At 43.7% G+C, this 144179-nt stretch overlaps 1 protein-coding gene across 1 annotated transcript; it reads left to right on the top strand.

Moving 5' to 3' along the window:
- Positions 1-6218: 6218 nt before the first annotated feature.
- On the top strand, positions 6219-120429 carry zfpm1 (zinc finger protein, FOG family member 1). The gene is made up of 9 exons (XM_038275161.1): positions 6219-6622; positions 57580-57726; positions 66419-66565; positions 90364-90503; positions 115026-115128; positions 115213-115473; positions 116041-116274; positions 116348-116590; positions 116668-120429. Exons 1-9 carry the CDS (start codon positions 6583-6585, stop codon positions 119190-119192), a joined length of 3840 nt encoding a protein of 1279 aa, XP_038131089.1. The 5' UTR covers positions 6219-6582; the 3' UTR covers positions 119193-120429.
- The last annotated feature ends 23750 nt before the right edge of the window (positions 120430-144179 follow it).

Here is a 144179-nt window from a genome sequence, read left to right on the forward strand (position 1 = left end):
ATAGAGGGCTACATCTGCAATAAATCTTTCAGTAGCTCCGACTGTGTCACTTTCAGCTTTTAAAAATAGACAATTATTGCACTTGAAAAATCATCAGTAGATGCAAGGGAATATCTAAATCCTTCTTTTGCAGCAGGCTCAATAGGGCCAGCTAGATCTGTGTGCACTAGCTCAAGGGATGTTGTAGCTTTTGCATCCGCTTGCCTACTTCTACTCTGGGTCCTGAATGTTACGAGCGCCACAATGTTGGTTTGCCTGTTTACCTCTAGAGAGCAGTAGTACCGCAGATAATCCCTAGGAGGCGAGGAACTGAGTGTGGTCGTAAGGAACCAAGCTCGGCACGGTTAACTGATCGTCACGGATCGGTTTTCAGAGGGTAGTGTACATGGGGCTAATGTGAGCGATCGACTAAAGCCGGGTGTTCACTGTGAGATTTCTTCAGTGGTTGCACGCAGCTGCAGCTCACGATTTATGTTCGGCCAGACGCTCTCATGCGATCTACCTGCTCACACTGCAGGACTAAAAACCGCAACGGACTCAGATGGAGCTGCTCTGACTCATCTATCTGGAAGCCCAACAAATAGAAGGGGAATATTAAGCTCACTAGAGTGAAACGCGCTGCCTTGGTAATTTGTGCACTTTATTGCTGAAAGCCCTAAAAAGAAAAGGCAATGACGTATTTGGAAAAAAGACATGGCTGAGCCAACGTGGCTACTAGGGTATGTCAATGTTACAGAAAGAACTGCATTTCACTCATTGCACCCCCGCCATGCTGCTGTGTTTACAGAAGAATCCTTGTTTGCGCACTGAGCGTTTTGCCCACGATTCCTGATCAGGAGGTGGTCGTGAGAGGCTGATTGCCCCTCGTAACCCCCTGTACACTACACAACTCACGATGCAAGATCAGGCTGAAAGTCGGCCCGATCGAAAGATTCTCGCACGACTGGAAAATCGCCCCGAAAATCGCACAGTGTACGCCCGGCTTAAGCTGCAGTAGAACTGGTTCAGTTCATAAGCAAGGTGAGTCATTCATGGAGTGGGGGCCTCCCCCTTCTCCAGCCCTAGCTGTCTTAGTTTGGCTGAGAACCAAGGTCCATCACCCGGCTTCCTGTTGGAAAGCAGCTGTACTCACTGAAGTTTGTGAAGGACGTCACAGTAGCCATCCAGATTCATAGTAGCAGTCCAAATCAGTTCAAACATGTCTGAAGATCCTCCACAGCTTCATGTTCCTCTTCTTTGATGTCCTCACCACAGGCTTGCAGGGATTTACCATGGCTGTACAGTATGTGCGAATGACCCAGATTAGCATGAGGCATGGCATCAGGGTCTCTGTTCACTGAGGTGTAGCACTGCACCAAAGTTTTTTCCTTTTTTCTGATTTGACGCTTTATAAACTTTATGTATTGTGTGAGATCTCAGTGGGGTTTCCCTGTTAAAGTCACCAAGAACAGAGGGGTTTGATTCATCTGCTGTTCCACCCGATTAAAGGAGAGCAAATGGACACAGTTCCCCAACAGACCTCTTTGGTGTATGAACTTTCTGTGTCTCTTGAAAGCTAAATTAGCTTCTTTGATATTGTATTATTACTTAGTTTAAACCAATAAAAGTCAAACTGTTAACAAAAAACAAAAACTGCAAAAGAAGAGGTGCAGCTAACCTTCAGCAATCAGCTCCAATCCATGGTGGTTGTTCTGGTTCCAATCAGCAATCAGCTCCAATCATCTCCAGCTGCTCTGAGGATCCTATAAAAGCAGCTCCTGCAGGTTGCAGTCTCAGTACCAGGCAGATCTGAGGTCTATCTTTCACTAGCAGCAGAGCAGCACTATGAGGTGAGGTCCACTTTAACAGCAGCTTGAATCCTGGACTGAAGATGTGTTGCTAGAACCTTCTGGTCTGAATGCTGCTAATGATCTGAACTTCCATGTTTCTGCAGAATGTTGTGGATTTCTTTCCTGCTGATTGGAAGCATCACCTGTGCTCCTCAAACTCTAGGTGAGTTTTATTCCCACATGAAGTCTGAAGGCAAGTTTATTTCTAAGGAACAATTGGATACAAGGACAATTCAAGGGCTTTACGTGAATTGGACAATAAAATGAAAGCAGGTGGTAAAACCACCCAGTTATCTGTTGTAATGAGCTGTAGATGTTTGCTCTGACTCTGAACTGCTTCCTCAGGTAGTCAAGATGAACAGCTTCCATGGTGGTATAGCCAATACCAGCCAGTCTCCTACTACCCCAGTGGACAGGCCAGCGGGTCTGAGGCTTCTCCAGGATTTTACCCCATCAGTGCTGGCAGCAGTTTTCCTTCTGGGGCCCAACAGAGCAGTAATCAGGGCAGCCAGCATGGAGTTCCAGCTGACAGCAGCTCTCACCAGGTTGGAGAGGAGAGCTATAGCTCCTCATCTGATCCTGGTGAGGGTGAGCCAGAGTTCACTCCTGTAAATGACCAGGATGTAGTGTACGCCAAGAAGTCCAGATCCCGCTACAGCCGTAAGCAGTTCCGGGTCGCTACCTTCCACTATGACCCAACCCAATCAGTGGCTGTCCATCCACCAGCGTTCCCCTTTCCAGGAGGAAAGGTTGGTCATCCAGGCCAAGATCCAATGAAGCATTCCTGAAGATCTATGGTGAGGTTTGCTTCAGTCGTCACCTTCAGGTTCTGCTACAGATCTGATTCTGATTTTATTTTCAGGATGAAGAGCTGCTGCTTGTAACTGGATAAATAAATGGCTTTCAATCAAACTTGGTTTGCTCAGTTTAGTGCAGTTATCCCAACTGGGGGTATATGTACCCCTAGTGGTCCATGCATGCGTTGCAGGGGTACATGAAAATATTTCTGGGTAATTAAGAGGCTGGAATCTGTTTCTTTGCGAGGACCCAATTTGAAAAATGAAAAGCTTTTGTCAACCAAAAGTAAGGTGTGTGTGTGTGTTGCCTTCACTTTCAACTGACAAGTAGAGAATGACATTGAAGAGCACTCATTAAAATACACATGGCAACACCCCCCCTTGTACTGTACAATCATTTAAAACCAGTTATATTACATTCCAAACATATTTTCGCAGTTTTAGTTTTGTGGCAGGTTTGGTTAAAACGTCAGCAACCATATCTGCTGTTCAGCAGTATGCAATGTTTATCTTTCCATCAAAGTGCACATCTGACTAAATGATACTTGATATCAAGTTTACATCTTTGACGAAATACTGGGTTCTTGGACAAAGCTATTGCTCCTTGATTGTCCTCAAATATTGTAACTGGCATATACTTGCATTCTTTGTCCATTCCATCCAACAACTGTACAAGATACAAACTTGTGTTAATGCCATATTCTGCTTTGCAGGTAGACAGAGCCACAGTTTGTTTCTTTGACTTCAATGAGATAACAGGTCCATTTTTTTTTCTTTTTTTGAACAAAGACTTTATTTTATTAGATCAGTATTCAAAATCAATGATTCATACAATAAGCCAGAAACAACAATTTCAGTACAACCATACAAAAAAATTGGGTAACAACAACCAAACAGGTCGGCGAGCTGAAGAGCCATGTTTTCTTTTTCCTTTTTCTTCTTTATCTTTATTATATATATATATTTTTTTTCTATTAACTTGGAGGATCAAACAAAGGAAAGATCTCTCCCGAGTAATTTTTATTTTTATCATAACAGAAATGTGTGTTTACGCTTATCCTACTACCACATTAACTGGAAATATGTCTTCAAAGGGTTCCATCTTTTCTCAAAAAGACCAGTGGACAAGTTTAATTTTGCTGTTATTTTCTCCATCGTATAAACATTCACTAGTTTCTCTTTCCATTGATTTACAGTAGGGGGTGAAGGTTTATACCAGCATATTATCATTTTTTTGGCTACGAGAACAAGGATACCAAATAGGTGTTGTTCTTCTTTACTTAAATTATTTGGTGGAATTCCCAGAACAAAGATCCGGGGATTCCAATCAATATCAGCATGCAAGATATTTGAAATTTCCTCTCTAATTCCTTCCCAGAATTTCTTAATCTTTGGGCAGTGTTGACTGCTGGAAGAACTGTGGTGAACTGGTGAAAGAAAAGTGAAATGGTGCTCAAAGATGACCCTGAACATTTAGAGGATGTTTGGCTCAACCTGCTGCTGTGAAGCAGGATTCTCCACCATGAACAGAATCAAAAATAAATATGGATCCAGGCTCAAAATGAGCACCTTGATATGTGCTTGAGAATGGCTCTCCATTCAAACCCAGGTTTGAAGCCTTGCAGGGCAGCATAAAGCCCACTGCCAACATTAAGAAAGGAAAAAATTACAAACGGTCAGTTCAGGTGCTTTATCAGTGTATAACATGGATGCATAAAAATCTTATTTTATTTCAGTGTTAAATTCTGTTTAAAGTAACAGATCATAATTATGTCTCCGGACCTTTACTGGTTGATTATGTTCTTTAGTCGGACCCTGCTGTTTTTTAGTTGGTGACTCCTGCATTAGACCCTCTGTTTACAAAGAAATGTTGATCCGCAGCTCTGTGGCCTTCTCACCTTAAGACTTCAAAGTGTCCACTAGATGGCAGCAGTGAGCTAAGCTGAAAGAGACCAACTAACAAAAATGTCTTAAAATTAAAGGAGCAGCAAATTCAGGAAGAGCAGAGAGAAAAGATATATCTGTCTGTTTGTTTATTATTACACGGTGTGACTAGGACTGGGTATGAAATGAAATTTCAGGAACTGATTTGATTCAATTTCTCAATTTTTAGTATTGATATTTTGATCTGGTTTGATCTCAAATTGGATTGCTGGTATTTAATTTACTTTTTTTCTACCTGTTAATTGAATTACGTCATTGTGGGGTTTTGTTTTGTATTGATACTAATATTATAGCAATGATAGTCAGAGAGCGCTGTAAAGAAAGTGGAAAATGCTTTTTTTTTAACTAAATCTTCGGTTGCCAGTTCATCTGTAGTGATTATTCTGATAATCGATTCAGAATTGGAAACTTTTTTTTCTTTTCTTTTTTTTTACACAGTCGTGGTTTTGACTGCTTAAAAAACTTTGGAAACACCCCTTATATTCAACCCATTCGTCATTTATCAATTTTATAAAAATTTCATATATATAAAGCAAAAAAAAAAAACAAAAAAACCCTACTTTTTACTTTTTATTTCAGAAATTGAATTGAAATGAATTCAAATCTGATGATAGGTATACGTAATATTTTTATTTTTCATTTTAACTAAATATATATATATATATATATATATATATATATATATATATATATATATATATATATTGTTCTTTAACCTTGGCCAGATCTGTGCCTTGCCACAATTCTGTCTCTGAGCTCCTTGGGAAGCTCCTTCGACCTCATGATTCTCGTTTTGCTCTGATATGCCCTGTGAGCCGTACGGTCTTATATAGACAGGTGTGTGCCATTCCTAATCAATTCCAATCAGTTTAATAGTTAAATAGTTGGAGGTGTTAGCCTAGTGATTAGAGCAGAGCGCTTGTTCTATGAAAAGGTTGCAAGTACCTGGTTTGATCCCCACAGCCTGAACTCTGGGTCCCTGAGCAAGATTTGATTAAATTTCTCCAGTGCGATATTAACAAAGTTAAATTATTATTAATTAAACACAACGAGATTACAATGAAGGAGCCAAACCATCTAAAGGAGGATCAGAAGAAATTGACTGTATGTGAGTTAAATATAAGTGTCACAGCAAAGGATCTGAATACTTATGGGCATTAGAGATTTAAATTATTCTTTTTTAATAAATTTGGAAACATTTCTACATTTCTGTTATTTTTTTTTTGTCAAGATGAGGTGCAGAGTGTACATTATTGGGAAAAACAATTATCTTTATTGATTTTTAGCGAATGGCTGCAATGAAACAAAGTTTTAAAGGGGTGTGAATACTTTCTGTACCCGCTGTGTATATATATATATATATATATATATATATATATAATTTTTATTTTTTTATTTTTATTTTTTTTTTATACATTTCTACAGGAATTATTATCCTCTCTTTTTTTATTTTTTTTAACATTTCACTGCTAAAAATAATGTTAAAAAACTTTTCTAAATATAATGTTTAAAAAATAGGATGAAATATGACTCTTTGATGCCATGAGTTTTATCCATGATTTTTATTCTGTTGTCTTTTATTTTCACAGCTTGAAAACAACGCGTGTGTGTGAACCAATAGGAGGCGAGTGCGTCCGTCTACGTCAGACGCAGCGGATGACGCTCCTCCCCCCTGCTCCGCATCGGTAGAACCACCGCTCGGCTGTAGCGCTGCGGTTCCACTGGCAGCGGCTCCCGCAGCAGGACCAGTGGGCGGACCGGTGAGAGGAAAGTTGCCAGAAGCCAGCAGCCCGCTGAGCGCCTCACAACCACCGAACCGCTCTGTTAAGGTGAACGGCCTCCCGGCAGCCGCTACCGGAATAACGACAGCAGAGGACCAGGTGCGGGCGGAGCGGCCACAGGTAGCCCGGCCGTGCGGAGGGTCATGCGGATCTCCGAGCTGTGAACGGCCGCAGACGAAGAGAAGAAGCCGCCAGCAGAGGGAGGACCGCGGGAGGAGGACAGCCGCCAGCATGTCCCGCAGAAAGCAGAGCAAACCTCGGCAGATTAAGCGTAAGGAGCCGATAAGTTCATTTTTTCTTCTTCCTGCTGGTTTTCATGGAAATGTTCTTAGAGAAGGAATACATTCCAGACTGAAGTTGGTGTCTGCTGTGCAGCTTCTGCTTTAATAAAGGGTCATTTCACCAAATATTACAGCCTGGACCGAGCCAGAGCCGAACCAGGTACTGGTTCCACTTTAGAGCTGACAAGGATCCTATGGAACTGGTGATGAATGCATGAGAACCAATAATGGCGCTAATTTCACCTAAAGTGATGCAGAATGGTTCATGTGTGTCAGACTGCAGGACATCCAGCAGCTTCCAATGATTCTCCAAAGTGTAGCCTGCTCTGGTCCACCTTCAGCCGGACTAACCTTAGATCCACCAACAGCATCTACAATTATTTTCATTTATTATAAACATTTGTGATGGGAGTAATATTCAATGATTAATTAGACTGGATCTTAATGATGATATAAAGTGGCTCATTGAAAGTTTTTGACTCTGAAGGCTCAGCAGATCACAGACTGCTTCAATTAATAGTTTTGGATAGATCTGGGTTAAATAGAACCGATCTACAATCCTCTGGTTAATTCAGCTAAAAACAGTGAAATGACTCTAGAACTAGGAGACAAATCAGAACCAAACTTCAGCCAATGTGACATTTAATCACCAAACTGGATCCTGGCAGCAGAACCAAACTCATTTACTGATCGTTTGCTTCCATTCAGAACCTCTTTGCTCCTGGACAAAACTTTCCGCCTGTTGCTCTGTCTCACTGTGTTCAGCCTGTTTCCCATCGTTCAGCCTGTTTCCCATCGTTCAGCCTGTTTCCCATTGTTCAGCCTGTTTCTCTGTTCAGCCTGTTTCATAGTGTTCAGCCTGTCTGTTTTCGGTCTGTTTCCCATTGTTCGACCTTTTTCCCATTGTTCGTCCTGTTTCTCTGTGTTCAGCCTGTTTCCCTGTGTTCAGCCTGTTTCTCTGTGTTCAGCCTGTTTCCCGTTGTTCAGTCTGTTTCTCTGTGTTCAGCCTGTTTCCCTTTGTTCAGTCTGTTTCTCTGTGTTTAGTGTGTTTCCCGTTGTTCAGTCTGTTTTTCTGTGTTCGGCCTATTTCTGTGTGTTCGGTCTGTTTTTCTGTGTTCAGCCTGTTTCCCATTGTTCGGCCCGTTTTTCTGTGTTCGGCCCTGTTTTTCTGTGTTCGGCCTGTTTCCCATTGTTTAGCCTGTTTCCCACTGTTCGGCCTGTTTCCCACTGTTCGGCCTGTTTCCCACTGTTCGGCCTGTTTCCCGGTGTTCGGCCTGTTTCCCACTGTTCGGCCTGTTTCCCACTGTTCGGCCTGTTTCCCACTGTTCGGCCTGTTTCCCGGTGTTCGGCCTGTTTCTCTGTTTTCGGCCTGTTTCTCTGTTTTCGGTCTGTTTCCCATTGTTCGACCTTTTTCCCATTGTTCGACCTGTTTCCCATTGTTCGACCTTTTTCCCATTGTTCGTCCTGTTTCTCTGTGTTCAGCCTGTTTCTCTGTGTTCAGCCTGTTTCCCGTTGTTCAGTCTGTTTCTCTGTGTTCAGCCTGTTTCCCGTTGTTCAGTCTGTTTCTCTGTGTTTAGTGTGTTTCCCGTTGTTCAGTCTGTTTTTCTGTGTTCGGCCTGTTTCCCATTGTTCGGCCTGTTTCCCATTGTTCGGCCTGTTTCCCGGTGTTCGGCCTGTTTCCCATTGTTCGGCCTGTTTCCCAATGTTCGGCCTGTTTTCCATTGTTCGGCCTGTTTCCCATTGTTCGGCCTGTTTCCCATTGTTCGGCCTGTTTCCCGGTGTTCGGCCTGTTTCCCATTGTTCGGCCTGTTTCCCATTGTTCGGCCTGTTTCCCATTGTTCAGCCTGTTTCCCATTGTTCGGCCTGTTTCCCATTGCTCGGCTTGTTTCCCGGTGTTCGGCCTGTTTCCCGGTGTTCGGCCTGTTTCCCGGTGTTCGGCCTGTTTCCCGGTGTTCGGCCTGTTTGCCATTGTTCAGCCTGTTTGACATTATTCAGCATTTTTCCCAGTGTTCGGCCTGTTTCCCATTGTTTAGCCTGTTTCTCAGTGTTCGGCCTGTTTCCCATTGCACGGCCTGTTTCTCAGTGTTCGGCCTGTTTCCCATTGCTCGGCCTGTTTCCCATTGTTCGGCCTGTTTCCCGGTGTTCGGCCTGTTTCCTGGTGTTCAGCCTGTTTGACATTATTCAGCATTTTTCCCAGTGTTCGGCCTGTTTCTCAGTGTTCAGCCTGTTTCTCAGTGTTCAGCCTGTTTCTCCTTCTCTTCGTGTTTAACTCTGTTGTGGAAACGCCGATGTGAGGAGAGATAAGGCAGCGATCTGAAGCAATCTCACATCAAAATTAAAATTGGATCTTTTTATTTTTTTGAGTTGTTTTCAGTCCCCCCTCCCCACCCGTTGCCTTTTCCCTTCTCCCTCCCAGAGATGGGGGGCCGCTGATAGGCCTGCATGGCTGATCTCCCACCTGATAGCTGCTCCCAATTGCATCTTTTTTTCCCATCTATCCTTTTAACCCAATAATGCATGAGGGGCCCCATGAAAGGGGCCATTTTGGTTCTGGTACTTGGTGGGTCTGAGAGCCTGACGAGCTTTTCCTGTTTATAAAGTCTGCAGCTTTATCAGGTTTATCTGATGTTCAGAGCTGATAGGAGGAGAAGCTTATTAACAGGCTGTTGAACCCGGAGCTGAAGAGTTGTGCTGAAAGTTCAGGACCAGTTGGGAGGCTGCAGCTGGAAGGTGTCTTATCTGGTTGTTTGGCTTTTTGCATCGTTGATTGTGTCACCCCGTCCTCAGAAGCCTCTTGTCTGCTGGCAACATTTGGAAGTTTAGTCTGCATGATATCACCTCTCAGAAATGCCTTCATGTTTGCAGGCGTAGAGGTCTGATCAGTGATCAGATCCAGGCTGTAGCAGGTGCATTTCCACTGTGCCATGAAGGAGAAGCAGCCGCTCTGCATTTGGTCTCTTTATGACTGCAGAGCTCAGAGCAGGAAGTTTGGATTGAAATTTAATTCAAAGGATGCAGGGCCTCCAGTTATTTTAGTGAAATCTTCAGTTAATCTATTCTGGGAAGGTTTCATTAGAGAATAAACAGCATGGAGAAGAGCAAAAAAAAAAAAAAACACACAAGATCTGTCATCAGAGAGATCAGACCGCTGCTGAGAGGAGCTGCAGGAATCTGAAGCTCAGGAGGAGAAAGGAACCTCATCAATCTGGACTTTTTGATGAAATGAAGAGAAAGAAGCAGTTGAAAAAAAAAAAAAAAGCTGATATTCAGTTTATGTTTTGGGCTCAGATGCAGACATCCAGATATTTCTTATGGATTCCAACATTTGCAGGGAGTTCCAGCCTTATGAGGCCGTTTCCAAGGTTACGCTCACCCAGCAGGAAGATGCCCCCATAATCCCCTCCTTCTATGTGGTCAATCCGACAATTCACAACACGTCATCTCAAGGTACTTTACAGTTCACCAGATCATCCAGTCAAATCGATTCAAAGTTTTCTATCTAAGGAAAACTTAATGATGAAAAAGGGGTCCCTATGCCCTCCAGCAGTCTTAAAGGAAAGTGCGCATTCAGCGTCTGCTCTGCCGATAATGCAAGCGTAGAAGAAGAAATGTGCTGTTTACCTGTGCAAAGAAAAAAACAACGAAAGAAAAATGTCTGACGACTTCAGTGTTGAGGAAGAGCATGAGTTCTTTGCCGAGCTGAATGCGCACTTTCATCTGGTTTGGTCTGCCGCGGTTTCCGTAGCGTCGTGAACGTGCTTTCAGGAAATCCTATACACTACTGTTTATGCTCTAAAAACATTCTAAATGACTTCGTTTCGAGTAAATTATGGACGCTACCCACTCAGGACACTTGGAATACATTGGACAAGCAGTATGGAGGAATATTGACACGTTTTTTGTGGACTTTTATGGACCTTTCTGCCTCGGGCGCCATAGACCTCCATTATTTGAATGTCAGCAGACAGCAAGAAGCCTCCCAGATCTCCAGATGCATTTGAGATATCAAAAAAGTACTCCAGAGTGTTGTTCAGCATGGGGGTGAGTAGAAAATGAAGGCTAATCATGTTTTGGGTGTACTATTCCTTTAAGAACCAGAGGTCCAGCTGTCTGTGATGAAGCTTTAAGCTGCTTTCCCATTGGCTGAGAGTGAGATACGTTTTAACGGTCGCGAAGGAGGAACCAGCAAATATTATATAGCAGCAAATATTTCTAACTTTTAGTTGATATCATATAATTTTATTATCAATTAATATGAAATAAAAGCCTCCAAAAAGCTGCCAAGAACAATAAGAACAAACGGATGTTGGAGCTGTTCACATTGTTCATTGGTTTATGGCCTAGTCAAAGTCCACCTCTCATTACAACCGGACATCTGAGGAAAATCTGAGAAAATGGAAACCTGATGGTGTGCGGTTGCAGACACACTTTGGAGGGTGTGATAACTTTAGCAAGGCGAGTGTGAACAGATGGCTGAGAGAAAATGTTTTTTTCTCACTGCACCTCTTTTCCTTATTGATTCCGGTTGTTATCAGAACCGGCTGATGGTTGCCTGCTGAATTTCCCCAAAACCAGCCTGACGTTCAGTAGCATCTGCTTCTTTTATCTATCGAGATCCTGAGGATGTTCGGCTTCCTGTCATGTGTCACAAAAAGCAACAAATCTGTGAAAGTCTGAGAAAGTAGATCTTTGACTCAACCGTTCTGTTATCGTTTTAGCTGCTTGGATCTGCAGATGACTCTCTGACCATGTTTCTAAGCGCTGTGTTATTCGCCGCTGTGCGGGGATGAACTCACCTGAGGCGCTGCAGCGAGCATTCATGTAAATCAGATTTTGTTTTTTGAAGTCAAAAACTTTTTTTTTTTTTTTCTGGAACTGGTTTGAACTTTTGATCAAAGGTAACGGGATCCTGGGGGGAGGTCATCGCCTCCTCTGCACGCCAGTTTAAAAATAACTTGATAGATTAATCAATAGTCCAGATAATCATGGCTTTCATGCATGGTGCTTTAGAGACATTTTCTCGTTGTTGTTCAGAGCTTGTTGCCCTGAAAACCTTATAAGGCTGCAGCAGTGCAGGCAGAATGCCCCTCCATCACTTCTCTGATTAATCCCAGTCTAATGCTTCCCCTAGTGGGACCTGTGGACGAACGTTCAGGTCAGCAGACACAGAAATGGCTTTCTTAGAAGAACGGTGAATTCTTTAGATGTGTGAATCTAAACTGGGTTGGTAGTGATTGCGTTCATAATGAATCGTAGATGTTTTCTAAGGCGGTGGATTTTATTTTTTTGTCTGGATGATGGAAATGGAATAAAATGATTCCTAAACCAAGCTTTATGGTGAAGCTATAAGAAAGCATGCTGACAGGGGTTTACAGGATTTCTCAGTTTTTTCTTTCCCAAAGATTTGGGCCGTTTGGGGTTGCAGTTGACAGACTTAATGTGTGGAGATGAGTTCTTGTGACCTCATCCCGACAGGTGTGTGGACACCCTAAAGATGTAAGGAAATCATATTTAGATATCAAATCATTCTCTCACATATATATAAATGTACTCATTGTCAGATTATATTGTCCCAAATTTTTGAAAATTTCTATTTAGAATTTATGCAGGCCAGTTAGTTATACGTCAGCCTGAACACCTAATTCCGCATATCATATATCAACGATCATCTGTCAGTTAATTTTTTTCGGTCATTGCATCTTGATTCATATGTCGCAGCTAATATACACAACATTTGAAGTAAGAAATCAGAATCATTTCCTTTCCCATTGAGTTCCGTCCCAGTGTTCACGGGGATGGACGTCTGTGTCTTCAGCAGGCGTAGAGCTAACAGAACTGGCAGCGTTGCGAGGCAAGGGCTCAAACATGTACGGCTGGAAGCCTTCTACACCAAACCAAGCTTCTGCCGCCCTGGGGGGACCTGAGGATGCATGTCCAATATTCTGCCATGCAGTTGACTTTCTAATGCTGGTTGACTTCCTCTCTGTGAGGAGCAGGAAGCCTTAGACAGGCTGGGGTCCTCATTCTTCCAAAGCCCAGCCACACTCCTCCTCCGACCACTACCCGGATTAGGAAGGTGGGGAATATCAAAGCGGACCAGAGGGTCAACCTCCCAGGAGTTCTGGGAGCTCAACTGGGATCTGGTTCCTGTGGTTAGGGTATCTATGATTCCCCTACCAGGCTCTGATGTCACTTCCTGTCTTTTCTGTCTTTATGGGGAGGTTTGGATCTCCCACCAGGCGGCTCTCCAGGCTGAGGAAGGCGGGGTGTCATGGCCATCTTCATCAGCTGCAGCGGTCCACCCTGCGCCCCCTGCAAACCGAGCCAGTGGTGCCAGGGCGAGATCGGCCGGCCTCTCAGCCCCGTGACTCTCTTATGATTTGGCCGACATTTTGACAGGAAAACAAAAGGGGGGGCTGATAAGCACTCAGCTGGGCTGGGATACGCTAAGGTCCACTGGGCTGCTGCTGCTGGTGCTGCCTCCACCTCTGCTACTCTAACTGCTGGAGCTGTGGGTCTAATGTGGCCTTTGGAGCCACGTTCCTGAGAGGTTTTAGGGCCACGGTCCAACGGCCTCAGAAAAGCCCGACTCCCTCAACTTCTCTGCTTGTGTTTGGTTCCAGCTGCACGCTGATGGCGAGGCCACAGATTTATCTGATGTCCTTTCTTCAGGTGCTGCATGCCTCTGTGTGTGCTGCATTTTAAGGCTGTTGTTATTTTATTTATTTGCAATTAATGGAGCTTTCAGTTAAAAACTGTAAGATTAGAGACCAGGTTGCATTTTAATTGAAGGATAGAGAAACTTTAGTCTTTTTTTTTTTTTTGCTCTTTTTTTTTGTGCTCTTTTTGGGCCGATTCTCCAGTTGTGTGAGAATTTCTCGATCAAACACGCTTGAAATTCAGTCGTAAGGTGGTTGTCCTCGTCTACACGTTTGGATTCCGGATAGACTAGTCTGAGTAGCCCCATGTCATTGCGGAGCTGAGTCCGACGTGGTTTTTAGACGTACAGTGTGAGCAGGTAGATCGCGTCAGAGCGTTGGGTCGCACAGCATGAGAACATACATCATAAACTGTGAACTTTTAAACCCTGGTGTTTCATCGTACAGTGTGAGCTGTAGCTGCCAGATTGAATAAATCAGATTAGGACTAGCACATTGTCGGCTGTGTTAATCCAAACTAAAGGCATTGTCTTAGTTAATAACCAACTAGACCTTAAAGATTTGTATTCACATATTGTCTGTATTAATAGTTCTAGAGGCTTTGAGATGTCTGTTAATTTTGATACATTTTTGGTCCAGTCTCCGTACCCAAAAAAAGATTCAACAATAAGAGATGAAGCATTCGCTCAGCACCTGTCTGACAGAAACACTGATATTGTGTTCAAGACACAATGATTATGGCCTCATGGCACACAGTTAACCAATAATCAAACTCATCAACCCATTTTACAAAGTTTGAATCAACACCATCTTCTAAGACAACCTGTGAAAAAGTGAAAGCAATAAAAAGGATTAACTTCCTTATATCCAAATGTTTGATTTTAAACCATAATCTAAAGCTGAAAGCCAATGACCTATAGGGGACATGATTGGTTTAAAGTTTGTTTAGCTTCTCTGGCTCTGATTAAATCGTTTTTAGCTGTTCCAAAGGTTAAATATGTCAATTAGGCTCCTAACATATACTGAGCTGTGGTCTATACCAGCAAGTAGGCAAAGCTAGCTAGGCTACAGGAGGCTAAACTAAGCTAAGGCTAGCTAAGGAAGGCTAAACTAAGCTAAGGCTAGCCAAGGGAGGATAAACTAAGCTAAGGCTAGCTAAGGAAGGCTAAACTAAGCTAAGGCTAGCTAAGGAAGGCTAAACTAAGCTAAGGCTAGCCAAGGGAGGATAAACTAAGCTAAGGCTAGCTAAGGAAGGCTAAACTAAGCTAAGGCTAGCTAAGGAAGGCTAAACTAAGCTAAGGCTAGCTAAGGAAGGCTAAACTAAGCTAAGGCTAGCTAAGGAAGGCTAAACTAAGCTAAGGCTAGCTAAGGAAGAATAAACTAAGCTAAGGCTAGCTAAGGGAGGATAAACTAAGTTAAGGCTAGCCAAGGAAGGCTGAACTAAGCTAAGGCTAGCAAAGGAAGGATAAACTAAGCTAAGGCTAGCCAAGGAAGGATAAACTAAGCTAACGCTAGCTAAGGAAGGCTGAACTGAGCCAAGGCTAGCTAAGGAAGGATAAACTAAGCTAACGCTAGCTAAGGTAGGATAAACTAAGCTAACGCTAGCTAAGGAAGGATAAACTAAGCTAATGCTAGCTAAGCTAATTCAAGTTTAGCTGAGATACAGCCAGTTAGGTTTAGGCTAAAATAAGATTAAGACACCTTTAAAAAGGCCCCTTATCATGAAGTAGGGCTATTTAGACAGATAAACTAAGGTACACTAAAGAAATATTAAGTTAATTTAACATGAGTGTGACTAGTTAAGGCAGGCTAAGCTAAACTAATGTCAGACAATGAAATATTAAAGAAAGCTTAGATCAGATAAGCTAAACTAAAATAACTTAGGCAAGCTAAAATAAGCTATTCAAAGTGTCGATAACATTGGGTGAACTAAGCTAATCTAAGGCTATTTTGGCAGTTTTATCACTACTTCCTCTTTTTCTGCTATGGGGCTGTGAGCTTCATCAGACCTCAGTCAGCTGATATAGCTGTCATTTTTTTCACCAAATACATTTCTCTTGTTGGATCTGAAATCCTGTTTGTTGTTGGGCTTTCATCTAGGAGGTTTTTCATAAATGGGGATTTATTATGGGATTTAAGTTTGAATCAGAGATAAACTGTTGAATTTAAAATCTCTCAAGTCAACCTAAACAACAATTTCTGTTTACAGGAGGTGACAGAAGCAGCAAAAACAGAAAAACAGACTCATCTCTGAGTTAAATACAGTAAATGTTTGAGGTGTCCTTAGTGTGAACAGCTGTGCTTTAATTAACCATTTTAAATAAAGAAGAAAAACTCATCAGTGATTCATATCGGCTGCAGGAAGGGAGCATATCGTGTTCAAGGACAAATGAAGAAATCACACCACAAAAAAAAAACAAAAAAAAACAAAACAACATAAGCAAAGTCAAGCTGAGTGCTGCCTCTTGTGGCCATTGTAGGAAATGCAGCTGCTTTGCTTGCTGGGTTGAATATTTCTAAGTATTATTATTATTTTTTTTTTTGCATGTTTGGTTAAAAAAAAATGTTTCTGCTTTTAATAAAAGCAGAAAAAAAAACATCAAACATTGAAACAGGCACTGAGGGCTATAATTTGCCGTCACAAAGTTCCTCATTTGTCAAAATGTTAAACTTTCCAAACTGCCATATCTTCCAAACAAAACGCTAAAATAGAATAAAAAACATGCAGACAACAAAGTATTTATATCTCTGAACAGCTTGTTTTATTTTTGTTTGTTTTTTTCCAAACAACAGCGTCTTTCTGGAGGCTCAGAGTGGTGAGGAGAAGGGGTTGTTGCGTAGCAGATAGATATTTGTCTATGTCTCTTTGTGCGTCATCCTCCCTAACGGCTGGCGATCTTTCAGCCTGATACGGCTCCTCTCCTTGATGGCCAGATAGCAGACAGGCAGCCCAATGAGGCTGGATTCCCTCAGCTTATATTTTGGCGGTTGAGATGGGAGACGTGATAAAAGTTGGCGGCGATCGCTGCAGCTGATAAGGCAGGAAGGGAAAAAAGACGAGGCAGATGGGGGGGGGGGGTTAATTACATGTGGATGCTGCATGTTGACGGGTGGCTGTCTGCTGGTGGATGAACAGACGGTGGAAATAAAAAGAGAAAAGCAGCAGGAAGTGGAGTGGAGGTGGGGAGCAGAGCGCATAGCTGTTAGATGAATGTGTTGTGTGTGTTTTTAATGGCAGCCACCCCCCCACCCCCTCTCCTCTCTGAGAAAGATGTTTGAGGCTGATAAGGAGGCCTGCTGATGGCAGATAGATAACAGGCTGCTGATCCTCTCTGCTGATTGGCCCCTGCCTGCTTACATCAGCCTTCCAGCTCATAGGTCAGCATGAAAAATAAGGCAGCGTCGCACAGCTGAGAGCAAAGCAGGACCAGGCTGACCCCTCCTCCTCCTCCTCCTTTTGTTCTTGTTTTGAACTAATCAAATAGTTTAAAGTTGATAAAAGTTAAAGAGTCGTATTTGTTGCTCATAAAAGACTTTATTTCATCCCCCATCCCCACCGCCTGCCTCACACAGCGCCATGGCGGCTCGCCCCTCCTGTGTGTGTTTCTTTAACTCCGTCTTTGTTCTGCTTTTTGCTCGATGTGAACTCTGGATAAGCCGCGGGGCCCGATCGCCAGGGCCGATACTGATCTCAGGGCCTGATTAGAGTTCTTATCGGACCAGAGCAGGCAGGAGCAGGGGCCCCCGCTGCAGCCGCCACAGGAGCCGCCCGGGTCTGGACCCTGGCAATCAGTTCTAGCACTAATGGGATTAATGTTGTTGTATAATTAGATGATAGGTGTGAATGCATTGCTCCCCCCACTCTAACAAGCATCGTCATTGATTAATTTAATTAGAATTAATGCCACGTATTACTCAGTCCTGATTGTGTGTAAGATAGCGCAGACATGTTGGGAAACTCTGATGTTAGTTGATTTTTATCTCTGCGTTTTTTTTTTTTTTTTTTACTATTTTCTGAGAGGCGTGAAGATTGTAGTCTAAGCTGGAAGGGAAGAAGAAGAAGAAGAAAAAGGGGAAAGTGGCAGCATCAGCAGGATGACTCGCACTCGGTTGATGCTGCTGACAGATATTAACGATGGTGACTGATTGGGTTTGGTGCAGGCAACCGTTCTCATGCTGCAGATCAGATATGTTGTGGGGAGCTGCATCACGCTGCAGCCGTGCACACGTTTAACTTTGACACGCTACCTGCTGCAGACTGCAGGAGGGTTCTGCTGCAGGTTCTGCGCGGGACGGCTGCTGGATTCGGGTCTGTGTCATGGAGAGTGTGTGTGCTCCTGTCTTGGCATCAGAGTGAGGCCCATTTATCTGGTTTCACCATCAAACTGAGGACTGGTTGCTATAAAGTGCTCTGTTATGCTAATGGCTTGGCTTGAAATCAATGGGTGTTAACACATGGTCCTTGCTACATGTAGCGAGGTGATGTGTGTGTGTGTGGTGGGGGGGTCGGTAAAGAGGGAAGTTGTCAGGAAGCGGTTTGCGTTGGCTGTGTGGATGAGTTATTACCTTTTCCTCCTGTTTACTCAGGGGACGGCCCTGGTGGCGCTTCGCCCGCTGGCTGCAGCTGTAAGAGCTTTGACCTTTGACCCCCGCGCTGCCTTCTCCATACGAGGGAGGAGGGAGAGCAACGGTAGCGTAATCGCTGTCCAAACTGTTTGCTCAGGCAGTAATTACCTCTTAGCTGGGCCGTTTCAGGGAGTCATCTGAGGACTTGACTCAAAGCCAGCTGGTTTCACTGGATTGGAGCAGAACCAGCAGAGATGCTCGGTTCTACTGGTTCTGCTGGGTTTTTATGATGGCTCTATGCACCCACTCCGGATCCAGCCCTCCTTTCTTTCTGCTTTCCTTCCTGTGATCCAGACTTTCCTGTTTTCTTTGGTCAGCGGTTCTGTTCGCTTCTAGTAGGCGGGTCAACCTGGAGGCCTGATGGGATGAACAGCAGCTTAATGGGACTTTTACAAACTGAATGAACGAATGAGTGAATGAATGAATGAGTGAATGTTTCCCTCTGTTGCCTTTATTTCCCCTTAAATCCAAACAGAGAATCAAAGCAGTCAGATTGTTCCCGTTTCTGGAGAACAAAGTGGGAGATTCTGACCCAATGGGCCGACCCGCCACACCGCTAATACTAATTTCAAATTAAGAGCATCATTTTGAAATCAGTGTGTGTTTGACGAAAAGAGGTTTCCTGAGATTGATGCTGCTTTGAAGGTTACAGGACGCTGCGTAAAGCAGTGAGGACTGGACCAGAACTGTTCTGGTTCTGGGATGAAGAATCCGTTTGCCCTTTCTGTGTTCAGTGCCGTGTTCTGGAGCAATAAGGCGACCCGGACAGACGGAGAAGTAATTCCACTGCTGTGGCTCCTCAGGGTCAGAGGTCACAGCGGGATGGAGGATGCGTTCTATTAACCGGCACTGAGCAGAGCGGACCCGGATCCCACCAGAACACGTTAAGGTGGAGCTCATTGCAGAGCTGGCTGGTTCTGCACAGACTTTCTCTCTTTAATTTTCCTGTTATTAGCGGAGAAACGTTCGCTCAGAAAGCAGCTCGATAAAACGCCATGAAAGCAGCAAACATTCACATGTTGGAGCTTTGAAGCAGCAAATGTTTGCATGAGACAAACTGATTAGTTGTTGCAGCAACAATTACATCTGGATATGAAAAACAAAGAGTGTTTATTTCTTTCTGATTACTCTGCTGTTTCTAAGCTGAAAGATCATTTTCTGTTGCATTCAGAAAAATCTGTCAGTCAGCAGAAAGTTTTCCTGCGTCTGAGTTTTCAGTGCGTTGGTGGTGTCAGAGGGTTGGGCAGAACTCAGGTGATCGAAGCGCCTCAGGACGAGAAACAAACTTGACCTCAGAGAGGAGGAAGAGGAACTGAAGGGAATGATGAAGGGAAGGAGGCGAGGCAGTGAGCGGAACAAAGCCAGCAGAAAGAGGAGAAGCTGGAGGAGCCTCCTGGGAGCCCCTTTAACAGAAGAGGTCTAGACTGGTGGCTCCTCTCTCTGTCTGACCTTCAGCAGCTTTAATGTTGGTTTTGCACTGTTTTCTGCGAAAGCTGGGCTCTTTCTCAGGTGTTGGAGCTCTGCAGAGCAGATGGACGGACTCCTGCAGTGATGTTCTGTATCCTGAGCTGCTGGGTTTAAAGCGTTGATGACGCCATATTGATTTCATGTAATTTATCATTAAAGTCATAGGCAAGGCAAGGCAAGGCAAATTTATTTGTATAGCACAATACAGTACAAAGACAATGCAAAGTGCTTTACATGATTAAAATATAGGAAAATAAAACAGAATCAAAGCAAGTAGGAACAAAAATTAAATAAAAAATGCAGAAACAAAAAAGACATTTGGACTAAAGAAAATAAAAAAGTTGAACTAGTAATGTTTCAGTTGAACTGTTTAACTAGAACAGTTGAAGGCAATCGTAAACGAATGTGTTTTTAGTCTGGATTTAAAGGAACTCAGGCTTTCCGCACAGTTTTCTGGAAGTTTGTTCCAGATAAGTGGAGCATAGGAACTAAATGCTGCTTCTCCATGTTTAGTTCTGGTTCTAGGTATGCAGAGCAGGCTGGAGCCAGAAGACATAGGAAAGTCATATTTGAATTTCAAATCACTCAGGCTTAAACCTGCATATAAATGTACTCTTGATCAGACTATATTGTCCAAAAATTTAGAAAATTTCTATAAAAAAAAAAAATTCTGTCTTAAAATCTGTGTTTTTTTTCATTATCTCATGCAGGCCAGTTAGTTATACGTCAATCATATATCAATGATCATCTGTCAATCACATTTCCTCGGTCATAGCATCTTAATTTATATGTCGCAGCTAATATACGCAACGGTTGAAATAAGAAATAAGAATCATTTCCTTTCCCATTGAGTTCCGTCCCAGTGTTCACGGGGATGGACGTCTGTGTGTTCGGCAGGCGTAGAGCTAACAGAACTGAACAAAAATGCAGCATGTCGGAAAACATCGGGTACTGGAACCTGAGCTGTTAGCTCCGGGGCTGGTCCCGGAACCCCTGCAGACGGGGGCAGGCAGCCAGCGTCACTGGGTCAGGTTTGGATCAGCCCCGGAGCTGAGGGGACGGTTCAAATACCCGGTCCGGTCCAGTCAGCGGCCCAGCAATCTTAGGGCGTGACAAAAGTACAGGCCAGAACCAAATAAGGCAACATCCCCAAGTTTGCGTCAACTCTTGGCTTCGTTTGGATTCGCGTCGGAGGCGTCGATGGGGTTTGAACTTCTCTGTACGTCGTTATTCATCTATGACAATGCAAACTCGATTTTTCATTCTCTGCCCCCTTTAAATGTTGATGTTTTTATCAAGTGAACAAACTGAATCCATTCAGATTTATTCAGAAGTCAAATTTTAGATGATTGCAGAAAGTTGAGATCAATAGAGGCATCTCACTCATGTTGCCACAGAGGTTGTAAAACACGCCGCTAAGCATCCTGGGAAGTAACAGGAAGTCCAATCCTACTAACAGCTGCAGAGATGATTAACTAGCCTAAATGCTGTTACATTTAAAATGAGGATTACACTGAAATAGTTTATTTGATTAAAATCTGTTATTGTTGAACTATTAAAACCAGCCAATGTTCAGCATAAAAAAAAGGGATTTAAAGCATTAGTGGGATCATAAAACCTCATAAAACAAGCAGTGTCTTATTTCCATTGGACGTACAGGAAGCAGCTGTGGACAATATTAATAAGCATGTGACCTGTTCAATGTCAGGATTATGTTGGAATCAGTCTCACATCTCTGCTCCCATTTAAGTACAATTTGACCTGCTTATGTTTGGCGTTAAAACTTATATTTTATAATCGGAATATATATAATTAAGCAGCCTTAGTGTTTCATTCCTAAGACTGAGTGAAGCGTTAGTTTAGCTGTCAGCCATCAGCAACGTTCTCCCCTCTGCAGACCTTCTCCTTTAGAAGGAGAGGCTCCTCCTTTAGAAGGAGAAGCTTCTCCTTTAGAAGCAGAGGTTTCTCCTTTCGTTTTCTCATCAAGTCTTTCTTTGCGGATTTGGATCTAAGAAATGAAATCCTGCCTTTTCCTGGCAGAAGTTCATGAATTTTTCTCTTTGATTTATAGTTTTTTTCTAATTGAATTTTCACAGAAAAACCTGTTGGAAGGCGAAAAACATGTTAATCATTTAGAATAAAACTGAAAGCTTGGGTTTTTATTTTTCCAGAATTTCAGCGTTTCATGGCCAATGTCAGGGAAAGTGTCGCGGTTCCGACCCGTGGCTGATGGTCCTCTGTCCTCGGATGGGTCCCAGATTCTTCTGGTTTCTCTTCAGATGTGAGGTTCTGACGGGTCGTTAAAAGCACCGACCCTTCGTCCAGCTGTTGAAATTCCCCTCGACCCGCTCCCTCCTCTACCATCCCACCTATCTGCCCCCTCCCCCGCTCTGGGCCAGCCAGGTTCTGGCGCTATGATAATGTGGAAAGTTGAACTGGCCCCATTACAGCGAGGCTGATGGGAGGCCCGATAGCGGGGCTGATAATGGGTCCAGATAGCGCTGACACAGCGGTCCAATAGCCCGTCGACCCCCCCCCACCCATTATCATTCCTGCCCACCGATGGGCTCCCAGAACCATATCTGCTCCATTTCCACTCCTGCGACAGATAAGAATGGAAATACTGACTTCATAGCTGACTGATTAAAGTGTCTGCCATTCTTGATAAAACTCCGATAAATTAGGCTTTTTTTCTTCCTCTTCTTCGCCTCCGCCTCCTCCCTCTATCCAGGGGGGGGGGGGGGGGGGGGGGGCACCCTCTCCTGCTCTTCCAGCAGGTTTGTGTTCATTACGGGGGGGGGGTTCCAGGTGAACCTTTATCAGCCACCAGCTCCAATCCCCTGATGGAGACGCTTCAGAACCAGAACCCCCCTCCCCACTGAGCTGCCCTGGCCCCTCCCACCTTCTCTTATCTTCAGCTCTCTGATCGTCCAGCTGAACCCCTCCTCCTCTGGTTCTGCCCCCCCGCCCCCGCCCGCTGAGCAACAGAAGACATTTCTTATGTTTTTAGCTCAACGTTTCCAGAAACTCAAAGTTTCATTCCGGGTCCTTCTGGTTCTGTTGGACCCTCCATGGAGGCCGGCGCTGCCGTTTGCTTTGTAATGGACCTCAGGGAAGTAAAAATTGGGAAGGAATGAAGTGGTTGGTGGTGGATGTTCACAGATGGATCAGAACCTGAACCTCAGAGCTGCATGGTTCTGTTCCAGTGGATCGGATGAAGGTTTTTGTTGTTTAGGCCGATGGAAGGTCACCAAGCATCAACTTTAGATCATTTGGACTCACTGCTTGCTGTATTGGGCCAAATGGTTCTGCTTTATAACGGACAGACCCAGCTGCTGTTCTGTCAGAACCAGTATACCTGTTTATTCCTTTAGTTTATCTCTTTAGTTTTGTACGAAAAATAGACTTTAAACCACCTCAACCGACGTTTATTCCTTTAGTCATGTACAAAAAGAACAATTTAATTACTTACTATTTGGTGTTTTTTGAAGCGTATGGCGATTTTTTAAAAATTTTGGACATGACTAAAGGGATACATGCCGGTTGAAGTAGTTTAAAGTCTATGTTGCGTAGAAAACTAAAGGGATAAATGCAAATCTGACGTCTTGTGCATGCCTATTGACTATGGTTATGCTGGTCTGACGGGGTACGCTCATTTGACAGAACACCATTACTATGGTTAGCACTTCTGGGTTCCAGTCCTTCTGTGAGAGTTGGCAGGTTCTCCTTGTGTTTGCGTAGCTTTCCTCCCGGCGCAGCGGTCGGTCATCGGTGCGGTGCGCTAAGGCTAACCTTCTGGTTTGGTGTAGCCTGTCTGTATGATGACTCATAAGGCATCTTATCTGACGGGGGAGAGAAACTCACCCTTGGCAGAAACATGCGTAGTGTGGAGTCCAGTTTGTCAACTCCTCTGTCTGCATGTTGGTTTTAGAAAACTCTTCACCCAGAGCAACGCTCCATCCAGGCTGGAGACCCAGCAAAGCGGTCTGATCTGTGTCCAAAAGGTTAGCTAAGCCCACCAGATAGATGGAAGCCCAACTGACCCGGTCAATTAGAGGCACTGACTCCATAAGTCTCATCCCAAACAGGAAACCCGCTGATTTCTATGAACTCTGCCTGTTAAATGACTTAAGTCAGTCTGTGATTGATGCTTCAATTTTGGTAAAGTGAGCCAACTTCACCAAAAGTGAATCTAGTTTCACGTCTGCAGCACGTTTTCACACAAACCTTTTGTCTGCAGTGCGGTTCTTCAGCTCAAACATAATACAAATAAATCTGAATAAAAAATCACATTTGTTTGTGGTTTAATTGGAAATAAATTCAAAATAACGGCAAATAACACAATGTGAGAATATATTACATTGACTTTCATTCTTTACTTGTGCAAATAATCCATAAACGTAAAATCAGTAACAGCAAATACTGCAAATAACACTTGAGTTTTTGGTATTGATGGCAGGTCAGCGTGGTTTCCGGATTTAGCTTCTGCAGATCTTTGGCAGCCTCCTTCATCCATGCCGGCCTGTTGCTCCTCCTGCTTTGCTGGTTTCTGATGAAATCCATCAGAAGTTCTATGAATTTCTTCCTGTTTTCATACGCCGAGTCCCTTCCAGCTTCACCTTCTTCTCTTTCATGAAATTCAATTCAGTTCAGTTTATTTCTATAGCGCCAATTCACAATACACGTCATCTCAAGGTACTTTACAGTTCACCAGATCATCCAGTCAAATTGATTCAAAGTTTTCTATCTAAGGAAAACCAGGTGATTGCATCGACTCATTTACTTGAATGCAATCCCTCACACTAAGCATGCTTGTAGCGACAGTGGAGAGGAAAAACTCCCTGAAACAGAACCAGGCTCAGTGTGAGCGGCCATCAGCTGAGGCTGACTGGGGTTAAAGGAGACGGAAGCAGAGACACAAAAAGCATCTGTAAAAGGCGGCCCTGTCCAGGAAACACAGAGTCAGGCAGATGAGCTCCGAGCCAGCTCCCATGTCAGAGGATGAAGAGAGCACATCCCGTTAGTCACAGTCAGAGAAACAGGACTACACTAAATAAAACAGGCCGATCTCCAACAAAGGTTTTGATGTTTGCAGCACAGCTGATATTTTTCTCCAGGATGGAGTCACAGCCAAACAGAAACAGACAAAGTGAATGATTCTTCAGGCAGCAGAGGCTGTGTTTTAAGCCAAAACCCTGAGAAAAAAGCCCAGGAGGCTGGAGCCGCAGTGACTCTCAGCATGTATTCTGATCAACGTTGATCCGATTAAGATTATTAGCTGCTCAGAAAAAAGTTCTGCAGATTCAGATCGACTTTGATTAGCAGCCGAAGCATGCGGCTACCATGCCGGCGCTTTGCTCCGCCTCCTTGCCTGCTGCATGTTTGCCAGCCTCCACCTGATGCATCATGGCTGCCTGGCCCGACCGGGCCCGGCGGTGGATCCAGCTGGGCAGCGGTTGTTTCCCTCTGCAGGAAGCAGCGGGATGGAACAACACGCGGCTCTACTGGGCCACATGAGCTGACCTTGATAGATTAGACCCTGAGAGGCTTTTCTGTCTGATAAGTCTGCCAGAGAAATAGTTTTTCCTTTTCTCAGAAATATGGCTGCTTTGCAGGCTGGGAAGATTGTGAGCGTTTAATGTAAGTCTGCTTCTACCAGCCAATCTTCCTGTATGTGTCTGCTAATAAGCAGCCGCCCCCCCACCTCACCAGATCACTTATCTGAATATTATTTCCCTTCCCTAACCATAAGTGTGTTTGGCTCATGTGACCTGTTCTTCCCCCGCCGTGCACGCAGAGTTTCACACTTTAACCATGCCCAGGATGCACAGAAATCACCAAACAGGTTCATTTGATAGTGAAACAGGCGAGGTGAAGTTTTTTTTGAGGGCTGCGGCCGTTTTTATGTCCTGTGAGTCCTCAGAGGGCTGGGAGTGGAAGGCTGAGAAAGAAAAGAAAGAAAAAACAGAAAGTGTGATAAAAAGCCAAGATAAGAGAGTGACCGTGTTGTGTAGGAGTTGATATCAATGTTATCTATCGGTCTTTTTTCACTCTGTGAGCCCTTCTCTTGTTTTTTCAGCCCTTATCTTGCTCCACCAAAATGCCAGGAACAAAAAGGGGAGAAAGAAAGAAATTACCGTGCAGATTATTCATGGGGGTAGGCTGATAAAATGTTGATGCTGAAATGAAGACCGGGGCACGGCAGCGCCTTTTTTCATGACGTTGTTTGTGTTTTTGATTTTTATTTCTGTCTGAAGGTTTCTGCTCTGTGTGCACGCTGGGCCGTGATAATTTTCTGCCTTTGGTTGCTATTAGCAGATTAGACCTCATTTAACTCTTTGTGCCCTCCCTGACACCAATTCATTATATAACCCCCCCACCACACACACACACACCCTCTGCTGGGCGTAGATAAGCTCCCTCCTCAACCTGCTCCTGCTAGAAAGGCTCAAACCAACAGACAGGTTCTGCTTTTCCATCGGGGTGGGGGTTCTGTCCCCACAGAACCCCTGAAGACAAACGGGTCAGCAGCTCAACCCCACTTTACATCCTTTCTCAAGCTGGGGCTCTTCTTCCGCTTCCGTCTTTTCGAATCAACAGATTCCAATGGAACCAAAGGACCCGATTCAGAACCGGCCAATTAGAACCTGCTACTTTGAACCCGCCAGTCAGAACCCAGTAGTCGGAATTGCCAATCAGAACGCACCAATCAGAACCAGACAATTAGAACCTGATAGCTTGAACCCACCAGTCAGAACCCGCCAGTCATAATCGGCAATCAGAACCAGCGATTCAGAACCCACGAGTCAGAACCAGACGGTTAGAACCTGCTAGTTTGAACCCGCCAGTCATAATCGCCAATCAGAACCAGCGATTCAGAACCCACGAGTCAGAACCAGACGGTTAGAACCTGCTAGTTTGAACCCGCCAGTCAGAACCCAGTAGTCGGAACTGCCAATCAGAACGCATCAATCGGAACCAGTGAGTCAGAACCCACCATTCAGAACCAGACAATTAGAACCTGATAGATTGAACATGCCAGTCAGAACCCGCTAGTCATAATCGCCAATCAGAACGCACCAATCAGAACCAGCGATTCAGAATCCACCAGTCAGAACCAGACGGTTAGAACCTGCTACTTTGAACCCGCTAGTCAGAACCCAGTAGTCAGAATTGCCCATTAGAATGCACCAATCAGAACCAGTGAGTCAGAACCTGCCAGTTAGAACCAGCCAATTAGAACCTGCTAGTTTGAACCCACCAGTCAGAACCCGCTAGTCATAATCGCCAATCAGAACGCACCAATCAGAACCAGCGATACAGAACCCACCAGTCAGAACCAGCCAATTAGAACCTGCTAGTTTGAACCCACCAGTCAGAACCCAGTAGTCGGAATTGCCAATCAGAATGCACCAATCAGAACCAGTGAGTCAGAACCCACCATTCAGAACCAGACAATTAGAACCTGATAGTTTGAACATGCCAGTCAGAACCCGCTAGTCATAATCGCCAATCAGAACGCACCAATCAGAACCAGCGAGTCAGAACCAGCCAATTAGAACCTGCCAGTCTGAGCCCGCCAGTCTGAACCCACTAGTAAGAACCCCGTTTGGACCTTTGGGGCTAGTTCTTTTGTCTTTCAAAGTGATGGATGGACAGTTTAAAGAATCCATAAAACCAGCTAACTAATGAAGGTAGAAATTACTGAGTGGTAGTCATGACGTCACAGTGTTGCTGAGGTCGGTGGGGGGGATCTCAGAAAGTCCATCCTCATCATCACCTCTAGAGTCTGGAGCTGGTGAAGATCCACATGGTCTACAAACTGGTGGAGTTAAGACACTGAGCTAAAGTCGATTAGCATGTCGTTCTCCAATAAAAGAAAGTAAAATATAAAGCTAGAATTAAATGATTGTGTGATTAATTAATAAAAAGATCAACCAAGGGGGGTTTATCCGTCGCTCAAACTAATGGAAATTTGCTCAGAACCAACATGAACCTTTAAATAATTAGGCTTCATACCAAAGTACCTTTAACTTTGGTTCTAAGCACATGAAGGCTGTCCATGCTTGCTCTGGACCACAACATTTCAAACGGCTGCATAGAAAAATGTTGATATTTTTATACATAACAAAACGAGGCAGAGTTCTTCATTGCCTCTAGAGTCCCAGTGAAGGACCTAAAGATGTGGCTGCAGATCTATGATTGATGTAAATTTACATTTCTTTTATTTGCTTTTTGTTTTTAGTATAAAACGATTGTGTTTTTCTTCACGATTCAACAACAAGAATTGAATTGGGGAGCCACTGGCATCCCCCAAGGCTTGTCTGATGTTTGGAGAAGAAGTGTCCTCCTGATGGAGCAGTGAGATATAGGTGGATCCGTAGGAACGCTTCATCTTTGAATTAGAATCTTCATACCTTCAGTCAATCATGGTGGAGGTAGTGTTATGGTGCGGAGCGGCTTTGCTGCTTCAGAAACTGGACGTGTCATTGACAGAAGCATGAATCGAGTTCAGTGGTAGAAAGTCCTGAAGGACAGCCATCGTTATGTGACCTGAAGGACAATGAGTAGAAGCAAGTGAGAGTCACTCTCTGTGTTATTCCACGCCACGACGCAAGACGGACAGTCACGGACTACCCGTGGGTTTAGATTGGGCAAGTTTGTGCTACAACCGAGGGACGTGAGGGCGAAAAAGAGCGGGTCCAGGTGGATCCCGCACCTTCTTCTAGCTGGTCCATTTTCACGAGTCGTTTTCCACAAAAAAACAAGCCAATAAGGTACCAAACAGGAAATAAAGATAGAGTAGAGCGGATATAGATCTGACCAATCAGAGGCCTCCTGTCTGCGGTCACCTACAATTTTGGAGAGGTGCAGCAGAGTAGTGCAGAAGGAGCAGGGGCACATCTGCGTTCGATGCGACAGACACGCAGACGACCTGGTTTGTGAGTATAAATCAGCCTTTATTCTGCCGTTGGATCAACCTCCTCAGACGTCCTGTCAATCACAGGAGCTAATAGTCGCCTCAGGATAACAGTGTTCCTGTCCTTATAGCCGCAGCAGGAGTGGAAACATCCAGAACCGACTAAAAGATGAAATAACTATGGGAGAAAAGATGGTGAACCATTCCTTTAATGAGAGTTCATTGGCTTACATTTTATTTCATAATACTGTCATTATAATCTCATGTTTAAAAGTGGTTTTATTGGGTGTTAAACTGCCTTTCTGAGACAAACTGAGCAGTGACCCTGTTCTGACCCAGAGGTCGCCTGTGGAGTTCAGGTCTGTCTGATCTCTGTTTAAGTGGCGCATTATTCCCTCATTGTTTTAATAAAATCAACAGGTTTGCTCGTCGCAAGAGGAGGACGTATCGGACATGGGTTGTAATTTCCTCCGCCTCGCCGCGGCTTCCTCACCCTCACCTCTTCCATCAGCGGCGAGTCTTCTTGTCTGTGTTTTAGTATTAGCTGCAGCAGCAGCAGTGTCCCCTGGAGTAAAACAATCTGCTGTAATCTATCAGGGCCTTATCGGCCCTATCTGAGAGCCGGGGCTGGGGCCGGGGCTGTGGCGCCGCTCTCCGCAGCTGATAAAGTTTCAGAGTTCAGCGATGATGAATGTTAAGAAACTACACCCTGCCAGCCCCGTGGACTGGATGGGGAGGGGGTGAAGAGGGGGGGCAGGGAGGGGAGGAGAAGCTCCTAGTGGCATCCATTGTTGCTTCGTTCAGGAGGTTGAACGTCTTCCAGGTTTTAGCCGCCTGCGGCGTTCCTGGCAAGATGGCAGCATGATGAGGATATTTTAGTCCTCCCTGGAGAAGGTTCTGCAGTCCGCTGGGAGTTCTGGTTTTGGTGTGGTGAGCTCCACGCTGATGTGCATCACAGCTGAAAATAAGCTAAATGCAGAGGGTGAGACTGTGTCACCATGACAACAGTCCTCCCCCTTCATCAGGTGTGCTTCACCTGCTCCTCATCTATCACCATCACCATGGTTCTGTGCTCAATTAGCAGGTTCTGCTGGAAAACGGTTTTCTCTGGGCTTTTAGGAGGCGTAGCCTAAAACCAGCTGTGGTTTGGTTCTCCCTTTAGAGCAGCTCGTTCGTCATGTTGGAAGATCCGAACGGTGTCACAGTTAGGAGGAGGTGGTTCTGAACTGACTGCAGGGCAGTTCCTTTGAGCTGTGAAAGTGATCGGACCTCTTCTCCTTGTTGGGTTTGATTGAGTTTTCTAGAAATGGTTGCTACTGCTTTGATGATGTTGGACTTTCCAGACCTGTCGGATGCATAAACGGACTGAACCTTCCCTGGAATCAAGTTTTTGTTTCAATTTTTACTGAACTGCCAGGAAAAGTCCCAACTTAAGGGAGAAGTCCAGTAACATTCAGAATACAAACTTCTGAAAGTACTTTAAGTATAAAATTATTACATACCTTTCAATAAATGATCAGTGTTTTTAATTAAGAGTAATTTCATGTGAATGTGCTTTACTGGAGACATCCATGTTTGTCAAAGAACACTACTGCCACCTACTGGTTTGTGACGTCACGGTGCGGTATCGGCTGTTGAGCAAGTCCCAGTGCTGTATCTGGTGTTTGTCACAATGAGCTATTATCAATGATGCCGACGACCAGTGCACTATGCGAAGCAGAGAGTAACGGATTAATGACGTGTTTTTTCTCTGGCCAGAAGTTTGACGTCAAATCCTTTCTCTTCAAGTTGGCAATCCAACGACGAACCCGTCCGTGGAGGATCAGGAATTGGAAAGTGAAATAAAAAAGTAGTTTTTCACTTTTACCCATTGTATTCCAACATCCATCTGCCATGCATGTGGGCATGGTCAGTTTCACTATAGCTCTGGTGAATTTTAATGGTGAAGTCCTCTGGAAACCTTCAATAATTGTTGTTGATTGCAGATCAAATCACAACTCAAAACTCATCTGTTAAAAATAGCCTTTTCTCTTTAATGTTAATCTCCCTGTCTCTGCCTTTGTATTTTTCAAATGGTTTTATTCTGTCTTTTGACTTTGTTTCTCCCATTGTGTTTTTATCATTTGTACTGTGACCCTGAGTTTCCAGAAAGGCACCTTTGAAATAAAATGTATTATTATTATTATTATTATATATCTAGTAGTTCCCATTGATTTTGCTTGTAAAGCGGGGAGAATGGAGCTCGGCTTACGCACCATGACGTCACTGCCAGAGATGGCAGGAGGGAGGTGTTACTATATTTGGGCAAAAATGGCTGCTCTTAGACTCGGTGATGGCGACAAAAAATATTGTTTTTATTTTTTTTACTGATTAATGCTAAATTCATTAAATCACCGCAAACATATTAGTTTTAGGTATGAATAATGATCCATTAGTTATTCCTTGTTTACCGGACTTTTCCTTTAACAAAAATCATGACTGAAACTGGGCCCCTTTTCCCCAGTTGGTGAAAATTGTGTACCAAAGTTCCCTCTCTTGAGCCAAACGTTTGCTATATGTGCCATTTTGTTTTTCTCTCCGTCCCTCCAAAGTTCTGAGCACGGCACTGCTGAAGAGAAAACACTTCAGAAGTAGCTGAAAAAAGCTGCACCTCTGGACATTTCCTGCACCTTATCAGCAGCTTTTATCGGGCAGCCATCAGATGATCCGGCCTCAAAGTCTCCGGATGATGATGCCGAAGATAAGAGCGGCGGTTTACTAAAGTGGCTAACTGATTTACCATTCCCTCTGTAGTCGTGGACCAATGAATGGTGGCCCAGTGGACAGGGGTCACAGGGTTCCTGGCTGGGTCTTAAAAAGACTTAAATGTAACTTTTAGAAACTTGCATGAACCTCTGGTCATTTATGCTTCTTCCCAACTGGAGAGATGAGAACATTCCACCTAATGACCCCCCTTTTGAACTCTATCTACTTTTCCAGACATTTTGAACTGAAAAACCTTCCTGGATGGGAAGCGAAACGTCTTCAAACTTGGAAACAAAATCCAGTGGATTGTTTTTAATGTTCTTTTTTTGAAGTTCCACCTTTTCCAAAGTCCATTCGGGAATGAATCGCCTTTTGGAGGCTCATTCGGGCCTCAGGTATCTGCTGAAGTCTCCAGGCTGAAAATGACTAAACATGCAGTAATGTTTTTCAGAGATAGAGAAAATTTAATATCGTTTTTTCCTAAGCTGACCTGGATCGGACGGTCCATTTTGCTGCCAGATGAGGCATTCCTCGTCTGATCTCTGCAGCTTCCAGGACCAATCCAACCCGCGTTGATCTTCCCCCGCCTCCTTCTTCTTATCCTTTTCCATCTTAAATGATCCCCACTTCTTAAACACACAAAAAGAGGCAAAAATGCAAAAGAAGAGGAAACGCAGAGAAAGCTGAGATTGTGGAAGTTCATGAGCGTTTAATGGCGGTTAATGCGTGGCGAGGCGCGGGCAGCTTTGTTCGCCAAACTGCCAAGCTCTTAATGGAATCTGATAGGCGGCCATCTCCTCGGACTCATCGGCGCCCTCTGGCTCCTCTCCTTGTCTTACTGTCATTCTGTGAAGGAATCATTTGTCAATAATCAGCCGTGTCCTTCTCGTCAGGATGGTTTGATAAAGCGGGGGCTGGGTCGGCTCCCTCCCTCTCTTCTAAAATCATATTTAAAAGCGCAGAGCCGGCTGCATGCGGCAGCAGATCGGAGGCAGCGATAGGCCCATTAAGTGCTTTGGAAGTATTTTAGCTGAACTCACACAAAACAGAAATAGATAAATAAATAATGAAAGGGGAGAAAGTGGAGCGTCAACCGTCAGAGAAACCAGACAGACTTTAAGAAATCACTGGGGAGGAGGAAAAGATAAAAGATTATCCCTCTTTCTGCCAACTTACTGCCTCCTCAGCCGCTGAGGATAATTCGCTTACAGCAGCAGTCATGTGACCTGCTGCGTGTCGCTGCTGCTGAGGCCATCATCCCTCTATAGACCAGGTTCATGTGTGGCTGTGGTCCTGAATCCGTCCTCATCAGGCAGCAGCGTTTAGCTTCCCTCATCTTCTCTGTGAGGGTGCAGAGTTTCCACCCAGATCCCAGAATGCCTTTCTCTGAATTACAGGTGCTGGTCATAAAATTAGAATATCATGAAAAAGTAGATTGATTTCAGTAATTCCATTTAAAAAGTGAAACTTGTATATTATATTCATACATTACATACAAACTCATATATTTCAGATGTTTATTTTGTTTAATTTTGATGATTACAAATGACAACAAATGAAAATCTGAAATTCATCATATCAGAAAATTAGAATATTACTGAAGACCAATAAAAACAAAGGATTTATAGAAATGTTGGCCAACTGAAAAGTATGAACATGAAAAGTATGAGCATGTACAGCACTCAGTATTTAGTTGGGCCTCCTTTGGCCCGTATTACTGCAGCAATGCGGCGTGGCATGGAGTCGATCAGTCTGTGGCACTGCTCAGGTGTTATGATAGCCCAGGTTGCTCTAATAGTGGCTTTTAGCTCTTCTGAATTGTTGGGTCTGGTGTATTGCATCTTCTTCTTCACAATACCCCATAGATTTTCTATGGGGTTAAGGTCAGGAGAGTTTGCTGGCCAATTAAGAACAGGGATACCATGGTCCTTCAACCAGGTACTGGTAGCTTTGGCACTGTGTGCAGGTGCCAAGTCCTGTTGGAAAATGAAATCTGCATCTCCAAAAAGTTGGTCAGCTGCAGGAAGCATGAAGTGCTCTAAAACTTCCTGGTATGTGGCTGCGTTGACCCTGGACCTCAGAAAACACAATGGACCAACACCAGCAGATGACATGGCACCCCAAACCATCACTGACTGTGGAAACTTTACACTGGACTTCAAGCAACGTGGATGAAGTGCCTCTCTTCTTTTCCTCCAGACTCTGGGACCTTGATTTCCAAAGGAAATGCAAAATTTACTTTCATCAGAGAACATGACTTTGGTCCTGTTTCTCTTTAGCCCAGGCAAGACGCTTCTGACGCTGTCTGTGGTTCAAGAGTGGCTTGACACAAGGAATGCGACAGCAGAAACCCATGTCTTTCATACGTCTGTGTGTGGTGGTTCTTGAAGCACTCACTCCAGCTGCAGTCCACTCTTTGTGAATCTCCCCCACATTTTTGAATGGGTTTTGTTTCACAATCCTCTCCAGGGTGCGGTTATCTCTCTTGCTTGTACACTTTTTTCGACCACATCTTTTCCTTCCCTTCGCCTCTCTATTAATGTGCTTGGACACTGAGCTCTGTGAACAGCCAGCCTCTTTAGCGATGACCTTTTGTGTCTTGCCCTCCTTGTGCAAGGTGTCGATGGTCGTCTTTTGGACAACTGTCAAGTCAGCAGTCTTCCCCATGATTGTGTAGCCTATAGAACTAGACTGAAAGACCATTTAAAGGCTTTTGCAGGTGGTTTGAGTTAATTAGCTGATTAGAGTGTGGCACCAGGGGCCATCAATTTTGAACCTTTTCACAATATTCTAATTTTCTGATATGATGAATTTGAGATTTTCATTTGTTGTCATTTGTAATCATCAAAATTAAACAAAATAAACATCTGAAATATATGACTTTGTATGTAATGTATGAATATAATATACAAGTTTCACTTTTTAAATGGAATTACTGAAATCAATCTACTTTTTCATGATATTCTAATTTTATGACCAGCACCTGTATATGGACCAGTCTACGATCTGATTGGCTGACGCCTCTGACCCCCGACCCAAAGAGGGAGGCAGATAGAACCGCACATGACTGCAATGGATTTTAGGAGACTGTGGTGGGAGATCTCTGACCCTCGGGGGTTTTCATGTGTGCATATTTTTAAGCGTGGTGTATCCCACTTAAAGAGGAATGCCGTTTTTTTTTTTTTTTTTTTTTTTTACATTGGACCCTTGATTTTACGTTATTACATCATGTTCTACTCACCCATATGTGTTTTGTGTCATCTGGAGCCGTTCTGAAGATATTCGGTGAGGTTATATCTAGTAACGTCTTCCTATGGGCAACGACTTGAAGGCAGAAACTAAACTGTTCATAATTTATTCTTTATGGTACGCCACCATTCATAACATGTAGGCGAATCACTGTCCCCCAGACATCCACGGTTATATTTTTTAAAACAAAGCGGAGAGTGTATGATGTCATCATACACTGATGACTGACTGAATAGTGAACTGATGACTGAATGGGCCATGAACTGATGAGCTAATGGAACCTGAACTGATGACCGAATGGATCGTGAACTGATGACCGAATGGATCGTGAACTGATGACCGAATGGATCATGAACTGATGAGCTAATGGAACCTGAACTGATGACCTAAGGGATCATGAACTGATGAGCTAATGGAACCTGAACTGATGACCGAATGGATGGTGAACTGATGACCGAATGGATCGTGAACTGATGACCGAATGGATCGTGAACTGATGACCGAATGGATGGTGAACTGATGACCGAATGGATCATGAACTGATGACCTAAGGGATCGTGAACTGATGACCGAATGGATCGTGAACTGATGACCGAATGGATCATGAACTGATGACCTAATGGATCGTGAACTGATGACTGACTGAATAGTGAACTGATGACTGTATGGATCATGAACTGATGACTGTATGGATCATGAACTGATGACTGTATGGATCATGAACTGATGACCTAAGGGATCATGAACTGATGACCTAAGGGATCATGAACTGATGACCTAAGGGATCGTGAACTGATGACCGAACGGATCGTGAACTGATGACCGAACGGATCGTGAACTGATGACCGAACGGATCATGAACCGATGACCGAGATGACCGAATGGATCATGAACTGATGACCGAATGGATCATGAACTGATGACCGAATGGATCGTGAACTGATGACCTAAGGGATCGTGAACTGATGACCGAACGGATCGTGAACTGATGACCGAACGGATCGTGAACTGATGACCGAACGGATCATGAACTGATGACCGAACAGATCATGAACTGATGACCGAGATGACCGAATGGATCATGAACTGATGACCGAATGGATCGTGAACTGATGATCGAATGGATCATGAACTGATGACCTAAGGGATCGTGAACTGATGATCGAGATGACCGAATGGATCATGAACTGATGATCGAGATGACCGAATGGATCATGAACTGATGACCGAATGGATCATGAACTGATGACCTAAGGGATCGTGAACTGATGACCGAATGGATCATGAACTGATGACCGAATGGATCATGAACTGATGACCTAAGGGATCGTGAACTGATGATCGAACGGATCATGAACTGATGACCGAACAGATCATGAACTGATGACCGAGATGACCGAATGGATCATGAACTGATGACCGAATGGATCGTGAACTGATGATCGAATGGATCATGAACTGATGACCTAAGGGATCGCGAACTGATGATCGAGATGACCGAATGGATCATGAACTGATGACCGAATGGATCATGAACTGATGACCTAAGGGATCGTGAACTGATGACCGAATGGATCATGAACTGATGACCGAATGGATCATGAACTGATGACCTAAGGGATCGTGAACTGATGATCGAATGGATCATGAACTGATGACCCAAGGGATCGTGAACTGATGATCGAATGGATCGTGAACTGATGACCGAATGGATCGTGAACTGATGACCGAATGGATCATGAACTGATGACCGAATGGATCATGAACTGATGATCGAATGGATCGTGAACTGATGACTGACTGAATCGTGAACTGATGACTGAATGAATCATTAGTTACACCAGTAATCCCTAGACTTCATGATTCTTCTGTCAGCTGACCAATCAGATAATTGCACCTGATCGGTTCTGACGGGTATTTGGCGGTGTGGCGTTTCTCTTGGTCACCCTCATCGCAGCAAGATGCCTCTGCAGATCTCCTATTCACAAAGGAGCGTTATTACAGATCCTTCCTGCCATCAGCCGCTCCCCTTTAGAAACAATCTCCATTGAGGTGATGACCCGGTTTTCCGGTTGGGTTCTCCTCCATGTTCTGCATGCAGCTGATTGATGATGAAACCCGTATTCAGATAAATCTGGTTCATTAATACTTTGAGTCCAATCTTGGTTCTGGATCTTTGTAGATATTTAACATCAGTAACTCAAACGGAACCTCCCCCTTCAAACCGACCAACACTAGCTGGGTCTGAGCTGCTCCAGGGGAAGCAGAGGTCCGGCTTTAGGAGCAGGAAGGAGCGGCTCCGTTGGTATCAGCACAACCATCTGGTCTGATAAGCAGGTTCTGACCTTTCAGTCAACTGGTCCCAGTTTGCATACTGGGCCTTTCCCTGCATGCAAAGCAGCCGGGTCCAGAACCGAAGGAGGAAGAGGAGGAGGACGATCTAGGCGATGAAGCTCCTAAGCTCTTCTTCCTCACCTCCTCCCTCATCAGCATCTCTTCATCAGCTCCTCCTCCTTCTCTCCTCTTCATCAGCTCCCAGTAGGGTCCATAAACCTCGGTCGTGTACGTTTGTCCTGGTAGGACTGAATGTTTTCGGTTGTCGTCCTTGATGATGTTGCTTACTGGTTGCCATGGCGACCCGTTGGCTCTCAGCTGCTGCTCGATGCTACCGTCTCCCTCTGTGTGCTCTGGTTCTGGTCCTGCGGTTTGTTCTACTTTCCGCGGTGTTTCTGGATGGGATGATGGTGGGTTTAGGCCCAGTTGTTTGGTTTTTGCAGTTTGTCCCTGACTGACCGGTTCTCCTCTGAGGCCCAGAGAGCCGGTTCTCATTAACCCATTAATGATCCTCTAGGATCCAGACGTTCTGATCAGAACCTATTTTCCTTCTGATTCTGAGGTTACATTGGTGGGGGAGGAGCTTAGCCGTTGATTCTGATGAAGAGGAGCTCCTCTGTAGATGAAGAGCCCTGCTTTAACCACAGCGCCCTCTGTAACGCCCGGCGGGGGGGGGGGACCCTGGACCCTCTGAGGGCGGCGTTGAGGCACAGGTGTCCTTCTTCTTCTGCTGTGAGGGGAAAACGTCACCTTCTCTAATTCCATCTTAGATTTTTGTTCTTCACCAGCGGCGCTTGCGGCTGATCAGGGTACCGCCCCTCCTCTTCCTCAGCGCCTCTTTGACACCCTCCTCTTCCTCAGGATTATTCATCAGCTCTATCAGCTGCTCACATCTTCTGTGCTATTTGCTGTTTAATCGCTGAAACGATGCGGCCGAGGCGCTGCGGGTCTCCGGTTGCCATGGTGACCCAATGGGAAAGGTCAGGCGTAGATTATCTAATTAGTGATGGTTACTAATTACAGATGGCGCCAGTCCACTGGGCCCTGCCTTGGAACACCGTCAGTAATCCACACAGGCAGCTTCACCTTCAGCTCACAAGCAGCACTCCCTTTCAGAGGGACCTGAAGCCGGGATGGCCTCAGGGACAGATCCTCAGGACCAGAGCTCATTCAGGCCAGGGTAGCATCAGAACTAGAGAAACCTGTTATGATTGAGAACCCAAGGAACCATAGAGAAGCAGTTAGAACTGAGAACTTATCTTTCTACTGATGGTCTTTTGTTCTACTGATTGGTCGTAAAAGGGCAAAAGAAAGCAGGAAATGTTGGAGAATTTCCTCGTGGAACATTATTGGACCATGGAAGAACCCAGAACTTTATTCTTTAAACTGCTGAAAATCATAGAAGGTTTCAGAAGAACTAGAACCGTTTTTAGGTCGGACTAGGATGGTTCCATGGTCCATGTTTCCTGCAGTGATCCGGTCTGAGCTGCTGCCGCCTGCAGCCAGGATGGACCAACAGCTGAGGTCAGTTCATGTGATCCTCAGACAGTGAAGCTCCGAGAAATCAAGATGGAGCGCAGAGAACGATAAATCAGCAGGTTATGTTTTATAAGAAACTAAGAATGAACTGAATCAAACTAACGACGGATCTGTGGATCTTCTAGCTGCTCTGATTCTTGTTGTTTACAATAATCTGGAGAAGAAAACGTTTCAGATCAACTAATATTAAATAATCTTCGGGTGAAACTGGCAGAAATCTTAGTGAGTTTAATGCATGAAAACGTGAGAGGAACTTGGAACATTCCTGAAGCACCTGCTGCCGCAGGAACTTCCTGCCTCGATGATTTTCTACGGCGGCACTGAAGTTCCTCACAGTAGCAGCGAAGCAAGCAGCGTGTATAATGTGGGCTCAGTAATCTGCAGACAGTTGGAGATGGTGACGGGTTGGATGCTGATAACGCCGACCGCACTTCATTTGCATGTGCAGCTTGAAGCAGAATGCCTCTTTTTTCAGTAAAGACTTCATTTATATTGAATATTATTTATTTAACCAAAATATTTCCTTCTTTGATTGAATGAAAAGACTAAAGAGTCTAAACTCTGATGGGCTGCTTTCGTCAGGGCCTGGAAAATAAAGTCAATTAATTCTAAGTTATTAGATCCAAAAACTTCAGCTGGATCTTCTACCTTTATTTATTGGTAACCATAGTAACAGGATGCAGGAAAAGCTGAAACGGTCCCTTTGACACAACTTTGAGTCACGCTAAGTGAATTCTGCTGAAAACCAGTAATACCATTAAAGGAATAGTACACCCAAAACATGATTAGCCTTCATTTTCTACTCACCCCCATGCTGAACAACACTCTGGAGTACTTTTTTGATATCTCAAATGCATAGTGTATAGGATTTCCTGAAAGCGCGTTTACGACGCTACGGAAGCCGGCAGACCAACCAGATGAAAGTGCGCATTCAGCGTCTGCTCTGCCGATAATGCAAGCGTAGAAGAAGAAATGTGCTGTTTACCTGTGCAAAGAAAGAAACAATGAAAGAAAAATGTCTGAGGACTTCAGTGTTGAGGAAGAGCATGAGTTCTTTGCCGAGCTGAATGCGCACTTTCATCTGGTTTGGTCTGCCGCGGTTTCCGTAGACTCGTGAACGCGCTTTTAGGAAATCCTATACACTACTGTTTATGCTCTAAAAACATTCTAAATGACTTCGTTTCGTGTAAATTCTGGACGCTACCCACTCAGGACACTTGGAATACATTGGACGAGCAGTATGGAGGAATATTGACACGTTTTTTGTGGACTTTTATGGACCTTTCTGCCTCGGGCGCCATAGACCTCCATTATTTGAATGTCAGCAGACAGCAAGAAGCCTCCCAGATCTCCAGATGCATTTGAGATATCAAAAAAGTACTCCAGAGTGTTGTTCAGCATGGGGGTGAGTAGAAAATGAAGACTAATCATGTTTTGGGTGTACTATTCCTTTAAGAACCAGAGGTCCAGCTGTCTGTGATGAAGCTTCAAGCTGCTTTCCCATTGGCTGAGAGTGAGATACGTTTTAACGGTCGCGAAGGAGGAACCAGCAAATATTATATAGCAGCAAATATTTCTAACTTTTAGTTGATATCATATAATTTTATTATCAATTAATATGAAATAAAAGCCTCCAAAAAGCTGCCAAGAACAATAAGAACAAACGGATAACAATTATTATAAAGCTCTAATCAAACCTTTCAGGAAAAAATTTATTTTAAAAACTAAAGCCATAAAAACCCAGAAGTTGGGTCAGTGATCGTCTGCCGATGTTTATTAAAGGTCAAACTATCTTTGAATAAAATGATACGAATAATGATTTAATGAGGCGTTTGTTTAGGGTCTGAAATTCGAGGCTTAATTTTTTGCGATTTGGAAAAGAAACAAACAGAAAACAATCCATAGAAGAAGAGGAGGAGGAAATGTTCGGCTTATTTCTGAATCTTCCCGCTTCAATGCAAAAAATGGAAATCTAAATGAGTCATTTTTGCTTAAACTAAGTGCATTTTTTTCTTGAATTGAGGAGGTAATTGAGATACTTTGCCAATAGAACAAGACAAATGCTTTGTCTTATTTCAAGTGCATATTATCTAATTATCTTGTTTTAGGAGTTAGTGGCAAATCATCTTATTTATCTACTTAAATTAAGAGAAGAGTAAGATTTTTTTTACTTCATTATAGATGTTTTTTGCAGTGTTATTTAAACATCTGCCTCTAAATCTGTAGAAACGAGAGTTCAGGGGCTGAAAATGAATCCTGTCCTCTAACCCAGAGTGAAATGCTGAGGCGACGGCAGCAGCGGTCCTGTCGGTGAGGAAGTTTTCTCCTCTTCAGGCTTGTGTGTGTGTGTGAGAGATCTTGTCTCTGCCCTCCTTCCATTTATCATCTCTGACATTTGGCTGTACCCCCCCCGTCTATCGCGCCATCATCTGAGGAAAGCACATTTTTCCCATCAGAAATCCCGTAGTGACTCTCTGCGTTGGAGGGGGGGGGCGGCGTTGGGGTCGCTGATGCTTCCTTTGGTGGGGCAGAGATCCACAGATGTGAGCCAGCGCATCTTTTCTTGGCTCTGCTCCCTCTGAGTGTGTGGGTGGGGGTTCGATCAGTGGAGTAATTATGGATATGTCTTTTGCACACACGCTCTCTGTTAACGTGGATGTTATCTGGCCAGTGAGGGCTCCACTGATGCCCTGCCTCTTGAAAATCCTCCCTTTCTTTGGTGCTGCCAGCCATGCGGCGGGTTATATTTAACCAGTTATCTCCTTTACATCCCCTCTTCATGCTCCACGGGGCTATCGCACCAACACTGCTGCCACCATCTCACTTTATTTTTATTTTTATTTTAAGCCTTGTGACAGGAGGCACAGATAACAGATGCAAAGCCAACTTGTGAGTGGCGTCCCCCCCCCCCCTTCAGCTCTCAAACAAAAAGCTTGCCCACCCCATCGTTCCATCTCTCTTTCCTCTTGTTTTTCTCCTCTGCTCTGCTTGTCTGTCTCTTTATCTCTATCATTTCTTGGGCCTTTTATCTCCCCTCTGCAGCCCTCCTCTCCCTCTTGTGGTATTTCTCTCGACTTCTCAGAAAGTTTTTCCTGCTCAGAGCTTACTCTTCTTGGCACCGCCACAGACAGATGTACGCTCCCTGATCGCTAAGATGTGCGACACCGGGATTCTGTCGTGTGGAACTGTGGCATATTGAATGTTTTTGAGACTTGATCGCTGGTTATTTACCGTACTTGTTAAGCCTGGGATAAACCTTGGAGGTTCAGGACAAAAACCTTACTGCTGTGAAATTAGTGAAAGTTAATAAAATCAGCAGCTCAATGCATTTAGACACCATAAGTAGGCCCAGACTTCACTTTCATTTTCAATAAAATGACATTTTAAAAAAACTCTTCCCTTTTTGATCTAGCTATGTTGATCCATTTGTAATTATGATTTTTTTCCTTTCAATTAATTGTGTTGCCAGTATGTCTCTGCAAAGTCTCTTCCCTTTTCTTCCCTTGTGCATCACCTTGAATCATGGTGCTTCTGAAATGTGCAGCACAAATAAACAGGCTTTGCTTAATGAGAGTAAAGGAGAAAATACACCAAACATGTTGCAGCATATAAGCGCAGGAGTGTTGGTTACGTGTGTAGCAGCTTTCCCTTTTGATCAATTAGGTTATTTACTCTGGCAGTATTTACACAATGCTGTAAGGTTTGATAAGTTGACCTGAAATGATATGAGGAAAACATTTAAGTTAATTAACTCAAACTATTTAGCTGAAAAGAAAAATCCAATTAGATACATTTAATATTTTGCCAGGGTAACATAAATATTAACATTTTAATTAACTGCTTTGGAGCTAGCATTAGCAAGAAAATAATTTAAATAATAAACCCTGAGAGTGTTGACTTCTTAACAGCGTATGGCACCTTTTACAATTTAAAGCGTACGCTTTTGACGTTAAAAAGGCAGCCTAAGCTCTAAATTTTAACCTTCAACATTAACAGCGCATACCACCGTATGCGTACGCCACCTTCCAACATTTACAGTGTACGCCGCCTTTCAACTTTTACAGCGTACGCCGCCTTTCAACTTTTACTTCGTACGCCGCCTTTCAAATTTTACACCGTACGCCGCCTTTCAACTTTTACTTCGTACGCTGCCTTTTGACCTTAACGGCGTACGCTGCCTTTTGACTTTTACGGCGTACGCTGCCTTTTGACTTTTACGCCGTACGCTGCCTTCCGACTTTTACGCCGTACGCTGCTTCCAACTTTTACACCGTACGCCGCCTTCCAACTTGTACGGCGGACGCCGCCTTCCGACTTTTACGCCGTACGCTGCCTTTTGACTTTTACGCCGTACGCTGCCTTTTGACTTTTACGGCGTACGCTACCTTTTGACTTTTAGGGCGTACGCCGCCTTCCGACTTTTACGCCGTACGCTGCCTTTTGACTTTTACGGCGTACGCTACCTTTTGACTTTTAGGGCGTACGCCGTCTTCCGACTTTTACACCGTACGCCGCCTTCCAACTTGTACGGCATACGCTGCCTTTCAAATTTTACAGCGTACGGCACATTTCAACGTTAACAGCGTATGGCCCCTTTCAATGTTAATAGCAGACCCAGCCAGTGTACGCACCCTTTTACGGTTTACAGCACCCTTTCAAAGTTCCCAGCGTATGCAGCCTTTCAATGTTTACTGTGTTGCAGAAGCGGTTTGTATCAGCTGCAGCTCTCTGATGGACTTCATAGGCAAACCTGTGAAGACACGTTGTAGAAATCCATTCTACTAAAGATAAATGCATTAATGAGTTTTTCTAGATCCTGCTTGAACATCAGTCCTTTAATCCTGAAGATGTTCTTCAGGTGATAAAAGCCTGACTTACTAACTGCCTTTATTTGCCTCTGAAGGTCTCAATCCATCATGACAAAAAGATTTCAGCCATAATCAGTGGTTTCTAGCTGTAGCAGCTGAAGCTATGAGCTAACTCTGGATCCCTCCAGAAGATTATTACCTCCGTTTTGTTTTTTATTCAGTTTGGGAAAATGATGGCGCATCTACATATTGATCTGTTGTAAGCGTGTAGCCAACGCTCTCATGGGCTGTACTCTAAAAAAGGTCACAACGATGTCCTGAAGTTCAACCCGTCTTTATAGAAGAGGGTTTGACCTTAAAAGTTCTGTGGCTGTTGGAGTGTTTTAGAAACTGTTGATCTGCGTGGATCATGGGATGATTCTGGAGTGGTTCTGATCTAAGAAGAGCTCCAGATCCAGGTGATCAAACTGCACAGCCCGACCCTGTGACATTCAAGGTGACCCGGTACTCAGCACCCAGCTTGATTCCGTGTTTCCAGCTCCTCTGTCAGTCATACCATATTCCGCAGCATCTAACGACCATTTTTCTCATCCGTTAAGCCGGTGATTATTTGTTCGATCTATTTATAATTAAATAGCAAAAGCTCCTTAAAGAATTTTACAGAAATTAAACCATGTTAGGCAAAATTTTTTCAACTTAAGGAGTTTTATATAAAAGTTTTTTAACTTAAATGCAAAATGTTTGAATTTTAATTGAGGAATTAGGTGTAATTACAGCTCTTCTTGGGTTTCTCTGTCAGATAAAGCTTTTTAGAGTCTTTACTCTAACGATAAAAGATGTGATGATGCAGTTTCTCCTCGCCTTCCTCACTCTGTTTAATCCCATCAAAACGGAGCAGCTGTGGATGTCTGAGGTTTCAATCCAATCAGCTTGCTAGGAACTGGGAACCGTCCCTCTAGAACAGTGGTCTCCAACCCTGGTCCTCAAGATCTACTGTCCTACAGATTTTAGATGCATCCCTGCTTCAACACAGCTGGATCAAATGAATGGCTTGAAAAGGTAATCATTCATTTGATTCAGCTGTGTTGAAGCAGGGATGCATCTAAAATCTGTAGGACAGTAGATCTTGAGGACCAGGGTTGGAGACCACTGCTCTAGAAATATAACCAGGAAATGTTGCATCTGATCAGTCCTTTGGGATTTGCACACATTGATGATGATAATTGTGAAGGACTCTTTTTTTTTTTTTCTTTCTGTAGTTTTCATTTGATTTGAATACTTTTGGCTTTCGAACCAAGATTAACAGGTTAATCATTGGCAGTTAACCAACAAGTATCTGCATTTCTATTTATATCTGTGGTTATGTAAGCAATGGCTCAGTTTTAGTATCGATCGGGGTCAGACGAAGATGAGAGTTAACCGTCGTCTCTGAGCTCAGACACAGTAACCGTCCCTCAGGGCAGCTTGTGATGCGCTCCGTCATGTTTGTGTCTCTTTGAGTCTGAGCCGCGGCACAGTTACCACGGCGATGCAAAGCAAAGGCCAACAGAGGAGAGATGGAGACGATGAGAGTCGAGGAAAGACTGGGAAGAAGTAGTGAACTTGAGAAAGCTGCTTCATGTCAGGGGTGGAGGGGATGGATGCTCCGTCTGAGAGACGCGTTACAGAGGAATACCTGCTCGGACTCGCTGGTTGGTCGCAGATCTGCACCAACCTGGGCTGAATGTTCATCCACGTTCTTAGATCAAACCAGACCTGCTCTGATCCGTTTCTGATTGTCCCGAGAAGCAGATAGAAGGTGGGTCGTTAGAGATGAAATCCATGGAACCTAAATGTCCTGATGGACCCAGAGGTGCAGCGACCTCGATTCAGCAGAACAATGTTTGGGTTTGAAGGATCTCAGCGCTGCAGTCGAGGCCGAGTGTTTATCTGCAGACAGAAACAGCCTCTGATAGGATGTGAGGATGCAGATGCTGCTGATTCCTGACCTTCTGTGTGTGAGCAGACAGCAGACCCCCCTCCATGTAAGGCCCTGCTCCTGTTTCTGGGTCCGCCGGGTTTTTCCAGATCATCTCCAGCTCTGAAAGACACACTTCTATAATGTTGGCCCAGCACTGTTGGGGGGGCGGAGGTCCTGGTTCTAGATAGGAGTGGATTGAATGACCCCCCCCCCCCCCCCACCCCCGGATCTGAGGACGGTGGGAAAGTTCAAATCTGCTGCTATTTTCTATCTTTTATCAGCCGGGCTTATCGGCTGCATGCCTGGCTTCAGTAGTCCAGGGTCTCTGCTGGGCGGCATGGTAACCGCTCTCTATCTCCAAACTCCTCCCCGTCTCTCTTCTTCTCCTCCTTATATGAAAAACCACCTGTTTTTACTCCCTTTTAGCCTCAGTTGGATTAAAAAGACAAACACTGCTTTTATCAGCGGGCGGTTTATTCTAGCACACGTCAGAAACCAGAGCGTTTCCTCCATCAGTTGCAGCTGATGCTCTCTGAGCGGTTCTGTTGGGTCCAAAACATTCACAGCAAGTCCGATTAGAAAAGATCCTTTAAATAAACCTTCATTTTCTTCCATTACCTCAGATGAACGGACGAACTAACTAAAGCAAAAAAGAAAAAAAAATTCTTCTAAATAAGAAATTTTATTTAAAATAAAAGTAATTAATTGATGTAAGAAAATAGTGGTAATAAAAAAAGCTGCAAAAAGTTACTGTAGATTTGGAAATGAGTTTGATAGAACATGAAGGCTGTTTAGAAATATTATAAAATGGATAAATAAACGTTAATTATTTGAAAGTAATCAGAAATATGAAAATCTGAAGGATGAATTAAAACAGTCTGATGACATGACCGTTCTAATCAATAATATGAATAAATATGTGTGATTATCAGAGATATATTTTCATATTTGTTGTCAGGAAGTTAAAACAAAGCAACATGAGAGGAAAATTGAACACTAAATGTGTTCTGAGGTCAGATCAGATCAGATTTCCACCAACTCCTCCTTACTCTGCTGATCGAGGATGAGGATGACAGATGAAGATGGAATTACAGCCGTGATCCTGCTGCTGCCGGATGTTTCAGGATAAACTTACCTGGAAAAGTTTGTTCTGTCTGGATCTTTTAGATGTGAGTCAATAAACGTGTTAAAGTTCATCCACCCTTCAGAAACAGCACACTGCAAATATTGTTAAAATAACATCTTTTCTTATCACATAAACATATATTCACTCTTCGCGCTCCTGAGGAATCCGTGGGGTTAATACCAGCAGGCTGCTGTGCCTCAGAGGGAGGGAGGGAGGGAGAGAGGGAGGGAGGCGTCCTTGAGGAAAATGAAACAGTCGCTGGCGGGTAGCGTGTCTGAAGCGCTGCCAGAGAAGAGACAGACGGTGGTGAAACAGAACACCGAGGGAAAGCTGGATCACTGAAACTCAGAGGCTGAAGTTTGGGAACGACGTCCCACTCTGCCAGATCCCAGCATTCACTGGTTCTCAGCCCGTTCTCCCTCCACAATGCGGCGTTAGGAGAACAGGAAACCCAGAGAAACAAACTGCAAGCGGAAAGGCAGGAATCTGAGGAAAACTGGGGAGACGCGGCGCTGAGTGATGAAATCTGCTGAAATGCATCATCTTCTAAATGTTATCTCTGTATCTGAGTCATCTTTGTTAAGGCTCAGTGTGGCCTTTTGTTCTGCGATGGAACCACAGATGATGAATAACTTATCATAATAACGTTCAGTTATGCATCCAGACTTCAGGAAATGAATCCTGGAAACACAAAGCCAGGATTCACTCAGTTCAGCTCAGCTCATTTAGATAGCTCCAGCTCACAGCGGCCATCTTCTCAAGGGGCTTCAGGAGACGAGCAGCTTCTGAAACATCCAACCACATCAGTCCAATCAGATCCCAGTGCGTTCATTTCATACTGCTCTTCATCATTCTAACGCCGTTTCTTAATTCACTAGAGTACGGACTCGTGTTCTCGCCAAGTTTGTTCTTGAGAAGAACACAGAAAGGTGTGGACTCTGGGAGGACGGGAGCACAAAGCATAAATATGGGTCAATTGGAACAGAAGTGCACTGATGACATCACCACACGCTCTGCTCCTCTGGAGCTGCATTTCACCTCCTGTTAATAATAGTCTAGATAATAATTCATTCTGACCTTTTTCATTTAGTGAAGGAATAATAATGAACACAGTCAGATAAACACAAATCAAACATTTTGCCAAATAAAACAAAAAACTCGCCATCATAGCCAGCGGTCTGCTGCAGATGGGCTAACGTTAGCCCTGGCTGCTGTTTTGCTCGGAGGTCTGCAGGTTGCAGCGGTCCTCTAAACTTCTGATTTTTTTTTTATTACGCATTAAATCGGTAAATGGGCCAATAGTGAGACTTAAAAGTTTGATGTTCTCGCCTCTTGTACTTTTATTGAACAACGGCAACAGAAAAGAGAACTTTTAACTTCATAATCTGAGCTCTGTGAGCGCTAACCTGAAAGCTGCTGCCGCAGCAGTGCATGCTGGGACAGCTGTCAATCTCAAGAACGGACAAGTCTGCTCCGATGCTTCTAGAAATAAATAAAAATTTCTTAGATTAAATTTATTAACCCTTACTTTGAGTAAGTAAATGAGATCATTTGCCAATGGAATTAGGATTTTTACTCTTAAAATCAGATCTTAAGATACATTGCACTTAAAATAAGACAATGCAATTGCGTTTTCTTATTTTAAATGTAAATTCTCTTGTTCCTTTGGCAAAATGTCTCTTTTTACCTTCGCAATTCAAGAACAAATGCACTAATTTTATGAAAACATGAGTTACCTAGATGTAGATTTTTTCCAGTGAAGGGGCGAGAACAACATCGGGGCACTGTCCGTTCTCAGTCTACTGTTCTTGTGAATTAGAACAGTACAAGGGCTGAGGCTGATGTTTCACGAGTACATGAGAATGCACAAGTACACATATTAAGATTTTCTATCTAAGGTAGCCTGCAGGGAGCTGCTCCTCATCAGCAACCAGTGAAAGGAGATCTTTTCCAGGCAGGAGCAGCGAATAGCTTCATACTCCAAAGAAGACCAGCATCCATGATGCTTCCCTCGCACTGATTAAGTACAGGCGCGAGTTACGAGAGCGAGCAGAAAAAACCTGCAGTTCTGTGCTTCGCCACAGGTGTCAGCATCATTAGAAATTTCCTTTATGAGGTCAAGTTGATTAATTTAAACAGTTAAAATTATATTTTCCCATGTGGATCATCAAATTTAGTGGCTGGAATAATTTAGAAGAGGGCTACAGACTGGCTTTTAGCTAGCGATGCGTACCGGCGTGCATTATACACACAGTTTTTGGGATGTACAGCTTTGGTACGCATGGATTTTTCCCCGGATACTTTGTTCAAATGTTCAAAATTTTACAAGCAGCAGATGCTGGAGTTGGAAAAATGTAACTTTTGTTGCTCAAAATGCCGCATCAACCAATCAGAGAAACAGATCAGGCAGGGAGACAGACGCAGTGCTGCTGATGCAGAGCACTATGATCACTCCCGTGAAACCGTTTATTAACACCTAAATAAACTGCCAAACCCGGCAGGAAAATATTTCCACCTTTATTATTCTAGTGCATGCAGTTTGTACCATATACCTAAAAAAACGCTAACATCTACTTCCAGTCGCCATGAACGGTAGCGGAAAACCCCCATGAGGCGACCTGGCCTGAAGCAGCAGCTGCTGGATTCCCAGTGGATTCCCAGCACCACCAGTGCCTGTATGTGGGGGTCTGTGCTGCTCCGACAACCAAATAATATTTGATGGCAGGATTGTAATCTTTATGAACTGACAGATGTTTCGAGGTGGACTTTCTCGCTTAGAAATATATTAAATCTGCTTTTTAGTCACTGATCACAGCAAATATAGCAAACAGTCTCTGCTATTGAACATAGAAGCAGCATCTGGACAAACTTTACTGGATGCACATCAGGAGCGTCAAAGGTGCTCTTGAGGCTCGTCTGACCTCTATGTGGACAAGCGTTAATAATAAAGCAGCAGGCGCTTCTTTGCAGCTCGGTCTGAACATAGCATTACACTTTCTGCTTGTGTGAATTAACCTTTAACATGTAATGTTGTACCTCATGTCTTCCTTATGAAATCTCCACCTCTAGTCAAGCACACATACGTCCAATAATCAGGACAAAAGTTGGCAGCTTTTCACCTCAAAATGCAGGAAATAGCCTTTCAGAAAGTCTACATTTTAACATTTTCCAGGGGAGGCTACCCCGCACCCCCCTTAAAAAGCCACATTGGGGAGACATTAAAAAGTGACTCCTGGTCCGATACTTTGTGCTGTCGCTCTCTCTGACTGACGGAGGAGGTCGAGTTAACACCTTCGCTGATCTTTTTGTTTGACATTAAAATTCAGTTTGTTGCTCCCCCTCGTCACATTTATTGGTTCTGGTTCCATTCTGATTTCTCCAGATTAAAAATGGACTAAATTATCTTTAGTTTTTTTATCCATCTGGTTTTACATTTTTCAAACATCTTGTTCTTAAACAACTGGATGCAGTTCTGCGTTCGGTCTGTGTGTTTGACTTTGTTGTGTGGTACTCAGACGTGACGCAGCAGGACCTTTGGGTCCGAACAACACGGCGTCCATTAGGGATGAAACGGTTCATAAAAACCGTCCGAACCGTTCGGTTCGACTGTCTCGGTTCGGTTCGCGTGTGTTGCGTTCGGTTCATGCGCTGCTCCTTTTTCTCATAGGCGAAGCGTTTACACTCCAGAGCAGAAGGTGGCGGTACTGCGACCAAAGCCAACCACCACGTCGTGGCCTTAGAGCATCCAGACTATCTGCATCTTCGATTTAACAATGAGTGTTTTTACTCTTAAAATAAGATAATTAGAAAGTATGAAGTTGAAATATTATTATCTTAAATGTAACTTATCTTGTTCCATTGGCAAAGTGTCTCAATCACCTCCTCAATTCAAGAAAAACAATGATTATTCAGATTTTAAGTTTATGCAGTGTGCACTGGAAAAATAAGTACAAATTTCTTAAATTAAGTGCATTACCCTTAATTTGAGTCGGTAAATGAGATGATTTTTACTCTTAAAATAAGATAATAAGATAACATGCACTTGAAATAAGACAACGCAATTGCATTTTCTTATTATAAATGTAAATTCTCTTGTTCCTTTGGCAAAATGTCTCTTTTATCTCCTCAATCCAAGAACAAATGCACTTATTTTAAGAAAAAGTGACTTATCTAGATTTAGATTTTTCCAGTGTGGTGGTTTTGCTGAGGAGATCCTTTCCTCTGGGGCCAGTTTTCCTTCTCTGGGGGCCATGGAGGATACCTCACCAGTGGACCAACCATCCATCACCAGTGGAGGGAGGGGAGGCCGTTTCACCTGCTATCTCTGAGAGAAGGAGGAGAGCAAACTAAGCCTCCCTTTGTCTGCTCTTCATCCCTCCATCTCTCCGTCTCTTTGTGTCCCCCTCTCAGGGTTCAGCTCACCCCGCCGTCTCCCCGTCCCGGACCTTTATCTGGGAGACGACTCTGCTCATTAAGGAGTTAATTTTCTCACTGCTATCTCTGATTAGTCAAGTCAACCTAAAGCAGCGAATTCTTTAAATTTCCTTCCTCCTTATCAAAGAGAGAGTGAAGAAAGAAAAGATGGGAATGGGGGGATATTTAATCATTTAAGTAGTCTTCCTGGGGAGCCAGATTTTTTCCCTCTTCCCAGCAATGTAAAGAAATCTAAGCTGAGAGTGGCCCAGCTCAGTAATTCAGTTTTTAAAGCAGGGAGGAGGAGGAGGAGGCTGCGGTGGCAGGAGAGGAAGAAAAAAAACGACTTGATGAAATTCCGCTATCAGCTCCAAACCAATATGCAAAATATCTCTCTGGAAATCAAATAGCTATTATGTTTTCATTTCCACGTCGGCGTATTTGCTTAATGAAGAGGAGACAGATCAGACCGGCAGAGAGAGTCTGCAGGAGCCGATAACCGCCAACGGCTCGCAGCTATCCGCACAGAGTGACGCTCCCAGTCACCGCGCGGGGTGGGGGGGTGGGGGTACTGATAGGGAGGAGAGGACAGAAGGGAGGGATGGAGGGATGGTGACAGGAGGAGAGGATATGAAGGAGGAGAAGTTCTTCCACTGCCTTGATGTGGACGGTCAGCAGCCTCCCTGATGGTCCTGGTCCCCTAGCAACCAGGCAGCTCCTGGTCTCCGGTTAAACTCCTGCTCACCACAGCAGACTGGATCTGAACTTTGCATCCAGAGCATTTTAAAATCTTTCTGATTCTGGAAACACTGCGGGTTTAATAAATCAGGCTTTCCAGGATCTAAAAGGATTCCTTCCCAGACTCTCATTAGCCAGTCTAGAATAAAACATCTGCTGCTTCAATAAAGTCTCTGCAGCAGAGACGAGGTGCTGACTAACGCTGTGATGTCATCAGTCAAACCTCTGGGTTTATCCATAAGAGATCACTGAAAGGTCAGCAGGTGATGTAGCTCCAACACTGATTGGACTGTCAAACACGGTGATGGAGGGTTGGTGCTGTGGGCTGGTTTCACCTGGGATTATTAGAGTTCTTCTGAACCATTGCGAACCCCAAAGGTTCCGTCTATTGCTCACCTTGTTTCTTCTGGCACTTTCTGGTTCCTCATCTCACAAATCTATCTTATTAAGACTCTATTTAATTGTAACAATTTGGATCTTAAAAAGCAAAAATAAAATAAAAGCGGTAAAAAAAAAACAAAATAAAGAGAACCAAACCTCAAACTGTGGATCTGGAAAACCAGACCAGATTGATGGCATCAAAAACTGCGTCGGATGGAACCATGAATGGTGGACGTTCCTGCAGCACAGCAGAGGGATTCAGTAGAATGCCTGAACCCGCCAGAGTCCGTCTGAACCCGCCTGAGCTCGTCTGAACCCGACAGAGCCCGTGTGAACCCGCCTGAGCTCGCTGAACCCGCCTGAGCCCGTGTGAACCCGACAGAGCCCGTGTGAACCCGCCTGAGCTCGCTGAACCCGCCTGAGCTCGTCTGAACCCGCCTGAGCCCGTGTGAACCCGACAGAGCCCGTGTGAACCCGCCTGAGCTCGCTGAACCCGCCTGAGCTCGTCTGAACCCGACAGAGCCCGTCTGAACCCGACAGAGCCCGTCTGAACCCCCCAGACCCTGTGTGAACCCGACAGAGCCCGTGTGAACCCCCCAGAGCCCGTGTGAACCCAACAGAGCCCGTGTGAACCCGACAGAGCCCGTCTGAACCCCCCAGACCCTGTGTGAACCCGACAGAGCCCGTGTGAACCCCCCAGAGCCCGTGTGAACCCGACAGAGCCCGTGTGAACCCGACAGAGCCCGTGTGAACCCAACAGAGCCCGTGTGAACCCAACAGAGCCCGTGTGAACCCAACAGAGCCCGTGTGAACCCAACAGAGCCCGTGTGAACCCCCCAGAGCCCGTGTGAACCCAACAGAGCCCGTGTGAACCCGACAGAGCCCGTGTGAACCCCCCAGAGCCCGTGTGAACCCGACAGAGCCCGTGTGAACCCAACAGAGCCCGTGTGAACCCAACAGAGCCCGTGTGAACCCCCCAGAGCCCGTGTGAACCCGACAGAGCCCGTCTGAACGCCCCAGCTGCAGGGTGACAACTGATCTAATAAAGATAAAGAGAAAAAAACCAACATTGGTTTTGATTTTATGACATTTTATTGGGTATATTCCACCTTTTAAGCAGAAGACCCCCCCTCCTTTCTCTCTCTGAGGATGGAGTCAGAGGAACCTCCAGCGGCCCCCCTAACTTTCCTCATCTCTGATTCCCATCCATGATTTCAGGTTATTTCCACAGCTTTGATTTGAACATCTGAGGAGCAGAACTCCTGTTTCTGAGCAGAATGACGGTAAATAGAAGGCGCTCTGAGTGTTGGAGGCGTTCCCGGATCTATGATAAGATCCCTGCTGCGTTGAAGGAAGCGTGAAGCTGATGAGGAAGGTTTCCTGGTGACTCTGATCAATAAGTGGCTCCTCTCCAGCTCCTGACTCTGTGTCAGGTACCATCCTGCTCTCCTCGTCCTCGCCTCCTCTCTCTCCCTCTGAATTTGCTCTTTTCATGTTTCTCTTAAGGCGTCTGTGATTTCGCCTCCTTCTTCCTCTGCAGCTCTCAGGTCTGATGTCTTCTCTGCACGGCGGCGGCGGCTCGGCTGCCGCCTGTTTAATCAGCTTGTTGAGCGTGCAGGTTTGATGTTCCTTGTCTCTGTGTTTAATCAGTCGGGCTGCAGGTTTGATGTGGACCCAGAGTTAATAAAGCAGCATCTTCAGCTCCTTCATCAGCTGCAGCGCTTTGTTCCGCCTCTCGTGGCGTCTCTGAGACAGACAGCTGCTCTCCAGCTCTCTAGTGTTCCTGTTGCTCCGTATCTGGTCCCGTCTAATCTCTGGAAGGACTGGAATGTGATTCGTTCCCTCAGAGCCAGGAGTTTTTTTGTCTTTTACATCAAGGAACCGTTTGGCTGAAATCCATCAGTCTGCTTCATCTGGTGTCTGAAAACATTCCCAAAGTTTCTTTCTGCTGCTTGATGATCATTTCAGTATTTTCATCACAATAAACTGAGTTTGGAGTCCAAGTTTTCATTGCCTCTGTCTGAACGTCCATCCTGACCCTTGACCCCTGACCTCTGACCCCTCAATCACTATATAGTGGATTTTATACAGGGTTCCCACAGGTCCTTAAAAGGTCTTAAAAGGCATTGAATTATTCAAAATAAAATTAAGGCCTTAATTGGTATGAAAATGTCTTAAATCAATCTTTCGTAGGTCTTAATTTTTAAAACATCATATATAGGATCATTTTTATTACGATTTATTTTTGTAATCTAAATAAAAAATTTAAATTGGAATCTTTTTTTTAATTTGAAAAAAAAATAACGGCTCGCCATTATTGGATCCGTCCCGATAGCGGAACCAATAAAGCGTTGTTGCGGCCGGGACATTTGGAAGATGCGGCATTTACTTTTTGTCTGGAAAATATGAGCAAGTGTAAATGTAACCAAAATTGTCTCCAGCCAAGAGTTTTCTCCTTGGCTAAAACCAGGGAACATACATGAGGCTCAGTGGATTTAGTGCAAGAAGCGATTCAAGCTCGGAACAATGGGAATGAAGGCGGTGGAGTCGCACATGCGAAGCACGAAACACAAAGCGTCAAAATGGAGTTACCGAGAAACAGCCGGTATTTCTCAGTTTAGTTCCACCCTTGTCTCTGCAACGCCTCCACTTATCACCAAATCAAACATACTAAGAAGACGATACAAAGAAAAATAGCTGAAAAAAAGACTTAGCACTGGTTATGTTGTGGCTTTAAAACTGATTTGTTTTGTTCCCTGCTAAAACAAAGTTTGTGAATTCAGTTAAATAATTGTTTTAGCTTTCTTCCTGTATGGGAAGCTTTTCAAAATTTGAAACATTCGTGCAGTGGTTTATGTTAAAATAAACCTTTGGGTTAAGTTGTCGCAAACAGGTTTTTCTTTTGAATTTGGTCTTAAATTTTTATTTCAAGTGGCATTAAAAAGTCTTAAAAAGTCTTGAATTTAACTTGCCTTATGCTGTAGGAACCCTGTTATAGTGAACTTCGGTGAGATGATCGTTACTTTTTGTAACTCTGCCTTCCTGTTAGGTGCCTTTTATGCAAATCCCGTGATAACTCTGATAAACCTCATAAATGTGCAAAAAAGTTTTTTAGTTTAATGGAAATTTTTGACTTTTTTGAAATGGCATAAACGGTTAAATAGGAGGTGGACTAAGTTCTGATGTAGATGACTGATCAGCTGTTTTCCAATGCAGTAATAGTACAAGCTGTCAGTCTCAACATTTATTAAAGCCTCGTTCCATCCTGGCGCTGTGGTCCATGCTAGCTGCTAACTTTTAGGAACAGATAATACAAGATTTATCTTCCCTCTGATCCTTTTTGTTTATGTATGGGAAAAAAAAAGATTATGCAATAACATGACATAAAAAAATAAAACTACTTCCTGTCTACTCAAGCCAGGTGTAATGTAAACATATGACATCATAATTTGCATCGCCTCATTAATTCGCTCCATCGGATTGAAAAACATCAAATTATTTTTTTTTCTACTTTTTTAAAGTTGGTCAATGAATATTTCCCAGACTATTTTTTTATGTTTTAAATGCATCATAACTGAGACCAGTTTCTTTCTTTCTTCTGAAGCAGCTTTCATATATTTAGCAGGTTAGGGTTCCGAGAAAGGAACCTGCAGCTCAGACCTCGCAGTAAATCAGCTCCAGTAGTGGCGAGCTGCTGCGACCCGTCGGCCCTTTGGAGTCTCCTGCCGCCGCTGCCTCAGGAAGCAAAGGAAACGTTGATTCATGCTTCGGTTAGATCTCCAGCTCATCTTTAATATGCTGCCGGTTTTACTTCCTGTTTGTGCAGAGATGAGGCCAAACAGTAGAGGAGAAAAGGTTTCAGGCTCCAGACGGAACCAGATTTCCTTCTTAGATCCTGGAAAGCAGAAACGGGTCCCAATGAACATGGAAGGAGCCCAGTCTGATCCTCCAGGATATCTGCTGGAAAGATGAACCAGTTTGAGTTGGAAACTGGGAGCTAAATGAAGCAAAACCGGGCTAACTTATCGAGGCTTTCTGCCAAGTGTCCCACACCAGAAGAGGGGGAAACGGAAAAGGAAGATATTTCTGCAGGGACAGAAGGCGGCAAGCAGAGCGGAGAGTTTTTGCCCCATTTGATGTGATTGATTCATTAAAGCGGCGCTTTAACGAGGACAGGAACCATCATTTAAACCTCCGCTTTAAACAAGAAACATAATTGGAATTTTACACACAGAAGTGCCTTTGTACAACTCTGATTAAAGGGAAATTAATTGTATGAAAACGTCCTTCCAGATATGGAAAATTAGATGGAGCAAAGCTTGGACGACATGGAGCTAAAAATGTTCTCCACACCGGATCGATCTCTGTCCTCCTTCCCCTCCTCTCTGCTTTGGTCCAAATCTGCTGCTCGTTTTTATCTGAAATGAGAGTGAAGCATGCAGGCGTGGAAGTTGAAATTAGCCTAAAGATGTTTCATTTACAAAGACAGAAACACTTTGTCAGCCGCCGATTGTTTCCCGCCATTATCTCTGCCTGCTTTTAATTGCTTTGGAAGTGAAATTAACAGAATTAGAAAAATTGCCTCTCCCTTTTTCTACAAGCTGCTTTATTCACGGGTATTGTTGTGTGCTTTGTATAGATTATAGCGTCCTTTTGTTCCAGCAGTGTAAATATATACGCCCCCCAGTCACGGCTTTAGAAACACCCCCCTCGCCCTGTTCCTTGGCTCTGCGCAGCCTCCTGGAAATTAATTTGCAACCTGTTCTGGATGGAGGGCTGGAAAAAAACTCCCTGATCTGAGTCGGGATTCGTTTCGCCTAGAAGCCAAGGGCCCACCCTCACCCTCGTCCTCCCGGTCGTCTTCGATCCTCCGTCGGTGGATCCTCTGGGAGCCGCAGACGGCTGCAGGCCCTGGAGGCCCTCTGACTGTAAATGTTCCCGCTTCAATCTGTTAAAGGATCCATCCTATAGAGAGAGAAGCATTAATGAAAGTCGCATTAAATCCATATTAACTGACTATTTTTTTTTTTTTTTTGCGGGGGATATAATCTTCAAACAGGCTAAAATAGATCAAAAGTAGTGTATAATTACTCTGGTCAGCAGGGATTATGGGACTGTAATTGATAGCGATCAGCCCGGCACTAATCACTCTTTTAGCTGTAATTTTAGGTATGCTGTCATTTGGCTCTGAGGTTCCCTTCGGCTTCCTGCTATTAATCTTTTGGATTAAACCGTTCAGCGTGTCCAATCCTGACGCCCCTTTCTGAATTACTCTATTTAAAATATGGAGAAATATCTGTTTTTAGGGCTTTAATTTCTCCCTTCTGCCGTTCAGCCGACCGTCTTTTTCTGCAGTTTTCTCTACTTCTTCACCTTCTTGTTGGATTGAAAAGCTTCTTCTTCTGTTTTAGATCCATCACAACTTCAACCCTCAGCAAAAAAGGCCATTTATTGATCAGAAACTAAGAGAAATTAAACCTAAAAACCGCAATAAAAACCATTTTGATCTGTGATTCTATGTCAAACAGAAATAAAAGTTCATTTATCATCATTTATTTTTACACTTTTGATCCTGGGTTGTCTTCTGTTATCAGCTCACAATAGTTTCATTTGCTTCTGTCTTCCAAATATTTTGTTTAAGAAAGTTAAAAGCAAAAACAGAAATGAGCAAAAGACAGTCGGGACCTAACAAACAGACACCCCATCTTGGGGTTTAAGAGTCATGAGTCCATGCTGGTTAAAAAGACTCGACGTTCATTTGATCATCTGCTTTACTCTGAGCAAATAAATACTCAAAGAGACATTTTGAATGAAAAAGCTTCCTGGATGGGAAGCGAAACGTCTTCAAACTTGAAAAAAGTCCAGTGGATTGTTTTTTAACTGTTTTAGAACAACTTAAAGAGGAAAAATTCTAAGGTATTGCTCTTTTTTTCTCCAAAAAGTGTTAAAAAAAATTCAACTTGTTTTTATTTTTGTTGTCAGGTTCCCTCGGGGATCTGGGCGGCGGAGAAGAGAGCAGCGCGGACACGCCCATTCTGTCAGGAGAGGAGGGCGGAGCCTCTGATCCAGAGGATTCTGCAGAAGGTGACAGCTGCAGCCCCCCGTCCTACACGCCGCTCTTCAACGAAGGTAAGGCCCATGAGACACCGCACAGTGGGCGGTGTGCTGACACCATGCAACCCTAGAATAGATTGCCGCTGCCCTCCGCGCCATGTATGAGCCATTCAACAGACAGAGGAGCTGTGGACAAGGAGAGGAGGCACAAAGGGCTCCGGGTCAAAGGTCACAGTTTATATGTCTGCAGGATGAAGTTTCTGTAGCGGCTAGAATCCACGCAGGTGGCAGCAGAGCGCAATGCTCCGCCCGCCAGCCGCTGAATGTGATGATTCCGTTAAATTGATTTATATAGCGCCAATTCACAACAATCGACTCATTGACTCCTAAGGCAATCCCTCAGCCTAAGCATGCTTGTAGCGACAGTGGAGAGGAAAAACTCCCTTTTAACAGGAAGAAACCTCCAGCAGAACCAGGCTCAGTGTGAGCGGCCATCTGCTGAGGCCGACTGGGGTTCAAAGAGACAGAAGCAGAGATACAAAAGGTAACTGTAAATCAGCTCCGCTGGCGGCCCCGTCCAGTAGCACACAGCCAGGCAGACGAGCTCCGAGCCAGCTCCCACGTCAGAGGATGAAGGGAGCACATCCAGCAGGTCACACTGAGTGGATGAGGAGCTTCAATCTTATGACTTTTTGGAGGGAAGACTTGAAACTAAAAGATTTCTGCTCACTACATCCCTTCAAAATAAAAGCACAGAGTTTTCCCTGGTTCTGATAGGAAGTCACATCCTGCTGATTACCCATTAACCGTTTGTAATTAGCGGCCGTTCAGCCGAAGCGAAGCCGCATCGACCCAAAGAGAGGCAGGAAAAATGGCCGCCGGTGCTTTATGAGCTTGTAGCTTCCATGTGTGTCGCTTTTTTATCTCGTCTGAAAACAACCAGAAGAAGAAAACATTTCTGTGGCCCCCCGGTTAGTCGGCCCTCTTATCCCGGAGAGCCGCCTCCCCCCCACCTCCAGCACCTCCATCTCTCCCTGTGATAGCAGTTTTCTCTCATATTCGATCGACTTATTCAAGATTTCCCTGGCTGTGTTTCTTTTTTTCTCTTTTTAATCTAAAAAAAATTCCTACTGTTGTGAAATTTGGGGGCTGAGGCTGATAAGCGTCTGCTGGTTGGCTCGGTTTGATAAACCCATGGAAATTCTGTCAGGTGCTAATCGAGACCAGATTAGAGATTAGCTGCCGTGCGTGCGCGCGTGTGTGTTTTTGAGGTTAGCGGTGGGTTATGTGCCGACTGTAGAAGAAGAAGATGAGAGAAGTCAGGCGTGCTGCACATGTGAGCCAGTTTATCGATAGAAAAGCGACTCGGCATCCATTGCTTTCTGTTTAGGCCTCGCTCACACACCTTCATCATCACAGTGCTGATTTACTCGTCTTCCTCCTCTCCGGGGTTCCTCGGTTGCCCGGCGCTGCCATTATCAGCGCTCTGTAAATCAGCCATGTTTGACGAAGCTGCTCTTTCAACCTGGGATCAATACCAGGTCGTTATCAGGCGGCGCTGGCTAATAAAGGCAGGGCCTGTTATCCGCCATCTGGACCACGCACACACACACACACACACACACACACACACACATGGTGATAACCAGCCTGATAACTTCAGCAAGAAAAACACATTCTACCAGTAACAGCCCCCCCGCCTTGGTTTATTAACGTTCATCCAAAGCAGCGTTTATTAAGCAGCAGCAGCATCTGTTCTGCTCTCTCTCTCCCTCTCTCCCCCTCCCTCCCTCTCTCTTGTGGTGTTTCTACCCTCCTCTGTTCTCAGAATCGCTCTTCAGTTGCAGCAACTCTGCAAAAACAACTAGAGTTCCTTTTTTCTTATTCTTCTTCTATTAATCATTTTTAACCATCGCAGGAAGTGTGATAAAAATCCACCTCTGGCCCGATAAGTCGACACGTCACCTCCTCCTGACCTCTAATTGTCGTGCCCGTGTTTGAGCCAATCAGCAGGGCTTTTCCTTCTCTTTTTTTTTTTTTTGGTGTTTTTCATCAGAATCTGATCGTCGCTGTTAGAAAAAGTGTGTGTGAGGCATATAGGAACCAACAGAAGCGGTAATCTGGGGTTTGATCGTGATAAACGGCTCCAGACTGTACAGCGGATTAACAGCAACAGTCGTTTCTTCACAGTCAGGATTCGCTGCTTTCTTTCTTTCTTTCTCTCTCTCTCTCTGTGTAATTGTACTGCTCTGCCTGTTGGTTAAACAAAAGGAGCTGTTTGCTTTAAAATTAAGCATGTGATGATTGAACTACCAGGTTCTACCTGGAGGCTGTGTAGAGCTGCCACCATTTAAACTTTATTTAAATGAATATTTTATAGGTGACACTTTTCTATTAAAACTGCTACTAAGTAAACTTTTTTCGGTTTGCTTTGTGTTTTTTTATTCATCCTGTAATCCGCTCAGTCAGCAGAACTGTCCACATGTTTCCAGGCTAATAATAAAAACCAGCAGCATCCTTCCGTTCAGAAGTTCTCAATCACTCCTCCTTCATTTTTACTCCTCTACTGATGTATTTGAGACGTCCTCTTTCCGGGTTTGAATATTTATTCAGCATTCACTGCAAAACGTGAAGCAGGATCGCTGCTTTGTTTCTGTAGGACTTCCTCTGATTCACACCAACACAGAGATAGATATTTAACAGGACGCACCACTAACACATGCTTTCTAGATATCAGGGAGTTTCTGCCATCCGTCTGTGGGATATTTGGCCCTTCTCCTTGCGCCAGTTAATTTTCATTTAAAGGAATCTTAAACTGGTATTTCACTGGTACAATCTTCCTGAACTCGTCTTTAAGTTCACGTTTAATCATTTTCATGAGATAAATCGGCCTCATTCACACCCTTTCTCATACCTGCTTTATTTACTTCTACACTGGAGAATTTGACCAGTATGTGTGTTGATGTGAATGTAGCGTTAGCAACAATAGCAATACGCCATGGTCAGTTTCATTGTTTCCTGGAAAAGCGGACAAGTGGCAACACTGGGTCTGTGATGGTGGAATAGAGACAGGAGTGGAGAAAGCAATAAACAAATGTTAACATGGGGATAGCAATAGGCTAGTGTTAGCATGGTAATTGCAATGGGCTAGTGTTAGCATGGTTATAGCAATGGGCTAGTGTTAGCATGGTGATAGCAATTGGCTAGCTTTTGCATGTGATAGCAATTGGCTAGTGTTAGCATGGTGATAGCAATTGGCTAATGTTATCATGTTGATAGCAATGGGCTAGCGTTAGCATGGTGATAGCAATGGGCTAGCGTTAGCATTATGATAGAAATAGGCAATTGTTAGCATGGTGATAGCAATTGGCTAGTGTTTGCATGGTGATAGCAGTGGGCTAGTGTTAGCATGGTGATAGCAATGGGCTAGTGTTAGCATAGTTATAGCAATGGGCTAGTTATAGCATGGTGATAGCAAAGGTCTAGTGTTAGCATGTTGATAGCAATGGGCTAGCGTTAGCATGGTGATAGCAATGGGCAAGTGTTAGCATGGTGATAGCAATGGTCTACTGTTAGCATGGTGATAGCAATTTGCTATTGTTTGCATGTGATAGCAATGGGCTAGTGTTAACCTGGTGATAGCAATGTGCTAATATTAGCCTGGTGATAGCAATGGGCTAGTGTTAACATAGTGATAGCAATGGGCTAGTGTTAACATAGTGATAGCAACTGGCTAATGTTAGCATGTTGATAGCAATGGGTTAGTGTTAGCATGGTTAAAGCAATGGGCTACTGTTAGCATGGTGATAGCAATTTGCTAGTGTTTGCATGTGATAGCAATGGGCTAGTGTTAACCTGGTGATAGCAATGTGCTAATATTAGCCTGGTGATAGCAATGGGCTAGTGTTAACATAGTGATAGCAATGGGCTAGTGTTAACATAGTGATAGCAATGGGCTAGTGTTAACCTGGTGATAGCTATGTGCTAATATTAGCCTGGTGATAGCAATGGGCTAGTGTTAACATAGTGATAGCAATGGGCTAGTGTTAACCTGGTGATAGCAATGTGCTAATATTAGCCTGGTGATAGCAATGGGCTAGTGTTAACATAGTGATAGCAATGGGCTAGTGTTAACATAGTGATAGCAACTGGCTAATGTTAGCATGTTGATAGCAATGGGTTAGTGTTAGCATGGTTAAAGCAATGGGCTACTGTTAGCATGGTGACAGCATGACAGGCTTTTGTTAGAATTATGATAGCAAGATATGCTAATGTAAGCATCCTTCGAGGATTAACGTAGGTCCAGGAAGAGTTCCAGAATTGCGTCCCCATCTGAGCCACTCCAGATTATTCTGTCGGTTTGAACTGAAGATCAACAGATAAAAAAACTCATCTGTTTTTTTTTTACTCCTCGGATTAGAGCCTCTGTCGTGTTGGAAAACCCAATTTAATCCCAAGTTGAAATGCTGACCTAATATCAGTTGGGATATTCAGGGTCCGATGATCCCAAAGCATGTCAACCAGAGCCGAGGCGTTTGACCCATATAGACTAGCGTCAGTGAGCTGTTACTACTGCCACTAAAAGCCCATTGTTCCCACGTCTTAACGGGTTTTTCAGCCAGTGGCAAAGGGGTATATTGCAAACCAAACTAGTGCGACCTGAAGAGTTGGCGTCGGTTCTTCTCCAGTGTCAATATAACCCTACGTTACGGCCTGCCGATCGTCTGTATCTGGGCCAAATGAGGAGGATCTCACCCTGCATGTTAAGGAGCATAAATCTGCAGCTTCTCCTGAATCAAGCAGATGTTTCCATTTAAAATGTTTCTAACAAAATGGCGAAGCTTCTGGTCACTGCAGAATCTAAGTCTCCATCGTGAAAGTTTTTTGATTTTTTTCCGTTACTTTTTCAGCAGCATCCTTTCCAGATTTAAGGCCCCCTCCCCTTCCGCAGACACTCTGCTGCTCCTCTCCAAAATTGCAGGTGACCGCAGACAGGAGGCCTCTGATTGGTCAAATCTACATCCTCTCTACACTGAGTATTTCTTGTTTGGTACCTTAACGGCTTGTTTTAGTTTGTATGACCACCATTGTGAAAAACGACTCATGAAGATGGAGCAGTTAGAAGAGCGAGGTGCGCGAGAACGCAGCACTGGAAAAAAACAGAATCTAGATAAGTCATAGTTTCTTAAAATAAGAGTATTTGTTCTTTGATTAAGGAGGTAAAAGAGACATTTTGCCAATGGAACAACAACACTTAGAATAAATAAAAACACAATTGCATTGTCTTATTGCAAGTGCACATCTAATTATCTTATTTTAACAGTAAAATTACTCATTCCATTGGCAAACTATCTCATTTGCCTACTCTAATTAAGGGTAAATACTCTTAATTTAAGAAATTTTTACTTATTTCCAGATAATTTTTCCAGTGTGGAACCCTTTTTTCACCTGGATCCCCGCACTTTTTCGCCCTCATGTCCCTAACATAGTGCAGGCTACGCTTCAATATTGGGCATACATCAAAACTATCATAGGATAACCAGCCCTTTAGACTGGTTGTCATGGAGATATGACGCTGCCCAAGTTCTCTACATTTGGTCCAGAGTGTTAAAAGGCTGGTGTGGGAACAAACGAGCTAAGTGAAAATGAAACAGTGGATCATCTTAACATTTGGAGCAGCACTACGCCGCGCACTAAACATGTGTGAAAGGCATCATGTTCCCCTAGGACGAGGCTTTACTCTGCTATCAGCTGAGGTGTGCGGGTTCAGCCTCGTTGGGGACGACGCAGCGTAGAAGCAATAACACCTCACAGCTCTGTCAGCTTGCCTGCACTGCCTCTGGAGACACCAGGAGCACCGCAGCAAGAATAAAAAAAGGACAACAGAAACTAAAAGGCTTGTTGGTTTTACGTGTCTTGTTTAGTTCTGGTTTGGCGAATAAGCCAAGCTGCACGGGGCCTGGTAAAGCCTGAAGGTTAGAGGGGGTGTAGAGGATTGGACCACGGAGCAGAAAGGAAGCATTCAAGCACACAAAGGATAAACTTGGAGGGCTGTCGGAGTTGGGAGGCGAGAGAATGCTGGGTGACTTTGCCCTGCAGGTGTGACAGGGGAAGTTCAGCTTATCAGATTGATGGAAACTGCCTGGCTGGGGGGGAGGGGAGGGGAGGGGGAGTTGGCAGAAAAGTGTCTGTCGACTCCTCCTGATACCTGCCTCCCTGTCTCAGATGATATGGGAGATAATATTGATAATATTAAATGCAATAACTGTGTCTGCAGCTCCCCTCATGCTGCAGCCCCTGCAGGATAAAATCAATGTGCCATTCAATGTGATTTATAGCTGAAAATAATGGCGCTGTTTAGGGGGGGGGGGGCTTTCTGTGTGTATGTGTGTGTGTCTGTATCTGGTGTGAGGATTTGAAACGGTTGGAAAGTGGACGTGACGTGAAAATGGATGTCTGCACGGGCTCCAGCGTGTTTCTGATTTATTTGGCGATGAGGATCCAGCAGGCCTCTGGACTCTTTGCTTAACACTAAGGCAGCGTGAAGCCGTCACGTGGTGCCGGGGCGTTTACGGGCCCTATCGATCGGGGCTCTATCACTGTTTATCCCAGCCGGTATGCAAGGGTAAACATGGCCTTTGTGCACACGGCGAAAGCGTTATCACAGCGGAGCCTGCGGATTGGGGAGAGAGGAGGAAGTTAAAGTCTGGAGTTCTGAGAAGGGAGGAGACGAGTCAGACAAAGGACACGCTCAGATTTATGAAGTTGGGATGATAAGTTTTTCCAACAGGATTTAATTTGGCCATTTAATAAAAAACACGTTAGCTTGATGGCTACCTTTAACCCCCAAACCCGCAGCTTCTCCTGTGAAATTTGCCTCAGAACCCAAACAGTTTATCTGTTCAGTCTAAGAGACGAAGCACCCTGAACATCATCAAACATTAGATTAGTGCTTTGGCCTTATTTAAAGCATCCTACACAGTTTCGGGGCTTCATTCTAAAAAGCCAGACTTTGGTCATAATCGTTTAAACTGTCTGGAGCTACAGTCCTTTGAAGTTGTAGGGAAGTCATATTTAAATTTGTCCCAAAATCGATTAATAGTCAAGTAATCGATCATTACTATAAAAGTTCCTTAAAGACTTTTATAGGGCAAATTACTACCCCGTCACTCAGTGAGGTCTAGGAGCTCAAGATCTATATCTATGTAAAGATGCTGCTACATGGCTGTACATCTTATTTTACCTTTTGATCAATTAGATGAGCCCTTCACTGATATATTATCTACTGTAAATTAAGTTGAAACAAATGTTAAGTCAAGAAAAAAGATAAAAGCTAATTGAAAAGTAAAGTTAAAAAGTAAAAACTCCTTGTTAACAATTATATTTAGGTTTATAAAGTAAAAAATGTAAGTGCCGGTCATGTTGGACCAAAAAAAAAATGTTTCTTTCTTGCACTTTTGTTATTTTCTTAATATAATGGGGAAAGTTGGCGTTTGTTGTTATTAGATTGTCGTTCGTTTTTGCCATCAAAAATACCCATATTTTTTTTAATGTTACAAAGGTAATAAGGTCTTATCCAGGATTCCATTCACACTATTGGCTTGAAATTTTGATTTTAAAAATATTTCATTGAGTGCCCTATAAAGGGTTAAGAAATTAAACTTTTCACAAAAATATTTTTTTTTTTATCTTAAATGCTGAATTTTTATATATTAAGATTTGAGTATAATTACTTCTCTAAGTGGGTTGCTCTGTCAGGTAAAGGCGTGTTTTACAGTCTGTACATAGTAGTAAACGATTAATCGATTATTAAATTAGTTGCCGATTATTTCAATAATCAAATTACTTGTTTCAGACTCTAGATGTTCTGTAGAAATATCGATCCAGAGAAGTGAAAAAGTTCACAGCTGGATGTTTGACTGAAAACTTACTCAAAGATTTGATAAATTTCTACTCAAATGGATAAAACAGTTTGCTATAGTGATGTTTCCTTCTCTTGGATGATGGAAATAGATCATTTTATGCCTTATCATTATTAATGAGGCTAATCCTGAGGCGTACTGCCCAGTTCCATGCAGTCAGCTGACCCTTGGCCCGGCCATGTTGTAAAACAGATCCCTGGCTCTGATATTGTGATATGCAGTGATGCAACTATCAGTCTAATCTAACGAATCATGACTTGTGCTAATGGGGAGAGGCCCAGCGGTCTGATGGACTCACTGATATCAGCTACTCAGGCAAAGTTCAGGGTTAATATATGTCAAACACACACACATATCCCGATATTGTGCATGAAGCTGGTCCAGCCAGGTGCACCAGTGATGTCTTTGATCAGGCAGCAGGAGGCTGGCTAATCGGCTTGATCAACTGACAGGGATATCAGAGCTGATTAGAACAACACAGGCCGCCTCAGTCTCTGCCGGAGCTGACGGCGGGATGGGAGGAAGGGAGCCAGATGGAAAGATTGGAGGAGACGGTGTAGCAAAAGAACGGCCTTCAATCAGTGACAGAATGAGAGGGAAAGGTGGAGGAGGAGACAATGGAGGGAGGGAGAAACGAGTGGAGAGCGCAGGTGAAGATGTAACATCTGCCTCTTTGATTGTCTGGAGCTGTAATAATAATCAAAGGATGTGCGTGGGCGCGCTGAGGTGTTTTGTTACAGAGAGTCATTTCACCGCTGCCTTTGATCAGCAGAGACGAAGGATAACGCCCCTGAGATCCACGTTCAGCTGGGTGCTGGTTTAACTGGAACTCTTTGTGTTTGCAGAGTCAAGGACGCAGGACTCTGGAGGAGGACCAGACGATGAAGATGGAGACGGGGAGGAGCAGGCTCCTGCACAGAGCAGCGGAGGAGAGGAGGAGGAGGAAGAAGAAGGGGAGGAAGAGGAGGAAGTGTTACAGTGGAGAGGTCCAGGTGGGACTCGCCAGATAGTACAGATGATGGTCACTGCCTGTGGTTACGGTGGATAAAGTTTGATAAACGACCATCAGTCATCTTCCTCTTAGTCTAGATCAGGTCTCCCTCCTCCATTAATTCTATCTAATGTAAAGTCATCCTAAACTAAACCCTGTATGACCCTTACACAGGGGACATAGATTCATTAATACCTGAAGAAAAACAAACGTTTGTCCTTAGATATTATTAAAAATAAACGTTTTAGGTTTTATGAAGGACATGTAGTCCTAGTTAATATGATCATTTCATGAGAAAATCATTATTTAATTTGAAAATGAATAGAATTTAGAAGAAAATAGAGCATTAAACTCACTAATTGGACAATATTGTGCTTGGGCTGTCAATGCGCCCTCTGGTGTTCAAACTAAGGAGCCTTGTATAAATCTATAAACTATCTCGCTCCTTAAGTTGTTGACTACTTATATGAAAAAAATGTTGAAATGTAAAAATAAAGCCAAAAAACTTTAGGGACTTTTCGTGTTTTGCTGAGTAATCGTACTTGAGAGAATAATCGTACTTTAGGGACGAATTGCGTAGCGTATAGTTGACTACTTATATGAAAAAATATTGAAATGTAAAATTAAAACTAGAAAATGCCCTTCAGGGACTTATTGTACTTTACGGACGTATTGTGTTTCATTGTGTACTTGAGAGAATAATTGTACTTTAGGGACGAATTATACTTCAGGGACGTATGATGTAGCGTATCGTTGACAACTTATATGAAAAAATATTGAAATTTAAAAATAAAACCAGAAAATGCCCTTCAGGTACGTAACGTTCTTTAGGGACGTATCGTATTTCAGTGAGTATTCGTACTTCAGAGAATAATCATACTTCAGGTACGTAACATTCTGTAGGGACTTATAGTATTTCAGCGAGCAATTGTACTTCAGCGAGTAATCGTGCTTCAGGGACGTATGGCGTATCGTATTTCAGGGACATGTCGTACTTCAGCAATGTATTGTACTACAGGCGCGTATCCTACTTTCAGAAGTACTGACTTCTCTCATATTTCCTTCCTTCCAAGTGACTTTCATTTTTTTGCCCTTGCATATTTAATTTTTCTTACTAGTGCTTCCTTGTGTTCTTTTTTGTCCTTTGACCTTTTCTTCCTGTTTTTTCCTTCCTTTAATATTTTCTTTATTTCCTTCCTTACCCGTCTCCTTTAATGCTCATGTCCTTCCTTTCTGTATTGTTCTTCTTTCCTTGCCCTCATGCTTCTTGTTCTACAGGTTCCATGTTGGACCTGTAAAGCTAACCGCATAGTTAGCATTATCATTCAGAATCTAAGATTAAAGGTAAAGGCCTGGGCCCTCCGAGATGTCTTAGATCGTACTCCGCTTTAGCTCAAACTGTACGACGAAACGGCAGCATTTAAAAGTTCACGTCTCGTGATGCATGTTCTTATACTGTATAGTCTGATGCGACCGACCTGCTCACACTGCGCGTCTAGAAACCACACGTCAGACTCAGTGCTGGGATACAGCTTTGGTCAGACTCGTCAGTCTGGAAGAAGAACTCCCTTGTTAGCACATGCGCAGTCCGTGAGGTTCTGGTAAATCGGCTCGTAGCTCTGCTTCAAAAGCAAGATTGGCCCCCGAACGCATTATGATGGCCGAATGAATTTTAAACGCGTTCGATTTTCTCCCGACCTGACGATTTTTGAACGGGAGGTGGTTGTGAGAGACCGATCGCCTTTCGTACACTACATGACGCAGGACACACTAAGGCTGAAACTAGGCCCGATCTGAAAAAATCTCATACGACTGGAGAATGGGCTGGAAAAGGGCAAAAACTCGTACAGCGTATGACCGACTTTAGGATTTGTTTTCACGGAGAGGGTGCAGGAGACCCTCTCGATTCTTCCTGCTCCCCACATCTTATGGCGTGGATCATGTCCTTGCATACTCTCCTCTCGGGGTCCTTCTGGGTCTGTTGTGTAGCAGTGACGCATTGAAGTCGTAGCTGAAAAACACACGGCTTAGAAGAGATAAGAAGTAAATAATTTTAATATTTATTTCCACTCTTATCGAGCTGTTTAGTCATTTATTTCTCTCTGTCTGTTGTCTGCAATGAGTTAAACAATGCAGGAAGATTACTGTTCTATCTGGCATTATTTCTTTTTCAAGCTGTGCACGTTTCATGTGTGCTGCTCTGTGTGTGTGTGTGTGTGTTAATTTGTGTGGCGGGGAGGAGAGGATGTGTTCATTATCGTCCTGTCCCAGCCTTGTCCCTTTAACAGTAATTGGAGCGATATTAATTGCTGCGCGGTGGCTGGTTGATGGTAGCACCATGATGCTGCACTGATACGGCCCTTCTTTTCCTCTCCTCCTCACAAACTAACTGCCGGCTGAGTGAGGCGGAGGGATGGAGGGGGTGGGGGGTGAGGGAGAGAGATAGCCCCTCTATCAGCTCCGGAGCAGGCGCTGTCTTTATCAGGAGCACGATTGGCAAAAAGGAAACTTTGACCGGTCTGAATTTTTCTCTTATCGTCAGGCCCCCCCCCGTTCCTCCTCCTCTCTTTCCTCCCTCCATCCATCCACCTTCTCTCTGTTCTCTCCATCACTGCTAACAGCCCCTTCCTCCACCCCCTGCCTTCCTCTCCTCCTTCTTTTCATTGTTTCTCCTGCTCATAAGAGATGTTCTCCACGTGTGTGACGTTAACACAGAGGAGTAAACAGGTTTTATCTTTTTCCAGCTCCGACTGTTGGAATTTAACTCGTTTCTCATTCTTGTTTCCTTTTTGACTCTTTTGATGGAACGAGCCGCTCTGAGGCCACACAGGCTAATCAGAGCTGTTGGTTCCTGGAAAATCAACCTGAAACTCCTCCCATCTCCCACCCAAACTCAGTTTCTCTTCTCCCTTTTCAGTGTCTGAAACTCAAGACTTTTGGTTTTTGCTCCCATTTTCTAAGAGACGAACTCGAAGATAAAACTTTTTTCATCCACACAATGTCACCGTTTCCCTCAAATATTGTTCTGAAACCAGTCTAAATCAGTGATAGTGAGCACCTAGCCGTTGCTGTGATAATCCATCCCTCCTCCCAGGTGTGCCCTATCAAGATACTGATTAGACACCATGATTAGGGCGCAGGTGTGCCTTAGACTGCCCACAATAAAAGATCACTCTGAAAGGTGCAGTTTTATCACACAGTACAATGCCACAGATGTTGAAAGATTTGAGGAGGCGTGCGATTGGCATGCTGACAGCAGAACTATTGAACGTCCATTTCTGTACCATAAAGCGTCTCCAAAAACGTTTCAGAGAATTTGGCAGTACATCTAACCAGCCTCACGTCCATAGACCACGTGTAATCACACCAGCTCAGGACCTCCACATCCAGCATGTTCACCTCTAAGATCGTCTGAGACCAGCCACTCGTACAGCTGCTGAAACAATCGCTTTACATAACCAAAAAATTTCTGCACAAAAGGTCAGAAACTGTCTTAGAGAAGCTCATCTGCTCGTCGCCCTCATCGGGGTCTCCACCTGACTCCAGTTGGTTGTCATAACCGGTGGGAAAATGCTCACATTTGCTGACTTTGGCACGTTGCAGAGGATGAATCCTGGTTTACACTGTTGAGGGCAGATGGTAGACAGTGTGTATTGGGTCGTATGGGTGGGCAGTTTTCTGATGTTAGTGTTGTTGATTGAGTGGCCCGTGGTGACGGTGGGGTTAATGCACGAAGCACACGGCTGCATTTTATTGATGGAATTTTGAATGCAGAGATATCGTGACGAGAACCTAAGGCCCACTGTTGTTTCACACATCAATGAACATAACCTCATGCTGCAGCAGGATGATGCATGGCGCCATGTTGCAAGGATCTGTACACAATCCATGGAAGTTGAAAACATCCCACTTCTTGCATGGCCAGCATACTCAGCGGTCGTGTCACCCATTGAGGATGTTTGGGATGCTCTGGATCGACAGTGTGACAGTTCCTGCAAATATCCAGCAACTTCACCCAGCCATTGAAGAGGAACAGAGCAACATTTCACACGCCACAATTGACAATGTGATAGACTCTATATAAAGGAGATGGGTTGCACTGCGTGAGGCAAACGGTGGTCACCCCAGATCTACACTGCAGAGGGACAATAAAAGGCCACAGGTGTGCACACCTGTGCTCTAATCATGGTGTCTAATAAGCATCTCAGCAACGGATAAATGCTCACTACCACAGATTTGGACTGGTTTGTGAAAAAATAGGAGTAAAACCACAAGTGTTTCATTTATATTTTCGTTGAGTGTAATTTATTCCATTAATTTTCCACTATTACTCTGAAGGAGCCCACAGGAGCATCCATATGCTGTCCAATCAGAACATTTTCCTCTTTAGAGAAACAAACAGAACCTTGTGGGCTTGGCATTGGTCAGCCATTATTTGCAGAAGCCCAAGTCAAAAAAAAGTATTTTCTAATATTGATAAAAGAATAAATAGGTTTTATACTAGAAACAGTGTAAAGCTGGACAGGATGGCTTTTCTCCGAAGGTCCAGCAGGTTTTATAGCTGCTAAATGGGTTTTACCATGATGGTAACGGCAGGCAGGATCAGACGGGACTGTAAATGTGTTACATCTGTGTTTGCATGTGCAAATATGCACTGAAACGTCTGTTAGAGAGAAGAGAGACGCTAGTTTTAGTCTCAGTGGGGAAAAAATCCAATGGGCCAAACATCATCATTTTAATTTAGTTTCAAACTAAGTTACCATTTTAAAACAGTTATTTTTATCTGTCCTTAGTTTTGATTGTTCTGAAGATTTCTTTCTAATTAGTAATATTACATTTTTACATTTCCATTTAAGCGAAATGATAAAAAGGCAGAGCTTTCTCTCTACAACATGGGGAGGGGGGGTTGATTTTTTTATTTTTTTTACCCATTTCCTTGCTTCAGTCCTGTTTTATCTTCCTATTAGTTTTTATTAATACTTCAGAGTCCTTCAGGTTTATTAAGAGTCTAATCAGATCACGCTAGACTTCCTCCAAATGAACAGAAAAGCTTATCTTTGCCATAAAATCAGGCCGACCCGCTGAACGCAGGACTCATAGGCATCTATTTCCAAACACTCTGCTTCAAAAAAGGTTGGATTTCACTTTAAGACAGTTTGAGAACATTTTAAACACAGTAAACCTTTTTTGTTTGTCCAAGTGACCAAAACATTCAGTGCCGATTTAAACCTTTTTAAACCAATTAGTCTTAAAAAATGACGTGTTTCAGGTGTTTGTCTGCAGGAGGCTAAGCTGTCGTATCGTGATGTTTGCAGAGTCAAACTCTAAATGGTCACTTTTTATCTGATCCAAAGCGTTTCTGCCAAACCCATCAGTCAGATCATAATCTAATTAAACATCTGCTGGCCTTCCAGAACTGACAATGTGCTCCTTTTATCGGACAGAACCGACACCTTCTCAGCGCCATGATGAATTATTAAGCTATTTTCTGCTCATAGATCACTGACTAATATTTTACCAGTGTCTCCATTGGCTGTTTTACACACAAACGCTGTCGGTGTTTTGTCTGTCAGAGTGCAGGAAGCAGTTGATGAAACAATTGTTTAATTTGCAGCACATTCAGAGATTGACTTGGGCTTCAAACTCTGATTGCTTCACCTGCTAATTTGGAGGAAATGTACGTGCCAAAAGATTTTCACTGGAATACGCCCCCTGCATACTCCATGCTTCTTTGGGTTTCAGCAGTTCTGCTTATATCCTAAAAGTAGTGTTGTATAAAGTACTGAAATCTCGGAGTCAAGTAAAAGTATAAGAACCTCTCCAAAATCTGACTTTGGTAAAAGTCCAAGTCACTGACTGAAATGTTACTTGAGTAAAAGTCTTAAAGCATCTGAACTGGCTTGTACTTAAGTATAAGCATTACTGTAAAAATAGATGTACTCAAGTAATGTAGTGAAAAGTATAAGTAAAAAGTAAGTGCAGTTTGAATGACATTTTTTTTAACATTTTGGCAAACTTTGAAGGTTAAATTCACTTAAAATAATATAAACAACCAAGTGTAGGATAAATTTAGACTGGCTTTGCGAAACAGGTGTATCCTATTGGTGTTGATGAACAAGCCCAGGCAAGACCTGACTTTGTAGTCAGTAGGCGGGGTCAAAACACTTGCGTTTCTCTCGCTCTCTTGCTTGTTTTTTTTGTGTTTTTTTTTTACTTAGTAACTAAACCAAACATTGAAAATGTATCGGAGTAAAAGTATGCAATTAAGTTTGTAAATGTAGTGAAGTAAAAGTGAAAGTTCTCAAAAAAATGTATACTCTTGGAAAGTATAAAGTACTCCAAAATATACTTAAGTACAGTAGTGAAGTATTTTTACTTTGTTACTATACAACACTGCCTAAAAGTCTGCAGCGATTCCAGGTCCAGACAGAGGAGCAACACAGGATTTATAGAAACCCCGGCCCTGTCTGGAGCTCCACAGAATCACATTATGATTTACACCAGCTAGCTTAGCTTCCATTTATTGTTGAAGGGCAATTTGGATTAGCATCAGAGCACATCTGTGAAATACGTCCATCTGCAGTCCTCAACCAAAGGAGGTTTAAAGCAAACTAATTTAAGACAAAAACCCTGTATGTGTTTACTGAACACAGAAATAATGAGAACGGGACATGCTTTGGTAGCGCAGTGGTTGGTGCACAAAGTTCGATGTGTTGAAATAAGCAGGACAGAAGCTAGGCAGCGATTCATAAAACTCAATAAAACACAGACAACTGAAGGAGACGGTAAACATCATTTGCATTTGTTTCTATTCAAACGAGAACGAAGTAAAAAAATATAGCGCAGCAGTTTGGAAATGGCCAATAAAAGATGGCGGCCGATGGGGCAGTCTGGTTGCTAGGAAACCAGGCTGTAAGGAAAAGACAAGGAACCAGAACTACTGATTTCTCTGGTTGATGCTTTGATGTCTCTTCGTGACCCAGCGGCCATCTTGATTCCGGCTCCATTTTCATCAGTTTTTCAGATTTTTATTTTTTCTGGCTCAGAGTGATGATGTCACACTGTCTGCTTTCATGGCCAGTCTAGCCGTATCTTTCCGTCTCTCATTTTGCGTGAACTAAAGGCCTGATGTAGGCGCTCGGATCGCCAAGGAAACGTTTTTTTTTTCTGTGACAGCTTAAAGACAAGCAGCTGGTTTTTATGATCTAATATTTACTATGCTGGGACACTAATAAACTTCACGCTGGGTTTTGTTCAAATTCATTGAATATTAATCAGGTAATTATATTTCTGTTGATAAAAAATTTGAGTTATTCTCGTCTGGAAACCAGTAATTCCTAGATATGAACATTTTAATTTCCCTTTCTGAGCCCAGTTTGTGTTCTAACCTCCTGATAGGCATCTCTTAATTTATTCAAATATTTTATTCAGATCGGTCTTTGTTGCGGCAGAACAGGCTGATATTAACATGAAAGAGAGCAAAACAACAACAGAACATTTTAATTTAGGGGTTTTCTTTCTCTTTACTGATAGTACGATTCATTACTGGACCGACTGGATGTTTTTAACCGTCTCCCGTCTCTGAATGCTTCCCTTAATGTTGAGATCACAGCAGACCATTCTCTCTGTTTGTTGCTCTTCCTTCTGCATTTTTAGCTTTTTGTTCTTTTGCAAACAGCAACCATCAAACTGTTTGTGGCTTCAGCTGATATGAAAAAGCCTTAAAATTAAAGAGATGAGCAGGAGGATTAGAAGCTTCAGTCATTTCCAGGCCTTTTCTGTTTTTGTCTTCAAACCATCAAGATAGAAGCGTGTGTCAGTTTGCTGAGGGTGTGGTGGCGGTGGCATGAAATCTAGGTGGGAGCCGTGTCCCTATCAGGGATGGCATGATACGCCAAAGCCGCCTTTTTTTAATCTTCACTGCGTCCGTACCGCATGATATGCAAAACAAATTATGAAGAGATGGGAGGAAAAGTGTCTTCTGAATGACCTTGCAGGCTGCAGGGTTCGATATTTTCTCCCTGGTTGCTTAAAATTCTTGATATGCAAATGAGTGTCGGAGTAATCCCCTGTCATCCGCTGGATGGCTGCCTGGCGATCCACACATCCTCTCCCCCGGCAGGAAGGGTCGCCGGCGGCAGAAAGAGATTCACCCTCTGCTGGAATGATGGCAAACCAAGAGCTCTTTGGTTTAAATCCATGTAATGAAACCGAGTTTCCTCGGATTCAACAACAACGATTCAGTTCTACTTAGTTTATTTCAAGTCACTTAATAGATCAAGATGAATCAGACCATCCAGTCATTGAATTTGCAGGATGAGCAGGTAGAGACAGTGGATATTGACTCTAAATCAATCCCTCACACTGAGCATGCAGCAACAGTGGAGAGGAAAACTATTTGATCACTAAGAAACCTCCAGCAGTCTAAGCCTATTGCAGCATAACTGTATAGACCGAATGAGGGAGAATGATGAAAGGGGTTCCTATGTCCTCCAGCAGTCTAAGCCTATAGCAGCATCACTATAGAGATAGCTCAGGATAACCTGAGCCACTCTAACTATAAGCTTTATCAAAAAGGAAAGTTTTAAGCCTAGCCTTAAAAGTAGACAGGGTGTCTGCCTCACGGACTACACTGGTAGTTGGTTCCACAGGAGAGGAGCCTGATAACTAAAAGATCTGCCTCCCATTCTACTTTTAGAAATTCTAGGAACCACTAGTAAACCTGCAGATTGAGAGTGAAGTGCTCTGTTAGGAACATAAGGAACAATCAGATCTCTGATGTCAGATGGAGCTTGGCCATTTAAGGCTTTATATGTGAGAAGGAGGATTTTAAATTCTATTCTGGATTTAAAAGGAAGTCTATGAAGAGAAGCTAAGATAGGACAGGATATTTCTAATTTTTTCAATATTACGAAGATGAAAGTAGGAAATTCCAGAAACCTCTTTAAATAACACCAAGATTTTTTCCTTTATTATTTAAGATCAATTTAATCCCATCCAAAGGAAGTGTGGCTGACTAATCAGCTGTTTTTTCATAGACTCTGGGCCAAAGACTATAACTTATTTTTGGTCTGTATAGATAGACCTGTTATATCTCAGTGCTGCATTTGACACAGCTGATCATAATCTTTTAGAAAAACTTCAATATTTTGTAGGAATGAAGGAACAGCACTAGACTGGTTTAAATCTTATCTCTCTGATCGATTTCAGTTTATTCACGTTAATGATAGATCTTCTTCATGCTCAAAGGTTACCTGTGGAGTACCACAGGGATCAGTGCTAGGACCAATTCTCTTTACTATATATATGCTCCAAATCTGTAGAATTGGGGATTAATTTCCACTGTTATGCTGATGATACTCAGCCTGGAACCAGATTATCGGAGGGATAATCTGGGATTTCATGTGACGGCCCTGCAGATCTTCAGCAGATCAGTAGAGCTCTTATAATGACAGCTGTTACAAGGTTAATTTTGCAGTTCTGAATTAATTCTTATAGCCATCTTAAAGTAGAAATCTGGTCATATTCATAATTCAAACTTGTGAAAGTTTAAATGATAAATGTTCTTAATTTAGAGTAATTTAATTTGAATGTTCTTCACTGGAGGCATCCATGTTTGTCAAAGAACACTACTGTGGGTTTGTGACGTCACGGTGCGGTATCGGCTGTCGAGCAAGTCCCAGTGCTGTATCTGGTGTTTGTCACAATGCGCTATTATCCAAGTCATCTTGAAAACGTTCTCCTTCCAAATGTTGGCTACATATTACGTGTTTTTTCTCTGGCCAGAAGTTCGATGGTAAATCCTCCCTCTTCAAGTTGGCGATCAAACGACGAACCCGTCCGTGGAGGATCAGGAATCGGAAAGGTGGAATAAAAAATTTTTTTTTACTTTTACCTGATCTATTCCAGCATCCAGCTGCCATGCACGTGGGCATTGTTAGTTTCACTATAGCTCTGGTGAATTTCAATGGTGAAGTCCTCTGGAAATCTTCAATAATTGTTGCTGATTGCAGATGTGTCTAGTAGTTCCCATTGATTTTGCTTGTAAAGTGGGGAGAATGGCGCTAGGCTTACCGCACCGTGACGTCACTGTTGGAAGATGGCAGGAGGGAGGTTTTATATTTATATTAGGGCAAAAATGGCCGCTCCCAGACTCAGAGATCGCAATGAAAATTATTATTTTTATTTTTTTACTGATTAACACTAAATTCATTAATCACCACAGATGTATTAGTTTTAGGTATAGATAATGACCCATTGGTTATTTATTGCTGACCGGACTTTTCCTTTACTGATTGATTTAAAACCAAGATCGATTTCCAAAAAATTACTTTCTTTAAATTGATATCTATTCTGAAATTCAGCTATAGTTTCTGAGATCTTTTACTGCAAAAAAAAATGTAACCTTCTTTCTTCGACCTTTTCATGGACTGCAGACGCTTTACTTTCACAAATGTACATACAGAGCATGAACCGCCTCATCACGCAACACTTTTCACACCACAGTTAGTAACTTGGACCTGGACTTAGACCGACACTTGGACCTAAACCAGAACTTAAAAGCGGATGTAGACCTGGACCTAAATGAGAACTTAAACCTGGACCTAAACCTGAACCTAGACCTGCAACTGGACCTGGACCCAGGCCTAAACCTACGTCAGGACTTGGACCCAGACCCAAGCCTAAACCTGAACTTAAACCTGGACCTAAACCTGGACCTGGACTTGGACCCAGACCTAAACATAAACCTAAACCTGGACACGGATCTAAACCTGGACCCGGACCTCAACCTAAACCTGGACCTAAACTGGGACTTGAACCCAGACCTGGACCTTAACCTGGACCTGGACCTAAACCTGGACCTAGACCTGAACTTAAACCTAGACGTAGATCTGGACTTGGCACCTCCATGCCTAGACCTGCACCTGGACCTAGACCCGAACCTAAACCTAAACCTGATACCAATGGAGAAACTCAGTGAGACAAGGAAACAGGGAGATCTACCCCTCCCCCTCCTGTTGCTGTGCACTGTTGCTCAAAGGATGAATTGATTATTAATCATGGTAATAATTACCTATAGTAATTAAACTGTTAAAGTATATGCATAAATTGTTATTAGCAGTGCACCATAAAGGTCATTTTCTATATTATTTAGAAATGCAGGTGTGATGAAGATGGGAGTGTTTCTGAGAGAAGACATTGAGTTTTAGAGCACAGAGATAACTAATGAGGTGCGGAGGACGGCTGACGGATCAATGAGGGGAAACTAAAGGTGGAGGACTAGGAAGTCAGAAAGGTTAGAAGGTAGACGGCTGGGAAATGAGCTCATTTGTGCTGCTGCTGCTTTCTGGTTGGCTGGAGGCTCCCATTAGGAACAACATCATCCGCCTATCAGCACCAACCCACCGGGTCTGAGAAGGGAGGGAGCGGCTCCATGAAGAGCAGGAGGTGAAACCGGAGTAATGCTAGGTCACCACCATCTTCACCAGATAATCTGCTCCTCTGAATACGATGGGATTCAGCGGAGCTCATAAAGAGGTCAGGACAGCAGGACTGGACATGCTGGTGGTCAGCCAGTGCTAGCTGCGTACCTGTGGGTGAAAGGGACCTGCTCATGGTACCGGCTGGTACCTGTAGGAACCTTGTTGGTCCTGCAGATCTGGTGTTTAGTGTGCTGAGAAAGTTGCTGATGTTTTACCGTGTAGCAGCCACAGGCAGGAAACATTGAGAGCTCTGACAGACTGAGCTTTAAATGAACCTTCAGCATTTAAAAATAGTTTAAGCTTTGAAACAGCCACAGTTTCTACTGAAGCTACCCCCCCCCCCATCCCAGCTGTAAAGTCTCTGCTAAAGAGGATGAAGTTTCACATTCGCTCATTTTCCTCATCCCCTCTTTATCTGCTCCTTATCTCCTTCTGTCTCTTTTTCTCAGCATCCTCCTCAGTATCTCTCACTCACCAGTTTCCTTCCTTTATTAAACTACAATCACCCGTTTCTCCCCCGCTGATGTGAGTGAGGTTTGTGTCTGCAGCAGCAGAGGATCTCCAGTTTAAAAACTGATGTATGAAAAATGTATTGAACTGATTCAAACAGCGTTCCATCAGAGAAAGTTTTTCACAAAAAATGAGGAGATTGGTTCTCTCCACTTCGAGGTCTAAAACATTGGTGGACAGGGCATGCAGAGTCGATGCAGCTCAGAGGATGACACGGTGTGGCCGAGTCTCTAGAGCAGAGGTCACCAATTAAAAATCAGCGGCGTCCAAATAAAGAAAATCAACAACCAGGAAAAGTCTGGAGACATTTTTAATTATAATCTTTTACTTTAAACTGCAAACCGCATTTTTATGCATCCATATTATACATTGAATCTTTAAATAAAAAATAGAAAAAAAATTAAAAAAAATTCCATTTTGAAATCTAAAGTGTTATTTTAAGTAGAGAAAAAGAATCGATCAGTTTGGTTTATAGACAATTTCCTGACTCACATATTTCATAAAACACCTGAACTGCCAGTTTTGTCTTTCTTTTTTCTGTCTTAATGTTGGCAGTGGGCTTTATTATGCCCTGCAAGGCTTTAAACCTGGTTTGAATGGAGACTAAGCCGTTCTAAAGCACATATCAAGGAGCTCATTATGAGCCTGGATCCATATTTATTTTTGATTCTATTCATGGTGGAGAATCCTGCTTCACAGCAGCAGGTTGAGCCAAACATCCTCTAAATGTTCAGGGTCATCTTTGAGCACCATTTCACTTTTCTTTCACCAGTTCACTACAGTTCTTCCAGCAGTCCACACTTTCTCTGCTCTCTTTTTCTCATCATCTTCTCCTTCTTTCCCATCGCCCGGCTTGCCACTGTTTGCCTGCTGTGTCTAAAAGTAGCAGCAGCAGCAACCCAGACTGACAGCAGCTCATTGGCTAATTGGCATCACGTGTAGCTTGGTCCCGGCTTCACCATGTTAAAGGAATAGTACACCCAAAACATGATTAGCCTTCATTTTCTACTCACCCCCATGCTGAACAACACTCTGGAGTACTTTTTTGATATCTCAAATGCATCTGGAGATCTGGGAGGCTTCTTGCTGTCTGCTGACATTCAAATAATGGAGGTCTATGGTGCCCGAGGCAGAAAGGTCCATAAAAGTCCACAAAAAACGTGTCAATATTCCTCCATACTGCTCGTCCAATGTATTCCAAGTGTCCTGAGTGGGTAGCGTCCACAATTTACTCGAAACGAAGTCATTTATAATGTTTTTAGAGCATAAACAGTAGTGTATAGGATTTCCTAAAAGCGCGTTCACGAGTCTACGGAAACCGCGGCAGACCAAACCAGATGAAAGTGAGCATTCAGCGTCTGCTCTTGATAATGCAAGCGTAGAAGAAGAAATGTGCTGTTTACCTGTGCAAAGAAAGAAACAACGAAAGAAAAATGTCTGAAGACTTCAGTGTTGAGGAAGAGCATGAGTTCTTTGCCGAGCTGAATGCGCACTTTCATCTGGTTTGGTCTGCCGGGGTGAGTAGAAAATGAAGGCTAATCATGTTTTGGGTGTACTATTCCTTTAAAGACAACATGCTGTAATTTCTAAATATTTTAAATCAGGTTGGGTCCGGATTAGCGAGCAGGTGGGTCCGGATCCCGGTCCTGTAATCCGTGACCTCTGGTCTCGAGTGTTCAATGTCCTGGATTATGGCAGATGGGGTCATGACGAAAAGCAGCACCTGGCTCTCTTTGGTAAAGTTCAGGTCCCATTTTTATGACTGCAGTAATCTGCCACTTTTCAGGTCTGGGAGAACCTGGGTGGAGCTGCCGGTCTGAGAACAGGGAAAATCCCACCCTGAGACACTATATTGCACAGCGATTGGGATGACCTAACAGACGGCGCTCAGCTGGACTGGGGGAGCAAAGGGGAACGACAAAAACTCTCCTGAACGTCATTGGAGTTGCAGCTGGAAATCTTTTTTTCTTCTTTCCTATTTTTCGTTCAGTTTTTGCCATAAACCAGAAGCAGCATAAATGACCAACATCTCTGAGTTTATCAGGACAAACTAGCCGTGCTGAGCTGTGGGGCTGTGGGATGTGACAGGCTAACAGCTGGAGTTGTTCAGGTTTTAGGTCAGTTGTGAAAACCTTTTTATCTGGACGGGCTGTTTTGAAGGACTGGAATTAATATTAAGCAGGAAAAGAAAGGGTGAACCACGGTTGTCCTGGCGACACACGGTTTGGCAGAATCAGGACTTAAGTGGCAGTTAAAGACAAACGCTGCTGATCTAATGTCCATCTGTCCCACCATGCCCTCAAGCTCGCTGCATGTTGGCCTGATGGGACTGACCTCTACCTGACGCCTGATCTAGCCCATTCAGGTCCATCACTCCAGCTTCTCCCCATCTTCTGGGCCAGCTGAGCATCAGATACCAGCCTGGATGAAATGTCCTCCTTCCCGGAGCCAGAAGGAGCTGTTAAAGCAGACAGGAATTAATGATTGAATTAATTATCGGAGTCACATAGCGTACAATTAATTTTGTGGTTTTGCCTCAGTCTTTTTCCCTTCCATCTGTGCGTAGAGAATGTCAAGAAACATTTTCTAATTAATTTATGTGTGATTATCAGGTCTACTTTCTGGAAGGTCTTCACTTTCAATTTGTGACAGGCTCAGCAGACGAGAGACGGGCTCTGAGAGATAGAGGTGGAAATGGGGCTGATCTCACTCACTTTCCCCCCCGACATTCAGATTGAAATGACTTCCCCAGTCAAAGCCGCCTCCCTGAGCCCCGATTCTTCGGACAAAGACCATTCCAGGCTTTTCCTGGGGGGGCAAGCCCGATTCTCAGAGCCAAAACGGACTGGATCAGGTTAAAATGGTGCAGAGACGCCAAGAGACAGAACTTCTCCAAACATCTTAACCTGAGCTGGACAGCAGTGACAGGGTTGGCATCATTGCTGTCCACCTGCAGCCTGGATCATGATCTACTTCGATTCATGGTCAAGGCTGGAAAGCAAAGCCGCTGAATGGAATGAGACCTATGTCCATCCATTCTGCTGTCCGTCAACCTTCCTCATCTCCACCTGGGGGAACCCCAGGTGTTCAAAGACCAGGCTGGAAGCCCTGAAACCCTCCAAAGGTAGAAGGTCAGTGGCTGGATACAAAATATACAAGGAAACAGAGAGTCACCTGAAGGCGCCATAACTGAAATAACTCAATGACCCACTCTGGCATCACTCAGAACCGAGCTCCTAACTTCTCTGCTTTAGAGAGAGGCCATATCTCTCTTGTCCCCGCCAAGTATGTTCTAGAGAAGAATGGCGGGAAGTATCGATTAAGGGAGGACGGGAGCACGCAGCATAAATATGGCTCCATTGGAACAGAAGCGTACTCATGACATCTCTGCTCCCCTGGAGCTGCATTTCACCTCCTGTTATTAATAGTCTCTAGATAATAAAGAATTCTTACTTTTATTATTTAGTGGGGAAATAATAATTAAAAGTCAGATAAACACAAATCAGATTAACATATTGATAAAATGGAAAACTTTCCATCATAGCTAGCGGTACTTCACAGACGGCTGTGCAGAGAGAGAGCTGCTGCAGACGGGCTAGCGTTAGCCCTGGCTGCGGTTGGCCTTGGAGGTCCACTGGTTGCCGCGGTACTCTCAACATCGGAACTTTTTTTAAATTATGTACTAAATCAGTAAATGGGCCATATAGTGACGCCTAACAGTATAATGTTCTCGCTTTAAATGATCTTTAAACGTACTTTTATAGAACAACGGCAACAGAAAAGTGAACTTTTAACTTATTACTCTGAGCTCTGTGAGCGCTCCATTGAAAGCTGCTGCTGCAGTGCATGCTGGGACAGCTGTCAGTCTCAAGAACGGACAAGTCTGCTCTGATGCATGCTGGGTAAAGAGTGAGGGGCGAGAACAACATCTGGGGACTTCGTTCTCGGTCTGCTTTTTTTGTGAGTTGCAACAGTCTCGGTCTGCTTTTTTTGTGAGTTGCAACAGTACTAGGGCTGAGGCTGATGATGTTTAACAACTACATGTACATGAGAACACACAAGTACACACAAGGCTCGATGTAAACCATCGCCCGATCGCCCGGGGCAAGTCGTTTTTATTGTCGGGATGGTACAAATTTCATTGCATTTGCCAAATTGCATTATCACTCAAAATTACTTTAAAATCACTGACATTCGCTGAAAACATCCCACAAGCGTTGTCGGCACCATTTTTGTTGTTTTGTACACATTCTCGCGGGATTTGAAAAAGCCGCGTGATTTTCCGCTAGATGGCGTGATTCAGCTCTTGGGGAGAGAATTCTACAGAGCAGCAGCTGGATGATTAATTTAATCTATACTATAATACACGCTAGATTAAAAATCAGTCAGGGATTTGGATAATAATAATTGCCATGCGCACAGTGTAAATATTTCTATCATATGGCAGTCTTCTGTACAGTGATGCAGGTCATACATAAAAAAATGTTCATTAAATTTTTTTCTCTTAGACATTAGAGAGGTGCATTTAAATGTTATAGAGCTAAACATGTTAAATTGGTGAGTAGTAGTAGTGTAAGTTTTTAACCTGTCAAATTTTTTTAAAGATTTTGTAACATTACAATTTATATTTTTCCAAGCACACAGCAATTTAAAGCAAAGTTTAGTTTGAAAAGAATGTGCAGGAAGGATTGAAAAGCATGTTAACACGGTAATGTAGGCTTGAGTTCATTATCTGACGCACGCAGATACACACCAGGAATCTGGAAACTTACTGAATTACAAAAAACATTTAAAAAACAAACATGTTTCATTGATATATCTATCTATCTATCTATATATATATATATATATATATATATATATATATATATATATATATATATATATATATATATATATATATATATATATATATATATATATATAGCTATATATAGCAACCATTTTTACTTCCAAAAAGCAGGAGAGTCAGACCCTCCCACCTTCAGGGAGGAGCAGTGCAGCTTGATTTAGAAACAACTTCTGATTGTAATAGGTTTCTGGCAGCTCATCAGGCCCCTGGGGGCCTTGGTACCCAACCACAGGGCCAGTCAGTCATGCATGGCCACAGAGTTTAGAGATTCCCCAGAGAGGATAGAGAGCAGGTGGCTACAGGAGGAAGATCTCTGCGGAACAAGTGGGTTTGGGATAACTCTGTCCATCCGTCTCCTGATTGGTCTGATGAGGTCCTGGAGAAGGTTTCCATGGGAATGGCAGCATACTGGTCTTCCTCCTCAAGGAGGAGGAGGAGGAGCTCTGTCCCCGTTTTCACCCCCACCGTCCTCTGAACAGAAAAATGTTTTCCCCCTCGGTTTATCTTTCTTCGCATATTTGTGAATTTGCATGTTTGCTTCTTGCTCTTTTCTGCTGCTGTATGTATTTTCGAGATAAAAGTTCAGCAGTGCAGTTAAGAGAAATTAGTTGGGTAAACAGTGGTAAATGTCAATGATAAAGTTCTGTTGAAGCTCATCTGATTAGCGGGGCTACGCAGGTGTCTTATCTCGCCTGTGCAACAGAGGGTAAAATGGAAATGATTGCGTGGTCCTGAGCAGCAGATGCCTATCCCAGAAATGTCTATCTGCCGAGCCGAGCCTGCCGGACTCCAGGGACCCAGGGGGGCTGCGTGGAAGATCACGGAGAGGGGAAGATGAGACGGAGAAAAGGAGGCGCTTCTTGTGAGACTGGGGCCCTTTATCAGGCGGCGTTAGAAATGACAAGAGCGGCCATTAGTGGGAAACGACGGGTAGGCGGCATGAAAGCAGGTCTTAGAGCGGGAAAACCGGCCAGAGGCGGCAAATGGAGACGTAGTTTCTGGGTAAATCTAACCACCGTGTGGATGCTCTGTCGTAAAACAAAAAGAACACCAGCAGAGGAATGAATTCATCTCTGATCAGTTTAGTCACTTCTGCTCAGGGCAAAGTTTTAGCTGCTTCCAGGTGGAATGAGGGTCAGTTTCTGCTCATCGGGCCCCTGGAGACGGTGTAGGAGCTGAAGTGGAGCCGCCGTTAGGATTTGTCACTCTGCAGAGGTTAAACCCACCTATTAGCAGCGGGTCGGAGCAGATAAAGATTTCCTGTTGTGTGGTGTCAAAAAATCAATAACTCCGCCGCGATGAGCTCATTTGATATCAACAACAGTCTTTTGAAAAGTCAATTAGGCTGCATGGAGAGGAGTGAGGCCCACAGGGACGTCCCTGCTGCTCCCCCTGATTCACAGCCGGTCCCGGTCAGTCGGTCCCCTCTGCACACTCGGCCGTAGAACGACTCCTCCTCTGCCTTCCTGTCAGGAGGCAGAACTTGTTTTGGATTTTCATTACTACAAGACGTCAGGGAGATAACGGTCCACCTGCAGCAATAATTCGTTTCCCCTCCAAGCTCCTCGTCGGCCACTGGAACACGTCTGTCGGCCATGTTCCGTCCACCATCCCTTCACCATCTTGTTGGTATCGCTTCCACTGACCTTTACAGGAAGGAGCTGAGCAGCTTCACCAGATGTCAGGAAGGACCTGCTTCAAAGTTTAAGATCTCAGGTCACAGAGTTCCTTCAGCCTGGAAAAGTCTGGAATCCGTCTGTCCATTTGGTCCGTCCGTCCATCCGTCATCCGTCTTTCCATTTGGTCCGTCTGTCCATCTGTCATCCGTTCGTCCATCCATTCATCATCCATCTATCAGTGAATTCGTCATCCATCTGTCAGTCCATCATCCATCCATCCATCCATCATCCGTCTGTCCATCCGTCCATCATCCATCCATCCGTCATCCGTCTGTCCATCCGTCCATCATCCATCCATCCATCCATCCAGCCGTCTGTCCATCCATCCATCCATCCATCATCCGTCCGTCCGTCCATCCAACTGTCATCCATCTCTCCAACCATCCATCTGTCATCCGTCCGTCCTTCATCCGTCTGTCCGTCCATCTGTCATCCGTCATCTGTTTGTCCATCCATTCATCATCCATCTATCCATCATCCATCCGTCCATCCATCCATCCATCCATCCATCCATCCATCCATCCATCTGTCTATCCATCCATTCATCCATCCATCCGTCAGTCCATCATCCATCCATCCATCCATCCATCCATCCATCCATCCATCCATCCATCCGTCAGTCCATCATCCATCCGTCCATCCATCCATCCATCCATCTGTCCATCCATCCATCCATCCATCCATCCATCCATCCATTCATCCATCCATCCGTCAGTCCATCATCCATCCATCCATCTGTCTATCCATCCATCCATCCATCCATCTGTCTATCCATCCATTCATTCATCCATCCATCCATCCATCCATCTGTCTATCCATCCATCCATCCATCCATCCATCCATCTGTCTATCCATCTGTCTATCCATCCATTCATCCATCCATCCGTCCGTCGGTCCATCATCCATCCGTCCATCCACCCATCTGTCTATCCATCCATCCATCTATCCGTCCATCTGTCATCCGTCCATCATCCATCCATCCATCTGTCTATCCATCCATCCATCCATCCATCTGTCTATCCATCCATTCATTCATCCATCCATCCATCCATCCATCTGTCTATCCATCCATTCATCCATCCATCCATCCATCCATCCATCCATCCATCCATCCATCCATCCATCTGTCTATCCATCCATTCATCCATCCATCCGTCCGTCGGTCCATCATCCATCCGTCCATCCACCCATCTGTCTATCCATCCATCCATCTATCCGTCCATCTGTCATCCGTCCATCATCCATCCGTCATCTGTTTGTCCATCTATTCATCATCCATCTATTCATCATCCATCTATCCATCATCCGTCCATCCGTCCGTCCGTCCGTCCATCCATCCATCCATCTTGGTTTTATTTTTTGTTCTTTTCATTTTTAATTCGTTCTGATATTCCGGTTCTCCTCCATCTCAGCCTTCCTCCTACTCTTCCTGTTTCTCTCCTGTGGAGCCGTCAGGAGCGAACATCAAGCATCAGTAGGCCTGGATCTTTGGATCCTAATAACTTTGATTTGTCTAATTTCCCATTGACAGCATGCGTTAATTAAACCGTCAGGGCCCTGGCAGAAAGCGCCACTCATCCATGAATCCGGTAACAACCTCATCCTGATCTCCTCCACCTTAGCGCCCCCCTGTAATCCTCCCCCCAGCCGCGGGTTGATGGCGTTAGTCATTTCATTAACGCGGGCTGATTGTTTTATTGTGCCGGCTCGTCAGAGCGGCCTGGACGCCCCAGTGGCTGCTGAAGCGTCCGTATCAATAAGCCTTTGTGTGTGTTCAGCTGCTGACGAGGCGCCCTGTGAGTGTGTGTGATAACGAGCCTGCCGCGTTCAGGAATGGGTCATGTGTGTGTTTCCAACTCCCGCTGAGTTAACCATGATAGGGAGGTTAGTGGGTGCTGTGGGGGGTTATTATGGCTGATGGGGGGTAATTAACAGGGATTAGGTTTGTTGGAGGCCTCCGTCACCTCAGTGGACGCTGTTAACCTGCTGGGATTATCCAGCGGCTCTCATTGGTGGAAGCAGCGATAGCAGCGGTGGTGTTTGTTCATTCAGTGGTCGATGGTTCTCACCATTAAACCAGGGAGAAATCACTGCTGATTATTGTTAGTGGAGCATTTTCTCTCAAATCCAACAGATGATTCACTTCGCTGATGAAGGGTTAGTAGCAGACGGAAGATGCCAACTTTTTATCCTTTCTAAGTAGAGACAATAATTAATGCAACAAACAGTGTGTGTGTGTGTGTGGGATCCAACAATCCAAGAATTGCTTGGATTCATTTTCTGTCTCTAATTTGGGGAGATAAATATCCCAGGGGAAGAGTGAGGCTGAGTGGTTCCTGTCCTCTGTAAGAAGTTATCCAGTGTCATCATTTAGTGTAATTGATCATAAATGGTCAAAGGAACAAAAGTAGCAACTGATTCACACCAAGTCCAACTTAAGCTAAACCTTAAAGCTGGTTCTACTGGAATCCAGCCTGTTTTTCATTCCTGTTGCAAAATCCAAGGGTGGAATCAAAGGTTCCCTCTGCCTAGTTCTGCTGGAGGTTTCTTCCTGTTAAAAGGGAGTTTTTCCTCTCCACTGTCGCTTCAAGCATGCTTAGTGTGAGGGATTGCATTTGATAGAAAACTGTGAATCAATTTGACTGTATGATCAGGTGAACTGTAAAGTGCATTAAGATGACATGTGTTGTGAATCGGCGCTATAGAAATAAACTGAATTGAATTTATTCTTTCTGTCACAGCGTTTAAAGGAGTATTGCTTTAAAAAAGATTCTGTATTACATTGGTTTTTTTTGCATTTTATTCTGAAAATAAATATCATCTGCATTATCAAACCTTTTGACACCATCAATTTGGGAAAATTTGCTTTTTAATCAATTGGTTAGAACCCCAACCGAAAAAATCTAGACACATTTTTTCCCACTCTAAATGCAACATCGTGTAAATTTACCAATCAAATGTACGATATGAATAAGACGTATTAAAAAGAGCCAAATTTATAAAAAATATCTTTAAAAAGTAATTGTTCCCTGCAGTCATGTCTCTGGTGTTACAATGCATCGAGAGTCTTTTATTTTGGTAATCACTTGACTTCCTCTCACCTCTTTCCTGAAGATCTCTGAAGCTCTGCTCTGGTAAAACACTGCCTGCTTTCAGTCTTTATAGAAATTATCCTGCATCTGATGTGATTTTTCATTTTTCTGGACCTAAATAAACTTTTCCAAGTACAAAGTTTTTGCTGAATGCAGCTGTATCTCTGGTAGATTGTCTGTGGGATCAGTCATGGGAGGCGCCGTGGTGCTAAAGCCTGAACGCTCTGTCATCACCGTTTTAGCAAACAGACACTGGCGCTTTTTAGTCATATTGATGTGGACTATACAGTATTTACACACAGATTTATTTTCTGTTTGTTTAATTGAACAAACAGTATAAAAACAAACAGAACCCGAGTGAAGATGAAAAGCAGTTTCAAAATATTTTCATTTATCAAAAGAAAGCTGTTCTTCTCTGCTCCATCCTCACTAAACCTGCTCTAAGGCAGCCTCACCCGTAGAAACAAGAAGCCACATTAGCAGAACCTGTCTGACAGCATGAAGTAGGCCATGAGATGATCCAACCTGAGAGAACTGATTAACAGGAATCCGTCCTGGAAGAATTTCCCACCTCTTTCCAAGGCTTGAAAGAAGCTATTTCCTTATTAGTGAACAAGAAACCTTCCTAAGAGGGTCAGCACACCAGAGTTACTCCAGGAGCACATATCCAACTTATCCAGGAGGTCACGTGAAGGTCAGAGCCTTGATTGATCCGTCAGAAAGAGAACGTGGTGACCTGGTTAGATCAGCACACAAACGGGTGATGATGATCATGAAGACTTTGGGAAAAAGTTTTGTGGACTGAAGAGACAGAAGAAGAACTTCTGACCTGCAGCCACTCAGATCTTTGCTCTGGATCAGAAAACACAGAGAACAGGTCCAGTTCCAGGTCCAGTTCTGGATTCACCCAACAACAAAAAAACAAAGGAAGAGGAAGGCTTCAGAGTGGCCTAGTCAAAGGGTTTCTGTGATCTGTACATGACAGGTGGGCTAAAGCTGCTCCTCTGAGCAGATATGATGTTAATAAATATTCAGGTGCAGCAAAAAATCTTTAACATTTCTAAATTGTGAATCGTACGTTTCACTGAACCCATGATGGTTTCCTGCTCCTGGTCCAAACAGAGCCCCTCCCTGAAAGGTCACAGAGGGTGCAGGAGAACATGAAACGTCTGTAGGTCCATATCTGAGGTGGTTTACTGAGGTCAGATCCTCGTGAGGTTTCACAATGAGGGTCAGAGGCGCTGCGCAGCCCGATAAGCAGCCCATGTGACGAGGATCGGCCAATGGCAGCCAGGCGGACTGGACATTGATGGAGTGCAGAGATAAGCAGGTCAGCGCGGCCAGGGTAGGTGGAGGGACGCTGGACTTTGGAGCAGGAAGGTTCTTGGTCAGGGCTAGCAGAATGGGGCCCAAGGAAGCGGGTTTGTGAAACGGGTCTGAAGGACGGAGCAGGTCGGAGCCCGGCACAGCAGGCTGTTTGCTGTGGTGCTGATCCTGATGCCAGATAGCATCTGATCCGCGTGGTACCGGTGTCACTGCTGGCTTGGGGGAACCAACCACTTCCTGAACCTTTTTACAGCGCCGCAGCGTTTCCGACAGAACGGGCAATGTGTTCTGCTTCCCTCTGACTTTCAGGCTGTCTTTCTAAATTAACGTCCTCGTTCTACTTTCCTTTCCTTGCTTCAGAATACCCACCCCCCCTCCCCCCCTGTGGGAAAGCCATTTTATCAGCGTCTGTCCGTTGTTCTCTGCCGGGGATAGATACAGAGAAGATAGATGAGTGTTTTGACATGGAGAGTGTTAGACAAACAGCCTTATCTGGCCCTCAGCTCAGGCCCTCAGCCCCCCCATCCCTGAACCAGTCAGTGAAGCGGAAGGGGGGGTTCAGAGGAGAAGGTCCAGGAGTGTAAACCTGCTGTTGTAATGGAATCGCTGCTGTTAATCCCATCCCCATCCAGTGCTCAGCCTCTGAACTACTGGCCTTGCTCTCAGAACCTTTCTAGGGATGGACCGGTTCCAGCAGCAGCCTCAGACTCCCCATGCTGAAGGGCCACTAACAGAACCCACCTCCTTCAGGGTTCAGGTGGAGCTGGGCCGGTTCCCCTCCGCTATCTGAGCTATCGATGGCAGCAGAAACCCTGTGGTACATTTAGCCTGATGGTAGCCTCTCCTCTTCCTCACAGATGACCTGCAGCTGGGTGACGAAGGCGGCTGCGGCAGCAGCAGGGTGTTGGCGGTCAGGGACCTCCGTCCTGACACCGTCTGGGGCCCGTTCCCAGGAATCCTCCAATCAGAGGGCAGCGCAGAGGAGCAGAGCACCGAGGTAAGAGCGCACTGTTTTTAAGCTTAAACATTAAAAGAAACGGGTTCCCCACCAAAGGTCAAAGTTCAGTTGAGGAGTTTACTAACCTTATGGGAGGAAGATGTAATCCAGTTTGCTTTTCATGATGAAGGTTAACATCACTATCACTTATTATCTAAAGGTTTTAGATGGAAAATCCTGGTGATCTAAACCACAGTGATCTCAGGCCCGGTTATCTAAATCCTAGTGATCTAATCCTTTTGATCTAGATCCTTGTGCTCTAAATCCTGGTGATCTAATCCTGGTGATCTAGATCCTTGTGGTCCAAGTCCTGGTGATCTAATCCTAGTGATCTAGGTCCTTGGGATCTAGATCCTTGTGCTCTAAGTCCTGGTGATCTAATCCTGGTGATCTAGATCCTTGCGGTCCAAGTCCTGGTGATCTAATCCCAGTGATCTAGATCCTGCTGCTCTAAATCATGATGATCTAAGTCCCGGCCAGTGTTATTTTCATCAACGATGATGATGGCGAAATTATTTCGTTGACTCTTGTTTTTTTTTCATGACGATAACAAGAACTTACGAGCTAATAACTTTGATGACTAAAACATGACTAGTCATAGGTGTGAGTTTCCGTCAATGAGACTAAATGAAAATGTTTGCAGGCGGTCGGTCAGCTGTTTAAAATACAGGTGCTGGTCATAAAATTAGAATATCATGAAAAAGTAGATTGATTTCAGTAATTCCATTTAAAAAGTGAAACTTGTATATTATATTCATACATTACATACAAAGTCATATATTTCAGATGTTTATTTTGTTTAATTTTGATGATTACAAATGACAACAAATGAAAATCTCAAATTCATCATATCAGAAAATTAGAATATTGTGAAAAGGTTCAAAATTGATGGCCCCTGGTGCCACACTCTAATCAGCTAATTAACTCAAACCACCTGCAAAAGCCTTTAAATGGTCTTTCAGTCTAGTTCTATAGGCTACACAATCATGGGGAAGACTGCTGACTTGACAGTTGTCCAAAAGACGACCATCGACACCTTGCACAAGGAGGGCAAGACACAAAAGGTCATCGCTAAAGAGGCTGGCTGTTCACAGAGCTCAGTGTCCAAGCATATTAATAGAGAGGCGAAGGGAAGGAAAAGATGTGGTCGAAAAAAGTGTACAAGCAAGAGAGATAACCGCACCCTGGAGAGGATTGTGAAACAAAACCCATTCAAAAATGTGGGGGAGATTCACAAAGAGTGGACTGCAGCTGGAGTGAGTGCTTCAAGAACCACCACACACAGACGTATGAAAGACATGGGTTTCTGCTGTCGCATTCCTTGTGTCAAGCCACTCTTGAACCACAGACAGCGTCAGAAGCGTCTTGCCTGGGCTAAAGAGAAACAGGACTGGACTGCTGGTGAGTGGTCCAAAGTCATGTTCTCTGATGAAAGTAAATGTTGCATTTCCTTTGGAAATCAAGGTCCCAGAGTCTGGAGGAAAAGAAGAGAGGCACTTCATCCACGTTGCTTGAAGTCCAGTGTAAAGTTTCCACAGTCAGTGATGGTTTGGGGTGCCATGTCATCTGCTGGTGTTGGTCCATTGTGTTTTCTGAGGTCCAGGGTCAACGCAGCCACATACCAGGAAGTTTTAGAGCACTTCATGCTTCCTGCAGCTGACCAACTTTTTGGAGATGCAGATTTCATTTTCCAACAGGACTTGGCACCTGCACACAGTACCAAAGCTACCAGTACCTGGTTGAAGGACCATGGTATCCCTGTTCTTAATTGGCCAGCAAACTCTCCTGACCTTAACCCCATAGAAAATCTATGGGGTATTGTGAAGAAGAAGATGCAATACACCAGACCCAACAATTCAGAAGAGCTAAAAGCCACTATTAGAGCAACCTGGGCTATCATAACACCTGAGCAGTGCCACAGACTGATCGACTCCATGCCACGCCGCATTGCTGCAGTAATACAGGCCAAAGGAGGCCCAACTAAATACTGAGTGCTGTACATGCTCATACTTTTCATGTTCATACTTTTCAGTTGGCCAACATTTCTATAAATCCTTTGTTTTTATTGGTCTTCAGTAATATTCTAATTTTCTGATATGATGAATTTGGGATTTTCATTTGTTGTCATTTGTAATCATCAAAATTAAACAAAATAAACATCTGAAATATGAGTTTGTATGTAATGTATGAATATAATATACAAGTTTCACTTTTTAAATGGAATTACTGAAATCAATCTACTTTTTCATGATATTCTAATTTTATGACCAGCACCTGTACATTATTGAGCTGTAATCTGTTAGACCAGCTAAGCAGTATCAGCCATGCAACTGCATCTTGTTTGGTCATGCAGCCCACCTGCCATGCAGCAGGGATCATTCTGTAGGAGCACAGGTGGATCATGGCAGCAGCTGCAGGGGAGAAAATAATCCAGAATGGTTCGGCACTGCACGCTCAACTCTAACAGACTCTGATCTTTCAGCTGTACTAGTGCAGAAATGTGTCTTTGCACATGCGTGGCTCAGAGTCTGCGCTTTACGCTCCACACTGATGGTTCACTCTCAGCACTATTACTCCTCCTGCTCTCGCTACTTAATAAATACATGTGGCTGATCATCCTCTGCCAAGAGTAAAAAATCCTTTAGTCTAACTATTAAGATTTAATTTCTTCCAGCTTACGAGGTGATACTAAACCTTCTTTAATTTCTTCCAAAAGGAATCCCTAAATTATATCCAAAGAAAATATTTAATTGCATTCTGTTTATTTTTGGATAAAGATGAAAAGGTACATAGATCTTTGAACATTTCTGTCTCATTCTTCTTGTTTCTATCTATTTAAATATGATGTAAATTTTTATTTGTCATTAAAACTGTTTCCTTTAAATATTTAATATTTTTATTTAGCATATTCATTAAATTTAGGTCTGGATTGCCATGGCATTACAAGGCAATTATGTAGGTTCTCTCTGTATTATTTTTTTATATCAAACCCAGTGAATTTAAATCTAGTTTGACCCCTGACCAGTGGAAACAAAGGGGCAAATAGAAGAAATAAAGCCATAATTGCCAAAGTAGAAAGAAGAGAGCTTTTGTTCTTTGCTTTTTTGGAGCATTTTTTTTATCTGTGTGTAAAGCATAATTCACAGTAGATCAGGAAGTATTTGCTTTAGCATAGAAACCTTGTATGTATAAAACCATTCCTTTATTGTACATTTTGTTAGCCTGCTATATTAACCAATATAATGTGCTGAAATAGATCTGCTATTTTCACAGCTTTTGTGATATACTTCTATATAAAGTAGAGCATTAATTCATAAAAAAAGTCTATTTGAATTCTATAAATCAAAGTTTTCTGCCCAACAGCAATGATGAACTGCACGCCAGCATTCTATACCAGCAACTGTAGTATAATGTAGTGTTGTTCGAAATTGTAAAGGTTCATTTTTTTTTCTTTTAGTCGACTAAAACCACCTAAAACTATCACATATGGTAAAGACTGACATGTGACTAACACTAATGATAGTTTTCATCCTGAAGACTAAGACAAACAACACTGATCTAGATCTCTGTGATCCAAATCCTGGTGATCTAACTCATGGTGATCTAACTCCTTGTGATCCAAATCAAAGTGATCTAATTCCTAGTGAGCTAGATCCTGGCACTCTAAATACTGGTGATCTAGATCCAGTGATATAGGTCCTGTGATTTAACTGCTGGTAATCTAAATCCCGGTGATCTAACTCCTGGTGATCGAAATCCTGGTGATCTAAATCAAGGTGATCTAATTCCTAGTGGTCTAGATCCTGGCTCTCCAGATGCTGGTGATCTACATCCTGTGATCTAGATCCTGTGATCTAGGTCGTGTGATCTAACTCATGGTGATCTAAATCCTTGTGATCTAAATCATAGTGATCTAATTCCTAGTGATCTAGATCCTGGCACTCTAAATGCTGGTGATCTAGATCCTGTGATCTAGGTGCTGTGATCTAACTCCTGGTGATCTAAATCCTTCTGATCTAACTCATGGTGATCTAAATCAAGGTGATCTAATTTCTAGTGATCTAGATCCTGGCACTTTAAATACTGGTGATCTAGATCCTGTGATATAGGTCCTGTGATTTAACTCCTGGTGATCTAAATCCCGGTGATCTAACTCCTGGTGATTGAAATCCTGGTGATCTATATCAAGGTGATCTAATTCCTAGTGGTCTAGATCCTGCCTCTCTAGATGCTGGTGATCTAGATCCTGTGATCTAGATCCTGTGATCTAGGTGGTGTGATCTAACTCCTGGTGATCGAACTCCTGGTGATCTAACTCCTGGTGATCTAAATCCTTCTGATCTAACTCATGGTGATCTAGATCCTTGTGATCTAAATCATAGTGATCTAATTCCTAGTGATCTAGATCCTGGCACTCTAAATGCTGGTGATCTAGATCCTGTGATCTAGGTGCTGTGATCTAACTCCTGGTGAACTAAATCCTTTTGATCTAACTCCTGGTGATCTAAATCCTGGTGATCTAACTCCTGGTGATCTAAATCAAGGTGATCTAATTCCTAGTGGTCTAGATCCTGGCTCTCTAGATGCTGGTGATCTACATCCTGTGATCTAGATCCTGTGATCTAGGTCGTGTGATCTAACTCCTGGTGATCGAACTCCTGGTGATCAAACTCCTGGTGATCTAAATCCTTCTGATCTAACTCATGGTGATCTAAATCCCTGTGATCTAAATCATAGTGATCTAATTCCTAGTGATCTAGATCCTGGCACTCTAAATGCTGGTGATCTAGATCCTGTGATCTTGGTGCTCTGATCTAACTCATGGTGATCTAAATCATCGTGATCTAAATCGTAGTGATCTAATTCCTAGTGATCTAGATCATGGTACTCTAAATGCTGGTGATCTAGATCCTGTGATCTTGGTCCTGTGATCTAACTCCTTGTGATCTAAATCAAGGTGATCTAATTCCTAGTGATCTATATCCTGGCACTCTAAATGCTTGTGATCTAGGTCCTGTGATCTAACTCCTGGTGATCTAACTCATTGAGATCTATATCCTTCTGATCCAGCTCATGGTGATCTAACTCACGGTGATCTAATTCCTAGTGATCTAGATCCTGGCACTCTAAATGCTTGTGATCTAGGTCCTGTGATCTAACTCCTTGTGATCTAAATCCTTCTGATCTAAGTCCAGGTGATCTAGATCCTCGTGATAATTCCTGGAGGTTCTGTCCTGGTTCTCTGTTTAAAGCATCATAGTTTTGATGGATATTAACGATGTTTCCTAATCGTCCTCTTAGCTAAAGTGGGTCTGCATTACTCTACTTGCTGCAAACTTGTTCTATGTCAGCTGATTTTCTCTGTTGTTGGTAACAAATTGTACTGATTTTACTGGATTTTATCTTTATTTAGATTTTTCTTCTGAGCAGAGCTTTGTGCTTGGACTGGATGCAGGACTGTGGATGTTACCTAAATGTTGGTCCTGGTTTATCCCTAATCAAGATTTCCATTGGATCTGGTTTTAGGTGTTCGTACAGATCTTGTTTTCTTACTGGTCTGCTTTAATTAGGACCAGTTCCTCTTTTCTCCCAGTTATCTGGAGGCATCAACCTTGTTTTATAATCAGATATTTTAGCTGTTGAGTTCAGAAACAGGATTCTGGTGGTGGTTTAAACCCAGAGTCTGTTCCCTCCACTCGTCTCCTCTGCTGAGGGGAGGAAGGACCTCCAGCTGGAGAGGTCAGAGGTCACCCGGAGGCCGTGAATGTAAACATCAGTATCATGTCAGATTGAGAGTTGTTGGAAATGAAAACAGCCGTGCGTCTGTGTGTGATGCCTGGGAAGAGTGTGTGGGACCGGATGGAGTCGTATCAGAGGCCCGGTTTGTGCATCATGTGCGAGTTCATCTAATCATATGATCCTGATGCTGGGAGAGGCTTCCTGGCACGGAGCAGAGCCGCTAACAGACGCTCACACCCGTTCATTCCTCCCAGATCCTGGTTTCTTCCTGTTGTGTCATCGTTTGTATTTGGACCGGAGCACAGAGAAGTCCAGATCCCAGTCTTTTCCAGAACCAGAGCAGATAGAGATGACGGCCCCGTCCTGGCCCTCTCCCCATCAGTGTCCTCCTCCTCTTCTCCTCCCAGACGTCCGCCTGTCTTTTATCTGCTCGTGGCGCCATCCTCCTGGACAGCAAACCCAGTGATTGATTCCTGCTTGATAGGCTCTCATTTCTAAGATTTCATTTGTTATCAGCGGGCCTCTGAGCGAACACATAGATCCATGTGTGTTAGAGTGACTCTAACCCATCACCTTTTGTTCTTCGCCTCCTTTCCTGTCGGCTACAGCTTTTTATTCATAGGGAAGGCCTCATCTTCCTCATCATCTCAGTCCCTGACTTTTAGTAAAACATTTTCACATTCTTCCTCCTCCTCATCCTCTCCCTCCCTCGCTCCTTTCCACTCACTGAAGGAGTGAGGAGACAGCCTTTAGTATCTGCTGGAGATAGTGGCTACAATCTAACATTCCTCCCATACCCCCCTCCTGGCCCTCCCTGGGGGTCAGTAGGGGTCAGGGCCGTCCTGTTCGGTATGTTTTGAAAGAGAAATCTGTTCATCTCCTGAAGATGTGCCTCTCAGGCAGATTTCCTTTCTCCAAAGACCAGATAAGATGATCTTCTGCTGCCAGGATCATCATGAAATGTGCTGCTACCTCCTGGTGATGAGATCTTCCAGATCTCCCTGGCTCTGCTCCAGTTACCTCACATGATGGAGCTCTGTTGGCTAAAGGGCTGGTTCCTCCCACAGCAGTGTGTCACAGTGAGCTTGTCGCAGATATTTTTGATTTATGCCCAATATTGAAGCGTGGTCTGCCCTACACTATATTGCCAAAAGTATTTGCTCACCAGCCTTGACTCACATATGAGCTTAAGTGACATCCCGTTCCTAATCCATAGGGTTCAATATGACGTCGGTCCACCCTTTGCAGCTAGAACAGCTTCAACTCTTCTGGGAAGGCTGTCCACAAGGTTTAGGAGTGTGTTTATGGGAATTTTTGACCATTCTTCCAGAAGCGCATTTGTGAGGTCGCACACTGATGTTGGACGAGAAGGCCTGGCTCTCAGTCTCCGCTCTAATTCATCCCAAAGGTGTTCTATCGGGTTGAGGTCAGGACTCTGTGCAGGCCAGTCAAGTTCATCCACACCAGACTCTGTCATCCATGTCTTTATGGACCTTGCTTTGTGCACTGGTGCACAGTCATGTTGGAAGAGGAAGGGGCCAGCTCCAAACTGTTCCCACAAAGTTGGGAGCATGGAATTGTCCAAAATGTCTTGGTATGCTGAAGCATTCAGAGTTCCTTTCACTGGAACTAAGGGGCCAAGCCCAGCTCCTGAAAAACAACCCCACACCATAATCCCCCCTCCACCAAACTTTACACTTGGCACAATGCAGTCAGACAAGTACCGTTCTCCTGGCAACCGCCAAACCCAGACCCGTCCATCAGATTGCCAGATGGAGAAGCGCGATTCGTCACTCCAGAGAACGCGTCTCCACTGCTCTAGAGTCCAGTGGCGGCGTGCTTTACACCACCGCATCCGACGCTTTGCATTGCACTTGGTGATGTATGGCTTGGATGCAGCTGCTCGACCATGGAAACCCATTCCATGAAGCTCTCTGCGCACTGTTCTATAGCTAATCTGAAGGCCACATGAAGTTTGGAGGTCTGTAGTGATTGACTCTGCAGAAAGTTGGCGACCTCTTCGCACTATGCGCGTCAGCATCCGCTGACCCCGCTCCGTCAGTTTACGTGGCCTACCACTTCGTGGCTGAGTTGCTGTCGTTCCCAAACACTTCCATTTTCTTATAATACAGCTGACAGTTGACTGTGGAATATTTAGGAGCGAGGAAATTTCACGACTGGATTTGTTGCACAGGTGGCATCCTATCACAGTTCCACGCTGGAATTCACTGAGCTCCTGAGAGCGACCCATTCTTTCACAAATGTTTGTAAAAACAGTCTGCATGCCTAGGTGCTTGAATTTATACACCTGTGGCCATGGAAGTGATTGGAACACCTGATTCCAATAATTTGGATGGGTGAGCAAATACTTTTGGCAATATAGTGTATGTTGTTCCACGCCACAACGCAAGAGGGACAATCAGGAACTAGCTGTGGGTCTAGATACGGCCGAGGCGGTGAGGAAGTGGGGGCAAGTTTGTGCAACAATGGAGGGACATGAGGTCGAAAAAGGGTGGGGATCCAGGTGAAAAAAGGGTCCCAGCGTTCTCGCGCACCTCGCTCTTCTAGCTGGTCCATCTTCACCAGTCGTTTTCCACAATGGCGGTCATACAAACAAAACAAGCCGGTAAGGAACCAAACAGGAAATACACATAGTGTACTGCGGATGTAGATTTGACCAATCAGAGGCCTCCTGTCTGAGGTCACCTAAAATTTTGGAGAGGTGCAGCAGAGTGTCTGTGGAAGGGGCGGGGCTATATCTGCATTCACTGCGACGCAGACAACCTGGTTTCTGAGTATAAATCAGCCATAATCCAGGGTCTGGTCTCTCTACAGAGGATCACAGAGTCTTCCTTGAGGACCGGTGGACCTCTATGGAATGCAGTACACCTGAGTTTGTGGGGGGCCTTTAGGAGACCTTAAGGCTTTGGATGGTTTGGGTTTGTCCTGGACTCCTGCTGTGGTGCTGAAAGTGACCATAGATGGTTACGGATCCTTTTAACGCCGAGCTCTGATCTACGTCCTCAGATAAAGTGATGTTTAGTATTTCTGCACTTCATGTCGTTCTTTGTCCTCATACTTTATTCTATCTGTTCTTTTTTGTCTCTATTTCTTTTCTAATGGTTTAACATCTAATTGACCTTACACAGGGTTCCCACGGGTCCTTAAAAGTTCTTAAAAGGCATTAAATTCTTTAAAATAAAACTAAGGCTTTAATTGGTATTAAAATGTCTTAAATCAGTCTTTCGTAGGTCTTATAATTATTTTTGTTTCGATTTATTTTTGTAATCTAAATAAAACGTTAAGATTGACAATTATTTATTTTTATAAAAAAAAAAAAAAAAAAAAACGGCTCTCCATTATTGGTTCCGTCCCGATAGTGGAACCAATAAAAGCGTTGTTGCGGCCGGGACATTTGGGAGATGCGCCATTTACTTTTTGTGTGGAAAATATGAGCAAGTGTAGATGTAACGAAAATTGTCTCCAGCCAAGAGTTTTCTCCATGGCTAAAACCAGGGAACACACATGAGGCTCAGTGGATTTTGTGCAAGAAGTCATTCAAGCTCAGAATGATGGGAATTAAGGCAGTGGAGTCGCATGCGAAGCGCGAAACACAAAGCGTCAAAATGGAGTTACAGAGAAACAGCCGGTATTTCTCAGTTTAGTTCCACCCTTGTCTCTGCAACGCCTCCACTTATCACCGAATCAAACATACTAAGAAAACGATACAAAGAAAAATAGCTGAAAAAAAGACTTAGCACTGGTTATGTTGGGGCTTTAAAACTGATTTGTTTTTTGTTCCCTGCTAAAACAAAGTTTGTGAATTCAGTTAAATAATTGTTAAAATATATCTGTCATTTGTGTGTTTTTAGCTTTCTTCCTGTATGGAAGCTTTTTAAAATTTGAAACATTAGTGCAGTGGTTTATGTTAAAATAAACCTTTGGGTTAAGTCGTCGCAAGCAGGTTTTTCTTGTGTTTCTTGTGAATTTGGTCTTAAATTTTTATTTCAAGTGGCATTAAAAAGTCTTGAATTTAACTTGCCTTATGCTGTAGGAACCCTGTTACAGTGAACGTGGAATGTGACATCATTACTCTATTATAGAGCAAAGAATTAAAATTCAACTTCACTTTATTTTGTGCTGCTATCCCATATGAGTCAGACGGTGCACATGGACCTTAGAGTCACATCAGCAGATCTGGAGAAAACAGACTGGTCCTCAGGTGGAACGATTCTGTTCTTGGGTCTGGGCTTAAGGTTAGGACTAAGGTGTGAATTAAGTTTAGGTTAAGGTTAGGGCATCGGAGGGGCTGAAGCAGACTGAAGATCAGAGGAAGTCCACACATGGTCCTCACTGCCTAAAGAAAGATGGGGATGTGTGTCTTCATGTTTATCTTTAGGGTGAACACTCGTGTAATCACCATTCCTCTGAAGACCGGTGGGCCTTGTGGGGCTGAAGCCCAGTTCTGATGCGACAAACCCTCGCTTAGTCCAGCCCAGCAGCTGAGCTGGACATATACGGAGGTGTCTCTGAGGGGGTGGATATGGGGGGGTAGTTCTCTGCTCTGTTAGATCCCCTTGGTTAGATTAGCTGGGTGCTAACTGGTCTGTGTCATATGGAAATGCTGCCATTTGCATCTCTTGAGAAAGCGGCCATTTATCTATTTAAATATATTCGGGCTGATACGGCTGCCGGACTTTAGAACAGCTCTAATCATGTTTACTGATGGGCCGATGAGCTGCCTGCAGATTCCGTTTCTGGTTCAGTGAACAGCCAGGTCCTCGTCGGCGAGCCTCCCATGGCAACGCGGCGTCGAGCAGCTGCTCTCCTGATTGGATCGCTCAGAACAAATCTGATATTATATCAGCTCTCTCCCTGATTGGATCCCGCTGTAATTAACTGATAATGCTGTTGAGTATGATTGGCCTGAAGTTTCAGGATCCTTTGAAATGCGGAGCTGAGATGAAAGACGTTCTGAAAGTGACGATGCTGAAGAGTTTAATGTGGAGCTTGTTGCATCTGATGAAGCGATGTCCAAACGGACAAAAGGAGAACCATGTAACAACGTGTCAGCATTGTTCTGCCGCCCTTAGATGCAGCCGGCAGCTCACTCCACCCCTATGCTGCGATCCGTGGAAAGGGGGCCTGAAGGCTGGATCCTAGAAGGAGCAGAGTAGTGGAGTTCAAAGCGTTATCACGCACCGAACGTCTTTTCATCATGTTTTAGAAACAAGCGTTCGCACTAATCCCCCAATAATCTCTCCAGGAGAACTGGGGCGATAAGGCGCGCCACCCACGGCTTTTCAAACACTTTTTGGTTTGTCTCTTCTCCTCTCGCTTTCTCCACCTCCTCTCATCACTCCTCCACTTCCCCCTGGAAGGACAAGTGAAGGTGATCGTCGACTCCTCCGTCTGACTGGAGCAGGCTTGTTTACATCCTGATCGTTGGAGTTTATCTGGACTCATCAACAGTGTTTCTTTTCCCCTCGTTCCTCCGCCCATCAAATTAGGTTGTTAATTAAAACTCTGCTCCTTCAGAAGATGACAAATCGATGATTACGGTGAGCGTTGAAGCACCTTCTGTGATGCCCCCCAGAAGAACGTCAGACATCAGGAACATTAAAGGGAATGTGGAGCGCTGGAACCAGCCGGTAGTGAAAGATCAAAAAGTATTTTAGGTTTTTTTGTGTATCAGGAAATAATCAAAGCTTCTGAAATGATGATTACTTTTTCACCTCAACGCTTCAAAACCAGCAGACAGAAGCAGCCGATAGGTTCATTGACGTTTACGCCGCTGCTCTCCATCAGTCTGAGAAGAGCTGAAAGATGTGAGAAAGCTGCCGTCTTTCCAGGAATGTACCGCCCAGAGCCCAGAAGACTGTCCAGAATAATCCAGGACCTGGTTTTCCTCACATAGAAAACTTTAAATCATTTTAACTGTATGATCTGGTGAACTGTAAAGTGCCTTGCCATGTGTTGGGAATGGGAGCTATATAAGTAAACCAAATTTAATTGAATTTAATTGACCTGGACCCGATGAGCTTCACTAAGCATGATCATTGTTAAATTTCAATTCAATTCAGTTTATTTATATAGCGCCAATTCACAATACATGTCATGTCAAGTTCACCAGATCATCCAGTCAGATTGATTCAAAGTTTTCTATCTAAGGAAAACCAGCTGATTGCATCGACTTATTGCCTCAAATACAATCCCTAAGACTAATCATGCTTGTAGCGACAGTGGAGAGGAAAAACTCCCTTAAACAGGAAGAAACCTCCAACAGAACCAGGCTCAGTGTGAGCGGCCATCTGCTGAGGCCGACTGGGGTTCAAGGAGACAGAAGCAGAGATACAAAAAGCAGCTGTAAAAGGCGGCCCCGTCCAGGAAACACACAGCCAGGCAGACGAGCTCCGAGCCAGCTCCCATGTCAAGATGAAGAGAGCACATCCACTCAGTCACAGTCAGAGAAACAGGACTACACTGAAAAACAGGCCGATCTCCAACATCTATAAACAAGGGTGTTGATGGCAGCAGCACAGCTGATATTTCTCTCCAGGATGGAGTCACAGCCAAACAGGAACAGACGAGGCAAAGCATTAAAGCTTCTGATGTCGGGATTAGACAAAGCCTGAACAAGGAGGTTTCCCTGAGAAGGAATCTTCTCTGAAAGGAAAACGCAGCACCAAGCGCGCTGATCCTTATGGAACAAACACACCAGCAAAGATGTTCGGTCCAAACTGGTCACACTGGAACGACTGTCCCAGAGAAAGCACTACTGAAAAGAAACAAGCTGTGGGACTGGCCTAGTCAAAGACCAGCTCTCAGCCTGATTGAAACGCTGCCATGGGACCTCCTGAAAAAGGCCCGAAACTTTTTCTATATTGAGGAATTGGAACCAAACTGCTCCTAAAATTTTAATTAAGAAATGATTCAGAAACATGCAGCGTAGAACATGAGGTTAGATTGGAGTCAGGTTTAAAGATTTTAGATCCAGATCAAGACTTGAAGGCCGTTTTTACAGCCATCATACAGAAAACGTTTCTGAACCCATAAATATTCAGAAATTTACTTCTGGATTCATTAATGCATATCAAGAAAAACTTTATTATCATCTTTAAAGGAATGGATCAAATTTAATGGTATTTTTAATGTTTGAATCATTTATAATATAAATGAATAAATTCTCCATTTATGTATTTCATAGCCCCACCCGCCCCTGAAGAATTGCATCGCTATAAATACTTGTTGATCCCCGGCCTTTAAAATCCAGCATGTGTTCATACAGCATAGATGCAAACGTTTGGCTTTTATCACTTTGTTCAAATCTTCTCCTCATTTTATTTATTTCTTATAAAAAGCTAATATTAAGTTTTCCGTCTCCAGTTGTTAGATTTTTCCGGCTGTGTGGCCGCAGCCTGCTGGTTCCTTTTAGTTTCCAACAGAGAAGAGATAAAACTCTGATGGAGTGAAACCCAGAGAGGAGAAAAGGTTCATTAACCGAATCCTAACCTGGCAGAGAAAAAGAAAAATGTGAGGGGAAGAGGAGAGCGAGCCGAGGAGGTGCTCATCACTCAGCTGCTGAGACTGGCTGCTATCTGCATCTGGCTGTCATCTGCAGCAGCTCCTGCAGGGCGGAGGAGGAGGACGGAGGGAAAACCTCGATCCGCTGTATCTCTGAGCTTCATCTCCGGCGGTTCAGGAGCCCGCTTTCCAAGAGTGCCTCATTTTCAAATCTCTTATCTCAGCCCCCGGTTTTAAGTATCGCAGTTTTATACCTTTACATGTCATTTGCATGCAGCTCATCAACCTGCCTCCATCTTTCTTTGCAGATGTGCACGAGCACCCCTGCAGTAGAGTAATAAGCAGCACTCCGTCACCCTGAGCTGAACCGCCGAGCTCCCACCCTGCGTAGGAAATGTCAGAGAGATGCTGTGTGTGTGCGTGCAGCGGAGGTAGACTGTGTGCGTTTGTATCACAGAAGGTTTCTGATGTTTATCTGCCTTCCTTTTCTTCTTTGTGTTTTTGGAGGATTCACACAGTGACCCCTTTGTTTGGGACAGTGAGAGCAGCTCTCCAACCCTCTGGACGGGGAAAGAAAGCCATTTCCTATAGAGATAGAAGAAGAGACATGGAGGGAGAGATGAGATGATGGGAGAGGGAGGGGGGGAGGAACCAGAGTTGGCCAGAGGAAGGCCATCAAAGATTAAGAAAGAAAAGAGGAGGAAGGCTGTGAAAGAGGAGAAGGGAGGAAGAGGATGAGCTGGAAAGAGTGAATGAATGAAAGATGGTTGAAAAGGTCAGCGGAGCGGCTTATTAAATTCCAACCAGGTCAGTTAGATTCAGCAAAGCAGGAGGAAACAGAATCAGAGCTGGAGGAATCTGAACGCCGCAGTAGATGGCGTCCTTTCTCTGACCCGCGTTCGTTCACATGGATCCTCGCAGCCTATAGATGGTTCTGGATGATCCAGTTGGAGATGCTAGAGGTTTGTGATCGATCCAAACTAGTAGTTCTGTTCATTTCCAGACATGAAAACAAAACGGCAAAGAGCATAGAGAGAGTTCAATCAGAGGTCAAAATAAGAGGGATGTTAGGTGTGGGACGGCTAAACCTGCTTAAAGATGGACACAGACAGGGAAATGCTCCAGCTTCTGGCTCATAACACATCAGTCTAGTCAGCATTAGTTGAATGTCTTCCATATATATATATATATATAATTTTTATTTTATTTACCTCAAATCTGTAGTCCAGTAAACATTTATTCTGTATTTTTAAACAAATTTTGAAGAGTTATAGCTGTTTAGATTCTTTTTTTATTTTTATTTTTCATTGTAAAATTCTTACTTTTGTGTTTTTAGGTAATTTTAAGGTCTGTCCAACAGATAACAGATGACAAATAGCCTTTTGTCTAATTCTGGTGCATTTGTAGGAATTAATGTCCACCATTTATGTACACTGTCCATGTTGAATAAATATATAAATCAAATCTCCAGCTTAGTTATGGTCCTCTGAGGAAGAGCAGGTAGAGGAGCAGTGTTGCCACCAGGGGGCCACGGCCACCTCATTCGCCAGTGGTAATTGTAGTACCATCAGTTAAGTATTTCATCCCATGCTGCACAGCCAGGGACGTAACACTTAAAATCACACAATAAACCAATTTACGAGCAGGTGTCTACTTAAGTCTTTATGATTTACCACAATAGTAGATTCAAACTTTGAAATAATGGCTTTTAGTTTCAGTGCCACCCCATGATTTTTAGTGGCCCCATCTAGCCCCCATATGAAACATTTCTTAGGCGCCACAGGAGAGGAGGTAATGATGCTGATCTCTGGGGCAATCTGAAAACGTTCAGGTGGAAGCCGACTCTGGGCTTCAGTCGTGATTAGCAGAACCAGAGGAGACCTGCTCCTGGTCCATTGACTCTTTGTGTCTATGAGGCTGTCTAGGTGATGGTCCGTTTGTTCAGATGAAGGGAAGCAGCTGAACAGAGCTCCCCTACTCCACTGCTCTTATTCTGGAGCAGGGTCTAAGTGCGACTTAAGGTCTGGGAACTCTTTGGGAGCCTTTAGAGCAGCAGAGTCCAAAGTGATTCCCAGAGAGCAGCCGACCTGCAGGTTTGGACCTGCCTGCTGTTGAAGGACCTGGATGGTCGGTATCCTCCTGGACCGTTATTCAGCGTGAAGACAAACATCATAAGACGTCAACGAGGCTCTCTTCCTGTAGAAACTGACGCCCCCTGCTGGCCCTAAAGGAGACTGATTTTAAAAATAAAGAAAAACTTCCTGATAAACATTTTCAGACTGTTTAACGATATTCTGTACGTGTTTTAGCCGCGCTAGAGTCCGGCTGTCCTCTCTGATCCCGGGCCTGCTGTTCTACACGCAGTGATCGTCTCAGCTCTGTTCTCCTCCTGGGAGCAGTGAACCCTGCAGCTGCTGCCCCCAGCTCTGATATCCTCATCATCATCATCAGCTCTCGCAGTGAGGTTAACGCTGACGGAGGGAGAAGATGAAAAATCATTTGCATTCAGGTTTTCTGGGTGGGGGGAGGTGTTTGCGCTGACGTGCAGGGTGGGGGTGGGGGGTTAATATCAGACCAAATAATTAGATTCGCTATCGTGGCGGCGGCAGCAGAGCGGGGATCAGGCAGATTAAAGCTGTGGCTCGTTAATATTCATGAGGAGGCCGTGGTCCGGGTGAGGGGCTCAGACGGCGGCTCAAAGGCTCTCCACTGCCTGATGGGGGCTTAAGGCGCCACCCTCAGCCCAGATGAAGCTCTGTCAGTGGGGGGGGGGCTGACTCCCAGCTGATGGAGGGCCTGGGCTTGTCAGGTGACAGCGTGAAGTGCTTCATGGTGGCTCTGTCATCCTGAACTTCATCATCTCATCCTGGAAACATCAGCTGTCCTCCAGGATCCACTTTCTGTTCAATCTTCCAAAGGAATTTGGAAAAAATCTTTTATCTTCATCATTCTTGAATCCTTTCAAAAACCAAAGCAATATTATTGTTTTTATTTTTTGCTATTATTAAGCTTCTTAAACCCAGAAACCTTCTTTGCCTTCTGGATGCTCAACCAGTTCAATAGAGACCAACCCTGATGACAAACCCCAATAAAAATAATGGAAAATAAAAAAAACATTTAGATTTTGATCTAATGATAAAAAGATTAACATAATTGACTTTCTGAGCAAGAATTACGCAAAGTAAAAAAAAAAAACTGCTGAATGTTTGGATTCTGTTTGATTTTAGTTGTTCAGAAAGTTAATTCTCTCCATGTGCAGTAGTTTAACCACTGCAGAGCCTGAAGGGCCACATTTGGTCCCCAGGATGCGTTAGATTCCGTGTTAATCGTGGGCAATAGGCCGATTTTGGCTCCTCACAGCAGTTGTTTCGGCCCTCAGAGAAGGCATTGTGTCAAAGAGTAGAACTTCACCTTCTAGAGTGGACAAAATGGCTCTGTGAGCTCCTTGAGATGAGGAAAGTTTGATCTAATCAGCCGGGGTTGGCCCTTTAAAGATCTGACCACCAGGGGTCGACATACTTCCTATCCTCACGCAGAGTTTATACACAGCTGCTTTGGTCTGCTCTCAGGTGACCCACACTAGTTGCCTCCCACCAGGACCTTGCTCCACCTGCTCCCCAGTAAGGCTGGGAATCACCATAGCAACCACGGCATTCCCTCTGGTTTTCTTCTTTGTTTTTAGTTTGATCAGGTGTCAGAAGAGCTGCTTGGTCTAAGCCTAAAAACAGGTCAATGATTCTGTCTGCTGAGAATGTGCTGCTGTGGACTAACACATTCTGCAGAATGGGAGAATAGAGATAGAAAGAATTAGAATTATGAAAAAAAGTGGTCCCTATGTCCTCCAGCAGTCTAAGCCTATAGCAGCAGAACTATAGAGATAGTTCAGGATAACCTGAGCCACTCTAACTATAAGCTTTATCAAAAAGGAAAGTTTTAAGCCTAGCCTTAAAAGTAGACAGGGTGTCTGCCTCACGGACTAAAACTGGTAGTTGGTTCCACAGACTTGGCAGCTCTTCCTTCCTCCACCATATCCCATCATCATTGGGGGTCTACCCTAAACCAGCAGGGTTTAAACTAGCTGGTGTTGTTTACCATAAATGCTGGTGATTTGGTTATTTCATCTGCTAACTTCCAGGCTGTCTATTGTTTTGTGAACATACCCAATAGTATCACATTTCAGCAGGAATTTTATTTTTATCTTGAAGAGTTTGTAATGAGGTTAAATTAGAGGTAACTAATTTAGAGCAATACGTATTCAAACGGATTCACAATGCAAATTCAAGTTGAAGATAAAATGTTTTGTAAAAAAAAAATCTATCAATGTTCAGATAATTGATTCTTAACATTATGCAAACATAAAGATTATAAAAGTTTTATATAAAGCAAAAAAGTAAATATTCAAAAGATAGATTTGAAAAAAGAAAAAGTCACTATGAACTAAAAGGAAAAGATATTTTAAGACAAAAAACAACCTGAATGTTGTTGACAATCAGGGTAAAAGGAATACATTTGTAGAATGGACTTAATAAAGGGGTTAACGATGATAGGATTCAAAAAACACATAAAAACTAAAATATTAGGAACAGGGGAGGATCTAGGATTCTAGGAGATCAGGGGCTTAGCCCCAAGGGTGAAGATGAGCGTGTAGACTTTCTTCTAAATCCCGTTCTAATGTAAAATATGACAGATTACTTGATTAAAGAAATGTCTACTATACTACATGCTATCACACATAACAATTCCCCCTCCATTACATGGGAAGAAATGAATTCACCTGCAAGTCTTTAACTGTGTTTAATCCCTCTCTTCATCAACAACTAACTCTGTGGATTTTGTCAAATTTGATCATTATTTGCCAAAGTTATCAGAGGGAAATCATATATTTTAGCCGCCTGATAGAATCCGTTTCCCTATAACATGGGGAAAAAATAAACAAATCCAGTGAAACTGTCATTATTTTTCATATATTATGTTTAAAACATGTATTATTTAATATTTTTAAATCCAAAATAGTTGTTGGTTTGATTATCTTTATTTAATGTATTTTAATTCTCAATTCCAAATGTCTGCAATAGCATTGCTCCAGACATTTGGAATTAAGAAACATCTTCAAACTTGGAAAACAATGTCCAGTGGTTTTGGTTTGAACTTTTTTTTGGAATATATGTGAATTGTTAGATAAACATTTAAACAGAAAATACATTTCATAAAGATCATCAAAGGGGGAACGGATTATATCAGGGGGCTAAAATATACGATTCCCCCCTCATAACTTTGGCAAACAATGATCAAATGTCACTAAATCCAGAGGATTTGTTGTTGATGAAGAGAGGAATAAACACAGTTAAAAATGTGCAGGTAAATTAATTTCTTCCCATGTTATGGAGGAGGAACGGATTATTTCAGGCAGCTGAAACATCAAGTCTCTCCTCCTCCCATATCTTTGGGAAGTAAAAAGCATCTGTTTCCAGATTCTCAAAAATTTTTCATGTGTGATATCATGTAGTATACTAGGAATGTCCTTAATCCAGTAATCTGTCATATTTTACATTAGAACGGGATAAATCAGAAAGTCTACACTCTCATCTTTTCAGGAATATTTGTGTCCTGCTATCAGCCAGTTTCCATCCTCTGATATCAGCAACGAAAAATGATAAATACTCACTACTTTTTGGAAACCTGTGTTTGGTGACTGACTTTTATTTCTGTCAGGTTTAAGTGACAGAAGTTGGAAAAAGACGATTTTCTTGGCGTTTAAAATAACACAAAATAGCTTTAAAGCACCTCGTCTATTTATTTATTTTACAATTTTGTAAACAACAGCTCCTGATTAAACTGGATGTTGCAACCGTGACATGATTATAGCTGATTTTAGCGAGAAATCGATCAGACGCGTCGTGAAAATGGTCCCATCCGCCATGTCCGCCTCTCTGGCTTCAATGCGCTTCCCGGGACACCACCGGGACAAACAACGTCTGAAGGCCAGTCAGAGCTTCACATCCCTGGAACATCAGTCTGTTTAGCATCAGCCATTGGTGAGAACTTCTTCTTCTGCACAGGAATGCTACGGGCTGCTTTCCTGCCTTTGCTGCCACCATCTGGTGAAATCCAGTACTGCACATTTTACTCAGATCAGCTCAGAAGCGAGATCCGGGGCTCTAGGGGAAACATCCGGGGCTGCAGCCCAAGTAGCCGCCCCCTAGATCCGCCACTGGTTAGGAATGTATTTAAGTTAGAGTTCATGGACATAATGATGACATTACCTTATACTTGAATACTATAAAATATAATCACAGCAAGTGTGTATAACTGGGAATTGATGGATGTTTGGTCAAATCTTAGCGATTAGATGTAATGATCATATCAGGAAATATTAATGTTATATTAGTGTTGAAATCATTTTTGAAATAAAGTTCAACTTTATAAAAAAAAAGGTTAATGGGAAGCTAGTTATAACTATTAGCTTCTAGTTAGCTTGATGTACACAACAGATAAACACATTGAATGATTAGAAATGATCAACACCCCAAATTGTTTAGCTTTAAACACTTTTCCTAACTTTGCCAGACCTGTAACCAACTTTTGATCTCTATTTGGAAAGCTGAGGGGTCTCCAAGGTGAGAGGTGGGGTGAGCAAAACTGTATCTCCCTCCATCAACGTTAAAAGCTATCCTCATCAGCCATCAACACTCTTGTTTATAGATGTTAGAGATCGGCCTGTTTTCCAGTGTAGTCCTGTTTCTCTGACCGTGACTGGCTGGATGTGCTCTCTTCGTCCTCTGGCATGGGAGCTGCCTTGGAGCTCGTCTGCCTGGCTGTGTGTTTCCTGGACGGGGCCGCCTTTTACAGCTGCTTTTGTATCTCTGCTTCTGTCTCCTTGAACCCCAGTCGGCCTCAGCAGATGGCCGCTCACACTGAGCCTGGTTCTGCTGGAGGTTTCTTCCTGTTAAAAGGGAGTTTTTCCTCTCCACTGTCGCTACAAGCATGCTTAGTGTGAGGGATTGCCTTCGAGTCAATGAGTCGATGCAAGAAAACTTTGAAACAAATTGGCTGTATGATCTAGATGAATTGTAAAGTGCCTTAAGATGATGTGTTGTGAGTTGGCGATATGGAAATAAACCGAATCTAATTGAATTATGGCCACATGGGTCTCCTGGGTGCAGGTCCTCTGTTGCCTGGTCCTGGTTCTGCTGGGATGACCTGTCTTTATTTGGACCTTTCTGAAACAGTGAGGAAAAGCAGCCAAGTAACATGGAAGATCTGAGAGAGTGTGTAGGCCAGTGGGTCCAGACCAGTCAGACCATTTATGGGGCCGTGTGGCTGTAGATGTGTGAGGATTCGACTCACTAAGGACTGCTGTTTATGATCTGTAAGGGCCTATAGCCGTCTGTGCTTCCCTCTGCTCCACGTCGTCCCATCGCGCTGCGTTGGAAGCTGCGGTCCTGATGAATTAGTCTGAATTAGCAGTACTTAGAGCTCAGACGGCTCCAGCATCTGGTTACAAATTAAAACAAAAGCAGCCCTATCTCCTCATCTCAGCTGCATCTCCATGAAATGCAATCTGCTCTGCCACAGCAGAATCCAAGGCTTCCTTCCGGCTGCCCTGTTCCTGCCGTCTTCAGCTTCACCCGACATCTTTCTCTTCATCAACCTGTCCTGCAGCTTAATGACGACACCTGAGCAGCAGCCTCAGGAATGAAGACGGATATTAGGAGAAGCTTAAACCCAGAGAGAAAGTATTCCAGGTCTGACCCAGGAACAACCGGCAGCTCTGACTTTAGGCTGATCATAAGAGGAGCAGCTCTGGAACGTCTCCTGAAGGCCCAGTCTGATGCCTCCTGAACTACCTGGAATTAAAAAATTCACCAGTAAATATTTTATAATTAAACAAGAAACTGTAAAAATAAGCATCTACAGGAAGTTGAATACTTTACCATCCCACTGTGGATGAAGAGACCTCCATGAAGATAGACCTGTGTACCACCCATCCATCCTTCCAGCTGCCACCTTTCTTCCTCTGGTTTATCTTTTAGTATTTATCTCCCAATATAAAGTTGAGGTAGGGATAAAGATAAAAGCAGTCACCAAACAGGGAGCTGTGGATTTCTTATTTCATTTAGTTGGGAGTGAAACGCATTTTCTATCAGAATAAATTACAGCGCTGCTCGCGTCCTGCTGCCGTAATCTGATAATTAAAGCTGCAACATTTAATAAGCCAATTATTATTATTAAAAACATTGGCTTCATCTTTTTAAGCCAAAGTAACTTGTGTTTTCATTTGAATTGACTTCTATAATCAGTCATAAATTGCTTTTTGAGTTCTGACTCAGCCGTTAGTCAGAACTAGAACGGGCCTCAATGTGATCAGTTCAGAGATTAAATACTAAATCACCAAAAGTCTGATTGAATATTATTCAAAAAAGGACATTTTTCAATTAATTTTTTTGTTTATTTCTAAAGCTCCAATTCCCATCTTTCACCTCAGGTCTCTTTCTAGATCCAGATCAATCAGATCATCCATTGATTGACTTTACAGGATTCTCTCCCTCTGGATGAGCAGGTAGAGACAGTAGATATAGCCTCTTCAGCAATCCCTCACACTAAGCATGCAGCAACAGTGGAGAGGAAAAACTCTCTTTAACAAGAAGAAACCTCCAGCAGAACCAGGCTCAGTGTGAGCGGCCATCTGCTGAGGCCGACCGGGGTTCAAGGAGACAGAAGCAGACAGAAAAAAGGAACATAGAAGCACTGATCTATAAACGGTTACTAATAAAGCAGTAAAGTAGTTCCACTGGGGATTCTGTCTGGGAAAGAAATGGTTAATCAGACGAGTCGTGAGCCAGTATTCATATCAAAGGATGAAAGAGAGCCCATAGCTATTTCTAGGAAAGAAACAGGACTAAACACTAAAACAGGCCAACATCTATAAACAAAGGTGTTAATGGCAGCAGCACAGCTGATATTTCTCTCCAGGATGGGGTCACAGCCAAACAGGAACAGACCAGATGAAGCTACTATAAGGAAAAGCAGAGAGAATAATGTTAGAGATAGAACTAACAGATTCTGCAGAGTGGGAGAACAGAGATATAATGATGAAATAGTGGTCCCTAAGTCCTCCAGCAGTCTAAGCCTATAGCAGCATAACTATAGAGATAGCTCAGGATAACCTGAGCCACTCTAACTATAAGCTTTATCAGAAAGGAAAGATTTAAGCCTAGCCTTAAAAGTAGAAAGGGTGTCTGCCTCACGGACTAAAACTGGTAGTTGGTTCCACAGCAGAGGAGCCTGATAACTAAAAGATCTGCAGATTGAGAGCAAAGTGCTCTGTTAGGAACATAAGGAACAATCAGATCTCTGATATAAGATGGAGCTTGATTATTTAGGGCTTGAGAGAAATAGAATTTGAAATTCTATTCTGGATTTAACAGGAAGCCAATGAAGAGAAGCTATAATAGGAGAGATATGATCTCTATTTTTAATTTTCATCAGAACTCTGGCTGCAGCATTTTGGATCAGCTGAAGGCTTTTAACTACAGTTTGTGGACTTCCTGATAGTAAAGAATTAAAATAGTCCAGCCTTGAAGCAACAAATGCATTTTTGCAATATCCCGCAGATGAAAGAAGGAAATTTTAGAACTACATGCTTAACTGCAACGCTCAATTTTAGTAGGACTTTTCCAGCTTCCTCTTCTTTCAGTTTTTTTTAAGTCATTTTTTTCATGATGTTAAAAATAGTTTAACTGAATTTAAATGTGTTCTGTTTGGACACTCTGCTGATGCTCCAAACTAAAAAAAAATACATATTTTCCTACAGTTTCCTAGCTCCCACACTGAGGTTGGTTGTGATTAAAAATAAAACTGAGCTTCACTTAAAGAAGCTCAAAGGAGCCCAGAGCATGACACTGCCACTACCGTGTTTCTGGGTTTACAGTCAGTTATTTTATTTTTTATTTTTTTTTTGTTAGTTTTTTTTTTAGTGGAGTTGTGCAGAATATTTATAGAATGTAAGATTATTTGTGGAAACGGTTTTCATCTTTATGGGCTGTTAGGCTTCAAAGCTGTGTGAATGACTCCTCCTGGTGGAGAAAGGGCAGAACTGCAGCCTCATTTTGAACCGCTGTCTCACAGGCTGAGATGTTTTAAAGCTTCAGAATCTGTTTCACTTTGGTTTAAACTTAAGAAACTTTTCTTATTCACCTTTATGTTGTTTTCACAGCAGCTGCAGAAACATCTATTAGAACTTTAGGTTTAATCAATTTTTAATTTGAAGCTGCAAAGTCTGTTTTGATGGAAATTTTAATAAATGTTCAGAGATCAATATTTGTTTTGCATTCTGCAGTTTTCAAGTTGAGGATTTGTTCAGTGATTTTTTTTTCTGGATATATTGTTGTTGAACCAGAATCCAGGTCAAATATTCCATTTAATATGGATCCAGTAGCAGAAAAACAGATGATTCTGTTCTTTTTAGGCCTTTGTTGTCATTTATGCTGCACAGTAGTGCAGTGGGTCACAGTCTCGACTTTCCACATCTTTCCAGGTGCCCTCCTTTATCCCACAACCAGAAGACATACCTGGTAGGATAAATTGCCCTGAAGATGTCCTCAGCCACCCTGAGGTCCTGCAGGGACCAGAATATTTAGACCATGGAAGCGAATCGTGTGTCGTGGTTTCGCTCCTGGATAGAGGGTCAAACCCAACAGATTTAAATCCGCTTCTGTTCCAATCCCATTTTCCTGATCAGATTCTATTCCAGATAAAGTTGGTTGGAAATGTTAAGGTGACGGCATTTAAACTACCTGCTGCAGTGTTTTGCTCTCCTCATACTTCCACAGAACCAACATGTCCTCCCTCTTTGTTGCCAGTATCAGCTGTGGATCTAATTACCACTGCCAACTGAATGAATGGCCTCTACATCAGATCTTCTCTATCCTTCTTTTATTTCTCTCCTTTTTTATTTTCTGGGCTGCTTTGTCCGACCAGCGCTCCTCTCATTTCCTTCTGCGGCTGCTGCCGGCCCTCTTCCCAACAAATCAGCTCCTTTAATCAGGCCTCTAGGGGGCGCCGTTCCTCCACAGAGAAACATTTTTGTTTCCAGACTGAAATAAGTTGAGCTTTCCAGCTTCAGGATGGTGATAAAGTGAAAATGTTTGTGTGGTTTTTCAGAGAGAAGGATTAAACTCACCGTGCGAATATTTCCCAGACTGACCCAGTTGTCCCAGTTCCTTTGGGTTTCTGAACCAATGACTGTTTTGCTTGCAGAACTCGGGGCGGACTTTGCTCTGTGATGATGCAGACTGCTGGCTAAACCGCCTCCCACTGACCTCTGACCCTTCAGCAGCAAATTGCAGCATCTACAGCCGAGGTGAGCTCTCCTTCATCTGAGGAAGACTACTCTGAGAATCGCTGCACCATAAAGAGGTCTGATTGTAAATCTGTTCCCCTCCAGGTGAGGAGCTCTACTGTAAACTCACCAGAGAGATTGCTGCTGGGGAGCAGCTGGTGGCCGTCCTGTCACCTCCTCCGCCTCCCTCCTCCTCCTCCTCCTCCTCCCTGGCGGCGCGGCTCTCCCCCCCACTCAGCCTGGTTACTCAGAAACAGCCAGCATTGAAGGAGGAGCCTCAGTACCCGTCGGCGCTACGCTCCGATATTCAGCTGCTGCCTCAGCAGGCTGGCATGGCGGCCATCCTGGCCACCGCCGTGGTCAACAGTGAGTGTTTGAAGAGAACTAAACAGATAACTGCAAGCTTAGGGAATTCGTAAGGGGAGAGACCCTCACTGATTTAAATCCACTGAAGACTGTCCTTAAAATAAAAAAAAAATACATTAAAAAAAACAGATGAGACCATAGAAACACATACATCCTTTAAAGCAGTTCTTCGTCACTTAGACAGTGAAACACAAATTCTGGAAATTGAATGTTTTTCTTCTAATTTTAACAATTGAACTTTTTTATCATAATTTAGTCTCATCTAAATAACCTGCATTGTGACTGGTAACTCATTTTATGTCTTTAAAATAGCTTAATGGAACAGTATATGATGCAGTGTTCAATTTTGGCCACTAGATGGCAGCGCAATGTAGCTAGTAGAATCCTCTTGTCATTATCCTGCACAAAATGTTGAGATGATTTCAGTGGCTTTGGTCTGTTTGGGTCTGTGGTTCTGTGTCGTTGGGGTCAGTGATTCTATTCCGTTTGGGTCAAATGGACCTTTAGCTTTCCCCAGTATCATGTGATCCTCTTCTGTCTCTGAACTTTGCGTCTCTTCATCTTCAGAGGACATTTTCCCGTGCAAAGACTGTGGGATATGGTACCGCAGCGAGAGGAACCTGCAGGCCCACCTGATGTATTACTGTGCCAGCCGGCAGAAGCAGCCAGCCGCTGCGTCCTCTCCTCCCCAGGAGAAGCCCAAAGAGTCTTACCCCAATGAACGCATCTGCCCGTTTCCACAGTGCAACAAGAGCTGCCCCAGCGCCAGCTCCCTGGAGATCCACATGCGCACACACAGCGGTAAGAGCAGCCTCATGGTGGGGCCGGAACTGTTGGATTGTTGGACGTGGCTAACTTCCTGTGTTCTCCACAGGTGAACGTCCCTTCGTTTGTCTCATCTGCCTTTCAGCCTTCACCACCAAAGCGAACTGCGAGCGCCACCTGAAGGTCCACACGGACATCCTGAGTGGAGTCTGTCACGGCTGTGGCTTCGTCTCAACCACCAGGGACATCCTCTACAGTCACCTGGTAACAAGCCACATGGTGTGTCAGCCTGGATCTCGCAGCGAGGTTTACTCTCCAGGACCAGGCCTTCCGAAGCTGCCCTTGTCCATCGGTAGGTCCAGCTCTCTCTGGGACTATGCGTCTGGTCCAATAAAGCAGAGATTGTTCTGATGTTTTCTCCGTCCACAGGTCTGAGCCCAGGGGACTCTGGCGTAGTGCTTAAGTGTCAGGTGTGCGGACATAACTCTGACTCCCCCGCCCAGCTACAGCAGCACGTACGGACCCACCTGGAGGTCAGAGTGCCGACTGAAAGGAGCCCTACCCCTCGCCATAGCACCCCGCCATCAGCCGAGCCGTCCCCTCATGACAGAGAAGCCCTCGCTTGTGTCCCTAAGCCAGACTCATCCAGTCCAGGTGCAAACGGGGGATCAGCAACTCCTCGTGATCCCAGTCCTCCTGACGCCCAGACCTCGGAGGTAAAGATCAAGGAGGAGCCACAATCAGAGTCTGAGACTGAGGAGCAGCAGATGGAGTGGAAGGAGGATGGCGAGGAGGAGGTTGAAGGTGGAGAGAACCGGGGTCAGAAGGCCAAGGAAGAGCCCGCAACATCCTCTTCCTGCCAGACATCCAACTCCCCGAAAAGTCCCCCAAATTCGACTGTCAAGGCTGAACCTACCAGTCCCACCCCTGGTTCTAGCCCTGCCCATGTTGGAGGAGTGGGCTCGGCGCTCGGAGGAGCAATGTTCCTGCCCCAGTACATGTTCAACCCAGAAGCAGCCATCCTGCCTCAGGCATCAGAGATCCTGGCAAAAATGTCAGAGATGGTCCACAGTCGGCTGAAACAGGGACAGGCTGTCGTCCAGAACAACTCTGCCGCGTTCTTCCCCTCTGGACCTACAGCAGCCGCAGCCACTGCCACTCCACCTCAGAAAGGAGCCACATGCTTCGAGTGTGACATCACCTTCAACAACATCAACAATTACTATGCCCATAAAAGGCTGTACTGCTCCAGCAGGCACCAGGGAGAAGCTGCCGGCCTGGCCTCTGGGTCTGGATCCTCTGGCCCTGCGCCGTCAGCTTCTAGCGGACCACAGGCCTCGTCTCCTCAAATCGCTGCATCGAGTAGAGCTGCTTCTGTCTCACCCAACAGCTCAGAGCCTCCATCAGGAACCGGAGCAGCAGAATCTAAGAGGCTGGTGGAGGTGAAGACAGAAACTCCTGCAGGGAGAGAAGGAGCGTCATCATCCTCAGAGGGGGAGGGTGGCGGAGGAGGAAGGGCGAGTGAAGGTAGTCAGAGTCCTGCCAGTGGGTCCACAGAGGATCTGGAAGACGACCCAAACAAAACCTTCTGCGAGGCCTGCAACATCCGCTTCAGCCGTCATGACAACTACACGATTCACAAACGGTTCTACTGCGCGTCTCGCCACGACCCATCCAACCACCGGGCTGGCCACATGTCCAAGAACTCCAACGCCACTGCAGTCCTGCCTCAGCCCATCCGCACACGCAAGAGGAAGAAGATGTATGAGATCCACATGGCTCGAACAGAGGCATTGGCCACCGCTGCTGCCGCCACTGCCTCTGCTCCATCTCCTTCTGTTCTGGGTTTGGTGGTGAAGCAGGAAGTTTCTCCCGGAGGCGCCGGCAGCTCCAGCCCCGAAGGAGACGGGCCCATTGACCTAAGCAAGAGACCCCGTCTTAAGGAGACTCCACCGCACAGCGGCGGTGCTGGCATCCTCCCAGCGCTTCCTCTGACCGATTATCACAAGTGCACGGCCTGCAGCATCAGCTTCAACAGCATCGAGAACTACCTGGCCCATAAAACCTACTACTGCCCCGCCACCACCCTGCAGCCCCACACCATGGAGCAGCTCCACCGCCTCAAGAGGTCCGCCTCCACTTCCCCCAAGAGCCGGCCCCAGCAGGAGCGGCTGGACCTGCAACACCCCACCGAGGCCAAAGCTCTGCCTGCCGAGTGGGTTGCCCGGGCACAGGGGGCGTCCCCCAGCCCCCGCCCCTCTGCCTTACCTTCCTCTGGAGCTGCATCTCCCTCACACACCGGGGCCACCCTCGCTGCTACCCCTGGAGCCGGAGCTAAAGGCGCGGGCCCCGGGTCCCTGGTGGTCTGCCCCTACTGTCCAAACCGGCCAATCACCTGCGACCTGATGGAGCACTTTAAGACCGCCCACGGCCTGGTCTTAACCATCCAGCCCCCCCCGGAGAACCTGCCCCGCCCCAGCAGGGCTCTCAGCTGCAGCCCCAGCCTCAGTCCCAGGGACGGAGCTGCCCCCACCCCCCAGGCCAAGCCGGCCTCCCGGGTCCACAGGGACAGCATCAACGGACAGAACCGGAGCGCCGCCGCCTCCCCCATCTCTCCCCAGGTGAACGGCAGCCCCTCTGCTGGGGGGAGTTCACCCTCTGCAGCCTCACCTCTTCCTGTGTCCCCCCCCAGAGCCCCCTCTATGACTGTGTCCCCGGAGCCTCTGCGGGAGAAGGTGGCCCCCACCTACCTCCCGGAAAGTGCTGCTCCTACCGCCGCAGTTCATCCCGTGGTGGCCGTCAGCGCCAGCCCTAAAACCGCGGTCATCTCTCCGGTCCAGAATGGGAACTCTCGCTTCTGCCGGCTGTGCAACATCAAGTTCAGCAGCCTCTCCACCTTCATAGCCCACAAGAAGTACTACTGCTCCTCCCACAGCGCCGAGCACGTTAAGTGAGTCCCCCCCCATGGATCAGGTGCAGAACGGCTCCCCCTGCTGGACCAGTCCGCAGAATGACTGTTACTCAGCCTGCAGGTGGTGTTACCGACTCTCCCAGCAGTTTTCCTCCTCTGGGCCAGTTTTCACACTAAAGGCAGAGACGGGTCACGGATCAGGACGTTCTGAACCAATCCTTCTGTCATTTTAATTAGACTGGATCCTTCAGCTCTCCGGGTCAAACAAAGCGCTGCTTGAAACGGACTCTGCTGTTCTTCATGTTTTTATTCTCTGTGCATAATGTAAGATGTCTGAAAACAGAAATCTATGACGCTTTGGTTCCAACGCTGGCTCCTCTGTAGAAGAAGAATTGAGGTCACCGGGTTACGAACCACTGAAGGACAAAGTTTTTGATTTCTCTTTAGAGCGGGGAAAAGAAATGTGAAATATTTATCTTTGAGTCCTCGCTGATCTCACATCTACAGAAAACTACCTGCCTGTTGTCTGAGAGTATTTGTATTTTTTATTTGTATATTTTTTCATACTGTTGAAGGCCGTTTGTGGATGTGCTGAAGTGACTTTTCTAAGTGTAGATATGAAATGTCTCCTTCCAGTCATCACTTTGTTATTGACACGTTTTGTTAGTTGGTGGTGTTCATTTCTTGTCTCTGCTTGTTGCTGATTAGATATTGGATCCGATGTCAGCGGCTCCTCAGCCTGCTGATCGATGAAGACGAGGATGAAGCCCTCTGTTTTTACCGGTGATGAAGGCCGTTTTGTTATAATCAGGACCGCCACGTTCCCATGCAGCAGGACGGTGTTAGCTCAAGCTGTGAAAACGTTTCTGCTTTGGATGCAGAAACATGAGAAAGGAACCGAGTGGACCCAGAGACACGGACCGCCTCTGATGTTCCCAACACCGGGGCGGTCCGTTACTGGATCGGATCGGCCGGCACTTACCCCACCACACCCCCATTCTCTCTCTTTTTGTTTTTTGTTACAGACACAGAAAGAGGAACATTTCAATTCGTCCAGGTTTAAGAAAGTATCAAGAAAAGAGATTGTTATGGTTGTAAAGGTCCCTCATGTGGGATTTGGTGCCACCTGGTGGCTAAATTGCAACTGGTGCAAATCGAAAAGTCACAATGCGCCTATATGACAGTTTTTCAGCCAATATTAATATCAGATATATTCTAGATATTGTACATTTTTCTGACCTTCAGGCACCATGAGACTCCACTGCAGTTACAGATCCAACCCCCCCTTTTCATTGTCAGATGACCAATCCAGTAATCCCCCCCCCCTCCTGAAACGCCAACATGCATCTATTTGATCCCGATCAGAATCTAATATAATGTTAAAAACCAGTCATGATGTTCAGACTGACATATTGCGCTTCGCTAATCAAAGGTTTCAGCAGAAACTGAAAAAAGTTTGTAATTCTGACGGTTTTTATCCTTATAAATTAACAGAACTGCTGGAGATACGGCGCCATCTTGTTAATCCTGCAGCACCCCACTGAGGGTAGGTAAAGGTAAGCTCCAGAGCTTAGAATAGGGAGAAGCTTCCAGACACATAAACATAGAAAATAATGTGGAAACAAGGGAAAAAATCCCTGGAAATGAGCATGAAGCTGTTATTTGGTGTTTTCACTCAGGAACATTAAAGTAAAACTTCTTCACTTTTCTACTGAGCTGCTTCTGGGTCTCCTGCAGCTCCGTTCTGTGACCCACAGAGAGAAGTTGAAACTGTCGGTGGTCTGCAGCTGTTTGCAGATGTAGGGCCGGCTGCTAGCGGCGCCCCCTGCTGGTTGCACTGTGTCCAGATGTGCTGAATGTTTAGTTATAGGTACCTTTTTTTTTCTGACCTATTTATGTTACGCAGCACTTTTTCCCGGCCTGAATGCGTCAATGTTCACCCTGAAGGACTTTGTCAAAGATTTTTCTTTTATTTCTGAATTCATTCTCAAAACGTTTTTGCAATGATTTGTATTCTATAATGGAGAAAATCACATCGAATGTCAAACACTTTTATTTCAGTTGTGTGTCTTTATTTTCAGCTCCACTACACTCTTGTCCAAACTATGCATGGGAAATAAAAAGTTCTGAGAGACACTGATTCAGAGCGTTTGTTCTGCGTACCTGAGAGCAAGTCCTTGACTGCTCACAGTCACTCGGTTTGTTTGGAAACGTCACAAATAAAAGGCTGAATGATTCATCGGCTTTCCTTTAGAAACAACCTGCATAGAAGAGAAAGCTATCAGGGCCGAACCGATCACACAGAAGAGCTAAAGGAAAAATAGTTCTGAGAGGGGACTCTTACAGCAGAAGTTAGTTTGTCGACCTGGAAGCAAAATGCAGGACATTAACTTTTAGTTTTACTTAATTAAAACATAAAAGAAATATGATTTATTTTGCTTTAGATAAAAGGATTAACGCAGAAATCTGAGGCTTAAACAGGAATAGTCTGGTTTAATGTTTGGACTTGATGCATTTGCTGTTTTGGATCAGTTTGCAGATACAGCAGGACAATGATCCAAAGTACTAGTTGGGTCCTCTGAATCTTTACAATGAAGGGATTGGCTTGGCCTACTTAAAATAAATGGGCTTAAATGGGTTGTTAATATTGGAAAAGTCTCCACACTGAAAAAATTATCTAGAAATAAGTAAAAAATTTTTAGATTAAGTGTATTTACCCTGAATTTGAGTAGGCAACAGTTTGCCAATGGAATGGTATTTTTACTCTTAAAATAACATGATTAGATAAAATGCACTTGAAATAAGACAATGCAATTGTTTTTTCTTATTTTGATGTAAATTGTCTTGTTCCATTGGTAAATTGCCTAATTTTCCTTATTTAAAAAAAAATGCACTTATTTTAAGAAAGAATAACTTATGTAGATTAAATTTTTTGCAGTGCAGCTAGGCTGAAATCTAATAATCTTTCCACAAACTTCCTCCACTGCAAGATATTCCAGATGTTTCCCAAAGAAGCTGCTCTTTGGATTCATTCAATTCAGTTTATTTATATAGCGCCAATTCACAACACACGTCATCTCAAGACACTTTCCAGTTCATCCAGGCAGATTGACTCAAAGTTTTCTATCTAAGGAAAACCAGCTGATTGCATCGACTCATTGACTCTTCAGCAATCCCTCACACTAATCATGCTTGTAGCGACAGTGGAGAGGAAAAACTCCCTTTTAACAGGAAGAAACCTCCAGCAGGACCAGGCTCAGTGTGAGCGGCCATCTGCTGAGGCCCACTGGGGTTCAAGGAGACAGAAGCAGAGACACAAAAAGCAGCTGTAAAAGGCGGCCCCGTCCAGGAAACACACAGCCAGGCAGACGAGCTCCGAGCCAGCTCCCATGTCAAGATGAAGAGAGCACATCCAGCCAGTCACAGTCAGGCAAGCCGATCTCCAACATCTACAGGTAAAAGCCAGTAAATTAGAATATTTTGAAAAACTTGATTTATTTCAGTAATTGCATTCAAAAGAAGTAACTTGTACATTATATTTATTCATTGCACACAGACTGATGCATTCAAATGTTTATTTCATTTAATTTTGATGATTTGAAGTGGCAACAAATGAAAATCCCAAATTCTGTGTGTCACAAAATTATAATATTACTTAAGGCTAATACAAAAAAGGGATTTTTTAGAAATGTTGGCCAACTGAAAAGTATGACAATGAAAAATATGAGCATGTACAATGCTCAATACTTGGTTGGAGCTCCTTTTGCCTCAATTACTGCATTAATGCGGCGTGGCATGGAGTCGATGAGTTTCTGGCACTGCTCAGGTGTTATGAGAGCCCAGGTTGCTCTGATAGTGGCCTTCAACTCTTCTGCGTTTTTGGGTCTGGCATTCTGCATCTTCCTTTTCACAATACCCCACAGATTTTTTATGGGGCTAAGGTCAGGGGAGTTGGCTGGCCAATTTAGAACAGAAATACCATGGTCCGTAAACCAGGCACGGGTAGATTTTGCTCTGTGTGCAGGCGGCAAGTCCTGTTGGAACCTGAAATCTCCATCTCCATAGAGCAGGTCAGCAGCAGGAAGCATGAAATGCTCTAAAACTTGCTGGTAGACGGCTGCGTTGACTCTGGATCTCAGGAAACAGAGTGGACCGACACCAGCAGATGACATGACACCCCAAACCATCACTGATGGTGGAAACTTTACACTAGACTTCAGGCAACGTGGATCCTGTGCCTCTCCTCTCCTCCAGACTCTGGGACCTCGATTTCCAAAGGAAATGCAAAATTTGCTTTGGTCAGAAAACATGACTTTGGACCACTCAGCAGCAGTCCAGCTCTTTTTTTTCCAGGTGAGACGCTTTTCGCGCTGTTTCTTGGTCAACAGTGGCTTGACACGAGGTATGCGGCAGTTGAAACCCATGTCTTTCAAGCGTCTCTTGGTGGTGGATCTTGAAGCACTGACTCCACCAGCTGTCCACTCCTTGTGAATCTCCCCCACATTTTTTAATGGTTTTTTTTTCACAATCTTGACTAGGGCGCGGTGATCCCTATCGCTTGTACACTTTTTCAGACCACAGTTTTTCCTTCCCTTCGCCTCTCTATTAATGTGTTTGGACACAGAGCTCTGAGAACAGCCAGCCTCTTCAGCAATAACCTTTGGTGTCTTTCCCTCCTTGTGCAATGTGTCGATGGTCGCCTTTTGGACAGCTGTCAAATCTGAAGTCTTCCCCATGTTTGTGTAGGCTTCAGAACTGGACTGAGAGACCATTTAAAGCCCTTTGCAGGTGTTTGGAGTTAATCAGCTGATTAGTTTGTGGCACCAGGTGTCTTCAAAATTTAACCCTTACACAATATTCTAATTTTGTGACAAAAGGAATTTTGGATTTTCATTTGTTGCCACTTCAAATCATCAAAATTAAATGAAATAAACATTTGAATGCATCAGTCTGTGTGCAATGAATAAATATAATGTACAAGTTACACCTTTTGAATGCAATTACTGAAATAAATCAAGTTTTTCAAAATATTCTAATTTACTGGCTTTTACTATTTCTCTCCAGGATGGAGTCACAGCCAAACAGGAGCAGACCAGATGAAGCTACTATGAGAAAAAGACTAACTCAGATTAGTTTCAATCCAGGTTCAAATTTACTCCATGCGTAGAAATCTTTCGGTTTCATAGTGAAGTTTGACACAGACTGAGATGAAGATGATCCGTGTGGCGCTGGGGGGAAACGAGCCTCGTTCAGCTAACCTCAGGGGTTTCTGCTCACATATTTCACTGTATTTTAGAGTCGGTCAATCTTTCAGCTGGCAACCTTCCACCAATCAAACGCTGGAGCCAAGGGCACAGGAGGCAAACAGGTGTTTGTACCTGGTGAGCAGCTGCAGGAAGCCCCTTTAGCAGCGCTCTGTTGGCTGTCAGGGCGCGTTAGCTTCAAAGATGAATCTGTGACGTGTTTCTATCCACCAGCTGACAGCTATGATCCTGCAGCAGCTCCAACATCAAGACTCCCAGGAGGGCGCTCCAAAATGCAGCATGCTTCTCTGCGCTTTAAAACAAAAACCCACAATGTTGCCCTGACAAGAAATGATCTGCCTGATGATCATATCAACAAGATCATTTCTGATCAATGAAGGGAGATTTGGGTATTGATCGTCTCTGAGCAGGAACACGTTGCTGGGAGTGTTAAAAAGGAAGGCAGAGGTGAGGGCCAGCAGCATTTCAGACGTCTCTGCTGTGAGAGGAAAACTCAGCTCCGAAAGCATGAAGGTTAAAGAAAGCAGACCTGAAGTGAGACTGAGGAGAAGCTCTGAGGGATCAGATCATGTCTTCAAGCTTCAGTTTCCTGACAGCCGCCATGTCTGGGATGTCCTGCAGAGCTTCGTTTGTTCAGATCTGCTCAAACCGACCAATGAGGAGCTCAGAGGAGACGGCGAGGTCTGACTGGAGACTGGTGGAGAAGATGAACCCTGAACCTCCAGAGGAGCCTGTCTGTCACAGCTCCCCTCTAAGGGGGGAGAGCTGATGCTTTCAGCTCCATGATGGGAATAAGACCTCTGCTTTGAAGATAGCAGATTTACAGGGCATCAAAAGTCCAAAAAACCCTGAAACATAAAATATAAACATATGGAATATAGAGTTCATCTAAAGTTGATTGATCATATCAATTAGAATCAGTTAACTAATAATCGTCCATTTTCCTAAAAACAGTTTCCTCTTTTATCAGAGGATCATTCCCAAACATTAGGGGTTTGTTTTAAAAAAAGATACTGAATTACAAAAAAAGGAAAACATCATATTAACAAGTTAACGTGCCGCTAAATTAAATACTGACTGAATAAATAAAAATGATGGGTTTGTCCCACTATATTAAAACTGAGACGTATTTTAAATTAAGTGAGAACCTCTCTGGTTCCTGAATAGAATTGAATCTGAAAGGTTTCTATTCCTCCATGAAGAGATGAAAACTATCATTAGAGACAGAGGATGTCGCTTTAACACGCTGTCAGACTGTACCGCCGCTTCCTGTCTGTGAGGAAAGCTCTCAATGGAAGTGGAGGCGGACCTGTTTCTCTCAGGAATGCTAGAACCTGGCTCCATAAAGCCTCTATCTACCGTCCTTATTGGTATCTTGTCTTCTTCTGTAATGTCCTCAACCTTCTAGCTCTCTGAGATCGTCTGCCATGTTGGATGGAGAAGGGGGTGCTGCTCCACCATAACGCCCGGCTGACTGGCCTCTATTTGGATCATAACTAAACGACCTCATGGACTGTTTATAGTTAGAGTCAGAACCATAAAGTTCATCCTGCATCATGTCTGACCTAACAGGAGAAAATGATCCAGATCTGTGAGGATAGATTCACCTTACTGCTTTGCCTCTACTGTAAGATGTATATTTCTATAATGATTTGGCTCTGACTAACGATGGATTTCTTTATGGTGACCACACTGGACTCTGTTAAGAATCCTCCCAGCAGATGACATAACTTCAGACAGAATAGTTTAAACTAGTGTTGCGCCGATGCCATTTTTTGGCACCGATGCCCGATACCTGGCTGTGCAGTATCGGCCGATACCGATACCATAATAATGTAAAATAATTGCCATCATGGCTTTGTCAAGCTGCTGCCTACCTTTGTGAAGCAAAGAAAAAATCTAATACAAAGTGAATCCAGTAGAACTTTTTATTGCCTACCAGGAGTAGGTGACAATCGTTGAATAAACTTATGGCTCTCAAAATGGTATCGGTGCCCTATTTGTTGGTACTCGCTGATACCGATACCACCATTTTAGGGCAGTATCGGGGCCACATCCGATACTGGTATCGGTATTGGTGCAACAATAGTTTAAATCCAATAAACTATTAAGGCTGATTTATACTTTGAAACCAGGTCGTCTGCGTGTGTCTCAGGGAACGCAGAGATGCCTCCCGCCCCTTCCGCAGACACTCTGCTGCACCCAAATTGTAGGTGACCGCAGACAGGAGGCCTCTGATTGGTCCAATCTACATTCGCTCTACACAATGCGTATTTCCTGTTTGGTAGCAGAGCGAGGTGTGTGAGAACACTGGGACCCTTTTTCACCTGGATCCCCGCTCTTTTTGGTCCTCATGTCTCTCCGTTGTCGCACAAACTAGTTCCTGATTTACCCCTTTTGCATTGTGGCGTGGAATAAACATAGAGCAGACCACACTTCAATATTAGGCATAAATCAAAAATGTCTGCATCATACCTGCAACAAGCCCACTGCGACACTGCTGCGGGAGTATAACCAGCCCTTTAGGCGATATCAGGCGAGTCGATCCTTTGTTCACTGGAGCTGAAGGTAAGGCTGTAGAAGCTTCCAGGTGGATGAGTTTCTGAGGACATAGAGCTGCTAGTGATGGTGCTAACGCTTTTTTATTGTATATAGGAATGGGTAAAATAATTTACCAGCAGATGGAGACAATGTTTACGTCTGCTGATCACTCACAGATGCACTTCAGCCCTAAAGAGGACAAATTAAACTCTTTCATGACGAATGCTTGATTGAGCTTTACTAGAAGATGAATGTTTGGCTTTGGTTTCGTTGCACATGAATGGATCCCTTTAACAGTAACTATATCCAGAACCTATTAAAGGAAAGAATGGACCAATGTAATAATAATATTAGGGATGCACGATATAATGGCCCCCCTATCGGTGTCGGCCTGTATCGTCCTTAAAACTGAATATCGGACATCGGCCACCCCACCGATATTTAACCCGATATTTAATCAGCTTCTGAGTTTCTTAAGTCTAAAAAATAAATAAATACTACTACTTCTTCTTCCTCAAAAACGTCTTTTTTACAGACATAAAAACTTCTAAAGACGAGGGAAAAAATATTAATACATTCAAATATCACAATATCTTCATATGCTGATATATTGCCATTTAAAAACACCATATCAATCTCTTTTACTAATGAAATATTGCTATATGTCATCGTTATGCTACGAAATCCCCCCAAAATTCATGAAATTTTGCCATATTTTTATATGTTGATATATTGACCCGGTATCGATCTATTTTACTAACAAAATCTCACAAGAATTTGCAAAATATCACGAGAGTTTGTAACAGAACGAAGAAATTTCACAAGATTTTGAAAGTAAAATAGATCAATACCGCGTTTTTAAAAATCAATTTGATATCAGCATATGAAAATATATTTGAGTATATTATTTTTCAAAGTGTCAGAAATGGATAACAAAACTGCGATTTTCAATGACTACTTATTTTTGTCCAGCTTTAACATCGGTATCGATATCGGTTATCGGCTACATGAGTTGTAAAATATCGGCATATCAGATATCGGCCAAAATCCCAATATCGTGCATCCCTAAAGAATATTACTAGTAATGATGTCGGAGTTTTTTAATCCCTAATAATACCTGCCTGTTGTGTGTCAGAACTAATGTTTTACTGAGTAGTTTATCTAATTAGATAAACTAGCCCAGTCAGCCTCAGCAGATGGCCGCTCACACTGAGCCTGGTTCTGCTGGAGGTTTCTTCTTCCTAATAAAAAGGAGTTTTTCCTCTCCACTGTTGCTACATGCATCCTTAGTGTGAGGGATTGCCTTTCAGTCGATGCTATCTACTGTTTTTTCTTAGATAGAAAACTTTGAATCAATCTGACTGGATGATCTGGTGAACTGAAAAGTGCCTTGAGATGACATGTGTTGTATATCGGCGCTAAAAAATGAACTGAAATGAATTGAATTAGGACAGTTCCTCTGTCCAGATATACAGTTATCATCTTCATTATGTACATAACGGTGATTTGAGAATGAGAAGGGAGCACGGACAGAATGGATCATTCTTAACAATGAGCTCTCTATGTTTTTACCTGAGAGACTTTGTTATGTTAAGATAAGGCTGGAGCTCTGGATGTCTGCTCATCTGCAAACCTGTATGATGTAATGATGTGATGATGTTGTAGACTGGAGTCGTATAAAATGCTTCTCTAACTGTGAATTGTGGCCATTTCATGACATGTGAGCCCGGTTGGGGCTTCTCTCTGAGTACGATGACAATATCTATCAAAATCTTATGTCATGTCTCCGGGTTATTTAATACATATACATGATGTAGTGTTATTGAAAGAGTTTGTCCTGAGTGATCTCTTCTCAGGAAAAAGAACTAGAGAGAGAAAGTTTCAAAGTGTTAACACAGAGATGTCTATAACAAGAAACACGACATGCAGAATGAGAGACGGAGCGGCTGAGGTGAAGCAGCCGGCCTCATTCAGTGCAAAACCAAGACTTAATAAAAAAAAAACAGCATATGTGGAACTGGACTTTTTTTTGTTTTAAGTTAGTTTCAATTTCCAAATGAGGCACAGACCATAAAGTCCATGGTCTATTGTTTTTATTTAGACAATAAAGGGGAACTTTAGCTCTTCACAGAAGATCCTGATGCAACATCTGTTTGTTGTGCAGCTAACAATTCTCTGAGCAGAGATATTTGCTGGGAAGCTTTGGAGTGTCAACTTAGACGGTAAAATCTGATTCAGTGTTGCTGACCGAGGCACTCAACCAGAATCTGAAATAATGACCGAGGAAGCCTGAGTGTGCAGCTGAAGTACAACATATTTTAATTCAGCAGAGCGGAGCAAACTCACGGCTGCTCTCACCCACACACACTTTCTGCTCCCCTGCAACACAAATCAGCTGAGTCCATTCAGACATTACAGCCTGGAGGGAAGCGAGGGGCCTCAGTGCGACCAAATCACCTCACAACTTATAATCTGAGCTGCCACGGCCTCAGCAGGGGCTCCTGGAAATGCACATTACAGCGTTTCCCTGCTTACTCACCGTCATTGACCCTGGATTTACTGGGAAGGTTTCAGCTGCAGAGAGAGTGAAAAGATCTGCTGCTCTATTTTAACTACAGATTAGTTCTTTTTTTTTTTAGGGATCAACAAGACCAAATAATAATAAAATAAAAAAAAAACAGGTTTGCATCAACAGAAACACAGGAAAAGTTCAAATGATGGAAAAAGAAGTATAATTTTTTTTAACCAAATCAATGCCTTTACATTTTATTCTTTATTTTCGGCTGTAAAGGAAACCAAGTCTGAAGTTTTTCTTATTCTATTTTTATCGTTCAAAAGAGAAATATTAGATTGTTTGGATTAAGGGCCACCAGCCTTTAACGGTTACAATTACCAATATGGATTATCAATTAACAACGATTCAAATTATTTCACAATCTGATTGACACCGTAAAGAATTATTTTAACCCAATGTCAGCAATGTTAATATATACAGGTGCTGGTCATAAAATTAGAATATCATGAAAAAGTAGATTGATTTCAGTAATTCCATTTAAAAAGTGAAACTTGTATATTATATTCATACATTACATACAAACTCATATATTTCAGATGTTTATTTTGTTTAATTTTGATGATTACAAATGACAACAAATGAAAATCTCAAATTCATCATATCAGAAAATTAGAATATTGTGAAAAGGTTCAAAATTGATGGCCCCTGGTGCCACACTCTAATCAGCTAATTAACTCAAACCACCTGCAAAAGCCTTTAAATGGTCTTTCAGTCTAGTTCTATAGGCTACACAATCATGGGGAAGACTGCTGACTTGACAGTTGTCCAAAAGACGACCATCGACACCTTGCACAAGGAGGGCAAGACACAAAAGGTCATCGCTAAAGAGGCTGGCTGTTCACAGAGCTCAGTGTCCAAGCACATTAATAGAGAGGCGAAGGGAAGGAAAAGATGTGGTCGAAAAAAGTGTACAAGCAAGAGAGATAACCGCACCCTGGAGAGGATTGTGAAACAAAACCCATTCAAAAATGTGGGGGAGATTCACAAAGAGTGGACTGCAGCTGGAGTGAGTGCTTCAAGAACCACCACACACAGACGTATGAAAGACATGGGTTTCTGCTGTCGCATTCCTTGTGTCAAGCCACTCTTGAACCACAGACGGCGTCAGAAGCGTCTTGCCTGGGCTAAAGAGAAACAGGACTGGACTGCTGGTGAGTGGTCCAAAGTCATGTTCTCTGATGAAAGTAAATTTTGCATTTCCTTTGGAAATCAAGGTCCCAGAGTCTGGAGGAAAAGAAGAGAGGCACTTCATCCACGTTGCTTGAAGTCCAGTGTAAAGTTTCCACAGTCAGTGATGGTTTGGGGTGCCATGTCATCTGCTGGTGTTGGTCCATTGTGTTTTCTGAGGTCCAGGGTCAACGCAGCCACATACCAGGAAGTTTTAGAGCACTTCATGCTTCCTGCAGCTGACCAACTTTTTGGAGATGCAGATTTCATTTTCCAACAGGACTTGGCACCTGCACACAGTGCCAAAGCTACCAGTACCTGGTTGAAGGACCATGGTATCCCTGTTCTTAATTGGCCAGCAAACTCTCCTGACCTTAACCCCATAGAAAATCTATGGGGTATTGTGAAGAAGAAGATGCAATACACCAGACCCAACAATTCAGAAGAGCTAAAAGCCACTATTAGAGCAACCTGGGCTATCATAACACCTGAGCAGTGCCACAGACTGATCGACTCCATGCCACGCCGCATTGCTGCAGTAATACAGGCCAAAGGAGGCCCAACTAAATACTGAGTGCTGTACATGCTCATACTTTTCATGTTCATACTTTTCATGTTCATACTTTTCAGTTGGCCAACATTTCTATAAATCCTTTGTTTTTATTGGTCTTCAGTAATATTCTAATTTTCTGATATGATGAATTTGAGATTTTCATTTGTTGTCATTTGTAATCATCAAAATTAAACAAAATAAACATCTGAAATATATGAGTTTGTATGTAATGTATGAATATAATATACAAGTTTCACTTTTTAAATGGAATTACTGAAATCAATCTACTTTTTCATGATATTCTAATTTTATGACCAGCACCTGTAACTGCATTTTGTAAGTATTCATCGATAAACCAACACGATAAATGTCTGCATATTATCAAGCTGTCATCCTGTTGCATCATTTGATACAACAGATCAAAATTACTGAATGGAAATTTATTAAACACAAGAAATTATTCTGTTCAGTTTTACTAACAAGTGAAACTAAGAAAGAAGACAGAATAAAATAAGGGAATCAATTTTGATGAATTGGTGAATCTGGACAGCAGCAGATTAAACAATTAATCAAGATGCAGCTTAATTTCAGAATCGATTAATCATCAATGAAACCAGCAGCAGATTTGCTGCATTGAGGGGAACAGGGAATGCGGCAAACTGTGGTAGATGTAGGAGGCTGGAAGAGGAAGCGATTTAAACCAGTCTTTCACAGAACGCTGTTCAAAGAGTAAAAAAAAATCCATCAAAAAAAGTTGCTCACGGTTCAGTTTCTGATCAGCAGAGAGCGAAGGTCTTCAACAGGGGGTCCAAAAGGAGTACTGCATGGGGTTCACAAACGTTCTTTTAATATTCAATCCTGCAATGTTTTCCACTAATTGAAATGTCTTTAAATACACATTAACATGAATTCAACATTATTATTACCACTATTGAGCCTTTTCCCTTTGGATAAACTTTACATGCACAAGTGCACTTTCACAAACAACTACAGGTTCTTGGTTCCAGGTACTTAGAGGTAGCCTCGTGAGACCATCCTGATCTCGCGAGCTTTCAAGGTTTAACTCGCAGATCAGTCTGGCTACTTTCCGTTAAAGAAAATTTGGAGCCGTTCACCAAACGAACGTCCAATCAGTGTTGGCTTTGAGGCGGGTTGAGGTGTGACGCAACGAGAAGCGCGACAGTTCAGTCTAAAGAACATGGCGGCTTCAGCCGATGAAACTAGCGTTAGCGTGGCTATCGAGCAAGTTTTATCGGAATTACAGAGTATTTCTTCACTGAAAGAAGAGCTAAACACTGCTCTGGAGGCTTTTCTCAGAGGAAAAGATGTTTTTGCTCTTCCTCCGACTGGTTTCGGCTTGTGGGTGTGTTTTTGTCGTTGCTCTGTTAGTACATCATATGCTTTGTTGATCTGATTGGTTTATTTGGCCCGTCTATCACCAACATAGGCCAATCAGCTAACCAGTATTTTCGCCCCTTCCCAAAATTACTTCAACGGAAGGTTTCCAGACGGATATGCGGAGCAAATCCATCTGGCGGAGTCAGGTTAACTTAGAGATTCACTTCCACACAGAAAGCCTATATTCTTATCTTCAGCTACCACAGTATACAGGTCAGATTAAATAATACCACTTATACTTCAGCAATAGTATCAAGGTGCCACTTCTACTATACCCGTTGGTTGTGCTGTTGTTTTTACATTGCTTTCCAGGTGATGAAGCAGACTGAAGATGTTTTATCATTATCTCCCTTTTATCTCCTCTTTCTTTCATCTCTTCTCCTTTTCTTTTCCTTTCCTGTTCAACTTACATTGCAGTGTCCATATAATCTGTAATACTCCCTGCATTAATTATAATAAAACTATATATATGCATAAATCAAGCGGAACATTATGGCGATAGCCATAAAAGAAAAATCTTTTGGGCTCTTTTTGGCATCAAGACAATTATTCTTATTGCCACATCGCCAGACTGTGAATTGAAAACATGAATTCAACAGACTGTAGTAAACAGATAAATGGAGGCAGAAGATGTCTTTCAGTCATCAATGCACACATTCAGCGACACACAGGAGCTCTTTCAAGCTGGGCACCGTTTCATTCACAACACCTGTCCCATCAACCAGGAATTAGAATCAGAAATACTTTAATAATCCCAGGGAGAAATTACTTTGTTTACATTACTGCATCTGTAATAGAGTGACTATAGGACCAGTTTGATATATAACACAATTTCATACAATATGTATAATTAGGGGGTCCCCGCTCCATCTCGCTATCAGTTTAGGGGTACTTGGCCTGGAAAACATTGAAGACGCCTGGCATAAAGTTTAAGCAAACTTCTTCTGGAGTCAGCATAAAAAAACCCACCTCTAATGAACTACCTGCCCAGGCACGGTTAAGGTAGCAAAGAAACTGGTTTAATGTCTTTGGCGGCAGACTCCTCCTCCAGCAACAAGGAAAGATGAACAGCGGTTAGCGGTTGCTTATTCAGACTGAACAATCGGCTTCATTCAGGAATAAACTACAACCGCTAATGGTCTTATCCGCAGATCTCCACTGGCCTTATCACGTTTCCGTGATGCTGCAATGCATGCTGGGAGCTGTATTTACCATTTGTCGTGTTGGTTTTATAGCATAACAACATGTACATCTAAAAGGAAAAAGGACTGTTGGGAAACACCTGTTTTTGTCACTATCTTTGTAAAGTTAAACTTCTATAGAACTGCCTCAGATAGAGTCGAACTATTTAAGCCTTTAAAAGATGATGATTTACAGAGCATGAAACCCCAGATTCAGGGTCTCTTTATGGCAGCATATTGTTACAAGTCAGGTATTAGAATCTGATGGAGTCATAATTAAATTGCAGAATGAGCCTCGGTCTGGGTCAGACGGTGGGTCAGGGGAACGGGAACTGGACCAATGTCTAGAAGACAAACAGCCTCCACAAGCAGACAAAGTCAGAACCTATTTGTTCTGTATCCAGGCTACTATAGAAAGGTAGGTGGAAGGGCAAAAAAGCATCAACAACAGGGAGAACTGCAGCCTTGGGAAAACTGTCAAAACAAAGTTTGCTTTTCTTGTGAAAACCTTGATTCCATAATCAGAAGGAAGAGCGGATAGGCTTATTGAATCTGATCAGGATGTGGATCTTTAAGACGTGCCTCCATCTGACTGTTCCTCTTTGCACAGTCTTTGCAGACCACCCAGACTGGAGTCCTGTCTTCAGCTCACCATGGAGCTGTCAGGTCTGACGACTGACATGATCTGAACATGTCCTGCTCATGCCCTCTAACAAGGTTTCCAGTCGATTTGAGAGAGAAGCAGACCCAGAGCATAACAGATCCTCTACCGTACTTTAAAGCAAGCATGAGGTGCATTCCCACAGGATTCAATTCAATTCAGTTTATTTCTATAGCGCCAATTCACAACACAAGTCATCTCAAGGCACTTTCCAGTTCACCTGTTCATCCAGGCAGATTGACTCAAAGTTTTCTATCTAAGGAAAACCAGCTGATTGCATCGACTCATTGACTCTTCAGCAATCCCTCAAACTAAGCATGCTTGTAGCGACAGTGGAGAGGAAAAACTCCCTTTTAACAGGAAGAAACCTCCAGCAGAACCAGGCTCAGTGTGAGCGGCCATCTGCCGAGGCCGACTGGGGTTCAAGGAGACAGAAGCAGAGATACAAAAGCAGCTGTAAAAGGCGGCCCCGTCCAGGAAACACACAGCCAGGCAGACGAGCTCCGAGCCAGCTCCCATGTCAGAGGATGAAGAGAGCACATCCACAGCCAGACAGACTGGAGTCACAGCCAAACAGGAACAGACCGGATGAAGCTTCTATGAAAAAAAAGCATATGTTAGAGATTCAAATAATAGATTCTGAAGAGTGGGAGAGGATCTTTCTTAGGATCAGACCAGACCCAGCTGAAGCATTTTCTGCTGAAAAGCTCAATGCTGGAGGATTATTTAACCTTTATTTGGTTTAAGGAAAGTTACATGTTACCCTGAAGACATGAATCAGATCCTCCATACTGGGTAAAGTGGTTTGGTGAACTGTTTCCCAGTATGAGCGGCAATCAGATCCTCTGAAGATTTTCACCGAACAAATGGTGCTGCAGATTTACTGTTAGAATTTAGCTCCGAAGACAAGTCAGTTAAAAGTACAGCCATGTCAATATAACACAGAAATGTTCACATTAACGCTGAAAACTATTAAGACTCAAACAAAAGGTCTAAAGTCACATATTTCCTGCAGACTTTCTCACACGTCGCAGTATAAGTCCAGGCGAGCTGCCACTGCAGTGATGTCTGCATGTTAACTTTTACACTCTGAGCCTTTATTAGTCATCTTGCTTGTTATATGGTAGGAAAGCTGATAACTTTCTCTGAAGGCCAGGCTTTATCTCCTTCGAGCAGCGGAGAACAAAAAGATCTGCTGCAGCAGCTCCACTCTGGAGCAGCAGCTTCAGGATGCAGCCAATGAGCTGAAGACTTTTCTCTTTGTGCCGTATTGTGCCTGTGGCTGAGCGATGGACGTCAGCTTCCCTCATTTCAGGCTGAGAGCAAAACACTGAAGAAATGCTGTTCGGAGTAATCAAATTAGATCAAATTAGCAGGATGATTTGGATCAGAGCAGAGCGGCAAACTGGTAAAAGCAGAGTGGTTAACCTCAAAACTGTTCACACACACCCACTCAGTCTGAGTTAGTCAGCACCACCCACCAGCTCTGACTAACAGCCTTTGCTGGCTCAGCTCACTCCAAAGGGAGGCAAGGCCAAGTGACAAAGAACGTCACATGATGGACGATCAAACAACAGAGACTTCCTGTTAAATCTGTCATGTTCGCATCTTCAGAGGAGAAGCTGATGCAGGAGAAGAGCTCTAACCAAGGAGCCCAGATGGCGTTTCATGTTGGCTTTCCAGCCCTGGTGTTTCCCTCCAAGCACCCAGAATCCCAGTCATCTTTGAAAGTGGTTTCCATCACTTCTCCAGACTTTCCGGGTGTGTTTTGGACTTTGTCTGTTTTTTTCCTGTTAGTACCGGATCACTTTCAATGCAAAGAAATAAAATCAAGTTTTACATCTGAAACTTTGGAGACACTTTTTTGCCTTCGCTCAGTTGCCATGGCCACCCTTAGCCAATCATGAGGCAATCCTTCCAGGTGATATTTTGTTACTATGACAATGTTATTCACTACCTCTGGTGAAAACAAGCAGTTCTCCTCTAAACCAGGGGGTGGCAACAGCAGTCATGGTCCCCAGAGGAATGTATAACTTTTATTGTCATTACACTGTCACAAGTACAGAGCAACAAAATGAGCTCTGCATTTAACCCATCCCCTTGGGGAGCAGTGGGCTGCAATTGTGAGGTGACCGGTGAGCAGTGTGGGGTTAATTTGGGCTGGTAATCTAGTCGGCCGGTCATAATTTCAGCATGCGAGGGCCAGCCCTCCTTAAATCATACCGGCCTCAACACTTACTCTCCAGCCAGAGCTCCTACCTGTGACAGTAAATAACTAAAGGAGCTCGAGAAGTATTACAATGTTAACTACCTAAATGATGCATGCAGTGTATACAGCCCTTCCTCGTCGTGCACATCCTTGTGACGGTTGGCATATGGTGTCATTTCTTCATTCATTTTCAAATTCATGCTCAAATATTTAGCAAAAATATGTTGCGGTGCATGATGGGGTTTTGCATCTACAGGTGCTGGTCATAAAATTAGAATATCATGAAAAAGTAGATTGATTTCAGTAATTCCATTTAAAAAGTGAAACTTGTATATTATATTCATACATTACATACAAACTCATATATTTCAGATGTTTATTTTGTTTAATTTTGATGATTACAAATGACAACAAATGAAAATCTCAAATTCATCATATCAGAAAATTAGAATATTACTGAAGACCAATAAAAACAAAGGATTTATAGAAATGTTGGCCAACTGAAAAGTATGAACATGAAAAGTATGAGCATGTACAGCACTCAGTATTTAGTTGGGCTTCCTTTGGCCTGTATTACTGCAGCAATGCGGCGTGGCATGGAGTCGATCAGTCTGTGGCACTGCTCAGGTGTTATGATAGCCCAGGTTGCTCTAATAGTGGCTTTTAGCTCTTCTGAATTGTTGGGTCTGGTGTATTGCATCTTCTTCTTCACAATACCCCATAGATTTTCTATGGGGTTAAGGTCAGGAGAGTTTGCTGGCCAATTAAGAACAGGGATACCATGGTCCTTCAACCAGGTACTGGTAGCTTTGGCACTGTGTGCAGGTGCCAAGTCCTGTTGGAAAATGAAATCTGCATCTCCAAAAAGTTGGTCAGCTGCAGGAAGCATGAAGTGCTCTAAAACTTCCTGGTATGTGGCTGCGTTGACCCTGGACCTCAGAAAACACAATGGACCAACACCAGCTGATGACATGGCACCCCAAACCATCACTGACTGTGGAAACTTTACACTGGACTTCAAGCAACGTGGATGAAGTGCCTCTCTTCTTTTCCTCCAGACTCTGGGACCTTGATTTCCAAAGGAAATGCAAAATTTACTTTCATCAGAGAACATGACTTTGGACCACTCACCAGCAGTCCAGTCCTGTTTCTCTTTAGCCCAGGCAAGACGCTTCTGACGCTGTCTGTGGTTCAAGAGTGGCTTGACACAAGGAATGCGACAGCAGAAACCCATGTCTTTCATACGTCTGTGTGTGGTGGTTCTTGAAGCACTCACTCCAGCTGCAGTCCACTCTTTGTGAATCTCCCCCACATTTTTGAATGGGTTTTGTTTCACAATCCTCTCCAGGGTGCGGTTATCTCTCTTGCTTGTACACTTTTTTCGACCACATCTTTTCCTTCCCTTCGCCTCTCTATTAATGTGCTTGGACACTGAGCTCTGTGAACAGCCAGCCTCTTTAGCGATGACCTTTTGTGTCTTGCCCTCCTTGTGCAAGGTGTCGATGGTCGTCTTTTGGACAACTGTCAAGTCAGCAGTCTTCCCCATGATTGTGTAGCCTATAGAACTAGACTGAAAGACCATTTAAAGGCTTTTGCAGGTGGTTTGAGTTAATTAGCTGATTAGAGTGTGGCACCAGGGGCCATCAATTTTGAACCTTTTCACAATATTCTAATTTTCTGATATGATGAATTTGAGATTTTCATTTGTTGTCATTTGTAATCATCAAAATTAAACAAAATAAACATCTGAAATATATGAGTTTGTATGTAATGTATGAATATAATATACAAGTTTCACTTTTTAAATGGAATTACTGAAATCAATCTACTTTTTCATGATATTCTAATTTTATGACCAGCACCTGTAAAGGCTAACGATTCCTGTCTTACGTGCATTGTGATGGTTGTCGTGTGATGCTTGAAGATAGGTCGCTTAATCCACAATGTGTATTCGTATTGTCTTTCACATTTGAGATGTGCATTTGACTGCGTTTCTATTTTTTTTTCCATAATTGGGCCGGTGTGGATGGAAAAATGCCAGGGCTGAAAATCGTTCCCAGTCCAAGCCTGGTTAAGGTCTTTGCTCAGGGACCCAGAGTGTTAGTCTGTGGGAGTGGAGCTCGAACTCAGAACCTCATGACTCCAAGCTTTATGCCTTACCCAGTAGGCCGCCAACCCCCGGCTACACTAACTAACTGACTGACTGACTAACTAACTGACTGTTACTGATTGTTAGTTACCAAAGCACAGTAATCAATTATTCACACTCCTATACTCACATTAAAGCTACAGTGTGTAATTTTCAGCGACATCTAACGTCCAGACTGCAGACCGCAGCAACATGAACATCTCCCCCCCACCGCTTCTCCCCCCCAACAGTACGGCGAGCGTTACGAGACAAAATGTCTTCCACGACGTCCGCATCACCTACCTTCTCAAGTGATGAGGTTTGTTTACATAGATAATTTTAATACTGCCATCTATTGTTCAGTACCGTCTCAGTTCATCTCTCTCAACTTGCCGTAGTTACTTTTGAGCGTAATGGGCGATCTCGCAATCGCTAGTTTGTTGGCTCTGCGCTGCCGTAGCGCAAAGATGTCTGCCTCCATGGCTGCGAGACCCGCTCCTATGTAATTATAAATAACGAATTCTAAGGCAACGCAAATATTAAGGTTAAGAGGCTGAGCTCGTAGATGATGATAAATAACATAGTTATGTATAATATATTACATTTCTGACTGTATATCCCTGTAATTATTACACACTGTAGCTTTAAACATGTCAGACACATCATTCCTTCTGATTCCACAGCTTTTTTGTGTTTAATGCAGGCAAAGGTCTCAAAGTTTAATCAACCTCTATAACGATATCATGCTGATTTAAGGTCAACTATAAAGTACAGCTAATTGATTAAGAGATCATGCTACCTTCTCTGCCATGGTGTGAAAGAAACTGATTGGCTCTGGCTGGACGCCTTCGTCTTCTTCTCATAATGTTGGCATCTTGCAGTTTTCAGCCATTTTCAGTTTTACATTGAGAGCATCTGAAGCTATTAGGATTAATAACTTCTTGGTCATTAATGTCCGTTATTTTTCATGGGTTTTGTGTTTGGATTATAACCTCTTTGGATGGAGTTCCAGGACAGGTGGTTCGGTGGTACTGACAAAGATGGCTTCCTTCAGCCCTCTTTCATGCCATGTGTCTGTTCTGTCTAAGATCTGGACATCTGCACTGTGCTCAGTTGTGTCTGACTGTGTTCGCTGCCTCTGCTGTGAAAGTGCAGGCGAAGAACAAGGTTAAATCCAAAGAAACTTTGGTTTCAGCTGCTGCATCTCAGGTGTCGGGCTTTGGAAATTAATGTCCTGTGGAGCGTTTCCAGCATGTGGAGACAAAACTGATGCAAGAAGTTTGACACTATTGCGTAAAAAAGCGAGTGATGATAGGAATTCCTGGGATAAAGTTTATACCAGGCGACAGACTGAAGCTTTCTTTCAACTTTTTTTTGTCACAAATTAAAAAAGCCGCTCACCTCTCTCAGCACAGACCATGATGTAATTATTTTACCAGCAGACAAAGGTAGATGCACAGCAGTAACAAGTTCAATTCAATTCAGTTAGTTTCTATAGCTCCAATTCACATTATTTCATCTTTCCAGAGACAATTCAACCAGAGCATCCAGTCAGATTTTTTCAAAGTTGTCTTTCTATGGAAAAAACAGCTGATTGCATCGACTCATTGACTATTCAGCAATGTCTCACACCAAGCATGCTTGAAGTGACAGTGGAGAGGAAAACTCACTTTGAACAGGAAGTAAAGGGAAGCAGAACTAATCTCAGTGTGATCAGCTGAGGCCGACTGAGGTTCAAGAAGCAGACAATAAACAGTAGCAACAACACGACTGACTATCATGGATAAAATATGCTTCAACTAACGAGCTGCAGGAACCCGACCAACAACTACAAAAATCAAACCCATTTTAAAAGACGTCACTCTATGAAAACACCAGTAAAGTTAATATGAAGACACCTAGAGTTTAGATTTAATGATTTTAACGAAGTAAAAACTTCTAAAATAGGTGATTAATCCTTTAAAGTCGTAGGAATACGGCTGTTCCAACCGTTGCATTTCCGAATTCTCCCGATTGGTGCCCGACTTTACACCAGTGAATAAAGTGAATGAAGTTGGTCGATTATAAAGGGTGGCCGAAGGTTCGCAAGCAAGTTTGGTTGTAGTCGGTGTCTCGGAAGCATCTTGCTAACCAGTTAGCAACTTAGTGCTAGTAGGTTCCCAATGGGAAATTCCATTGGGACCAAGTAGCACTAAATGGGTGACTTAGAAATGACACTGTCAAGGAACGCTACAATACATTTATATACATGTTTAAGCCAGAATGATTTGACATTTAAATAAGACTTCCCTACGACTTTAACTGCTGACACTGGTGAGAAAAAAATGCAGGTTGGAGGTAAACAAGGCCGTTACATTTTGAGAGTAAAGTGAAATGATTCCACATGAACGTTTTTATTAATTAATGTCATCTTTTAAAGCCGTCAAACAAACACTCTGCTGAATGCTGATGTGATTAAATAACACCGTCTACCCATTCCCACATTACTGCACCTGGTTTCCATGGAGAACGTCAACAGGTTTGTAAGACAGAGGGACCCATTCATTTCTGGGTGTCATCAGTGTTCTGGAGGTGGATCCGGTGGATTAACGTTGCAGGTGCTGCGGTGTCAAAGGTAAAGGAATCTAAGCTGCAGCAGCAGAGGTGGCAGAAAGGATCATGGCCTGAATGAGACCCACACGTTGGATGTTTTCTGCACTTCAGATGCTACAGAAACACCTATTCAGAGGCTGTTAAGATGCCTCACAGTTAAACCAACCATCCTGCTTTCTGTCTGCTGTCTCTGCTCCTTTGCAACGCATCAAGCTGCAGCAATAAAGATCATTCAGATACTCTCTGAGCACCAGGTTGTTCTAACTCCCTGAGACGACAGATTAATAATAAATAAATAAATGTTCAAATTCTCTATTCTGGCTTTAGAACGAAACAGGTAGGACTTCAGGCTGATTTTATTCCAGAGTTAAAAGAAAAAAAAGGTGATTATGAAAATATCTCCTTTCAAGTCAATCCTGTTGATTTTTTCTCAGCTGTAGGTTTTCTGTGACTGAGATAATGAACCTCATCAGGACTGGTTGCTGCTGTTCTTTCTCCTCTCAGGAACCTGCAGCCAGGACAGACTCTGATCGCCCTGGAAGACCTTACCTGCAGGGAGAGTCATTGGAAGTTGGTTCCTGCACAACGGTTGGACCGTTATCCACATGGACATAAACCTCTTCTGAGAAACATTTGCTGCCTAGCAACAGGATTCACACCAAACCCCCTCCCATCAGAGCCACAAACTGACATCCTTTCATTTCATTAAGCTCTAAAACTTGAGGACCTCAATTGAAGGTTTTCTAAATCTTTTCAAACAATCTGAAAAGTGTGGAGTGCCTCTATGTTCAGGCCCCTCAGTCAGTAGTTTGCATGCGGTTGTTGTGTGAAAAAAGTTTTCAACTATTCAGTCCAATTAAATAAAGGAGATCGATCAATTTACTCAGTCGGCACTTTATTTACTTTGCAAAGTAAAGGAGAACAAGACATTCACAGTGACAGCATGATGGTCTGACCAGTTTTAACTTAGACAAAGTTGTTCCCTTTATTTTAAGGCAGAGTCAAAACAATCAGAGACACTTTGATTTAACAGTTACCTTGAGAAAGTATGTGGTTTTGTTATGGGAAAAAGGTATGTCTTATCTATAACCATCTACCACTCAGACATTTGGTGGCCTTGTGGTGAAACAAACTGAGTTAAAAAAAAATAAAATACATTTTTAGAGAGTAAATAGCATACATCAATAACTGAGAAGGTAAGAACAGAAATAAAATTTTCCGACAACACGGTCATCACAGGTCTTAACCAAATTTTTCTTCTTTACTGATATTTTAACCTGAGACAAAGGAGAAAACTGCCAAAGATTCTATGCTGCATTTGTGTCTGTACTTTGACTAGGCCAATCTATCAGATGACATTGTTTTGTCTAAATGCATCATTTGTCCCTGTGGGTGCATGTCCAGCCTCAGCTCTTCTGCAGGAGTCCTTACAGAACCTTCTCTGATTTATCTCCATCCACCTTGTTGCTTCTAAAGGAAAGCCTCCCAACAGCATGGTGCTGCCACTGTTAAGGCTCAAAATGGAGGAATGATCTTAAGTCGGGCATACACTGTGTGATTATTTTCAATCGTTGCACGCAGCTACAGCTCACATTGTACGACCAAACCGCAGGGCTTCATTGTACAGCGTGAGTTCATCGCTCACGATGTACAGTATGTGCGGCACGACGCTCTGATGCATCTACCTACTCACACTGTACGTCTAAGAACCACGTTGGACTCAGCCCCGCAGAGAGATGGCGCTGATCTGACTCGACTATCTGGAAGCCAAACCAGCAGAAGAGGAATATTGCCTTGGCAATTTGTGCAATTTTGTGCTGAAAGCCCTAAGAAGAAAAGGCAGCGACATATTTAGTCAAAGACATGGCAAACGTGGCTACTACGGTCTATCAGTTTTACAGAAAGAACTCCATTTCAGTCGCATTCCCACCATGTTTCTGGGTTTACGTGAATCCTTGCTGCGCATGCCCACTGAGCGATTTGCCCAGGACTGTTGAATGAAAATCAAACATGTTTGATTCTCTGACCTTACGATTCCTGATTGGGAGGTGATCGTCAGAGGCTGATCGCCCCTCGTTACCCTCTGTACTCTACACAATGCACAACGCATGATCAGGCTGAAAGTCGGCCCGATCCGAAAATTCTCACACGACTGGAAAGTCGCCCCGAAAACGGCAAAAAATAAAAAAAATCAAGACAGTAAAGACAATTATCTTAATTTGCCAACCGGTCGGGAGAAAAAAATGTTTATTGAAAAGTCAAATTCCAACATGCTGTCAGTAATTCACAGTACAGCGCCTCACATCTCAAAAGCTATTTCCCCCAACTACTCACCATGCATCTGCATTTATACCTTCTCTGTAACATTGTGGGAATATATGTGCACTACAACGTGCTATGCGGACCGGAATGTGTGTGTGTGGCCCCAGTTGTGTACGTGCATGATTGCCTCGTGTGGACTTCTGCATTGTGCTCTGATGCCTAAAAGTGAAAAAGATGTTATTGCCAAGATTCTGGGGCCCATTCCCTGTTTATGTGCTATTATGCGCGTATTACCAAGTATGGAGAAGGACTGTTTACCGAACCACAAATACGGCTCAAATAACATTGCATCTATACCACCACCATGTTTCACAGCTCTGATATGCAGCACAGGTACTTCAGGCTGTCTGCTGCATCCTCAGCAAACTGAGGATGCGTTATCCACTGTCACCCTGAAGGGACCGTAGAAGCAACAGGTCCTCCCCTGAGCTGCTCTCCT

The sequence above is a fragment of the Cyprinodon tularosa genome, unplaced genomic scaffold (genome assembly GCF_016077235.1).
Source record: "Cyprinodon tularosa strain WSP-4 unplaced genomic scaffold, ASM1607723v1 ctg945, whole genome shotgun sequence".
NCBI classification, from domain to species: domain Eukaryota; kingdom Metazoa; phylum Chordata; class Actinopteri; order Cyprinodontiformes; family Cyprinodontidae; genus Cyprinodon; species Cyprinodon tularosa.

What these genes read in the sequence shown, in the direction of transcription:
- zfpm1 (XM_038275161.1), top strand. Translation starts at nt 6,583, where the DNA reads ATGTCCCGCAGAAAGCAGAGCAAACCTCGGCAGATTAAGC. An exon ending in CCACATGCGCACACACAGCG is followed by an intron (nt 116,275 to 116,347) that starts GTAAGAGCAGCC and finishes TGTTCTCCACAG; the next exon opens with GTGAACGTCCCTTCGTTTGT. An exon ending in GAAGCTGCCCTTGTCCATCG is followed by an intron (nt 116,591 to 116,667) that starts GTAGGTCCAGCT and finishes CTCCGTCCACAG; the next exon opens with GTCTGAGCCCAGGGGACTCT.